At 46.3% G+C, this 143,705-nt stretch overlaps 2 protein-coding genes across 2 annotated transcripts; one reads left to right on the top strand and one right to left on the bottom strand.

Moving 5' to 3' along the window:
- The first annotated feature begins 25,295 nt into the window (after positions 1-25,295).
- On the top strand, positions 25,296-31,594 carry LOC139053479 (uncharacterized). The gene is made up of 2 exons (XM_070530470.1): positions 25,296-25,928; positions 30,254-31,594. The coding sequence occupies exons 1-2, from the start codon at positions 25,635-25,637 to the stop codon at positions 31,358-31,360; spliced, it is 1,401 nt and encodes a 466-aa protein (XP_070386571.1). The 5' UTR covers positions 25,296-25,634; the 3' UTR covers positions 31,361-31,594.
- A 44,753-nt stretch (positions 31,595-76,347) lies between these two features.
- On the bottom strand, positions 76,348-137,641 carry LOC135918510 (kinesin light chain 2-like). The gene is made up of 7 exons (XM_070530471.1): positions 137,549-137,641; positions 136,609-136,916; positions 133,547-133,655; positions 117,738-117,890; positions 91,602-91,726; positions 82,630-82,675; positions 76,348-79,455 (listed from the first exon to the last, which is right to left on the bottom strand). The coding sequence occupies exons 1-7, from the start codon at positions 137,639-137,641 to the stop codon at positions 79,375-79,377; spliced, it is 915 nt and encodes a 304-aa protein (XP_070386572.1). The 3' UTR covers positions 76,348-79,374.
- Positions 137,642-143,705: the final 6,064 nt, after the last annotated feature.

Below are 143,705 nucleotides of genomic sequence, written 5' to 3'. Positions count from 1 at the left end.
GACAAATTAGACTTTGCCCTGCCATCTGATAGCTGTTTGGTTGGCAGCTACCCCGGAAAAGCGGTGGTCAGGGGTCTGAGTCCTGGACCAGGACAAACTTTTCTTCAACTGCGAGGTTTTTCTTTCGAGGAACCCATATGGGTTTCCTTTGTAGCAATTGCTACAATTGTGTGGATGTCTCATTTTCCCTTAATTAACTAAAATTTCGTTGCTGTGAAATTCACAAAATTATAGCTAACCTGAACTGGTGGATCACAGAAACATTTACAGTCAACGACCGATTTTTCGGACCCTCTAGGGAATGTAAAAACGTACGAAAATTCAGGCAATCCAAAAAAATGAATTCGTGCAAAAAAATGCACCTTTTTTTTTCTTTTTTTCTCGGATCTAGAGGTAAAGGGCAAAGTATCAGGCATCCGAAACCCTGCCAAAGCATCAGTGAAGTGGCTATAAAAAGAGGCGTTCAAAAACACTGTATGCAGCCGACTGCCGGTTTATTATGTACATGTGCATCGTCGAGCAGCCGGTGTTATTGCTGCAGTGGCTTGAAGAACTTGTTGATTGTTGTTTGGACGGCGTTCCGGCTGCATGCGATCATATTCGCCTCGATCTGAGCAAGAGTCATGTCAGCACTATACACCTATGAAAGAGTCAACAGTGCTTGCTTGAACTCGGCGCTTCCGAAACTGTTTGCTTAGAAATGCCGAACTCTTTGCTCACGTCAGCCTGCGATCGGCCGCTCACGACTTGCTTAATAATGCCGGCTTTCTTCTGCTTAATAATGCCAGCTTTCTTCTCCATCGTTAATCGACAGTACTGCTTTCCGCGCTTCGATGCCATCGGCGAGGACGACGAAGACGGAGTGGGGGCCATCGAAGGCAAGCGAAATCCTCAAGTTGCAAACAGTGGAGTTCGCTGACGAGCGTCGAAGCACCTAGGCCTAGCGTCGCAGAGCGCACTTGACACAACAGCACAACCACACACCACACTAGCCAAAACGTGGCCTGCGCAAACAAACGAAATGGCGCCACTCCGGAGACTCAGCTGGAGGCGGAAGCACGGTGATGAACATAGCCAGCGTGGCCAGACCAAATCGGTGTGTGATGGCTAGATTCGGCTAGTTGTGGTTCAAAGCGGTGATATGCTTCGGCTGCAAGTCGATTTCCTCCACAAGGGCGCTGCGTGAGGAGCCAAAGGACCTTCCATCGCGTCAAAAAGTCCGGAAAATTGGACGGCGGGGGGTTCGAGTGTCTGAAACTTGAGATGTCCTTATACAAAAATAACGTACAGCGCAAAGGACAAGGACAGTGATAGACGACATACTCAGTGCTGTGTATGTCGTCTATCACTGTCCTTGTCCTTTGCGCTGTACGTTATTTTTGATCATGAATTACCAACTAGCCCAAGCAACCACCCTATGTCCTTATACATTGATTCTATGGGGCTCATGGCAGTGCCGCAAAGACATCCGAAATATCAGGCATGTCCGAAAATTTGGGCGTCCTAAAATTCAGTCGTTGACTGTATATCCAAATTTCAAGCAGTGTCGACTCCTTGCCTTTTCCTCCCAGGAGCGTCACAACGCGATTTTCCCATCTGGCGAGTAGTTGCAGGGGGACGTCGTCCTCATGCAAACCGATGCAGTTTCTCAAGACGTCGACCACATCCAGTATGCGTGCTGTGCTTGGTAGAGGCAGCAGGTCTGGCACTTCATCTGAGCGTCCGTCATCGTGGACATTCTTTATGCTGTCCTCATCCCTCAGTTTCTCATGGGCAATCACATCAATGTCAAAGAAATCTTCCAGCTCTACAGAGGATGGCACATTTCTGGCATATTGAAGGGCTGCCGAGGACGCAATTGCCTCTCCTGGTGGCCACACTGCTGCAGTGCAACTGGCAGGATCCTCAGCAGAGTTGGTGTCTGGGTCTTCGAGCCTTAAGCCCACGTGAGTGAAACAGTTGGCGATGATTGGACATCCGGTTGCAGCCCATGCAACAGCCATCATCTGCAGTGCCATGCATGGGTCCAACTTGTGTCTTAACCGGTCTCCACATTCAATAGGAGATGCTGCGTAACTTGCTGGTGGTAGGCGCATTTCAAGCTTCTTATTAAGCCTTGGATTATATATTTATATATTATTATATATAAAAGTTACAGAGGTACGCGCTGCGTGCGGCTAGGGCTGAAGGTGAGCTCCTGCCACACACAGTCGTTCTGTGGTACTTCCCAAACCGCAGAGCATGCAATTGCAGCTACGTCGAGTTGGAACAAATAAGGCAACCAGCGGTCTCAACTCTAACAATGTTTATTGCTACAAGCAATAAGGTACACCTGCAGAGGGAAGTCTACTCTGTAATACGTAATAAATAGACTTGCCTCGTTTCATGAAATGGTCAGGCAAACGAGGTCACTCACGGGTTGCAGCAGGTATTCCTATCCGGCAGGTTCGAGGTTGGGGCGCCAGAGAGAGGGAGAGTCTCCTCCGGTGGTGCTGTTTTATACCATTTTACGTTTGCGAGAGGAATGTCCTCCTCGCACATCAGATGCCTTTCTAGCGAGTGAGGGGAAGGGTGCATGCATCGCAAGAGCGAGGCAGAACCAGGAGAGGGCGTAGTGCGTAGAGGGCGTAGAAAAAGTATAAAAAAGCAAGGGGGGGATACGCCACGAAATCAAACTAAGTGTTGTTGCCTATAGCTTGAAGTTTAGCATAACGAATAGATTCTAAAGCTCTTTTTGAAATGTTTATGCCTATTGGTTGCAATGTCTTGAACTTATGGAGCAGGTATAATTCTCTGTATTTTCTTTCTCGTTCAGAACGGAAATTTGACTGTAAAATGTAGAGTTTAAGTTCATCAAAGTTGTGACCTGGTTGGTTGAAATGCTCGGCGACGGCTTTGGGAAGCTATTTAGCTGTGTCCGCGCAATGTCCGTTTAATCTGACGTTCATTGGCTGTCCTGTTTCACCGATATATTGTTTCTTACAGAAGGAACATTGAAGCATATAAATCACATCTCAACTTGTACAGGTGAAGCTAGATTTGACTTCATGTGTATAACTATTTGCGGTGCTTTTAACTTTAATGTCACTTTGAACGTGCCTGCAGGTTTTGCACCTAGGGCGACAACATGCTTTCATTACGGGGGAATGTTGTTGGCTGACTTTTGCGAGCACTAATATGTCTTTAATGTTCTTGTTTCGGCGATAGGTAACCCTGGGTACATCCTGGAAGGCTTTTCGCAGACGCTCGTTACTTGATAATATTGAGTGGTATTTTCTTAGGATGTTGTTTATGTTTGGGAGTTGATTAGAATATTTTCTTATAAAGGCCGGCGGTCTGTCAGAATCTACTGTGGGCTGTCTCATCGCCAATTCAGACTGTCTCTCCAATCTTGACACGGCATCATAAGCTCTATCGAGAGCAACTTGGCGATGGTTCCTTTCTCCTAGCGTTGATTTAAGGTCATTTAGGTGGTGGACATAATCGTGCTCTTCGCTGCAGATTCTTCTTATACGTTTCGCTTGCCCGACAAAAATTCCTTGCTTGCAATGTCGCGGGTGATGACTGGTGTAGTCTAAATTTTTTTCTTTCTTTTTTTATTGTGATTTTTTTTTGTCAGCCGGTGTGTCAGACGCCCTTTACACGCCGGCTAACGCGCGTGCGTTGACAAACTAGGGTGGGTGGGCGGGGGGGGGGGCTGGCTTTGACCTTGTACACAGTGCTCCTTTAGTCTCAATTCGACACGCTAACACATTTTCCCTCGTTTCCGCATCCTCCCGCCTCACACCCTTTCCCCATTAGAAGAACCCCCACCAATATATACTGTGGCGAGGAAAGCATATGTCGCCTTGAAGAAAAGTCCACTAGTCGAAACGTTGGCTCCAGCATTCACGTTGTTCACATTTTGCTCATCGTCTTGAATTTCCATCTGCCGCATTCCCCGTCTTTTCTCTTCTAAAAGTTGGTGTTGCTTCTGAAAAACTATCATTTCTGCAAAATTTTAATTTTAGACATTGTTCCTCAACCCGAACTACTCCCCGCCCCCTTCCCTCGCAACCGCTCTATAAGGGCTATCTTGGCCCGCAGTGGGTGACCGCATTTATTTGAGGAGCAAGCTAGCAAGCAAAGTGCACATGGCGGTCTACACTGCACAAGAATGCTGCTGTCCTCGGAGATGAGTTTCGAGCTGGAAGAATAGTTTAAGAGTGGGCGTATTTCTCCTCGATTCTCGCTTACCAAAGCTGACACTTGTCTGAGAGTAGCTGTCTCGCGATTTAGAAGCATAATTAAGTGATTCACTTTGACCTAGTATTCGTGTTTGATGCATCTTTAACGTTTAGACAGCGGCAGACACTGCTGGTTGATTTCGAGCGCATTTGCTTCGCCAGAGAATCTCGCGTATACGCTGGTTGACACGGTAATTCATGTGAAGGTATGTTCTTAAAGTTCGGGACAGCGATGCAACGCTCCTTTAGTAAAAATATTTCGTCGGTCAAAAAACTGTAATGTGTGTGATTTATTTATCTGATTTCCTCTTAAGGTGTACTGCTGGAACGAAGCGCACGGCTGCGATTACACGTACAACATGGACCGCATGCTGGAACACTACCAGAACGAGTGCACATTTCACACAGTGGAATGTTTGCGATGCGGCGAGGGAGTCCAGCACAGAGACCTGGCAACGCACTACGCGGCCGGATGCAGTGCCGGTGCTTCTACCGCGATCACGGAGTCCTCGCCACCTGCAGCACTGACCATTGCAGACGTGAACGCTGCCCTTGAAGACATGAAGGCGATGCTGGGATGCCTCAACCACGACCTGCTGCTGCCAGCGATTCAGAGTCAGTTGAATGAGCTTACGGAACAAGTCAGAAACCAGGAAGCTAGGTTCACTCGCGAGCTCGGAGCATGCGAGCACAACTTAAAGGGCGAGATGGCTCAAATCACCGCGACGATTTCATCGACCGTGTCGCACCAGCGGACGTCTCAGCAAAATCCATTGGAGCAAGCCAGCACGTCGAGGTCACTGTCGTTGCGCTCGCACCAAGATCTGATACTAAGAAAGTTGGAACACTTAGCCCACCTGCAACACTCGCGGCAAACTTCCCCGAAGCCTGATTTAAACCCGCTCATTGCTCATTGTGAGACTTTGTACGGTGGCGTTCGGCATTTGACCAGTGCGCTGTCGACAACCACGCTAATTAAAGGAATTTGGTACGTGCAATATGTCCTTACCCTAGAAAACTGTGAGGAAATCATTCAGTGGCAGGGACACCTAAAGAAATTTGCTGAGATTACAGTGTGGCACACGAGGGACACGTACTTTACGTTTGCCGTTTCGAAGCACGGTACTAGTTTTCCACCTACACTCTTTGTGGAGATCGAGTTTAACGGGATGCTGGTAGACTCAAAGTGTTGGCCTCCTTTCTGGAGCGTGCGTGCGGTGAATAAAATAACATCCAATGAACGTTCATTGGCTTCCTATGCCAAGCCTTGTTTGTGCAAGCGCGATGATCCCTCATTGGCACACTTCCACCTCGAATTTCATACAGACATTGCCTCACTGAAAAATTACGGCGACCTCCTAGATGGAAAAGTAGCGTTCCGTATCATGCTCAGCGATAGAAAGATGTACGGTTGGATCAGAGGAGCACCCTAGCGTTCGTCATCGCAGAATGTGTATTGCACTGGGGAATCCTGCTTGCGCTTTCTCAATATGTGTCACAGGAGCTTAACGAATTTGTGATCTCCTTTATCCTCAATAAAGTGGGCTCTGGGAGATTTCTTTCTTTATATTTGTTATCCTTTGTAGCTGTCAACCTATTGTTTTCTGACTTTCTTGGCTGTTTATTTTGTTTATGTTTTGTGCAAATACAGTTTCTGTTCCTAAATATTGTGCTCTTCTTGTGCCCCTTTTCTCTCGATTATTGCCGTGCGGCTGTTCAAGCGATCGATTTCAAGGCGACGTTCGTGTTTGGTACCACGCTGTAGTACCACGCACTGTCCTCTGCCAGAAATACACGGCCAATGTTAATGCATCGCATCGCATTGACCATTTATCATCGTTAAGGTTTACCGCAGTCGCTTGAATATCGTTCTGCTCTGCCTCGCATTTCCATTCCGCCGTCCTGGAATGGCTCCGTCCTTATATATGATCAGCTTATGACGCGTCACATTGCCTAGCCAATCGCACCCACCGTTGCAAACGCCCCGGGGAATGAACCCACGACCAATCAGAAATTATAACTAAGGAGCAGAACGCACGAATGATTGCGTAATCGCGCCGCTTCAGTGCTTGGAAATTTGGGCGGCGTGTTCCACGTGAACCAGACACCGCCTGTCGTGTGCACTGCTTCCTCTCTGTGGAGGTCGGCACCAATCTACTTCTTGCTATGAAGTACTAGGAGATGTATGCATTACTTGAACGGAAAACCAATGCCCCTATACTTCACTAATAACAAAATTGCATTGAATCAGTATTCTACCGAATACTTGAGCAGATATGCTGCAACGCATGCACACTGAAGCCAGCGATTTCATAAGGCTGGTCCACTTCCAACGAAATTTTGAGAGTAGCGCCAGGCTTGAGACAAGCGCAGTCATACTTGCGGTGAAAATGCACTGTTCTTCCGCATCCTTTTTCTTTTTTTAAACGAAACGCAAATCCCGGTCGCGGCGGCCGCAGGTCGATGGGGGAGAAATGCGATAACACCCGTGTACAATGTACGTTTATGTGCATGCTGAAAAAAAAAAAGCCCGTTGGTCAAAATTAATCCTGAGACACCCCCTACGGCGTGCCTCACAATCATATCATGATTTCGGCACGTAAAACGCCAGAATTTGAGCAAAAATCCCCCCCACACACACAACAAGAAATGCCTTTTACCTATTGAGGTTTGAAAATCACTGCAGCAAAATTGCGTGTCGTTCCAAACTTTCGGAACGCGAATCTCAGAACTGATGTCATACTGAGAATACGTTCCTAGTGAATATAGCCATACAATTCATCAGCTACATTTCGTAAATAGGAACACGTGGTGTAAGCGAAGTAGCTTAAAAGCTAAATAACACATAAACTTTACTTATACGTATAATTAGTTTGATAAACGGAAAATCAGACATCCACCGGTTCGTACCAATTGCTACAAAGGAAACCCATACGGGTTCCTCGAAAGAAAAGCCTCACAGTTGAAGAAAAATTCGTTCTGGTCTGGGACTCAAACCCGGGACAACCGCCTTTCCGGGGCAGCCACTCTACCAGCTGAGCGTTGCGGGTTTCCGCAGAAATACTACGTCAAGTAATTAGTTTAATTTTTTTATGCAAATAATTAATGTCTGCCTCTGAGACCTACTCAAAAAGTAGAATTGTGCAACGTGTCATAAGTGAGTTGTAAAGATCATGTTAACAGTACAGTTAAACATCCCGTATGTATCGCAAGCAGTAAGCCTCTCCTGGGTCGATGTTAGCGGCCGACGCTACTGAAGCAGCGTCTGCCCCTGCTTCAGTAGATACGATATCAGAGTAGGAGATACATCAGATAGCGCCCCTGCCCTCCCCTCTTATGGAACGCTTCTTCTTATCCTCGGTATAATTTGTGTCACGTACTTGCAAAGACTGTAATGATCATACTAAAAAAAAACTCTATCCCTACGCAATAAACTTATTCCTTGCGAAGTTATTGGAAATATAGTTTGACGAGGGACGAATGTTTTTCTTTGTAGCGATATTGTTTTTTACACCAGATTCCTAATTAACGCAGCAAAACAACCGCAACACTTATGTTATCGGAGCAAACGTAAATGATGTAACAGGCTAATCTTTATTTCCAAAGGGCGATTACTAATTTATTGTTTTGTCATCAAAACATAACAAATCTGTCAGAGAGTAACGTTACATCTGATTGGCATTCTCAAAAACTTCCTTTCCCCGAACCACCACGATTGTGCTCTTTTGATTTATTTATTTATTTACATTTATAAAAGGCTTTATTTATTTTTATTTGCGAGCGACCGATATATAGGAATGGCGTGTAGTATCTACTTGAGCCGCACTATAGATTTGTTCTTGGTGCCCAATTGCAACTCTAAATCGCCGATTCATGTAAATGCAAATGTAGATATTCTCTCCATGCATTACCTACGAACCGTACATGAACTGTGCTGCATGTTGTGGGGAAGGATTAATTTTACCAACTGCTTTATTCGGACTATTGCTTTAGAAACACGTTGGGTTGAGTTAAAATTCACAAAAATCCGTAAATTATGGCGCTGAGAAGTTTAAGCTCCGAGTTTTAGGAATAGAAGCTCTGCACAAAAGGGGATATGCCAGTTCTTTGTATTGGATACGTGAGAACATCTGAATAAGAAAGAAAGATGTGACAAGTCTCCTTATCGCAACCCTGGCGCCAGCGACATTGCCCACTTGTACACAGCGTATTAGTACTCGTTAATTAGTAGCATATAAAAAAGCGCTACATACCGCATCATATTTTTCTGCCTTTTACGTCGGTTTATTAAAATCTTGTATATATTGCAATCTTCTTTTTTGATAACGTTCTCGAACACTCACTCACGTCTTGAGAAGCCTTACAGTCATGGCACTGGCCTCCAACTTTTTGTTATTCTCAATGCTTTTCCCATCTGCTCTCTTAGCACTTTTATTTATAAAACCAGTTTTTTGGGGGGGCGGGGGGGGGGGGGGGGGTATTCTGTCAGCCATTGGTCGTATAGTATACCAAGCATACGAGTTCAAGAGAGCTTTATTTAATGTCCTTGCTAGTATCAGAGGAGACGGAGGCCAAGAGGAAGGTAGGCTACGGTGGGCCTACCCAGTGAAGAAGGGGGGCCAAGGGGAACGTAGGAAGGAAGAGGAAACACCTAAGAGAAGTTTGTACTGCTGCATTGGTGGGCCAACATACATACTAGGTGCAATGTATGTGTCCTCGCAATGGTAATTCTTCCCGCGAGCCGTTCCTGGAGCCTGCGCAAAGAAAAGTGTGAGAGCTACACGTGTCGAACTTGATAAGTCTATCGTAGGACTGTCACCAAGGTGCGGCACGTGGACATACATTCCTTCCTTCTTTATCAGGATTTGCATCAGGTTTATATCATGTTTGTATCACGATCTTTATACAGGCCCTGTATCGGTGTCCCACCGAGTTGACAAAGCGTAGGGCTATCCCACACAGCTGTTGAGCTCGGGTAACGTGGGATTCACTCGCGTTAGAGTGCCTTGGTGAAGGACACAATTGCGTCAAAAGTGCGGACAGAAGAATCGAAGAATATTTGCGCGGAAGTGCATTCACCAACGCGCCAATGACGTGGTGCAAATAGTCGGGACATTTCATAGGGGGTAGACGCGTTACGTTGCGTATACGCTCCCACTTATTCCACTTGCACCGTAACACCAACGTCGTCTTGGTTATTCAGAGTGCGGACAGATGGCTCGGGTATGGATATCCTGGAATGTCGAGCAGTGACGATGATTCAGTGCAGTCCAGGAAAAGAAGTCAACCTAATTCGTTCCAAAGTATTGTTCCAACACAAGCATGGTCGCCACATGCATAAGGATCAACGTCTAGAAACCGCGCCGCTACCCTCGACAACAAAAGGGGGGGGGGGGGGGGCTAATTCTGTAAATGTCCATCTAGCGAACATTGTTACAATAGCCCGGCGGGGTTAATGACCTTCTCGCCTCTCCCGCTCCGCTGCGACAAATGGCTTCGCGAAGCGAACAAATGCGTCTCCCTTGGACAGTCTAAAGCCCCTTCATCCAAAGCCCCTTATACTCCACCAGTCTGCCTCGCAAGGCTAGGCAGGTTTGGTGAACCGAGTATTGTTTGTTGGTCCACTGTCGCCTTCACAGACCAATGGGGGCAAGAAAGAAACTCCTGGTAAACATGTGTTCTAAGGCGTTCCCTCACGGATCCCGGTTACCGCCACGGTCGCTTGACAAACGCTCTAGCTAAATGCACGGTCATCCCAGGAACCAGGACGCGCCAGCTTTAGCCAAGCGAGCCAATCCCTGTCTACTAGGCTCGCCCCTCCTTTCTGTGTGTGCATTGAACAGAGGTGCGGGAGCGAGTGCGTGAATTCTCGCCCTCAACGCGGGTGCTTCGACGACTTTGGGTGCTACGACTGGACGAAGGTTGGACCGCTGTTTCCCTGGCCTAGCAATCTAGGAAGTACAGAGCGTTTTTAAGCGGACGTTTGTAGGCTTCTCGGAGTACTAACATTCGCCATTCTTCATGTAGATATCGTAAATAAACTCACTACTCGTCGCTCTCGATGAGAACAAGTTCCTCCCTTCAACAACGTCCTTAGCGTGGATGAGCCGGACGACGGAATGGGCCAGCTACCCCTTTTTACGCGACCGGTACCAACCCTTAAAACAAGTCCATTTCATCTGCTGCTGAAATTTTTGTTGGCTGGGCGGGGGTACGCATCTAAAAGAGACAGGCGCTCCACAGTAAGTCAGCAGTTCTGCGGCAGACGAAGTGGACAGGTCCACCAGGTGGACACTTATACAATGGACCCCACGTGCTGCCTTCTGCTGGCGACTGCAGTAGATGGGCGAAAATGAAAGCACTTGCAGTTGCTGCTGGCACGTTGTGTCTTTCGACGTGTTGTCCAGCTATTAGGGCGCTGTTGAACCTTCGCTAGATAGCACTGCCAGAAGAAACAGCTGTATTAGTTCCAGAGAATGTCCTAGTGGCAACCACTCACCTGCCCCCATCATGGGAATGGCACACCAATGGATACGACATCTCTTTCGTAGAAATATCTAAGCGGGCGCCAGAAGCACATATACAATTCCATTTTCGTGAACTTTAGGAGAAGTACTCCTGTACAGAATACTATACAGACCCTTGCGATTCCCGTAATGGAGTTTCCTATGCCGCTCTGGGACCTTCATATTCAGTATCCGGGGCACTAAATCCACACAGACGTATCATTACAGTGGAAGCCTATACATACACTCGGCTATTGAAAACATAAGACTCACAAACCTCGCTAGGGCTATTGTGCTTACAGATTCATTAAGTGTAGTCACAGCTTTACTTAGTCCAAGGAAATATAGGAACTCAAGTTTTAGTGAGCTGTAGAATGTGTTGCGCTCCCTATATATGTCCAATCAAGCGAGTGTCATATGCTGGGTACCTGGTCACACAGGTATAAGAGGCAACGAAGCTGCTGACGAAAGCGCTACGTCAGTAACTTTTAGCCACACAGATGGAAATATCCCCATCCTTGCCACAGAATTAAGGTCTTTTCTACTCCGTAAGATGAGGAATCATCGGCAAGGCGAGTGGGACAAGCAATGTATAAGCTTCACATAATAAAACCAAAACTGGCTAACTCGATAAGTGGGAAAACAGCACGGTACTAGGAAGTACTTCTTTGCCGATTAAGAATAGGCCACACATATGGTACTCACGCTTATCTCTCGACTGGGGGCGATCCACCAACCTGTAGTAAGTGCGGCAATAGTCTGACAGTGCTCCATGCTCTCATTCAGTGCCCTGCAATAGAAACAGGGAGGAAAAAGTATTTCCCTTCTGATATCACGAAAATATACGTCTTCACCGGCATTTTTTCTTAGCGATGAACCGCTTTTTGATTTGCAAATAGTTTTAGATCTCTTAGCTGAAATCGACACCCTGAATATCATTTCGCCAGGCAACTTTAAGCACATGACTAACCGCCCTGCCTTCAAGGGCTCTATTGAAACTGTGGTGTCACGGTTCTGTTTTATTGCATCATGTTTTAGTGAAAGTCCATTGCCTTAGCTCACATCACTACCTAGTCAGGGTCATTATTTTAGCACCTATATATTCTGCGCCACTTACGGCGACAGGTTTTAGGCCCTTTCACAGCCATGTCACATCTACCGTGAGGTATTCATTGTGCACGCTATCCACAATACATCGTTAGCTTTACCACTTGTCATGGCGCTCTTTGGCCAAGCGACCCTTGCGCCATAAAACACCACACATCATCATCATCATCATCATCATCATCATCATCATCTTTCGACGCGTTCTCGCCGCATCAGCTTAGCTGCTTGCTTTAAAGGCGTTCTTACCGCATTTGCTGAGCGGTGTGTACAAAGGTTATTCCTCCGAGCCACACTGTGCCGTCCTCTGGCTGCGCTAATAACCAGCGAACGAGGAAGCTGCTCATGCAAGAGCTCTGCGACCGATTTTACTGAGACACAAGTTTGTGTTTGTGTGGACTACATTCCACTGCACAAGTTTCCTCAAACAGTTGAGAACCGGCACTCTATGATAGGGGCCTTAAACAGAAATGACTTTGTGCGCAGCAAGCTTCTACTCGGTTCTATTTCCGCATGGAGACCTCGGAGATCAACCCGTATACACAAAATTGCGTTTCGATGTGGAAGAAAGGTAAGCAGAAAGCGTTCGGGTGCCCCTGTCGAGTTCGTAACTTGTGCAGTGATTGCCCCGTTACGGAAAATGAGCAAGACCGCACGGAACTTGACGGTTTTCGTGCACTGCGTTATTCATGCGCGAGAACGAGCCTCATTCGAGTACATGTGACCGCGAAAAGGCAGAGCTCTATGTGAGTAGCGAGCAAAGAAACAGAGCCGCCGCCGCGTCAACGCCTAACTTGATCTTTCATTTATTAATTTTTTCATTCCCGCAATGTGTGGGCGCCTCAACACCTATAAATTTTCCGATGCTCACACTTAGCTTCGCGACAAGCACGTTTAGTCGTTCCTGACAGAGCTGGTGCCCCCTTCAGTGTTGTCTTACATGAATACCCAAATTATTGCGTGTTGAATGCTGACTGCGAGGGACTAAAGAATGAAGCGCCCGTAATTCCTTGCACACGCCAACTAAGATGTAATGCTTTTAATTTGTGCACACTGAACTGGCCTACTATAGTTGGTTATGTGGTCGAGTGTGTCCGCTGTCAGTGCAGAACGCTGCTCATCCTTGCTTCAAGCGTGTCGAAGTCTGACGTAAACACCCAAGAGTTGGAGCTTTCCCTGCGACTGCTGGCAAAACTTTTAAAAAATGCGTTTGTTTAACTCATATCGATCGCGGTGTGCTAAGAGCAGTCGGCGATCGAGAGGATAAAGTCCTCAAGATACGCAGCACAATGCATGACGCGAGCGCGAGGCACAAACATGCACAAAGATGCAAGAGAAGAAAATATTGACGTACTTCATATCCCGTATTATCCTTACACACAGTGGTTCAAGCCGCCATAAAATTACTTGTGTAAATATAAAGATATCCCAGAACGAAAGCTAGGCTAATTGGACCACTTTACAATTGCTGTGAAGCTGACGATGCTACATTATCGTTGAATAAACACCGTGCCGCTGGGCCTTCTCGCAAAGTTATCTCCGCAGTATATTTCTCTCACCTGAAATGTGATCACCTTAAAGAAGTCACAATTACCGGCGTTCAGAGAAGACAACACGGCTGAAGCGATTTCGGAAAGGGCCATCGGGGTCGACTGACAACCGCAAACGCGCTGTGGCCCATTGCCGGCCGCGCTGCTCTCGCAGCCCTCTCACCATTATCATCATCATGAAAACAGAAACATGGCGGCCGCCTACAGGAGCTGGAAATTCAGATCTATGGCATCTACATAACATAACGTAGTATCTGCTAACACTAAGTAGGGTCGGTATATATTCAGCACTAACACAAGCTTGTACCTACATCAAATTACCGTCCTAACCGCGGATTCCCACTGTTCATAGACGGTAAATATATCTGGTAGCGAAGCTTCCATAGGAGCCCATACGTTCAAAACATAGCCTTTCATCGGTGGAGGGATGAATGGATGTTATGAGCGTCCCCTTTGGAAGGGGGCGGTGGGTCGCGCCACCAAGCTCTTGCTATTATACTGCCTCAGTTCCTGCTTATGTTAAAATATAAAAAAAGAAAAAAAACACTATGAACTACCACACCCAAATTTTCTGATCGGCTATTGCGAACTGTGCTTTTGTGCGTCTCCATTTTTTGTCGTTTCCCTACTTTTCTTCCACCAATCCTCCAATCGCCTCTTACTAATGCCTATTGCAGACATGTTTATTTTTCCCCTGCTGCTGCTAAACCCAAGGGCTTCAACGAGGCCAGAGGTGCCTAAATAAACCGCTGGGTAGACGTCCTCACATTCTAATAAAACATGCTTCATAGTTTCCCTAGCTTTACCATAGCAAGCACATGCTTCTTCCTTCTTATATCACGCCTTATAGGTGCGTGTTCTAAGGCATGCCGATATCGCGTCGAAAAGTAATGAGCTTCCCTTTGAGCTACCATAAATGGTTTGTTTCCTGATTTCGTTTCGTTCCTTTAATGTAGTTACTCATGACAGGTTTCTTTTCCATTGCCGCCACCCATGAGATTATTTCAGCCTCTCTGACTTTCCGCTTGACGTTCTGTTTTGTTGTGTTGCCCACCTTACAGGCCGAATACCTGCTGGTAAGCTTCTTAGTTCTTTTCCTCCACTTTGAATCAATGTTTTTTCCTGTACAGATACCTGAACAATCTCCCAGCCCATTTACTTTCTTCCACATTCCTTAGCCATTTTGCATACTCAATTTTACTGCGAGCTTCCCTCACTTCAAAACTAGTCCAGCCCATATCGCCCTGCACACCTTCATTCGTAGTGATCCCGTGAGCGCCCAATGCGAGGTGACCCACTGACCACTCCCGTCAAGTCCTGATTGTACCCCTGATTTGAAGCAAACAACCGCATTTCCAAAACTAAGTCCTGGAACCATTACACCTTTCCACATACCTCGGAGGACCTCGTACCTATTGTATCTCCATAGCGCTCTGTGCTTCATTATGGCTGCATTTCTCTTCCCCTACACTGTTACTGTTTTTTTCCTGTGTTTCCATATATCTAATACCTTCATTTATCCATATACCCAGGTATTTATATTCTCTTACCCGAGCTATTTCCTGGCCCTGTATCGCCACTGTGTGTTCACTGTTTTCATTGAATACCATTACACCTGAGTTTCTAAGACTAAATTTCAAACCTAAATTGTTGCCTTCCTGCCCACAGCTATTATCCAGGCGTTGCAGATGACTTTGTTTGTTAGCTAGCAACACAACGTCGTCCGCATAAAATAAACCTGGGAGCTGCTGCTCTATTTGTGTACCGGCCTGTTTGTATGAGAGATTAAACCCGATATCACTTCCTTCAGGCGCCCTCTCCATCCTCACCATGTACGTCATAAACAGCAGCGGGGATAAAGGGCACCCCTGCCTCAGTCCCTTGCTGACATGAACCTTCTCCTCGCTCCTCCTCCCTTCCCATTCAACGCAAACGGTATTTTCTAGGTAAATCTCTCTCAAAAGCTGTAGACAGTCGTTACCTAAGCCTTTGCCTTCCAGACTATCCCAGAAAATGTTGCGGTCTACGTTGTCATAGGCTCCTGTAATGTCAAAAAAGGCCACATATAACGGTCTGCTTTCTACTTTTGATATTTCAGTACACTGAGAAAGAACAAATAAGTTATCTAAACGCCTACCTATTCTGAAGCCATTGTGAAGTTCTCCCAAAATGCCATTCTCTGCCCATGCTTAAAGCTTGAATTTGATTGCGCGGTTCGCGGGGCTTAGCGCCATCTGTATGTGGAGGGAACACTTCCGGCAGAAGAAAGAGATAATGTGACACCACATCCGTTAAAAACAGAAGTGACGTCGTTTTGTTTTCGAAGGCGCGAAATTTGTTACTTGGCATGCCTTTAGAGCAATATATTAAATTGCCCCGTCATTCCACTTGATGGGCGTTTCGAGCTTTCAGCGCGGTAAGCAACGCAGGGAAAGGCCAGCCGTACGGTTGTCGAAATCGCACCCCTGCACGGAACATACTTTCTTTGGAGGCCGACGAAAGCTTTAGGTGCATACTGCTGGTCCTATCGTCGGACGCCAAGCCCGTCGGCCAGCGCAGTCGCACGAAAACAACTAAACAACTATATAATAATAATAATAATAATAATAATAATAATAATAATAATAATAATAATAATATCCTTAATTTCATGAAAATATTACACATTCAAAAAACCGGTCAGCCCAAGCCATGAAGGCTTGTCGAGATGCACCCGCCAGTCAGCGACAAGTACTAAAAAAAAAAAAAACGAAGAAAGCAAGGATAGCAAGCTACAAACTGAAGCAATTTACAAAACAAAAGCAAACTACAACGAAAAAGGAGGCTACAACACAAAAGCAAAGTACCACAAACAAAACGTGAGCTACGAGCATACGCAAGCTAGAAAAGATATAAAGTGAAACAAACAAGGATACACACCAATCTAGGCCAAACGAAACTAATCGAAACTATAGGTCGGGCTCTAATGACAACTAAACAGAATAATAATTAGTCTTGAGGTACAGTTCGACTGTCCGTTTTGATGAGATAGAGTACAGTTCAGTGGGAAAATAATTAAAAACTTCAGGACAATAATATTTTCTGGTATAACCACCAAGACGGGGATAACACCGCGGGGTAGTGAACGTATTATGGTGTCTCAGTGGTCTGGTAGGAATCAACGGAAAAAGAAAATCACTGTTCCAAAAATGTTTTATCACCACAGTTTGAAAAAATAATGCTTCAAATGAGGGCAACTGAAAACAGGAAAATAGATTATTATTAGGGGGAATGGTCTCATTGCATGCAACATTGCGAAGAACAGATTTCAGAATGGAATGCAATTTTGCGCGCCATGTAAGTGAACAGTGATGAAATATGGTACCTCCGTATCTAAGATAGCTGTACACAAGTGCGTGAACAATGACTTTCCGGACAGAAAACGGGAACAGGTGTCTAGAGTTATACAGAAGACAGGATAGTGTATGCTTTTTGCTAATACCTGTAAAATGGGTGTTCCATGTCATACGAGAATCAAACATGGTGCTTAAATATTCTACATTAGTTGCGAGCTCTAATGGTATGCATTTGCAGTTCGTACAATTAGAGACGTGGATAAAAAAAATGGCACAGGACGATCAATTGTTTTTTTTATGGGGATTATGAAAGCAAACTAGTTTAGTCTTTTGTCTATTAACTCCAATTCCGTTAGTTGTGCACCAATCCATTACAAACGTGGCATCTGCTTGAAGGTTATAAACGCGTGTATTAAATGACGCATGAGTTTACAGAAGGGCAGTGTCGTCGGCGTACTGGAATATGCGGCATTATCATACAAATTGAGGCAAATCATTGACGCACAGGTTAAATAAAAATGGAGATAAAAGAGACCCCTGGGGAACACCCGATCTTAACATAATTTTTGTACTAGAATAGTTACCTATATGCGCACCACATGAGAGCGATTGCTAAAATAACTAGACAACAACTTTATAAAGGGGCCCCTAAAACCAATTCTTTCTAGCTTATCAAGAAGTAGTGTGTGAATAACGGAATCGAAAGCCTAATTGCATCTAAAAAAAGAGCACATACGAATTCGTTATTATCAAGAGCTGAACAGATAGTGTCCGTAAATTCTTATAGCAGGGAAATAGTGCTTTTTCCCTGGATGAAACCAAACTGTGCTTGTGACCGAACATTATTTTTATTCAGGAAATTGGTCATCGCTACGAGCAGGTGTTTTTCAATTATTTGACTGTTTGCAGGCACAATGGAAATCGGTCTGTAGTTCTCTACTTTGGTATGAGAGCAACTCTTATAGAGCGGCTTAGCCGCAACCACTTTTCAATCGTCGGGAATAACGCAATGATCCATATACGCAATAATAATGAAGAGAAGGACGCATTCAAGCACAGACAAATCACGTTGAATATCATGTGCGGAGACACCGTCTACGCCAGGTGGTTTCTTAGATCTAAACCTAAATAAGATGCTGTGCAAGTCTCCTGCAGTAACCGGTGGCAAGAATGCCGATCGTACAGTATTAGGAAGCGCGCTAGACGCATCTGGAGCAAAAGGCTGAATATGTGAAGACACTATAGAAAAAGAGTAATTAAATTCCTAAACGGCTGACGTGAGGTTGCTGAAATGTTTTGCGAATGCATCTTCTAAAGGTTGATTGGTGTTTCGTCCGAATATTTCGTTAATAGCTGACCATGTCTTTTTGGGGGAGTGTTTGCTTTCATAAAAGGTCTTAGTGTAATACTGACGCCTTGCCGACCGAATCATGGCGTTAAACCCTGTTCCGGAGCGATCAGTACAGATCTCTAAGGTGTGTATTGGTTGGGGAACGATTACAACGTGCCCAAAGGGCATCTTTTTCTTTAATAGCCGTCAGCATATCGCACGTTAGCCATGGAAGTTTGGGGTTGCGTTTTTTCACGGCGATTGTTTTATGGGCCGTAATTTTTAAAGAACGGATCGCATCAACAAAACGCGTAAAAGCGGCGGACGTCGTGACATTACGTAAAAATTTGGTCCAATCATAATTGGCCACAAGATTGTCAAATTTAGCGATATCAAGGATGTTTAGGCGATTAAGGTTAGGGCGGGATCTAAAGGGAACTTGAAACGCAAGATGACAGCCTACAATATAATGATCGGCCAGTTTACACTTGACTACTACTGACACGGTGCTAGCCAATGGGGCTCTTACATTCACATCATCAAGGCAAGATGACACCATTTTGCGTCCAATGTATTCCTCTCGCGTGTAGGCAATAATCGTTGGAATGACTCCCCATATTGATATAATGTTAAGCTACTGGCAAACCACTGGCCTTGATGGCGATAGAGTGTCAGTATTAATGTACCCAATCAGACAAAGTAGACTATTTGGTGATAAGGAGTGAAAAAGATCGTTTAATTATGTTAAAAATAAATTCGCTTTTTCTGAAGGAGGCCTGTAAATACAAACTAGGCTCATATCGGCATCAGGAACTGAAATCTTTAGCGCAACACACTCGGCAGAGATGAATTTCGCGGCGAAAGATAAAACTTTTAACCTCTCATGCACAAACACCATGACGCCACCTCCTCTCCCTATATGCCGTGTGAAAGAATGGCTGGAATATTGCTTAAGCGAATATAGGGGAACCAAATCAGCATGGATGTTGATTTCCGCTAGGATGATTACATCTATTATGTGGTCAGTGTTATGGAAAAGAGCAAGAAACTCGTTCCAGTGACGACGAGTGCTACGAATGTCCATGTGCACAGCAAAAAACGCTCTGTCCCCTTGAAGCGATAACCTGCAGAGGGCAGCTAAATCGTTGCTTTCGTGAAATACACTGTTCATTGCCGAACAAGCCTATCAAGGTCGGCAAAACCATTGATACGCATTAGAGGTTTGCCTTCTGATCTACCAAAAATTTTCCTATTTCTTGACAACACAAATTTGTACTCCATTTCTTTTCCCTTTTGCCGCACAGCCCAAAACAATTGTGTGTTAAAGCCCGTTAGATTGTCGCAGAAAAACATATGGGAGGAATATCTTTGCTGTCGACTAGGGACCGTAATTTTGCACGTGAAGTCATCCATTTCTCTTTCAAAATTCTACTCATAAGCCTAACCAGCACGACAGATGCCCCTTCACGCTTCGCTGGCATTCGATGGATGGCTTCCCCATTAGAATCATCAAAAGGTGATTCCCAGCTTTTGTGCCAAGTCACGCATTAGTGAAAAAAGTACTTCCCTAGGTTTCTGCGGTAAACCGCGAATTTCCAAATTCGGCAACCTGCTGTACTGCTCTGCCCCATTCGCCTCCTTTCGCAGTTGTTAAATTTCCTCTGAGTGTTTACAGGCAGCAGAGCGCAGTGTTGCTACTTCTGTCTCCAGTTTTTCAATGGTGACCTGGCGCTTTGCATCCGAAGCGCGCGCCTCTTCATACCTTTCCGATAGGAAAGCAATCGAAGATTCGACGTTCTGCACCGATTTGTGAAGTGCATCCACCGTAGCTCACAGTGCGAGAAGCTCATCTACATTTAGGACAAGAGAGTTGACGGCGTCTTTCAGCGGAAGTAAGGCTTATATCTTTGCTGCTAATTCAGATACTGATGCCGAAACAGGCACTAATTCATCTTCCGTGGATGCCTGGTTGTCCGATAGACAAGCATGGCATCGCCAACTGTCTCGCTTATCAGTTCTTTGCCCGACATGGTAGTCTCAGCGACGTCAACACATTTTTTTCCAAAGTGAAAACGCTGCTGGCATTCTACGCCGGTAAGAAATTTGCCCTCAGCCGGCCAGCAGTTTCCTACATAAACCACAGTTCGGTTCCATTGCCATCACACAAATCGGAAAGGCAGCAGACGGCGGCAAGCATGAAGTAATGCGAAAAGCAAAAACAGCGAATACTACGCCTCACCTGCACCAAAGACAAGCGTAAGCTTGTGCCGAGCGCTTGCCGCTGACTGCGAAGAAGCTGCTGCGCGGACGAGGCTTTATCCTCCTGGACGTTGCAGATGAGCAGGCTTCCCAACTAGTGGGCTATCTTGCAGTCAGTGATTACCTCCTGACGACAGAAGCTGGGCGAGGGCCTCCGGGATGGTTGAAGCACGCTCCGCGCCGCCCACAGATCGGACAGGTGCTCCCAGCAAGTGCTGTTGCACCCAGCGAGATCGGCACCAAAGACAAGCGTAGGCGTGGGCCGAGCGCTTGCCGCCGACTGCCTGGCGGTCGTAACTCGCTACTTTTTGACTGAACAGGTCAAGAAGCGATGAAACTACCCGCGCCACAGAATTCAGACAAGCGTCGACAAGCAAGGTAGCACAACGAGTGAGGGGGGGGGCGTATTTCGACAGGTGAACTTTACGAGCGCGCCTTTCTGCACAATTCAAGAGCTGCAATGCATTGCGAGTGGCAGCGGCGTCAACGCCCCCTGTAACGATGGCGCTGAAAAGAAATGCATTCAATATTAATACTAAAATTAAACAAACTTGTATTTTCTTAACTCGTCACGAATATATAAGACTGAACTGAAACTTTATTTTCGTTGAATGAATCTAACTGTGTCTCGCTTGAATTGAAAAACGATTTTTTCTTTCCTAATGTTTGTTCCCTCCAAACATAGTCGCGCTTCAATCGCTGCTCCTGTAGCCACCCTTGCTGATGTCGGTGACAATTTGTACTGGACCGCTTTTCGCCCGAAGCTTCGCGACCTATTTGGATCGACCTTAGATCGTACGCGTATGATCGGCGTGACTTCTTACGTCAATACGGAATCTTATAAAAGGATATCGTGAAACATTTTATACCATGTAGAGATTATAGATTATTTATATTAACTAGTAACAGTAGACAACGAATTAATCGGACGCCGACTGATAATAACTTTTCGCAGACTAACGTCGATGGTTTATCGTCTGTCTCATGTACAGTGCACAATGGAGGTGCGACGCTCGCAACGCCATCTGGCAAAGTTTTTCGCAACTGGAGCATTGTGTGAAGCCTGGTAGCTGCCAGGGCGCTGTTCCTCCTGCACAGCCGGAATGTCCTTGCGTGCTGCATCGCGACAATACATCGTCGCCGCCTGTAGCAAGAGCATCGACCGGGTTGTTGAAACGCCACGCCAAAATCTTGCTATTACTTTCAATATATCTTAAAAAGCTAGTTGGTAGCTGTTCATTGTAGAATATGAAAGATGCCAAACAAACCGACACACACAAGAGAAGAGAAGGGGACAAGGCGCCACATTTGCAGTTGCGACTGGCGCCTTGTGCCGTTCTCCTCTCTTGTGTGTGTCGGTTAGTTTGGCGTCTCCATATTTTATAATTACTTTCAATGTTTCACCCGTCAGGCTAAACAACTAAATATTTTTATTGTCCTACTATAGGGATGTCTGTAGTATTTCTTCGTATAAATGAGCCATTCGTATATCTGTTTTCTTCTTTCCCCGATATCAGTTCACATGTGGAAGCTTTCTTTCACGGCGTGCAATGCGCTCGTTGACGATAAGAAAGCAGTCGTTATCTCGTCGTGTCTCACTTATTCAGCAATTTCCAATAGCGCGATGGCGCGCACTCGTCCACAAAATATTTCAAGACACGAGAGTGTGGGGCGCACCCCTGCTTCGCGCATGCGCGTCCCTCCGTGACTGCAAGCGCGCATGTTTCCGCGCCGGCGGTGTCCGAGAGTAGCCGAGGGGTAGCCAGGCTACGACTGGTGCTGTGGCGGCTTCGACGGGCACAGTTAAGCGTAGCCTCAGCTTACGCCCGCCGCGGCGGACGCTTCTAACGCGACAGCGTTAAGGAGACCGTGTCGCAGGAAATCCGGCGTCCGGCGTCGCATCCGCAAAAAGCTTTTACACCCACGTTTACCCAGGGCTTCTATATGGTGCAAGGAATTGACTGCAATAATTGAATTTCACAAGCTAAAATACGCAGAAAAATTGTAAACTACGACTTGCATACACCTACAGAAACAATAGCTCTCGGAGTGTAATTTCACTGTACCAGAAAAAATAATTCGTTTGCGCAAAAACTCAAGCGAACCCCTTCACAAGCACAAACCGGCCGCGCGTTCACAGACCAGCCGCGGCGTCCGCAATTTTGCGCGCGCCGCCGCGATGCGCGTCTCGAGGTCTACGGAGCGGCGCGCCCGGTGTCTTCCATTAAAGGGACACTTAAAGGTCAACATTAAGTGAACGTGGACTCTTGAAATATCATACCAGAAGCCTCGAAACACTTTTTTCTGTGCGAAGAAGCGACGTATTTTAAGAGAAAATGCGTTCTGGAGCGTCGGCGTACCTCTAGCGCAGTTCAAATCGCCTGCCCTCTGATCGAGGAGTGGTGACGTCATGGTCTCATAGTGACGTTGCGTCGTCGGTGAGTAAAACGGCGCCCGCAGACGGCGCTACTGCGTTTCTGCGCAAAACGCAAACGCGCGGCCAGAAACTATGCTGGCTAGCGGAAGGGAAAAAGCGCGACGATAAGCTGGCTCTTTATTTTCTGACGCCAACTTCGACGCTCGTTGCAAAGGACGACCCCGGCAACGACACATCGGCTCGCGATGCTGGGCCAGACTTCAGCGATTTAAGCACTGATGAACGTGACCTGCTGCTGAAAGCTCGCGCTGCCGGCGTCGTTGCGTACTACTATACGGCGGCGGCCTCTTTTGGAAGGCCCTCCACACGACTTCAGTAAGTCGGCGTCGAACTCGTAATATTCTGCACCAACGTGCAGCGAGCACACTACGTGATTTTTCGGCTCTTTTCCAGCGCGTTGGGGCAGAGGTACGGCACTTAACCACTTCGAACGGAGAAGTTCACTCGTTGGCACAGAGTGATATGTAACGTTGGATTCGCCGCTGCGACTGACCTTGGCCAATTTCCGCGGACCGATCGCGCATCCCACGACATAATATGGACGTGGCATTCTCGCTGCTTTTTCCAAATGCAAGTTTTGCGAGCCAGCAGGACCACCCCAGCACGACGTCATAACAAAACAACTAAAACTCCAAAGCGCGCGTGGCCCAAAGTCGAGCACGCAGAGTCGAGCGAAAACGAAACCTTTCGATCACCCATACAACTCAAGCGTAGCGTCAAAATGCTATTTTTTCTTAGAATCCAATATGAGTAGACAAGTAGCATTTTCTTCCGTCTCATAATTAATCAATAATTAATCCTTCATAATTAATGAAATGATCTTTTTAATACGAGTAGTTGAGTAATAGTGATATAAATTGTGATGAGGAGTGGCTTCGTCATCGGGTTAGTACCGGAATGTCGCTGGAGGGTCTAAATAGTGTGAAGCATTTACTTTAATTTTTCGGTTCCTAAAGCTCTGTTCGCGATTATATTGACGCCTTAGACCTTCTAGAGCATTGCTTCATCACTTTAACTTTACTTCATACTAACCTAACTCCGGCTCTCGGTAGCCTCCGCCGCATCGCGAACCGCGCAAGAGGCCGTGCTTCCGCCACAAAGCTCGCCGTTCATGCACTTCTCTCTTCTTCTCCTTCACAAGTCACTACACACGTACACACGGCACGCGTTTCCAGGTAAACATTAGAATTACACATGCTCCATTTGCCGGGAAGCGTGAAGAGCAGTCAGGGATGTTCGAATTCTATCGCATTCCACTCTTAAAGGCGCAGCTTAAGCATCCTTCGAATTTTATGTCGAGTCACGGGCGCGGACGCAACAAGTCATATGTTTTTCTGTTTTCGACGCAGCGCCTTCGCGTGTCCAATCTTCGTCCTTTATTTCTCTTTATGAAAGGGGCGTTCTCTAGCAAAAAAGCGTGGCAGAAAAGGAGCTCTGTAGAAGGAGGCAACAAAGACGAGAACGAAACATTGGGGCTGCGATCGCAGATCGTTGTTCGGCGCCTTCGTTCGGTTAACGGCGCGCACGATTGGCCTACACCGCGCCGACGCCGCCAGCCGCGGAGCGTGGCCATGTTTTCGGTGACGTCAAAATGGCGACGTCAAATGACAACGTGCAACCGAGCACGCTGTTGGGAGTTGGGAGCAGTCATAGTTGGGAGTTGTCAAGTTGGGAGCAGTCATACGGTTATTACGAGACCCGCTTCGTATGGCGCGTTTGGTGGATTGGATTGGATCCAACCGGCGGCTACGACTGCTCAATAGCACGTTGGAATCCAATCCATAGTTTAATTCGAGAAAATGCCGCTTGCGTTGGGAACCTAGGTTGTTGCGCTGGCGTTGCTCGAGGAGGAAGGAGAGCGGGTGGCGGTGCAAAACGCGTTTGAAGAAATGGCAGAACCCAAATTCCGGCGTCGTTTTCGCTTCTCGAAACAAATAGTGTGTTGGTTGCACAGCGAAATCAACCCCATCGTCGGTGCCAGCAAGCCACTGGAATATTGTTGTTGATTCGTGAAAAGTGCGCCACTGTTCCCGTCGTTTCTGTTTTATTTTTCTCCTCGCTGTGTGCGACACCACCAAGCGACGACAGAGAGAAACTAATAGTTATAAATTGTAGTATTCACACGTACTACTATTTGAAAACGTGTCTGAGCTTGAGAAGAAAAAAAATACACTTTTAGATAAAGATTTCATTCATTGGTAAACGACAAACATTTCGTTCTGTAGTATACTGTGAGGAAGCAGACGGCAGACGAGGGCAGTAAACTGCCTGGGAGTTCACCGCTTGCCGATTGGCTGCTCTCTCCGCCTCGTTCTCAGAAATTTTGCATACTGCCACTTTGTGACGTCGCAGCAACCGAACAGAACGCGTATCGAACAAAGATCTTCGACAGCGCCCTTGATTTGCCTTACGTCATCGAAGTCGTCCCGTTCCAAGCCTCCACAGCACCAATCGTAGGAGGGGCACATCTACCTCGTTATCGCCGGCGCGCAAGGAGGAAGCGCGGAAATCTGCACGCTTGCCGTTACGGAGGAACGCGTATGCGCGCAGCAGTCGGTCTCGACGACAGGGTTGCGTTTCCGTACCCTGCATTATACAATGTGGCCGAGAGCACGTGACAACGGAACAAGCCCAATGTATATGCATCCGCTGCTACGGAATCAGCAGTAGATGTATGGAACGGCTGTCGCCGACGATAACGAAGCACTCGCCGCGTTTCGAAAGTGAAGGTTCCCCATTCTACGCGACAGTTCGTGCAGGGCTCCTTTTAGCTCTCGTTGACGCTGATCTGGGAAAAGTGTCTGACAAAGCCCAGCAGCGATAAGCTCGGTAAAGAAAGCCACCACGCTCTCGTGTGGGCGTAGGATTCGTGCCTGAAGACGCCGCCATGCCGGATCACGGACCGGGACGGGTGCACCGTTTTCGCGACCACGTCGTCGCCGGCGTCAACTGGCGACCGACGCGGTTCGTCGACGAGGTTCCCAGTTCACGTGTGTGCAGCCTCTGCCGTATGATCCCGAAACGGACGGTGCTGTTGCCGTGCGGTCACGCTCTGTGCCAATCTTGCCACGCAGGCAGTCTCGAAGAGAGCTTTCAGCAGTGTCCATTGGATCAAGTGCAATTCGAAGAAGCGGAATGCGGGGGTTATGAATTCCCTGCCAGAACAGCGAACACCGTGAAGGTGAGAAGGAAAGAAACAATTTCTGTTACTTTTTGAATGGGGGAGGGGGAAATTATGCATTAGTATTCGCAGAATTCCGCGGCGGCATATCTGCACGCCCAACGATTAGTGTCCCTTTTACTATCGCCGAACAGTAGTACACAAATTCACCCTGACTAAATTTTACTTTTTAGCGTCTATCAAACTAACAGAATAGAACAACACAAACTCACTCTAGGCTCATGCGAAATATTCTGTTGGAACTCAGTATCTTCTTATTTGTTAGTTATACAGATAAGAGAGAAATACAAAAAAGACAATACCTTGAAATTTGCGACGTCACACAGACATTTTGGGGTCGTCGTTTCTGCGCTAAATTCAAAGGCAAAGTGGTGATAATCACTTCAGTGATAATTCAGTGATAATTCAGTGATAGTTAATCGTATTCTATTCAAACATTATTCTTCTTGCCCTTGAAATTCGCACTGAAACACCATAAAACTAAGTTGGGTTCACCGCCACAAAAATTCACTATTTGTTCTTATAAAAGATGGTATTGTTTCCGAAAAACTATCATTTCTACAAATTTTTTTACTTTAGGACATTATTCCTCAACAGCAATCCCCCCCCCCCCCAACGCTCCGTCGCAACCGCCCTACACTGTAAAATAATTTACACGCTTGAAGGTGAAAAACGGTGTAAATGTGTCTCTAACTCACATCCGTCGAGTGTCCGTTATAGAAATAACACCCCAAGGGTGTAAGTTATAGACACAGTTACACCCTTTTTCACTTTTAAGGGTGTAAGTTATTTTACGGTGTATAACAGTTATCTTGTTCCGTCGTGGGTGACCGCATTTATTTAAGGAGCAAGTTAGCAAGCGAAAATGAGATGGCGGTGTAAACTGCACAAGAATGCTGCTGTCCCCGTAGATGAGTTGCGAGCTGCAAGAATATTTAAAGTGTGGGCGTATTTCTCCTCGATCCTCGCTTGCCAAGGCTGAATCTTGAGTGAGAGTAGCTGTCTTGCTATTTAGAAGCATAATTAAGTGATTCACTTTCACGTAGTACTCGTGCTTGATGCATCTTTTAAGTTTATTCAGCGGCAGATACTGCCGGTTGACGCATACACTGCTTCACACCGTAATTCATGTAAAGGTACAGTGCCGTCCACTCTTAAGGTTAACACGGCTCACCGTGGCCGCGCTCCGCGGGGCGCCAGTGCGTCCGGCGCGGCGCATGCGCACACGCACCTCGGGGAGGCGCTTCGCGTCGTCGGTTACAGCGCTGGAGTTCAGCCTTTGCTGCAAAGCACTCTTCGCTGGACCCACAGGTGACTGAGTGCTGAGGCGGCGTCACGGGAAGGCGCAGCTGGTTCCAGCTGGTTCGGTCTGCAGCTTGTGAACAGCCTGCTTAGTCAATATACATTACCAGAAACGAGCTTCTCGCCACATAAATCGCTCAGCGTGTTTTTTTATAAGTGATGAGGGTAAAAATACAGTCGTTTTTTCGCGCTCTTTATTTGGCTGGGGCTGTTTCATTTTACTCTCACAGCACTTGGTGTAGTGCATGCCGAGAAACCTATTAGGCGGGCTCTTCTTGGTTGGAGTCATCACGTGATGAGCCCAGCGCGCCGTTTCGCGCATGTCTTGATGCTCGAACGAATTCGCTTAATTGACTTAAGAAAACGACCGAAACCCGCAATAAATTTCGCAGAAAGTTAGAGAGCGATTTATCTATCACGCATCATCATGTTTGCCATGGATTTTACCATTAAGGAGGGCAATAATGTTACTTCGACAGCAACTAAGAAGTGATATCCGCTGCTTCGCGATTCGCTTATTTATACGTTAATGTCACTTGTAGGAGGGCATGGAGCGCTTTACGCGATGTAGAAAAGTACCCTCCCCGGCATAGCAACTGATTTGGCTTTACTCCCCCTTTTCATCTTTCTAGATCCTATATAAAAACAAAATTCATTTTTGTTGTCACAGTTTGGGCAAAATCACCGAAGCGGTGCCGGTCCTTTGACGGCTACTGACGCGAGAAGTCGCAATCTCATTTAGAGGAATCGTCGATCAATTATTTGATTACATTGATTAGGTGAAGTAATACATGTGGCGCCGACGTTTTTTTGGTTGTTCTTTTTTTTTCTCCTTGGAGTCGATGCACGCCGCATGCGAATGCTGTTTCTCTCCGTTTTGAATACGTAATTGGAGGGGAAAATCTATAATCTACGTGTCCGTTTTCTAGCTTAACTTACCTCTTGCCGGGTAATTAAGCCGTTATTCGCTTCTATTTCATTTCAGTACTTCCTCTGAATAGGCCATGTGCATATTCTCACTAGCATATAATAATTTGTTAATTGTGCGGTATGCGGTACGAAGCGACAAATTGCCTCTGCGTTACGCCATAGAGGTGGACATCGCATAAAATTGGAGAGTTGGAGGAATTGATTTCTTTCCTTTTTTTTCTTTTTTAGGGGGTAGGAGGGGGGCTGGGCAGAGTGGGTAAAACCCAAATGCAGACAAGCGATGCAGTTGCCGTCCTGGGGAAGTGGCCGGTCCGTGTGTTGGACGAACGCGGCCACGATAATGAAACCGGCAGTCATGAGGCCGGTCCGGTGTCGCCTGTCGACAGCATGCCGGTGGACGTCAAACGGGCTCGCCATTTGTAAAAGCCAAGCCAGATTGCTGTGGTCGGGCCAGTCTACCCTTTAACTGAGCATGGGCGTCAGCCCAATGTACCGCCGAGCCCTCCCCTCTCTATTTTTTTTTGCTTAGGTCATGGTATGCCCCATCTTAGCTTAATATGATGATGTGGTGTATTCAACGGCTACTCAACTGAGTGACTGGCCACTCACGAGTTAAAGATTCTGGGATGACTCGTCAAATCGAAAGACACCAGAGGTGTTTCCCTTAAACGCATTTCCCTCGACTTGCATGATGAATTGCATTTTGTTCGGTTACTCGTTGCCATGGCACTTCGGCGATAAAAACGCTGTCACAGTGCAGGATAATTTCATTTCCCCGGTGCACTTTCGGAAACTAGTCATGTCGCGGGTACCGGAAAAAAGAAAGATGACGCATTCTAGATCTCTGCCTAAAAAAAACTGGCTGTGGCTTAGCTAAGGTTAAGCCCAGGATGCGAAGCATACAAGCCTTTATTTTAACGCGACAGCGTTAAGGAGCTCGTGTCGCAGAAAATCCGGTGTCGTCGGCGTCGGCTCAGGCGTGCGGCGCTTGCTCAGGCGCACATTTCGTTGTCGCGCCGAACGCTGCGTTGCTCGACGCTCACCGCGTCCCGTGTGGGGCGCGTAGTCGCTGCGCCGTAGCAAAGCCACCTAGAAACAGTCTCTGTAGCACGCCGCAACCTTCGCTTCTCATTCCAACGAGCAGCTCTGTCTCCAGGAGGCATCTCACCTCGTGAGTGTCTAGCAGAGGCAAGCGCAGCTGCTTATATACCGCCGCGACGCCGCGAGCGACGCCGCGAGTTGGAGCCCCGTTTCTCCTCTGTCGTGACGTCACGGTGTCACGTGGTATTGAAGGCGACACCGCCGCGCCTGAGGAGCTGGGTTGAGCTCTCGTAATATGCTTCGCATAAAACTCAGAGATGACATATCAGAGATGACAAAAAGGCCACTGAAAACTGTGAATAGGCACCCAGGCTTACACGAAGGATGGAAGAATTGCGGATCTTCTCCGTAAAGCTCGGCAAACAGTGACCACTGAAGCTGAATACATGCGCATTGTTGAGCAAGTGAGCAATACATGAGCAAATTAACAACAGCCTCAGGTTGGGCGACGTCTCTGACACGACTATCATGCGTCGCCTCTACGCCTCAGCCTAACAAAGAGCGCGAAAAAATTACTGTTTTTACCCTCATCACTTATAAAAAAACACGATAAATAATTTATGTGGCGAGAAGGTCGTTTCTGGTAATGTATATTGATTAAGCAGGCTGTTCACAAGCTGCAGACCGAACCAGCTGGAAAATGCTCCAGTCAGTGAAGTGCGCCTTCCCGCGACGCCGCCTCTGGCACTCAGTCACCTGTGTGTCCAGCGAAGCGTGCTGTACAGCAAAGCCAGAGCTCCAGCGCTGTAGCAGACGACGCGAAACGCCTCCCCGAGGTCCGTGTGCGCATGCGCCGCTTCGCTTCGATGCGCCGCCGCGCCGGACGCAATGGCACCCCGCGGAGCGCGGCCACGGTGAGCCGTGTTCACCCTAAGTGCGCGACACTGTACATTCTAAAAGTTCGGGACAGGGATACAACGGGCCTTTAGTAAAAACGTTTTGCCGTCCAAAAACTCGTAATGTGTGGCTTGTTTATTTTATTTCCTGTTAAGGTATACTGCTGGAACGAAGCGCACGGCTGCGAGTACACGGGCACCTTGGACCACATGCTGGAACACTACGAGAACGAGTGCACATTCCACACCATGGAGTGTTGGCGATGCGGCGAGGGAGTCAAGCACAGAGACCTGCCGATGCACTACGCGGCCGGATGCAGCGCCGGTGTTTCTACCACGATCTCGGAGTCCTCGCAACCTACAGCACTCACCCCTGCAGACGTGAACGCTGCCCTTGAAGACGTGAAGGCGATGTTGGGATGCCTCAACCACGACCAACTGCTGCCAGTCATTCAGAGTCAGTTCAATGACCTTAAAGAAGAAGTCAGAAACCAAGAAGCCAGGTTCGCTGAGATCACTCACGAGCTCGAAGCGTGCGAGCGCAACTTAAAGGCCGAGATGGATCAAATTGCCGCCACGATCTCATCGCCCATGTCGCACCAGCGGACATATCAGCAAAATCCATTGGAAGAAGCCAGCACGTCGAGGTCGCTGTCGTTGCACTCGGGACAGGATCTGATACTTCGAAAATTGGAAAACTTAGTCCACCTGGAACACTCCCTGAAAACTTCCGCGAAGCCTGATTTCGGCCGTGTCATTGTTCATTGTGAGGCCTTACCCGGTGCCTTTCAGCATTTGACCAGTACGCTGTCGACAACTGCGCACATTAATGAAATGCGGTTGTTCGGTTATATGTTGACCCTGGAAAACTGTGAGGAAATTATTAAGTGGCAGGGAAGGGATAAAAAGTTTGCTGAGATTACAGTGTGGCACATGAGGGACACCTACTTTACGATTGAAGTTTCGAAGTACGGCACTTCTGCATCTACACTCGTTGTGCAGATCGAGTTTAATGGGATGCTGGTGGACTCCAAGTGTTGGCCGCCCTTCTGGAGGGTAACATGCAATCAACGCTCGTTGGCTCCCGGTGCCAAGCGTTGTTACTGCAAGCGCCATGATCCCTCATTGCCGCACTTCCACCTCAAATTTACTGCAGACATTGCCTCGATGGAAAATGACGGCTACCTCCGAGACGGAAAGATGGCGTTCCATATCTTGCTCAGCGTTACAGATATGTACGGTGGGATCAGTGGAGCACCCTAACGTTCGTCATCGCAGAATGTGCACTGCACCGGTGAATCCTCCTCGCCACTTCACAAGATGTGTCACATGAGCTTAACGAATTTTCGATCTCGTTTCTAGTAAATAAAACGAGCTCTGCGACATCTGTTTTTTTTTTTAATTTGCTATCCTTTCTAAGTGTCAACCAATTTTTCTTGACTTTACTGGCCGTTCATTTTGTTTACTTCTTGTGCTAATACAGTTTTTGTTCCTACATATTGTGCTCCTCGAGTGGTTTCTGACCTTATGGCGTTCACCCCGATACTTTTCTCTCGATTATTGCCGTGCGGCAGACGTGGGGGATGTCAGTAGACGCAATGCTTAAACTCTACATTCTAAGATATAGTCTACCTGTACTGACCAACACCTGCTAGACAAATATTCGTGTTCTGCAGGCAGCACAAGCTCAAGCACTCAGAGTCTGCCTTGATTTGCCCAGATGCACATCAACAGAGGCAACTCTTGCGATTGCTCGGACCATCCAATGCGAACTCACATTACGGTGGAAGCCCTGAGAACGCACATCAGACATTTTGCACGTGCCACCTATCACCACCTTGCAGCACTACCTTCAGACAGGCACCAATCATCATTCTCTAAAACTATCATCAAATACAACGACAAACTTCCATCGGGCTTCACCGCTGCATCTAAACCATCGATACCCCCTTGGTGTCTTATCAGCCCCAGTCCGTCACAGTATACCAGGAATCGGGAAAAAGTCTGAACTGTCGTCGCCTGTGCTGAAACAACTGTCTCTGCTTCTTCTGCACGAGAGGTACGCGGACAGTGAACCCATTTATACTGATGGTTCCACAAACATCCAGTGTTCGTCCGGTGCTGTGGTTGTCCCAGCAAAAGCTATTACCATCAGCTTTAGGACTGACCACCCAACAACATCGACATCTCCTGAACTAGCTGCTCTTCGCGCTGCACTTCGTTTCGTCAATCGGGAGCGACCTCGACAATGGTCAATCTTCAGCGACTCAAAGGCAGCCCTACAATCTGTGCTATCAGCTCCGCGTCGCGGGTCATTCGAACAGCTCGTATTCGATATTAGATGCCTACTCCATACATCACAGGAGAAAGGATACCACGTCACGTTTCAGTGGCTGCCAAGTCACTGCGGCGTCACTGGAAATGAAGACGCCGATAATACCGCTGGGGCAGCTCTTCAAGACGCACAAGAAGAGGTCATACCGCTTTCACGATCCGACGCAGCTAGCAGACTTCGAGTGCTTGCACAGGAGATCACGCTATCTCTATGGTGCACACCAAACAGCCAGACCAACCAGAGCAACCGTCAATACCATCTGCCCTGTTTGATGCATCTCTATATGCCAACTGGACTCCGCCGAAGAGAGGCGACTCTGCTTTATCGCTTATGGCTAGGGGCGGCTTTCACGAAATCTTACTTCTTCCGCATTGGAATGGCCGACAACGCTCTCTGTAATGCCTGTCTTTGCGAGGAGACGATGGAACATATTATGTGCGACTGTCCTGAATATAATGTTCAGAGACAGTCCCTGGCATCTGTTCTAGCGCACCTTGACAGTAGACCATTGTCCCTCGACACGATTTTCACATGCCGCCGACAGAAGACATCGCAGGTGAAGGCGACAAAGGGACTACTTCGGTTTTTGAAAGAGACGGGATTGGACAAGCGGCTGTGAGAGTGATGTCACGTACCATGCCAGATTGATGGACTCCAACGGACGATGTGTGTGTGCTGTGCTATGTGCTCTCTCTCTCCCTCGCCCCCTTCCCCATCTTTATTTCCCCCAGCCCCCTCCCATGTGTAGAGTAGCAAACCGATTAAGCTAAACTGGTTAACCTCCCTACCTTTCCTTCTCCACTTTTTCCTTCCTTCCTTTCTTGCCGTGCGGCTGTTAAAGCGATTGATTTCAAGGCGACGTTCGTGCTTGATACTACGCTGTAGTAGCACGCGTTGTACCGTGTCCGAAATACGCGGCCAATGTTAATACACCGCAACGCATTTATTTATTTATTTATTTATTTATTTATTTATTTATTTATTTATTTATTGTACCTTCAAGGCCAGAAGGCGTTGCAGAAGGGAGTGTCATATCCAGCTTTCCTGGACACGTAAAACCCCTCAATCTCCCAAAGTAGCGCCATTCACTTCCCTCCTCCTCCGCTCCGCGCGGCCTCGACGGTGGTGCCGCCGGTGGTGGGCCAGCCGTAGCAGACGACGGCTAACACGCTACGGGAGGAAATCCGCGGAAAAGTTCGTTCGAGTCCTGCGGAGCAGTTTTTTCAATCTACATCTTCCTTTGTCAGTCGGTAACTGGCCTTAAAAATGTCGTGTCGGATTTGCAGAAGAAATAGAGAAAAGCACCATTATTCAAGGCGCATTTAAGGCGTAAAGCGCGCGCACGTTGAAAGTTCGTGTTGCTGAAACACGACACAAGCACGCGGTGTGCTCAGACACGCGAGTAATTACCAGAGTTTCAGGTTTTGACAGCGTGAAAGTATGTGCACGTGGTTTCGTAGGTTAATTTACGTACCTGCAGGATGCTTTTGTTCGGCCGGCGCGTGAGAGATTCCGACTGTCTGCGGTCAGCAATGCCTGGCAGCAGGGCCGTTTCTGTTCCGCGCCTTTTACAGATGTACACGTAGCTCATGCACAGGTAGTGGTGGCCATGAGCAACGTTTTCACACATAGGCGGTATCGATAATTTGAACAACGTACCAGCATATGAAATCGTTATTTATTTATTACAGTGCAAATGGTTAGAATTTGATAGAAAAAAAAGAAGGAACTTGATGGGACAACTGGAAAGAGGTTCAGAAAATAATTATCCCCCTCCCCTCATTGGCACCAGCAACACTCTTGTTGAAGTGCTAATTTTATCTCTGTATACTACGTGCGTCTGTATTCTTTTGCGTTGTAAGTTTTCACAAGGAAGCAGTGTTGCGTTAACTGGAACAGTCAAGGCACACAAGACAGAAAAAAAGTTGATTCTTGGGTTTTACATCCCAACACCACGATCTCATAAGGCACGCCATAATGGGGGCTCCGGATTAATTTTTTTCCAGCCGGGGTTCTTTAACGCGCCCCCAATGCACTGGACACGGGCCCGTTTTGACACGGGCGTCAAAAGAAGAGGTTGGAGGAGCCGTGGCACTTACTTCACAAAGCCGCGCGTTCTTTGCCACTTGCTCGAAGTCAGCCCGCCCGATCTTGTGAATACACACTTCGTTTTGCGTTGTGCCCGGCGGATGGTAAAGCAAAAAGCTTTTGCCGTCACTGGGTCTGTTGTGGCAACCGTAGGCGCAGCAGCACGGCATGGCAATTAAGCACTCGGCCCTAACACATTGTATAAAACTACCGCGCTCCTTCAAACCGCCTGCCGTACTTTCGTCGCGTAGGCCCAAGAATGGGGGGTCGCAGCGCGCTGGAAAGAAAAGATAATCAAAAGCGCGGCGCCTGCTCTGCGCTGGAAAGAAAAAAATATACAAAAGCGCGGGGCACGCTTTCACGTGACACAGATTGGCCAATAGGGGAGCGGAGGAGGCTGGGGCGACAGGAGGGGTGGAGGAGGAAGCGCCTGGGTGAGCGGGGTGGCGGAAAGATCTAAGAATGGCGCTACTTTTGGAAAATTGAGGGGCTTTATGGACACGTACCAACTAGCGCCCCAAGCGGCCCCGGCACGAAGCTAGCGCGTTTTCAATGGAACGAGCGGGTTTTTCGCGAATAACAAAAGCTGCAGGTCGATTATCGAAAAACGCAGGCGACAGACGTGTTCTGGAAGACAATCCACACGATCCAAATGCAGTGATCACGCTATGGCACGTAAGAATTTTGTTCCCACAGCGGTTAAAGGTTTAGCAATGGAAGCCTATGGAAACGACGAAAATATGTACTCGATTTTCGAGGCACGAACGGTGCCTGTAATTAACCTACGACGTCTATCGTAATACGCAGTGCAGCGTATGTAGTTCGGAGACTCAGCGTTCGATTGATGCCTATCTCGACTCTCCGCACATGGCGCAACACTGTTCCCAAAAGCGTTTTTTTGTATCACTGTCGTGAAAATTCCCGTAGTCTCTATAAAAACATGAGCGTACCACTGGGCGAAGCCTCGGAAGCCGTAGTTGAGTGGTAGAATCGCGCGCACCTTTCGTCTCCCGTCGCGGTTGCCGCGGTTCGATTCTCGTTTCGCACTTTTTTTTTTAGCCGCATACGGCCTAGTTTTCTAGTCTGTCACTAGATAGCAGAAACACAAAATCCAATATTTGCTTTCGGTTCTGGTTTTGCAGCGGCGCAGTTTCTTTTTTTTTTTTAGAAGCCGCATAGGACTTAGTTTTACAGTCTCCCACCAGATGGCAGAAACATAAAACTCATGGTTTGCTTTCGGTTCTGGTTTTCCAGTGGTTCTCTTGAAATATTATGTTTTCTATTTTTCCTTCCTAAAACATAGCAGTGTTGTGTTCATTAGTTAGGTCATCGCATTTATGAATATTTTATTCATTGGACATCATAACTAGAAGCTTGCGCATAGCTTTGAGTTATGCAAAAAAATAAAATACTTTGGTGCTTTGTAGCGTGGAACCTGGGAGAACAAAATGGCTATACTTATTGCGTTCTTCTGGAAGGTCCGTTTTCACGACTTTCGCCTGTCCTTAATGGCACATACTCCGAGCGAATCAGGTCCACCTGGGCCACAATGCCACCCGGTGGCCAGTGCCATTCCTATGCAACATTCGTGCGGAACAAAGGGTCTGTCGCTGCCCGAACGTTAACTATTTTTAAAGATTCATCCAAATAAGAAATGCACCAACTAGGAGAAGACGTGCAGCGTGTGGATTAATAGCTACTGTTAATGTGTTGCCTACAGCCAAGTGGTATGAATCTGTAGGTGTGCCCGTAAAAAATCCATTTGAATAAATGTCCCGTGCTGTGGCGGCCCCGGTCGCTCTACAGAGAAGCTAGCTTGGCTAGCCGTCAGTATTTAGGATCAACACATGGCGTCGCTCGTTCGGTGCAGTTGCTTTTAATGCGCAGCATTCGTTGGCGAGTACCCCAGCAATTTGGTAGCAAAATTGTGCAGAATCGTGTCTGTAACGCCAAAAAACTTGACGCATTTCCCATATGAATACATAGGTCTTCATAAAAAGGGTTGGGGTGGCCAACTTGAAATTGGAAGTGCCATCAGCATAAATTTGGGCGTGATACAGGGATGGGCCAAGCTGAATTTGGTAGTGATATGGGAGTGGCCCAACCTAAATTTGGGGTGAAATGGTAATGAGTCAAGCTGAATTTGAGCCTGACATGGGGGTGGCCCAACCTAAATTTGAGGTGATATATGGGTGGGTAAGCCTAAGTTTGGGGCAATATGGGGGGTGGGCCAGCCTGGATTTGGGGATGATACGGGGGTGGGAGAACCTAAATTTGGTGGGATATGGGTAGTGGGACACCCTAACCATGGGGGTGACATGGGGCTGGGCGAAGCTGAATCGGGGGTGTAATGCGGATGGGCTAACCTAAATGTGGGATTGATTTGCGGTGGGCCATCCTAAATTTTAGGTGATAGAGGGGTGGGCCAGGCTAAGTTTGGGGCTGATATGGGGGTGGGCCAACCTGGATTTGGGGATGATATGGGGGTGGGCCAACCTAAATTTGGGGTGACATTGGGACGGGCTAACCTAACCATGGGGGTGATGTGCGGCTGCACCAAGCTGAATTGGGGGGGGGGGGGGGGGAGGGGTGATATATGGGTGGACTAACCTTAATTGGTGTGTGATTTGCTGTGGGCCATCCTAAATTTGAGGTGATCGAGGGGTGGGCCAGCGCTAGTTTGGGGCGGATATGGGGGTGGGGCAACCTCGATTTGCAGGTGGTATTGGAGTGGGCCAACCTAAATTTGGTGGTGTTGTGGAGGCAGCCCAATTTGTATTCGGGGGTGATATGGGGTTGGTCCTACCTAAATGTGGGGGCAATCTCGGGGTCGGCCAATCTGGATTTGGGGGCGATGTGGGGGTAGACCAGCCTCAATTTTGGGGTGCGCCGACTCGAAATTTGGACGTCGATTTATGGAAATTCGTGCGTGCATGCACCAACTTGAAAATTAGAGGTGGCCCAATTGAAATTTGGGATTGGGATTTGAGTTTAAGGCTGGGCGAAATGAAAATCGTGCGTGGCCGAATTTAAATTTGGGGGTGGGCCAATTTAAATTTGAGGGTGTGCCAACTTGAAATTTGGGGGTGAGCCTACTTAATGTTTGAGGTGGGCCAAATGAAATTTGGGGGCCTGTTTACGAATAGTTAGACAATACCAGCGGTGTTTCTGCATCTTTTTCATCATCGCAAAGTACGTACATTAATAATTGTAGCCAATACCCCTCAAAGTGAGCTAGCACTCGAGCCTTCCCAGCCCACTGAGCTAATAATGTCACAGGGGTGCTCTCATCGTGACGACTGCGACGTTCAATGTGGAGATCCACAAGAACAAATCGCAGACCGAGCTGACCATTTTCACACCAATCTCATCGTTAACACTACTCGTGCGTGCTAGACGCAACACAAGCTTACAACGATCATAATTCAACTTTCCATTGCACGCTAGTCGACACGCTCTCAGTGCACTATTTCGCCAATCATTGGATAGAGCCTTGCTGGATGTTTTACTGTCACGTTGCGTCATTTTTCACGAAGGCCGTCTCCCGAAAAGAGAATACATTTTTGAGATTGACGAGGCAAGCTAGTATATAACTCATACGAAGCAAATGTATAAACGGTTATAGTGATTTTTCAAAAATGAATATAAATAAAAAAGATTTCAGATGGTATTGTTTCCACCGGGCATGGCAACGAGTTTTTCCCGCCTGTCACAGTGCTTTGACCGAAAACCTAATCATTTTGCTCAAACGTGTTGCCCAATACTACATGTGCTAAATGTAGACAAGTGCGGTGCGTGGTTACAGCTTCAAAGCCAGTCTATCTTGTGTACGGTTGTTGATATTGTAGTAATGTGGCGTTTTCTTCTTTATAAGAGCACAAAAAGAAGAATATAACAGATGGTAGCTAAGCGCAAAGTAAATTGGAAGATCTGAAACCAGCAATTATTTTTAATTTGTGGGTTGGTCTTCTCCGCCGGTAGATCGCTGTCGGATCACTTTAAAGAATTTTGTTTGTGTGCAACTGCAGCAAAAACGAAAATACTACCATTTCATTGCCAGGACCTTTATGCCCTCCACACACACAAGAAGGACACCAGATAATTGGCAATATCAGTTCATAAACTGACATTGTTTTACTAGTTTCAGTGTAGCGTGGTGCCTGCGGACGGAGTATTTTCTTAGTATCAGTCCAGTGTTAGCAGTGAGAAGCAGTTCGGTCTACCATTCCCATGAGGGCATACTAGCCATTGTAGCGCGTTACTGTAGGACAAATTAAGTGCTAAAAACTTGGCGTGCCTTGTCCTTTCCGCAGGTCGTCCATCCATTCTGTTATGGTGACGATCAACGTTGTGTCCGTCAGGCCTCCTCCTCATTTTTAGCTTCACCATCGCGAGAGTGGACAGAGAAAGGAAGCTTTCTTCACAATCAGCCCCAGCGGGATTCTACCACTCGTAACTGCTGCAATTTGCATTCAGTGACTGGGCATGCTAAGCACATCCTTAGTTTCACAATGACTAGAGTACGCAGAAAAAGTAGAGCTTTGGTCGCTATCACTACCACGAACCCATGTCAATGCAGATATAAGTACGTGCAGGGACTGAGTATGCTAACCTCTCCGCTACCACCTGCTTCTACCACCTTAGATTTTCCAGGCATACCTGCTTCTTGTTTTCATCGCAGAAGCATGCAGGATAAACGCGGATAACTGAAAAATCTCAGTGCCCTTCAACTCTGTGAAGAAACATGACCTGCAAAGCTGTGTATGAGGGTCCCTTAATGGTGAACTGCACCTCCACCGTATGTCGGCCCCGCATTGCACTGTCTTCGGGATCGGCCCACGTATGGGAGTGCTTAACACCTGCTTCACCTTCACCGCGGGTCGGGCCGGTATTACGCTACCTTCAGAATTTGGCTCTATACGCGGATGCGATAGTAGAGAAAGTAGCCCTTAAGAGGAAGCTTTAGCTCTGGTGGTCCTATCTAAATAAATGTAAAAGGAGAATTCGTTTTTCTCGACAGCCACTGCATCTAATTTGACAAGGTTTGTTGCATTTAAAACAAGAACTTAAAATCTAGTGTCTGCTGGTTTCGAATTCTTGAATTAGGTCATCATTTGTTTATTCAAAATTGTCCGAAATTGCAAATTTTAAGAAAATGAAACCATCAAGTCTACAACTGTCTTTCGGCAAAGAAAACTGATATCAAAATTATGTACATTGCATCTAACAGCACATCTAAAGCAGACAAAATTGATATATTACGCATGAATCTTAAAAAATTTAGTAATATGGAAATACAGCTTTTCCACAACCCTTGTTCACAACGGAACGACTTCACGTAAGATATAAATCGGCATATTGGAATTGTCTAATGGATGCTGTTTACAGAACCGCGATATCAGTTCTTGATCTGGAGTTAATAATTTGTAAACTTCGTGCTTGTCTACTTTTCGCACTTTCGAATTGTTGAATATCTTTTACCAAAATTCAGGCCCTAAATAGAAATTCCGCTTCCAATAGTCACTAGAATTTACCTTTCTCTCCCGAATCCAACAAATTTCATTAAAATCCGTGCAGGGGTTATCTAAGAAAAGCGTTTCGGCGTTTTACATCTATTTGAATAGGCCAAGTCGGAGTAGGGCCCGTGTTAAAGCTTCCTCTTAACGACTTCGCTGTAAAAAAAAAAAGAATAAAAAAAAATAAAAGAAAACAAAAACGCTGCATCCATCAATATCGCCGGCTCAGATTTCGTCATGATGGCACCGTCCCCATCGGCACGGCTCCGTGAGCAGCTACCAAGCTGTTCACTTTCGTTATCTTCCTTCCCTCGGCGGCCGCGCAGTCGATGCCAGCGGCGTGCTAAATCTGCACCATCATTCCGTCATGCATCGCTTCTGCGACCAAGCAAGCTTTCGGCGGCACACGTACACTGCCGCATTGACACCAAAACTTTAAACTGCTTGCTTTCGAGAAAACAGCATGAATAAAAATGGAAGGTGACTATAAGGCCACGTGGAATATGTTCGCGGGGCCATACTATTGATGACAGCATCCCGAAAGGCTAGATGTGGTCAGGTTGACTTTACAGGTTTCGAAGGAATGACTGACGGTCTAGCTGCTTCATTATCACATAAACAGCGCTTGAAGTTGTTAGCGCAGTTTGTGTGTGGTTCCTCCTTTGTGTCCCGTCGTGAACTGCTGTTCTTTCTGTGGCTTTACAGATGTTCCTTTTCTGCGTCAGTTACGCCTTCCAAGAGTGTTTACTTGGAAAATTTTTGTTTGCATGGCTCTTACAGAAGCATGTTTAGTCGAAAGTTTTTCGATAGGCTGCATAATCTCGAGGACGGGCTCCAAACTTCTCATTTTCTTTAGCCACGTAAGAACCATTACTGAAAATTTAATTAACGTAGCTTTGTTAATTACGCAAACAACTTCTCAACTTGCTCTGCATCTAGAGATTACCAATCTGAACACTCGAATGATAAAATGATGTTAACATTGTTTGTATCATTTCAATAGTTTTGTTTCGTGCAGTTAAAAGCAGCCGGCATATTGATGGTGTTGTAGACTTCTTATAAAGTAAGTGTGAAAGCTTGGACAGGTTATCTTGGCACAAATAAACTTCATGAGCTTAAGCACATGTGCCCAACCTTGCACGACTGCCTTTACAACCGATTCTTATATATTATATAAGAAGCACCTCAGCGCTACGGTACATCCCACAAGGTGTGCGAAAACATTGTGTGCGCTCCCGATTAAGTGCCTGAGCGTTGGTGGCATCAGGCTCGGTTTCCTGGCATCATAAGGAATAAAAACTGCTGCCTGGAGGAAAGCATTGGGTACATTTTCAGTACTTTGTAACATATGGATCAGCCCGGATGTGCACGTTAGAACGAAAAGTACTGAAATATTAAGATGAGGCTTTCGCTGGATGTATTTTAGCTGTCTATAATGATAAGATCTAAAGAAAAAATACTGTGATTTTGTGACAAATAATGCTAACATGAAATATGAGCTCCGACACAGTAGCCGTGGTGGAACTGGCCCCTGGACTATTGGGATACATTGAACCACGATACGCTGGTTTGATAGTTCGCGCTTGAATTTCCTGTATGTCGGCGCCGATGTGCAGTGTTGGAGGCCCTTTTTAAACGACAAGCACTATTTTTCAGCTAATATTGAAAGCAACTGTATTCCTTTTTTTGGGGGGGGGGGGGGGAGCTTTTTTTTAGCGTCTAACCACAGTTCCAAAGTTATCAGTTAGCTCAAGATGCGCCTGCATGTGTTTCTAATATCCAGTATGTTGTCGCGGATTCAATAGCGAAAGAGCGTTATCTTATCTGATTGCGCGCGTGAAGCGAATACTGGCCTGCATTCGCCGTCACATTCGAGGACCCGAGATTGCGCTCTAATGTACGAGCATTTCAGTCTGACGAACTGGCGCCTTGATCCGTAGATCGGAATCAGAGGAAGCACTTTGCGCGCAGCCATCGTTGCGCTTTGAGCGTTTTCTTTTCCAGCGCAAGCTCACCTTGTAATGAGTTATATTCGTGACTCACTCTTTGGAAGTGTTTTGTTCTTGACATCCCTACAATGTGAGAGTATAGAGGCGCTCCATCTTCATTGAGTGAATACTTGGAAACGGACTAGGCCTTTTCTTGCGTCTGCGTTTACGCACTTACCGCATCAATTTATTTTTTATAACCTAATTTAGGAGGCTGTAAACCACAGCAACCTTTTATTAACAGGACATTTTAATAACACAGAAAATATAAATGCTTATTAGTCGGCTTTCACCTCATGGTAAGGAATTTCAATAAAGATATCTTTATGATAATTAGGAGCCTATCCTCTTGACAACGTTTAATCTGAGTTCCTCTTTGCAAGCTGATACAGACTTGCAGGTGGTTCGTATCGGGGGCCCTCAAAATATGTCTAACCGTCAAACAAAGAGTTATTCCGAATGTTTAATTTCAGGACGGCGTGTTACCCTCCTGTCTTTCATTCCCGTTCGCAAACACGCATAAGACGAAAGTGCTGCATGAAGAGCGTCGTTAGTCAAAACCAACGAACTAGCGTAACTCACCTCGCTTATATCGCTGTCATTTAGGCTTAAATAAGAAATATATATATCTTATATCGACGCATCACGAATCGAAAAAGAGCTGTCCGTGACCAGCCCAGCTAGGTTTCTTTCATTTCGTACTTCGTAGTAGCGGCTAATAGTAGCTCACGAAGCAGAGCACTGAGTGTGGATATTGCATAGAAGGTGTTCTATATACTGTCTCGTCACCCACCGAAAATTGCCCGCCGTGCTACTGGCCATTCGTAGAAAATTGTATATGTGACGCCCAGCCATTTGCAACACCGCAACTTTGTTTTGCGATTGGAGAGTCCAGATGAGAGAGAGGGTGGTTATGTAGATAAAGACACGCTATTTTCTGCAGTAACATTGGAATGCATGAATGAATGCCTTCATTTATTGAGAAAAAAGAAGAGCAAGCATCAGTGGAAGCATGTCTCAGCAGATTGAGAAAGAAGCGGGGGACAAAGAGGAAAAGCTGGAGGTCGGGTGGCAGGCAAAGTCGCAGTTTAGGGGCGAGAGAATATAAGCAAGAGTTGGTGAAACCAGTTGAATTCTAGTGTAGATCTGTGATGTGGCGAGTAAATGATTGGAGTCACCGCCAAGCATCCGTCATTTACGGTAGTATAAGCACCCGCCGTTCTTGGTAACAAACGTTTACTGAAAACCAATCTTCGCAATTAATTATTCATCAGCCATACCTCGCCACGTATTTCTTAGTGGCAGGGTCAGTGGATTTCAACTACGCTGTCGCGACAAGTTACGACTATAACGTGACGCTTGCGGTTACGGTTGCCATACTCGTGACTCTTACTATTGCGCGAATACTATAAACATGGGTTTACTGCACAAGTTAGTGAACAGACATTCTAGAACCGCGTTTCTCACCTTACACACGCTCAACGCAAGCACCAATGCAGTATATTACGGTGCGCGTCCCTTCAAGACAAAGACGAAAACAAAAGAACGCGTTATAAGACAGGGTACCGACTTGGGCCTCGTGCCAAACATGTCCAAACCAACAATATTTATTTTATTTCAATAACCTAAAGGCCCAATGCGGGCATTACGTAGGGGGGGGGGGGGGGACTCATCAAAGAAAACTTAACAATATACAACACAGAATATGAACGGCTGAAGAAAGGAATAAACAAGTTAATAAGTTAATAAACAAGTTAATAAGCCAGGTACAAGTTGACAGGGGAAAGAATGGTTAGGAACAGGTACTGAAATAATGCACATGTAGCAAAGCCCACAAAACAAAACAAAAGTCGCACCTTCAGAAGTTACAAAACATGTCATCTAATATTCCACGGAACGTTACGGCCCACACGCACACAATGAAAAAAAAAACGAAAAAAAAAACGCATATCATTCTACAATGGAATTTTCTAAGCATGACCAAAGAGCTGTTTGAAATGATGATGCTCCAGCGATAGCCGCAATGCTAGAAGGAAGCGAATTCCACTCTTCAATAGCCAGGACCAAAAGTGAGTATTTGTATCGTTCTGTCCGAGCGAAAATGGGTTAGTTTTCTTCATGTGATCTACACAAGCCGGTGTGTACGGCACCGGGAGAAGATGTGAACTTGCAGATGGTGTGTTGCTGTGGTAGAGAGTATGGAAAAAAGATAAACGGCTGTGTTTTCTGCGCATGACCAGAGGCGGGAGACGGAGCGATATTTTCAGTATTGTTACACTTTGATACCGAGAGTAACGGAAACGGATGAATCGAGCAGCCTTGTTTTGTATAGATTTCAACATGTTAACAAGATAGGTATAATGACGGTTTCAGATCACGGATGCGTATTCTATCACAGGCCTGATTAGCATGTTGCATGCGTGTAGTTTTGTGTCCTGGTTGGCTTGGTGTAGTCGGCGTCTAAGAAGACCAAGTTTTTTTTAAGTGTTTGGTAGTAATCAGTTCTATATGAGTGCTAAAATAAATACGAGCTAAAATTTACACCGCGGTATTTTACCGACGCTGAAGTTTCAATGATAGTATTATTAAATGTGTGGGCATTAGGAATCGCCTTAGCAGTGGAACTTGAGATGTATAGTTGTGTCTGCGTTAATTACCATCTGCCCTACGGCACCAATGAGTTAGCTCATCAAGATCAGTCTGGAGAGCAATGATGTTAACAATCATGCCGTCGTTTCTATGCAAAGAGGTTATGTATTTAAACTTCTAGAGCGACCGTCCAATCCGCCACCTACGGGAGCGCTTGAAGCCGCCGGCGGCCATATTGTTAGAGGAAAAGGAGCACGGTTACAGTACGTGGCTGCAAGCACGCGCGACGCAACTGTGCTTGCGGTTCTGCGATGAAAAATCAAATGAGACCCCTTTAGGAAGTATATCAGTCCGGCATTGTGTGTCGCTGTTGTAAAAAAAAAAAGAATGTCATGGTGATGGGTGCCTTGTGTTCTGTGTAAAATATGTTGCGAGAACTGAAAAACAGTCGTTTCATGTTTTCTTCATTCAGTAACCTGCCGCGTGCATCGGCACTGTGATGCCCTTTCGTCGATACGTGGTGCCGGGCCGTATTGGCCATTTCTTAAAAACCACTATTTGTGTTAATGAGCGTTTTTTATTTAAACCTAGAAAACAAGAAAAATATTCAACGGTAGCTCTCATTTTTGTCCGGCGTTTCAGTTCTAGCTGAAAAGAGTTGGTGAAAGCAAATTTACAATAAAGCTAAGGCTACCCAACATCTGCACGAAGCCGCAAGCATATATACATGCGCTCCAATGAGGGTAACCTGCCAAAGTTAAAGTCATGCGTCACTGGCGGCTCAAGCAATCTTTACTTTTTTTTCGTTTCTGCATCCGTTTTTCCTGCGTCTGCGGCAAAAACGAGAAGTGGAAAGACAGATAAACGGAAATTGGTGGAGGCAGGTGGTAGCGTAATGGTTAGAGTGCCCATCTCCCAAATGCAAGATGCTGCATTTGGGAGATGGGCTCGAATCCCCGTGGTTTGTTTGGGAAGACAGCTTTCTGTGCACTCTGGTGACTGCGACGCTCAGAATTAGGCGGCAGCCTGACGACAACGGTCGCCGTCAACGTAACAGAATAAGCGGGCGTGCAAGGTCCCACTTAAAGCCGAAAGTACATTCAGAGGAGATCCGCTATACTCTTGTCGGCAAAAAAAAAAGTGATGAGTAACGAGCGGTGTTGTTGAGCGACGCTGTAGACCTGTAATGTCACCATAGACAGGACCATGCTCCAATCCCGGTGCTCAGCGGAAATATACGTCGACAGCATTTCAACTAGCGTGTTATTGATACTTCATTAAGGTCGTTGCGTGTTTGTGTTGTGTCTTGCAGGAGCGAGTAGTATAGGAGATGACATTGGAGAGAAGGCGGTGAGCGAAGTCCGCGAAAGGTAATTGAGGATAGCCATATTGAACGTCGACGCCGTGTTGAAGAAAGCCTGCGACTTCGGTTGCTCAGCCGACAGAAAGGCTTGAGTGGTAGCATACCGCTGGGCGTATTTGGTAACCACAGCGATAGACACACACTTTGCGGATGTAAACAGAGGAAAGGCACGTAGTGAGTTGGCCGCCCGTTTCAAGCTCTGGTATAGCTTGAAAAATGAATGTGGAGAAGTATGACGCACCAAATAGTATATGCCAATCCAAATGAATAAGCGTGGTCATACTTGCGCGACATGCCACGGTGGCCTGCCACCAGGACATCATGAAGTTGCAGCGATGACAGTTTTCATTGGGTACTTGAGAATAAAAACGAGCACATCAGAGACGTCCAAGGGATGTTTCTACGGTATAAGAACACATCGCCTTCGCCCCCCCCCCCCAAATAACTAAATCACGAATATAAGCTTACAAATAGGGGCATCGTAAGATCGAGCACTAGGGCGCTTGTTGATCTTGTTCAGGATGACGTCAGCGTTTCATTCAGCGTTTATTTCTGAGAAAATGAGTTGGACTTATGTTTATTTGCATCAAAATGGCGGGCCTAATCAGGCAAACATTGACAGCATTTCATTAGAGGGTGCCTGACTACTCTGTGGAGATAACGTTTAACAACGACAACAAACACCGAAAGCTTTGCTTACATCGATTCGCACATACGTGGGATACGCATAAGTTTGTGACTATCAATTTAGATGCTTCAGAATGGCGCTCATTAGCCCAACATTTCCATCCGCAGTGAGCAAAAGCGGCTGTCGTATCCACAGTAGAATTGATTTAAATGGCTTTAATCCCATGGACATATCGTCACCAACTTCCGTGGGAATGGAGTCGTCAAAATTGAATACAGGTGACAGGGAAATCAGGAGGTTGATGAACGGCAAGAAGGCGGAAGCTTTCACAAGACCTCAGGGATATAAAATGACTTTTTGAGCAGCTTGGTCAGGGGGCCATGCAATGGTTTCCGCGTCTATTAAAAATCCTCCAAAATATTACCAGAGGCCGACAAAAATGCGCGAATTTCGGGAAAGGTGAAACCGCTGGAAATTTCACGACAGCCTTAGCCTAAATATAGAAGATGACTTAAAAATAAGAAACCATAACGTTGACAGGGTGGCCAAATTCTGGCACAAATGAATCGGCTGTTGAAGCAGTTCAGCTGAAACGCAATGGTGCGAAATAAGGCGAGAATGTCGGCAATTGTTGAAGAAAGGTCAAGTAGGTCCTGTGGCCGACGCCAGCGCTCGGCAGCTGTAAAACGACTGCACGTATTAGCGAGATGCCTAGTCGTCAGTAATTACAGTATGATTCGGGTCTGAAATATTGGACGCGGACTCCATCACATTGAATACAGTGCATTCTTGGACAGATGGTACCCATTCTCTCGCAATGAGGATGGGAACAAATTGTCTCACGTGCCAGCTGTCACCTTCCTCCTACTGCCAACATTCCTTTCCCTCCGTAGTTGCTTAGCTTTTATTGGGTTCGGCTGCTAATCACGAGGTCTCGGGATCGAATCCCAACCACGGCAGCCGTATTTAAATGGGTGTGAAATGCGAAAACCCGCCTACTTAGGGTTAGGCGCACGTTAAAAATCCCAAGTGGTCTAAATTATTCCCGAATCCTCCACTACGGCATGCCTCATAATGAAATTGTGGTTTTGGCAAGTAAAACCTCATAATGCGTTATGCACCATTCGTTAAGGATGTCCTGGGCAGTCGCACAACTCTTGAATACAATTAAGTGTCAGGAGTTGCGCGTGAGGTCCTTGAATATGTCATCATCATCATCATCATCATCATCCTGGTTACGCCCACTGCAGGGCAAAGACCTCTCCGATACTTCTCCAACAACCCCGGTCACCTACTAATTGTGGCCATGTCGTCCCTGCAAACTTCTTAATCTCATCCACCCACCTAACTTTCTGCCGCCCCCTGCTACGCTTCCCTTCCCTTGGAATCCAGTCTGTGTATAATAGCTATGTCTTACCAGTACTCACCTACGGGGCAGAAACTTGGAGGCTTACGAAAAGGATTCTACTTAAATTATGGACGAGGCAACGAGCTATTGAAAGAAGAATGATGGGTGTAACGTTAAGGGATAAGAAAAGAGCAGATTGGGTGAGGGAACAAACGCGAGTTAATGACATCTTAGTTGAAATCAAGAAAAAGAAATTGGCATGGGCAGGACATGTAATGAGGAGGGAAGATAACCGATGGTCATTAAGGGTTGAATATGTGGATAGCCTTTATGGCGTTCGATATCTGCTAGTCTACATTGCGGCTATATAATAAAGGCGGAACGGCAACATGGTAGAGAATGTGGAGAACATACAAATCCCGCATATATTACTGCACAATAATTTTAAATAGCGTTCTTGCTTCACGCACGTGGATAGCCGCCATAGGAGAACACTTTGGAAACTAACTGCAAGTATTGTATATGTCGTAGCCAAGGGTGTACCTGGCCTGGTGGCCAGTAAATGTGACGTAATATTGCGAGCAGCTTCGGCCATAGCATGCTAACGGATGACGACACAGACTGAAGTGACTAGCGCAAGAGTGGACGAGAGAGAGATGCTACAGAGAGAGATGCTAGAGAGATGCTAGAGAGAGAGATGCTAGAGACACTCTTGCGCTAGTCACTTCAGCATGGAATACCAACTAGCCTCCTCTCACACCCTGCGACGACACAGGGACAGTTTGCTCAACTCTTGTTTCGTGACTTTTGGGTCAAGGTGAAAAACCGACATATCCATGTATATGTCTTAATACTTAAGCACATCCAGATTTGCAGCTGCGGCGATAGCCCATGAGTGCGCATTGCAAAGTCGCTAGTGAAATAATTGTGTGCGACTTAACAAATTCGATAAGGGAAAATCAAAATTCATCCCCGACGGCGTGTCTAGTAGGCGCGGTGCGATGTTCGGACGTTAACAATGTATATGCCGATTGAAGAAAGGCTGCCCCGAAGTGCTTCTGACGGTTAGGCTAGTTTCTTTACTCCGTAGAATGAAAAAAAAAGAAAAAGAAAAGGAAAAGAGAAGAAAAAAAAAGGAACCGAATCAAAAGCCCAGAATCAACAATTGCTCGTCGCGAGAAAACGCTGGATGACGAGCAATTTCTAGGCGACGAGCGAATACGCTTGATCAAGAACACTCATAACGCCGGCGGGACAAGCATTGTGGCGAAGTTCAATGCGTAGGGATAGCTTTTACTTTTTTTATTTTTGTTTGGTTGACGTCATCACGCGTCACCGCGGGAAGTTTGAAAAGTTTAAGGTGAGTACGCCACGTGGTAGCATTCACGCGAACTAAACCCTTGTGTCCAGAAAAGCTGGATACGGTGCGGGGCAAATCCTGGACGATTCTGGACGACCCAGCTCTGCCTATATACTGTCCGACGGAGTAGACGCTTGGCCGGTTTACGACCACAAGCAGCGGACATGGCCGATTCCGGAGAAGGCAATGATGACCCCACCTGCGGCGAACCAGACAGCAGTCACGCAAGGCAGGCTGGCTACTGGACACCGCTGCGAGAGCCACCCACCTTTTCGGGGAAGGCGAACGAAGACGCCGACGACTGGCTTAAACACTACAACAAAGTGAGTCGCCACAACCACTGGAGCACTACTAAGCAGCTCGATAACGTGTTTTTTTATCGCTGGAGCCGCGCTCCTCTGGTTTGAGAACCACGAGAACGTTCTGATAAGCTGGGATAATTTTGAAGAAGAATTGAGCAAAAGCTTCGAGGACCCGATTTCTAAGAAGAAAGGCTGGGCAGACGCTTTCCCGCATTCCTAGGCCATCGCGGTGGCCCTTAGAAGCTGCAAAGGAGCCTCCGTCATTTACTCGGACTCAAGAACAGCCATCCGACCCTTATCGGCGGCCCTCGTCTCTTGGAAAGCAGCTACGGTTGTTAACAGAACCTTCTACCAAGAAACGGGAGATTCCAACGTCATGTCCCCACACATCACATGGTTCCCGGCACACAAGGGCAACGTTTCCGGACGTCCTGATTGTAATCCGAACGAGCGGGCACACCAACTTGTAGTAGCTGCACGTCTACCGATAACCTACACGTGCGCTACTGCGACACGCCCCTTTGATAAGAGCTTATATACCACGGCGCCGAGCGTAACCGGTGCACTTCTTCCCAGCTTATCACAGCCGGCGGCCCAGTTGTGCTGGCGCTCGCCAGTCACCTTGTCAATGGAATAAAGTAATTCCCTATGCGTACTTTCCCTGCAACCGCCTGGTTCCTGCCTGCCTGGAAGAACTCCACATAACTCGCGAGAGAACTCGCATTCTGCGTCTGCGGTATCTCGCTTCGACGCAGCCTGGAAGGACCTCGACAACAAATACCCACTCGTGCCATACCACGAAATCACTTCAAACCATAGGTTAAGACGAGTAATTTTTCCTCCTCCTCACCCAAATCTCAAAAAAGCACAGACAGTCACTTCAGCAATGGAATACTAACTAGCCTGGTCTCGCCCCCTGCGTCACTTACAGACAGTTGCAGACTAGAACATGCATCACACCAACGACACTAAACAGGATCAATCTAGACCTTTCTATACTGAATGCCCACACCGCGGCTACGAATAAAACTTCGAACTCGTGCTCTGGCTGTGCCCTGCCAACGCGGACACGGACTTTCCTGACCAGTCCTCCTGGGACTCAGCGCTCAGAAGCACAGAGATCATCGCTCAGCTCAAGGCTGTCCAGAGGGCCCGGGCCGTCACCGAAGGATTTTGTCTACAGCCCCGACCTGGGTCGAGCCGCCGGATTGATTTAATTCTTTCTCCTCAGGACCTAAATAAAGTTCGCACTCACTCACTCACGTGTTGCCCCCACTTCCGCGCGGCGCACTTCGGTGCGCGTTCGTTTTTTTCTGGCCGAGTGGAATTTCACCTGGCAGGGTTTTCTACGCTTTCTGGTTAGCAGACGAGAAAAAGAAACAATGGTCGCTCGCCGCCATCATTGCAGGGACTCCACGGATTGCAACACGTTCGCTTGAGCGCAACCTCTCCGGAAAGTCTTGTCTCGCCGGTGTATGATACTGAACAGTATGCTTCTCTGTGGACCAAGCGTCTCCCGTTTTCATCGATATTCCTTCTGTAGCCACATTATAGGTGCCCAAAGTAGGCGTTCGATTGTGGCCAACATGCTTTCCTTTGCATATATTTTTTTTTCATTTCGATGCCTTCGCCTCACAAAAGAGATTGTGGCGGCGCAACGAAATATCGCCTGGTGAAAGTTCAATTTTGTTACTTCTTTTATGGAAAGTGTTGGCCCACAGGACGCTTCAGTTGCCGGATGCTCGTATTATATCATTGCGAGATCAATTATACGGATATTCCAGGCGTATTCCTGCCTTCGCCGTCGCCCTCATGTTCCGTATAAAGACCTATGCGATAACATCGTGACCACGCGCCGCATGCTGAATGCGCGAGTGAAAGCGTAGGGGGGTGATGATGACGTGGGTGAGCAGACGATGGTGGCTCCGTTTTGTGTGCGCAAGGGAGAAAAGCGGGGAGAAAGCGCGCCGCCTTCCGTCGCACGCGATACATCAGGGGGAGCAAAAGGAGGGTGGGGCGGAGGGGCGGGCCTTAGGTTTGTGTAATTTACGCAACATGTTTATTTGCCTTGTTTCACGCATTATATACAGTGACTTTTTCTTAGATATATAGATTTATTGGAGTCTTGTACGTATACTTAAATATCTTGTTGCAATGTTTTTTGTATACGTGCACTGAACTTTGTTTCATGTGACACTTTTTTGCACCTCTATCAAGCTGTATCTTCGCATTTGTACACTAAATTTTATCTTGCCCTTTCTAATGCACCAGGGCGATTCAAATGAAAGTGATCCAACTCACCCCGCGCAATAATGGTTCGGTTCATTATCTGCGAGGCATGCGCGCAGCACACTATGATCTCATATACAAAAGTGACAGGGAGGTGCGAGAATAAATGTTATTTAATGTTCCCATACACTGCGTCGAACATGGTTGATTTACATTATGGACGCTCCAAAAGTTGAATAGCGCGGTGTCGTCAGGTTTTGGGCAGCTGAAGGTGTTTCCCAAAAAGAAATTATCGCCGTGTGGCTGTCATGTACGTTGAACATTGCATTTCATTGGCCACTCTGAAGCGTCGGAGGAAACGGTTCAAAGGAGGACGTGAAAGTTGCAAAGACGATCCAAGACAGGGCCAAAGCCACCGTGCAATCACCCCAACGGAATTGCGAAGGTTGATGGGCTGATTAGACAAGAACGGAGGATAAGCATCGATGAACTGGCAGAGTGTGTGAACATCAGATACGCTTCGGTTCACAACATAATTCATTAACATCTCGGTTATCGGCTCTTGTGTGCGCAACGGATGCCCAAGATTTTGAGCCACCGCCAGAAAACGGAGAAGTTCGGCGCTGCCTTGACTCATCTGATCCGGTATCACAATGAGGGTAACGACTTCTTGTCTCCAGTTGTGACCGGGAACGAGTCATGGTGCCACTGCTACGAGCCTGAAACACGATGGCAAAGCCTACAGTGGAAACATTCGAATTGACCAACCCCAAAGAAAGCAAAGGCCGCCATTTGGGCCGGAAAGGTGTTGGCATTTTTTTTTTTTTCGATCGTCAGGGGCCATTACTGATAAAATTCGCTAAACCTGGAGAGACTATCAATCATTTCCGATATTGTGAAACGGCGGATCGGCGGCGTGTCGCAATCAAGAACAAACGACGTGGAAAATTTACGAATGGGGTCATGTTGCTCCACAAAAATGCCCGTACCTACGCCGCTGATGTTGTTAACACTAAACTGCCAAAGCTGAAGTGGGAAACGCTGCAACGTCTGCCTTACAGTCCAGTATGTCGCCTTGCGACTTCCACATTTTGGGGCAACTGAATAAACTGCTCAAGAGGACCAGATTCGTGCCGAACGGTGACGTGAAAGAGACAGTTAGACTTTTTGAAGCAGCAACCCAAGGAGTTTTACGATACTGAAATCGCGTGACTTGTGAGTCAGTGGAACGAATGTCTAAATGCTCATGGAGACTACTTTTAAATAAAGTACCTCGTTTGTCATATATTCGTATTTTCTCACTTTCATTTGACTCGCCCTCGTATATAGTGCAGAACGCCTGCTTTTTATAATTGCTCCCTGTTGGGACAATAATTTTGGTGCAATTACTCACGATACACGACCGGTGACAGCTGCTCCTGCGCTTGGAACATTGGAACAAAGGACAGCGTCATTGTGATTTTCCCCTGGCCATTGCAATGTACAAAAATGTAAACAAGGTTCTTGAATGACAAAGTTTCATTAAACTATTTGTCCTCTAATTGTTAACTTTGTGGCCTTTACATTTTTCATGTCATTGGCATGCACTTCTTTGCTGGTTTCGAATTGATTTAGTTCTAAAGTTGGTGTAATATTTTCTTTACTTACTAAATAAGCGAAAAACACGGAAGCATTGATATCAGTTATTTCGGGCACAATTTTTGGGACATACGAGTATATTGTTTCATTAAAAAAATACATATTTTACTTGTCTTTGCCGTGCGTAGCGTTCAAATTCGTCTGCAGCATATTTGGCAATGACGATGCAGATATTACTCATGTATTTGATCCCTTGACAAATTCCCGCGAACAAAATTTCTGGCTACGCCACTGCTCCTTACCACCCGCAAAACAATGGTCTCACGGAGCGGGCGAATCGAACCCTTACCAACACGTTATCAATGTATGTCGCTGCTGACCACAAGAATTGGGACGCCGTCTTAACTTTTGTAACGTACGCGTACAATAGTGCCAAGCACGGAGTTACTGGATATGCGCCATTCTTTTTGCTGTACGCACGCGCACCCCAGAGCTTTCTGGACACTATTCTACCTTTATCGTGTCGCGAAGACACTTCCATCCCGCTAACTCTGTGTTAGAAGCACGTCGGCTGGCGCATCTTAGGACGTTGTCCTCACAAGGTAACAGCAAGATTCGCTAAGATGCGCGGCATATCCCCGTCAGCTTTACTACCGGTGACTACGTTTGGTTGTGGACACCTGTTCGCAAAAAGGGATTGTTCCGCAAGTTTCTCGCCACTTACACCGGACCATTCATTATACTCAACCGCTTGAGCGATGTGAACTATGTCGTCGCCGAAGTGACGGCAAGTAATCGGCGTTCACGGGCGACGCAAGTTGTTCACGTGGCCAGACTCAAGCAGTGCCATCACAGGTCCCTTTAACTCGCTCAGCGAGCTCCGTCTGCCCCCGGGGAAAATGTCGCAGCACTGCGCGACAGAGAAAGGGGTGCGCGCGCGTTATCTCGGCCGCACTCTGCGTCGGTTGGGCCTCGCCTGTGACTTCCTCCTGGACCTAGTTTCACCCTGTAAATAAAAATATTTCGTAACTATATATATGTACTAGTGAGCCAATGCCTGCGCTATACTTCATTCAGGCTTTGTGTAGTGGCATATAATTTGCAAGAGTGTGTGTAAAAACACTACAACAATGTCAACTAAATGTTGCAGAATCTATTCACATGAGTGCAAATTCCAGCAACACTGAAATTTTGCCTGTCGCATATTTTATCGGTGACTTGTTGACTTGTACGAATATTCCTAGTGATGACTGGATACTCGTGAAATAAATGGCAAAACACAAGCGGCGAAGAAAAAACGGACACGACATTCTCTGACAGAGCGTAGAGCCTGTACAGTAGCACAATGATGTACAAGGAGAAAAAAGAAAGCCGGAGTTCTAGTGGACAAATTTGCATGGAAATTCAAAAATATACTGACCCTTATTTATATTACTGCCGCTGTTCTGGTGTGTGCATATCTTTATTTAAGAAAATCAATTTCCCAGTTGGCAGCTTTCTGTCCATTTGTTACTGGTCATACAGGCTGCTATTTTTAGCGCACATTTTTTGTTTTTTTTAAGAAGCTCTGAGCGTAGCTAACGTGGCATTTCTGTAGAGAAGCTTCCTGGGCGAGGCGGACATACTTCGCCGCTAATAGCGCGAGTTTCAGAACAGTGAATTTTTTTTCCTAATTTACTATTTTATTAGTGCTGTGAGGGTAGTTTAAAGGAAAATTTGGGGCTAGTCAAATTTGAATGCACCCCCACTAAAAAAATCCCTTGAAATCTCCGCCTCATTCAAGATATTCATCAACGAATTTCAATGCTCAATCCAGGCAATATCGAAAACGGGTGCACCGGGAGCACAGAAAATGCAGCCCCGCTATCAATCAGATCGAAACGCCCCGTAACGAAACGTACGACGTAACTGAACGTCGCGGCAAATACTGCTACGGTACGTTTTTCTTGGCAAACCTATGCCGCAACGTGCAGTATCATTATTTGCCTCGACATGCCATCATTCAAATTTAGTCACAGGACGTTTCCGTGTCACGTAGCGGCGAGGAGTGAGCTCGGTTTCGGTATTGCCTGGCTTGAGCCTAACATTCGATGAAGTCCACCAGTTAGACACAATTTTCAAGATTGAAAAAAGGTAATGCATTAAAATTCGACTGCATCCAAGTTTTCTATTTAAACAACTGCCCCCGCGGGCACTAATAAAATCATTATTACTAATTTCGCTTAATTGGTCTGAAATTCACGTTATTAGCGGCAAAGTACGTCCGCCTCGTTTACAACTTTACAAATGACCGCAGAAGATCTACTTTGACGTCCTCAGAATGTCCAAGGACCACAGAAAGTCCCGCCCCTGGCGTGCACTAGACATTCAGATATACCGCGGACGTCGGTTGAACGTGGTGAAAAGCGGTAACAAAATTTGTAAACGTCCGAACGTCCGTTTTTGACGTCCGACGGACCAGCCCAAGATGCACGATTCCTTTGCGCCTGATAGTCCTCCGGACGTCCATTAGTACAAATGAATACATTGTTGCGCCAAGAAAGGAAAATAAAGACTTGGGAAGGAAGAGTACGAAACGACAGATTGAGCGCTGAACCTGTCGTTTCGTGCTCTTCCTTCCCAAGTCTTTATTTTCCTTTTTTGGCGCAGCTATGTATTCATCAGATCCCAACCAACTCGCCCAGCAACAAGTTCTACTCAGTCCGTTAGTACGTCCCGTGGATTATTTCGTACGTCCTGCGGACGTTCTTAATGTCCGGCAACGTGGTCCGGAGGATGTCCCAGGGTTGTTTGTTGTCAATTGGGTCCCGGACGCAGGAGAAAGGAGAAAAGTATTACTGGGCGCGCCTGACCGCCGACGTCACCCGGTACGTCAAGACATGCCAAGATTGTCAGCGACGCAAGACATCACAGCGGAATTACTACAGCCAATCGAGACTCCTTGCCGGCCATTTCAGCAGATCGGGATGGACTTGTTGGGACCCTTTCCGACGTTAACAACCGGAAATAAATGCATCATCGTGGCGACGGACTACCTCACCCGCTTCGCTAAAACGAAAGCTCTGCCGAAAGGTAGCGCAGCCGAAGTGGCGAAATTCTTTGTCGAGAACATCCTGCTGCGGCATGGCGCCCCAGAAGACCTCGTCACTGACAGAGGAACGGCCTTTACAGCGGCACTCATCCAAACCATTCTGCAGTACAGTCAGATAAGGCACAGGAGGACAACTGCCTACCACCCACAGACTGATGGTTTTACGGAGCGACTGAAGACTCTCGCCGACATGCTAGCAATGTATACGTCGACGTCAAGCACAAGACCTGGGATGCCGTCCTGCCCTACGTAACCTTCGCTTACAACACGGTGGTAAAAGAAACAACACAGATCACGGCGTTCAAGCTGATTTACGGCGGGCACCCAACGACGACTCTCGGCGCCATGCTGTCGCACGTCACCGACGAAGAGAATATTGACGTCGCCACCTGTCTCTAGCACGCCGAAGAAGCACGACAGCTTGCCCGCCTGCGCACCAAGAACCAGCAGCCAACACTACAACCTCCGACGACGCTACGTCGAGTACCAGCCCGGCGACCGTGTTTGGGTTTGGACCCCAATACGCCGACGAGGACTTAGCGAAAAGCTTTTACGCCGCCACTTTGTACCCTACAAGATCACCTGATGCACTGGCGCACTCGACTATGAGGTCGTACCAGACGGCATCTCGCTATCACAGCGGCGCCGCTCACGACCTAAAGTAGTCCATGTTGTGCGACTTAAAGGGATACGGACACAAAATGTGAACATTTTACGAAAATACTGAAAATGAGTCCTCAGTGTGCGAGTACACCGAAAACAAGTAGTCACTTGGCTCATTTTTGAGCGGATGGCTTTATTTTTGGCGTTTTTGTGAGCGCGCGCAACGCCGCCCGGCCCAAGCGAGTTGGAAGGCGTGACGTCACGACACCCTCGTCCGATTGCCAGCCGGCCGGCCGTGGTCATTCGAGGCGCGCCGCCATCGCGAGCATGGATTCGGGTTCTGGTGCCTCTACATGGTCAGCTTTTTTTTCTATTAAACTTGGAGTGCAGCGGCAGCCAGGGCCGGATTAAGAAATATCGGGGCCCTGGGCTAATGCGCATGCAGGCCCCTTTTCTCTATACTGAACCCCCCCCCCCCTTGTTGCCTGCTACGTACGCTACTGGAAATATGCCGTTTCATTTTAATTCCACCAAATTAAAAAGAACGAAGTGCGATCAACGGGATTATTATTATTGTTATTATTATAAGGAAAACAACAAAACTTGCTTGAAACATGTGCTATTGTAAACACCAACACATATGCTCATTTTGTGATTCTCCTGCATTCTGTTTTCAGCAAAAGCTAGGCTTTAAGGAAAAGTGTAGTGCACTCAAGACGAAGAAGAACGTAGAAAAGACAACACAGCTCAATGTCGATTCTTCTGAAGCTAGGCTTTGTTTGCATCACTAAGTTTAATCCCGTGAGGAGACGCATAGTGGTATCCAAAACATTCTTTACTAAAATTCAAACATCACACTGCAGTAATCGTTATAGACGTTAGTTTATAAGGGTGCAATAGATGTATACAATACTTAAGGCAATACAAACACCATAAAAATGCGCTAGAATACAGATGAAAATTACCAACTGTAATTACTGTAGTGAAGAGATTGTAGAAGAGACGCTAGTGGGTTCAGCGCTACTGGCGCTAAGCGCTAGTGGGTCGAGCGCTCCTGCTCAGCAACGGCTCTCGTGCTTGGAAGCTGTGACTGCCCTGCCCGTCGACGTTGCGCTGCTCCGAGCTCTGCCTAATAAACACCTTTAGAATTGGTGGAGTGTGCGGGGTACCCTCAGACGATCATCCTGGAACTCCGGTCCCGTACCCTACCATCTACCATGCCCCAAGACGTCTCCCAGCAAACTCCTCCTCCTGCACCCACTGCGTGTCCCGGGGTGCCTCGTTATCGCGACCCTCCTATCTACACCGGAGCGGACGACACTGACGTGGACGAATGGCTCACGGCGTACGACAGGGTAGGCGACCATAACAAGTGGGACGAAGCGGCCAAACTAAGCCATGTTCTGTTCTACCTCGCTGGAGTTGCCAGCCTGTGGTATAACAACCATCAAGCAGAGTTCCAGACATGGTCGGAATTTAAGACTTCCCTCGCCGATGTATTTGGTCGCCCTGCTGTTCGCAAGCTGCGTGCCGAGCAACGTTTGCGAGAACGAGCTCAACAGCCAGGAGAAACGTTCACCAGCTATATCGAAGATGTCCTGGACCTATGCAGGAAAGTCGATTCGACCATGGCGGAGTCTGATCGAATCCGAAACATCCTGAAGGGCATAGAAGACGACGCCTTTAACATGTTGCTGGCCAAAAGTCCACGCTCTGTGGCTGAAATTGTCACACTGTGTCAGAGCTATGAAGAACTCCGCAGGCAGCGGTCACTGACCCGTCGATCTTTACCGCATGACGAACACCTCGCTGGTTTGTCTGCCATGTCCAACCAGGCAGCGTTGCTCGCAGAAATGAAGGCGTTCGTCCGCGAGGAAGTTGCCCGGCAACTCTCGTTGATGGATTTTGCACAGCCGCAGTCGGTACACGCGCCTACGCCAAGTTTTGCGCCTCCGCTTCGTCGTGTCATAGCGCAAGAACTGCACGAGGTCTTGCCTGAACACCACCAGCGTGTTCCTGCGGCTGCGCCCCACGGCTATGCCGAAGTCATGGCCAGGCCCCAACAGATCCCGACAGCTGTGCCACTCAGCTACGCGGAAGTCGTCACCCAGCCTCAACAACTCCCTCAGCGGAGACCTCTCACGTACGCCGAAGTCCTCGCTATGCCCCGACAACAGCCTGCTATGCAATCAATTCACCAGTCGCCACGTCCAACGCGTCCTTCCACATGGATGGGACCTGCCGCAACGACTCGGTGGCGTACAGCGGACAATCGACCGATATGTTTTGCGTGCGGCTACGCAGGCCACGTCGCACGCTACTGTAGTCGCGTGCAGTCGCCTAGCGCTACACCATATGGGCCAAGTTCTATGGTGGGTTCTCCGCGCCCTTATTACGACGACGAACCTCGGGCTGCGTCACCACCATTCCGCCGGTCCGCCAACATCCGCCGCTCAACTTCTCCACGCCGACGCTCCCCATCACCGATGCGGCCTCGGCCCGAAGCTCGGGATGAGGAAAACTAATCGTCGCAGTCCATGAGGCAAGGACTGCGGCACCATCGAAACGCGGAAGTCCTCAACGTAGCCCGGCCAATGTGATAGACGTGTTAGTTGACGGTGTGCACGCATATGCCCTCGTGGATACCGGAGCCGCTGTATCAGTTATGGACGCAAAGCTTTGTCGCTCCCTTCGAAAGGTTACGATGCCCATTGCTGGACTCGCCCTCCGAACAGCAGGCGCACAGCGTATTCACCCGATTGCGGCGTGCACCGCTCGTGTTCTCATCGAGGACGTTGTATACGCCGTCGAATTTATTGTGATTTCCTCATGCTCCCACGAAGTTATTCTGGGGTGGGACTTTCTCGCCCGCCACGATGCCGTCATTCATTGCGCACGGGCCGAACTAGAACTGTCGCCGATCGCAGATATGACGCTTGCCGATAATGCTTCTTTTGCGCATAAACCACTCGTCAGGCACGACACAAACGTTCCTGCCAACTCGTCAGTGATTGTGTCAATGCAGTGCAGCAGCCTCTCTGACGCCATCGCACTACTTTCTCCGTCGGGCCACTTTTATAGTCGAAAAGGTCTGCTGCTGCCTTTTGCGACTGTGAACGTCAAACAGGGCTCCACAGCTATTTTTGTCTGTAACCCCTTCCCATTCCCTGTGATGCTGCTTCAAGGCGAATGTCTTGGCCACGTGGAAGGGATCGACGCCGTGCAAATTACGGATGTTCCCGAAGACACGTCCTGCGCCAGTTACAACACGCTCGGTTCTCTCTCTACGTCGGACCCTTTGCCCACAGGCGTGTTCGATTCATCTATTGCCGATGGCCTCACCCCACCTCAGCGTTCACAGCTTCTGCGCATCTTAGAAGAATTTCGTTCTTCTTTTGATGTCTGGCACCCTTCCCTTGGCCGGGCGTCTGCTGTCACGCACCATATTGACACTGGCTCCCAACCGCCATTGCGGCAACGACCATATCGCGTCTCTGCCACAGAACGTCGTGTGATTAATGAGCAAGTGCACGATATGCTTCGCCGCGAAGTGATCCGACCCTCGAACAGTCCATGGGCATCTCCTGTCGTCCTTGTTACGAAAAAAGACGGCTCGGTGCGGTTCTGTGTAGACTATCGGCGCCTGAACAAGATCACTCGCAAAGATGTATACCCGCTGCCGCGAATCGATGACGCCATCGATAGCCTACACGGAGCAGAATTCTTTTCATCTCTAGATTTACGCTCCGGCTATTGGCAAGTACCCATGGCTGACGTCGATAGGCCGAAGACGGCCTTTGTCACACCCGACGGCTTATACGAATTTAACGTCATGCCGTTTGGACTTTGTAATGCGCCAGCAACCTTTTAACGCATGATGGACACAGTTCTCCGCGGTTTGAAGTGGCACACGTGCTTATGTTATCTCGATGACGTTGTTGTTTTTGCCTCTGACTTCACTACGCACCTTCAACGCCTACGGCGTGTTTTGACGTGCTTAGCAAACGCTGGCCTCCAACTGAACCTAAAGAAGTGCCGATTTGCAGCGCGGCAGCTCACGATACTAGGTTACGTCGTCTCGAAGGATGGAATCCTCCCCGATCCAGACAAACTTCGTGCCGTAGCTGAATTTCCTAAACCGACGTCCGTCAAAGAACTGCGCAGTTTTGTAGGTTTGTGTTCCTACTTCAGGCGCTTCATTCGCAATTTCGCCGCCGTCATATCGCCCCTGACGAAGCTCCTTGGCAGCAACGGACCTCTCCATTCGTGGTCGTCCGAGTGCAACGAGGCGTTCACTAAGCTCCGTCGTTTGCTGACGTCTCCTCCCATTTTGCGCCACTACGACCCAACGGCACCTATTGAGGTACACACAGATGCCAGCGGTGTTGGCCTCGGCGCTGTCCTAGCGCAGCGCAAAGAAGGGTTTCCTGAATATGTTGTGGCATATGCAAGCCGTATGCTTACTAAAGCCGAGACCAATTACACAGTCACGGAAAAAGAATGCCTGGCGATCATCTGGGCGCTTACCAAGTTTCGGCCCTATTTGTATGGTCTACGATTTGATGTCGTCACGGACCACCATGCACTATGCTGGCTGTCGTCTTTGAAGGATCCCTCAGGCCGTCTCGCCCGCTGGGCGCTTCGCTTACAGGATTACGATATCCGTGTACTGTACCGGAACGGACGCCAGCACGCTGATGCTGACGCCCTCTCACGTTCTCCCTTGCCAGTCGACAATCCCTGCTGCGCAATATCCCAGCTTGACGTTTCTTCCGTCGACATTGGGACCATCGCTTCTGAGCAGCGCAAGGACCCCTGGATTGCCTCCATCATAGACTGCCTTGCTGATCCGTCATCGCAGCCAACCACTCGTGCATTGCGCCGTCAAGCTCGCCATTTCGCCATTCGAGACGACCTGCTTCACCGACGCAATTACACCTCTGACGGCCGCCAGTGGTTATTAGTTGTACCACGAAGCCTGCGTTCTGAAATCTGCGCATCGTTCCACTCTGATCCACAGTGTGCTCACTCGGGACTTTTCAAAACTTACCAGCGCCTCCGCCGACGCTACTACTGGCGGGGAATGTACAACTACATTCAAAAGTTCGTTCGCTCATGCCCCGACTGCCAGCGCCGAAAATCTTCACCCCACCACTCGCCAGCTGGTCTGCAGCCTCTACCCTGCCCTATCCGGCCATTCGGGCGCGTTGGCATCGATTTGTATGGGCCACTTCCCCTGACGTCGTCTGGTAACCGCTGGGCCATTGTGGCAGTAGATCACCTGACACGATACGCCGAAACCGCCGCTCTCCCAGCAGCTACAGCGCGCGATGTTGCATCATTCCTGCTCCGCCGATTCATTCTGCGGCATGGTCCACCTCAAGAACTGCTCAGCGATCGCGGACGCGTCTTCCTGTCGGAAGTCGTTGAAGCGATTCTCAAAGAGTTCCACGTTGTTCATCGTACGACTACGGCGTACCACCCTCAAACGAACGGCCTCACAGAACGCTTCAACCGTACGCTCGGCGACATGCTTTCAATGTACGTTGCCTCCGACCACACGAACTGGGACGCCGTTCTGCCATTCGTCACCTACGCGTATAATACCGCTACGCAGAGCACCACTGGATTTTCACCCTATTTCTTGCTGTATGGTCGACACCCTTCGCACACCATTGACACCATTCTGCCGTACCGGCCGGATGCATCCGAGTGCGTGCCTATTTCTGCCACGGTCAGACATGCAGAAGAGTGCCGCGACCTCGCACGGGCCTTTACTTCCGCTGATCAAGAGCGCCAGAGGAGCACTCGCGGTGACGCCACTGCCACGGTCACCTTCGATCCGGGAGCGCTCGTGTGGCTCTCCGTTCCTCTAACTGCCCCTGGCCTCTCATCAAAACTGGTCCCTAAGTATGCAGGCCCTTATCGTGTTCTCGAACGTGCATCTCCTGTGAACTATGTAATCGAACCAGTTGAGCCATCTTCCGACATGCGCCGCCGTGGACGCGACATTGTCCATGTCGACCGTTTAAAGCCTTACTACGACCCGCTCATCGTGACGAGCTGTTAGGTCGCCGGACGGCTCCCTTCTCGCTCCCGGGGGGCAGTTGTAGTGAAGAGATTGTAGAAGAGACGCTAGTGGGTTCAGCGCTACTGGCGCTAAGCGCTAGTGGGTCGAGCGCTCCTGCTCAGCAACGGCTCTCGTGCTTGGAAGCTGTGACTGCCCTGCCCGTCGGCGTTGCGCTGCTCCGAGCTCTCCCTAATAAACACCTTTAGATTACAAACATTATTTGAAAATATTTTCGTCAAAGGTAAAACAAGCAAGGACGACACCCAATAAACGTGGCACTATCAAAAACAACAAAAATGCAGTTCTTTATAAGCACGCTAAATATCACAAGAACAAACAAGAGACGAACAACGAAGATTTGCATATCTTGATTTACACTGCTCAGCGTTTCATTGGCAACATGGAGGCTGGGAGGCGACACAACGAACCTATTGGAACTATTCATGTATAGCGCAAACAGTCCTCTTTTAAAATGACAGCTTTCGCGCCTTCGCTTTCGCGAAATCAGATATAGTCTGTTGGAAGCATAGATCGCGGAGGAGGTCACTTTCAATGGACATGATAGCAAGCGAGTTCACCTTGTCGTCAAGAAGGCTCGAACGAAGGCGATTTTTTATCAGCGACAACTTGGAAAACGATCGTTTCGTCTGCACAGTTTGCCACGGGTATGCTTAAGTACATTCGCAAAGCAATAGAAAGGTTCGTAAACACATCAATAAGCTTTCTTTCGTGCAGCAACTTCATTATTCCCAGGGGACTCGTGTCCTGGCACACAGAGTTGTGCAGAAAGTTCGCAAACTGAACGATTTCAGCGGAAAATGCTGGCTCCAAATCATTTTTGTAGGTTTTCACCAATTTCTCAGCCTGCTGTGCCAGAGAGGCCTCGCTCCCAACTTCTGTCAGCAATTTTAAGAATCCGAACGTTTCGCAGAGTACAGTGTAGGCAGCCTTTCGCACTTGCAAAGCAAAGCCTAGACTGTCAAGTACAACATTGTAGGTCTCTACAATAAACTTTTTCCTGTCTTGTAGCCCACCATCGCTTTTTCCGTCCGGGTACTTACTCAAAACGATGCGTTTGCTTTCATCCTGGTAACATTGACTGGCACTTAGCGTGCGTGCTCTCTCTTCGAAGGTATCAAAGAGAGGCCGCAAAGAATTAACAATGCCTTCTAGAGAGCTCAGGAGGTCTACAGCAGCTGAAATGTCTAGGCCTGCTTTCTGAAGTGCTACGCTCGTTTTGTCAAAGCGCTCCAAGATTTCACTCCAGAAAATCGCCATGAATGCAGTTTCTAGTTTTGTCATTTTCTTGAAGAGAGAGTGCGCTTCGTTCCTAGTGTCACCGTTTTCTTCCTCGTTCTCTGATATAGCTTCAAGTCAACACAAGACTGCATTGAAATTTTTCAGAATGGCATTACATGATTAAGCGTGTCTTGACCACCCGGTCTCAGAGAGACTTTTCAAAACAAGCTGCTGGCCAGTTCCGCCCATGCTGTCCAAAAGATACTTCCATCGCTTAGGTGAGGCAGCAAAGAACACATACACTCTCTGAACTACAGGGAAAAATTTGACTGCCTCAAGGCAACTGTCAACGATATACGCGCCAACTTAGTTCAGTGAATGACCAGCACACGGGACGTAGACTGTCAATTCGTTCAGGTGTTTGATTTGAGCTTGCAGTCCTTTGTATTTTCCTGACATATTACTCGCATTATCATAAGCTTGGCCCCTACAATCATCAATTGAGATGCCATTGGTCGTCAAGGACATCACGGTACCGAAAAGATACAAGCCGGTGTACGACTCAATTGCAACAAATCCAAGAAAGCGTTCGTACACTTTCCCATTTAAATAGTATCGTAAAACAACTGACAGCTGATCAACGTAAGGTCCGGAGTCGAATCAACAATTAAAGATAAGTATTTTGCGCGTTTCACTTCGTCAACAAGACGTTCCTTGTCAGCCTTTTCCATATGCTCGATAAATTCATCACAAATGGTTTTTGACAGATACGATGGGTGACCTTTTCCTTTGTTCCCGTAGCGTTTGATGCGCTCATCTAGAAAGGGATCAAACTTGGCAATGGCCTCAAGTACTCCCATATAATTGCCATTTCTCGGTGAACCAAAAATCTCCTCATTGCCCCTAAACGCTAAGTTGCGCTCATCTAGAAGCTTAACTACGACTACGCGCTTCAACACCTCTGTCCAGCAAGCGGTCTCAGTGGCAAGATGTTTAACCAGCTCCTAATTGTGCTGCTCGAGTTAGAGCGGACGAGCCATGCTGCCACGTAGTTCCGGTGCTCGACGCTATTTTCATGTGCGCAAACCTTTTCTTCTGCTCTTTTCCAATCAGAAAAGCCGTGCGTGGTGAAAGCCCTGGGATTGCTTGAAATCGAAAATAGTTTGCACATGAAACAGTAAACGGAACCTTTGGACTCCAAGTACATTAACCGGTGTCGTTCGTACGCCTCCCCATTTACAGCCTTTCGCACGAAAAGATGAGGTGACATATAGCGTTTCTGAGCTTTGTATTGCTTTTCGGAAGACGGAAAATTTTCTGCCCGATTTTGAAAATGCAATGGCCCTTTCTCAAGGCATACACTCCGAAATCTGTCAGTAATACGTCCGGCCACTTGGCAGGGTCACTTCGGAGAATCTCGCAACGTACTTCCTGCTGCGGCGCGGGTGTCTGTACTTCTCTGTTGCCGCAACGAGAAGCCGTCTCATTCGTCCTCTCGAGGCACACTTTGTGGGTTGGAACATGATTATTTGAAGCCAAACTAACAGGAAACAAGTGATTCGGTTTGTGGAGTGTTGTTTCCTGGCGCTCGTCAGTAGAAGGAGGCTCATCGGGGAGGTTTGGCACCTGTTGATCAGCAGTAGTAGAAATCGGGCGTGGCGGGCCGGACATCTGGAGCTCTATGGCCGGGGCCCGGCCGAGTAGCGTAGACGTTGCTGACACAGGAACAGGACAGGGCTCGGTTAGCGTCTGTTGCTCAGAAATATGGACGACCGAGGCTGGCACCGTATTCACAGGATCCAGACAACCAAGATGAGTCAAACCTTGCTTCCTGCCAGGAAACCGTGGTGACTGAGTTGGCAAGTACTCCACAGAAGCACAGTGGGTACTATTGGGAGTTTGACACCGACTCTGGGTAGAGCGATTATACTGCTCCGCGGAAGCTGCGTTCAGTAGGTACTTTGTCATCTTTGGTTGCTTCTTTTCACGCTCTTCTTTCTAACTTCGCCTTTCGTTTAGACGCACCACTTTGATGCTTCCGACCGAACATTTTGGCATGAATGGATGCTAATTGTTCACCGGGCCCTTCGTCAGTCCGACGCGACCGCAGGTGTCCAACGGTGGCCGTCGCGATGACTGGCGCACGCTGCCTGAATGGTCCGTGGCTGGCCGAGAGTGGTGCGTCTCCCGGGAGCTCCTCAGCGGGAGGGCTTATGCAAGCTTAACCGGCGGCTAGGAGCTGAATAGCAGCCCGCGATCAACTTATTTTTATAGACGCGCACCGCGTCTGTCACTAGCGCCAAAGCAGGCGTTCACATACGCATAGAGTTCCTTGTACAAATTCCCTCCTCCTCCGTACAAACTCACTCCTTCTCCCGTTCCGGTCTTGTCTTCCTATTGGCTAGGAAGTTCTGGGAGGTTCTCGATTTTTTCTTTCGCCCCGTCGACGCCGAGCGCGAGAACAAAGGGGAGAGGGCGACTCTTAGCGCAGGCGAAATTACGCGCCCTCCGTCACCTCTGAGTCATCTTTTTCTACTTCTTTCTGGAAAGTTCGGCGGCCAGTCTGACCTACTTTTTCCATCGAGTGCGCGCGAGGGTGCGCAGCCACTAGGCAGGAATGGGCCCTGGAGACCGGCCTTTGTGTCCAGCTCTCCAGCTTCTCCCTTCACTCTTCCACAACCTTAGCCTGAACAGTGAATATTCCATGCCCCCCGGCACGCGGACAAAAGCAAGTGTGACGTCTTCTTTCCTTTCCTGCCTAGATTCTGCCATCAGACTCATCGTCATCTGCTATCGGACTCATCCTCCCCCACCCAAATTACCATCACGGTAAAGAAAAGTCGAATGGAAAGCACTGTTGGGTACTGCAGCACATCCTTTCTATGAGGACAGCGGCGGAACTATTTGAGAGGTGGAGGGTGGCGTGGTGGTGACGAGGGGCAAGGGAGATTTAGGTCCTCGTCCCACATTACATGTTTTGGTGTTTCCCCATTGTCCCTCCTCTCCAGACAGCACTGGACAGACGGACTGACAGGAAACCACGAAAACTCTTCCATGCAAACGCACCTCGCTTCGTAAGAAAGAGGGCCTCGCCGGGGTGGCGGGGGATACCTGTTTTTGCAGCTCGACAAGCTCTTCCCAAATGATCAGGCTAAACGCATGCTGTTACATTCGGCGGGGGGCCCCGTCTGCTCGTTCTGGTTTTCTCGCTTCATACATGTCGCTCGAAGTTGCGTTGCCCATGGTTCTATATACTAAGCAGGTTAAGATTAATGGGCCCCCTTCTCCTACTGTTCGAGTTGAGGCCCTGGGCTGCAGCCCCCTTAGCCCTCCCCCCTTAATCCAGCGCTGGCGACAGCAGTTCGTAAAGTTATGTTACGTAGGATGTAAAATGCCTAGTTTCGTGACCCACGTTGAGGCAGAAAGGCAGCTATTACGGCTGAATCGTAGGAAGCGTCGTAGCTCGTCGCTTTGTGCTCACCCACGCTGTCGGCTTTCGACCGCTGCGCACTCCGTTTTTGCGCGACGAGGCACGGCGTGTAGAATTTTCCAGCCCTTTCATAGCCCTGTGTTTACGGCTACTGTAATATTCACGCCATGAGAAGCCATTTACTGGTTGAACTCGTTGAGATGGGCGGCTGCGCTAGGGATCTGTCTACCAGATCGCTTAGATACATCGATTATGTGGCAATAGAGAAAGGAAAGACTTTGGCTGTGACATTAGAGAGCTTTAGAATAGGGGCCCCAATAGTTAGGGGCCCCAGAGAGCTTTGCCGGTGTTAGCGTTGGGGCACGCAAGAATGAAGAGTTTAGAATAGAGGTTCGCGTTTGCGAATAGCGTCTTGCGCTGACAGCGATACCGCGCCAAAGAAAAGCTATTAGAAATAATTAAATAAAATATCTCTTTATGATAGGAATAGTGCTTTTGACTTGCGTGTATTCGCGTTTCATTACAATTTAGATGTTATTCTGTGAGTTGCCCTTAGTTTTGAGCAAACCAACTTTACGTGCCTTCGCCCATAGAGTTTCCTACAAGAATTTTGTAGGAAACTCTATGCCTTCACCAGCCAAGCTTAGCCGTGTTAAGCCTACCAGCCATAAAATCCACAATCGAATTCGGAATCAGCGGCGTCTAATGAATCGATCTTCATAACGCACGCTAGTTGAGAGAAAGCGATAACCGCAGCCACTTCTCCTAGCTTGCGAACTTCACGCGTTACTCCGAATCGAACCCAGTTTGGTGCTAAGTTAGAGACGTCGCTTCGATGGGTGCCGCCATGTTTGCTGGCGCAAAGCTTTTGGGGCCGCTATTTGGGCTCCCGCTAAATCGGTGAAATAGCGTTCCCAACGCAAAACCCTTAAGTTTGCGTCTCGCGCATGCGCAGTGGCTTCGACGCTATTTCTTTTGGGCCCCTATTTTAAATCTATCTATTAACTATGGAAATGCTGCGTGAACAATCAAGTAATGAAACACGACGCATAATTATGCAGTGACCTATGAAAATCCGTCTATTACTTCAGGTTGAAAAGCAACGTGTGAAAAGTACGTAGATAAATGCGCTCCACATTTTAGATTGCTAGACATGCATGCTATTGTCTGGCGCTCATTCACTGGCTGTATTTTTGTATATTTGATCCATTGAAACAGCGCTCATATGCTTTCATTCAATATTAGACGCAGCGAAAGTGTACACATTACTATTTTGTTTTGCGACAAAGACATTCATCCGTAGGGTGAACAATTTCTGTCCCAACGCGAGAATATCTGTTCTTGCACAGCCAATGAAAGGCTGCCTTCTTTCAACAGCTGCTCCTGCGGTCACCGCTGTGGCTACATGACTACAGAAGGAAAGATGATCTGTTGCACAGACAACAAAGGTGGCGAACACACCCGTCTCACAAATGCACCACTAAGCACCTGCTTTTTGAAATCTATTGCCTCCACAGGAGCCCCTTGAGCGGGATGCCAAGGCTTAGACCAGCCCGGCTGTGCTGAAAAAAAAAAATTATGGGGTTTTACGTGCCAAAACCACTTTCTGATTATGAGGCACGCCGTAGTGGGGGACTCCGGAAATTTCGACCACCTGGGGATCTTTGACGTGCACCTAAATCTAAGCACACGGGTATTTTCGCCCCCATCGAAATGCGGCCACCGTGGCCGGGATTCGATCCCGCGACCTCGTGCTCAGCAGCCCAACACCATAGCCACTGAGCAACCACGGCGGGTTGGCTGTGCTGAAAAGCACAGTCGGGCCGCTTGAATAATCATCGGTGACAAGTGGGCCGAGCAAATGACGCAATTTTTTGAAGTCTTTATGCTGGACGTGATGGCTGACAGGCACGTATCCAAAGTTTACGCACCTTTTCGTCTTTGGGAAACGTGTGCGACGGCATGTCCCGACCGACGATGTTGTTATAACAGCCTTGGGCGCAGTAATGTCTGGGTATTTCCTACCGCCGCGACGAATGAGTCAATACTGATCCACGACCGTGGGTACATGCGTGTAGGACGGACCACGTGCAAACATCGCCGACGGCGATAAACAAACGCTACAAGGGACCCACACTCCGGAAAGAGTGCGACGGCTGTGGCTGACCTTCGCCGCACGCGCGCGGGCGTGTCATGACGTCCAATTTCAGCTTCTGTCGGTGGCCGCTTGGAGACAAGGCGCAACAGAAAATCGCAAAAGAAAAAAGGATGTTTATCGTTCTATGTTTTCAACGCTTGTATTCGTCATTTTCAACAGTTAAACCTTTGTTTTGACGCAAAGAACCACCCACCAACTTTTTTCGACTTAGGCTGTTCTGCCTGCGCTAACGAACTTTGAGCCGTTGCATAGCTCAACTTTGGACTTCCTTTTTTTGGACTTTGTAGTTTTGTTACTGTTTAATAAGTGTCCTTTTGTTTTTTTGCTCTCCTGATATGTTTGTAGCATTGGGACGATGCTTTTGGAGAGGAGGGCAAAGACACGTCTACTTGTATCTTTTTTCCGGGAGACCGTTTTTCACCGTCACACAAATGTTATCGCTCAGCGCGGCACGCACCTGCATGTATGGGAAGTTTCTCGAATGTTATCGATTGTTCTTTCTGCTGTCTGATGTCTCCCAAGATCGTGTAATCTGATTGCATGTGCGACGCGAATTGTGTAGAACTTTCTGGAAGACACGTACCTGGGCACCGGCGATTACTCTGGAACCTTCGATGGCTCGTGTATTGGCGGCGAGGAGTTACGGAGTCGCCATCTATCGGAAGCGCCTCGCTGGCGTAGTACGAGGGATCACGCGGCGCGCTCCACATAGGCTTTGCTGTCAGCGCTCACTGAACACCACGCGGGAGCTCTTCCGGACATTTCTGTAACTACTTCCGAAATGAGAGAATGATGCTGTCTAAATAATAATCTTGGGCAAACTGAATGCACAGAATCGTATACCGACGCAATCTCTTTGCCGAATACGTACAGTGAACGCCACTGCGCGCGGTCGCCGCAATGGAGCCTCCCGAACCGGTTTCTTGCGTGAAAGGTAGGTAAACGCTGAGAGCAAACTATATGAAATATGTTCTTATAGTGTTTGTATAACTAAATAGAGCGTAATAGAATGAAGCCTCAATGCAGCGATCGCACAGATTCGCAGTGACCGACTGCGCGTCTGCACGCTTGTCCGCTCATTGTGTCGCTTTCGCCGCGTGAGCGTTTTCGCACCGTGCCATGAGCTTTAGGCCGCAGAATATGAGCATTTGACAGTATGCAAGCAACCATTGTTGCGTGGGCGCTATCAGAGCTGTTCAAAAATAATTTCATTGTAGAGACTTCGACGCCTACGGGGACTGTGGTGTGCCGTCGCGACGACTCAATCGTTTTTTTTCCTCCTAAATTCTTGGACGTTTCAAAACGATTTCTCGAGTTGCGTTTACTGTATGTTTATGGGTGTTCTCAGCGTGCGATTTCCCGCTGCTTCTTTTTTTGCAATCCAGTACATTATTTCATAACACAAACATTACCATATGCCATGCTTTTTTAAAATCTGCTTCTTACCGCTCCCTTTCCACTCCGGTGAACTTGCCAGTATCTATAGCATCGACAAGTTCATACACCAAACCGTCGTGTCATTAATCGGGCGAGCGTCTCAGTGCGCGTTTTCCGAACATCGCAGACCCGGCACCGTAGCAGAAATCTTCCTCGCGTCTGTGCCTGCTGCATATCCAACTTGTAGCCGATGACTGTTTGTCGGTTTTGTTTTGCGAGCCAAGCTTCACGCAGCTTCTTGTCCTACGGCTACGTGTGAATAAGGCTGACACCGGGCTCCGTTGCGTACGTCCGGCACTGCGGCACTGAGCAATAGCCTACAATGTTGCGCACCTTCAAAGGCAGCCACTACCTATTGTAGTGCTTTCTATCGTTTTAAAGTAGACACTAGAAGCGGGAAAATCTCGCCAAGAAATGAGGACCACAGCGTACGACGGAATTTAAACTCTCGTTTTCAGCTCGCTTCGGCGCTCCCGAAGCAGCCGACGCGGCCGCTATGTTCACGTGATCCCTCATAGCACGTCACACCGACGGTGGCGCCAGCTTTTCCAGTGGTGGAGCTCGAGGCCAATAAAGGCTGACGCGCTTGACCCGCTGATAAGATTTTCTATGATGGCCGACTGTGTTCGCCGCTTTCGTTGAGCTTCGAGTGTAGCCTGTTTTTCTGGGCACAGGGTCACCCAAAAAAGGTAGTTTCACCATTCAGTTTCCTGGCTGTGTCCTCGACCGTCACTGCCACGTGACAATATGAAGGTATGAACATGTCTAGTTTACACTTTATATTATTCAGACACACTATGCGAGCATATTTTCTGTGCATTTGTAATGTCATTATCATGCATTAGCTTAGTAGGGGAGTAGTTCCTCTTATATTTCCCACGAATAAATCTCACAGCTTTTGTAACATCCCTTAGCTTCTGTATATATTTAGTTTGGGTATCCCAAATTGCAGAGGCATATTCTATTTTAAACATGATGCAAGTATTACAAACCAATAATGTCAGCTTTGTTGCAGCTTTTTCCCAATTGTCTCCATAAAAACACAACTTCTTAAAGACTGATGCACCAATGTCAGAAACATAAGCTGACAAGGAAACTTTAGAATTGAGCGTAGCACCTAAATATTTGTGCTCAGTTACCTGTACTATTTGTTGATTGTAATATGTACTGACATAGATACTAAGCTGTACTATGCATGTGATTCTTAGTAAGACTGTCTTTTGAATGTTAATTTCCATGTCTCATGTTTGACACCACTGCACAACTTTCAACTGGTCCTGAAAAAACAGCATGGCGACTTTCACACACTATTTCCTTATACTGTATAATGCAGTCATCTGCAAAAAGATATGTACACACAGGATTAAACACTAATTAAGTCATTTACATGCACTAAAAATAGCAGAGGACCCAGCACACTGCCCTGTGGCACGCCAGAAGAAACAGGAAGAATATTGGAAGCCTGATCATCCACCACAGCAAACGAACTTTGATTTTGAAGATATGCTTCCACCCTCTTCACTAAATCATCATTTATTGTCCCTTAAGGACCCCATTCAGGGTATTACATAAGGGGGGGGGGGGGGGCAAAAGTATCAAGAAACACTATGGTCATTATTAAGTAACGAGGAAGACCAATAAATTCGTTTATGCATTACGTCTTCATGCGATACTTTGTAGAATGCTTGGCTAAATTCACGCTGAATTCTTTTGTGATCTTTTTGAACACATGGCTTTATTCCCAAGCGATAAAACACTACTTATAGGCGACTTTAACCTACCAGATATTGATTGGGAGAACGAGTTTCTCTGCACCGGGATAAATTCACACTTAGGTTACTTGCATGACATCATTCTGTCTCACAATCTACAACAGGTTGCGAGACAGCCAACGCGCACCTATGGTACGTCAGCAACCATACTTGACCTCGTATCTGTAAGTCATTCATTACAAAACTTTTTTGTTTCGGTTGAGCTTGGAATTCTTGATCATAGTCTGGTATATTTCTCTTGTTCTTTGGATGTACTTAACACCAAAAAAATTAAAACAGCCACTGTTAAAAATTTTTCTCGTGCCAGAGATAAAAGTGTCTTGGATTATATTGAAGAATGCCTTGATAACGTTCACACTAACAATGCTACTGTGCTTTGGGATAAATTTAAAGAAATTATCCCTCACTGTCTTAGCAACTTCATTCCTAATAAAACAAAAAAAACTTACAAGACTACTCCCTGGATAACGAGAAACATCTTGCACCTTAAAAGTTAAGCGCTTGAGACGACAATGTGCCTCACGTGTTTCAATTCACGAAATCCAAAATAACCTCAACCAAGAAGTACGGCAGGCTAAGCGCTGGTATTTTCACCATACATTGCCAAATTTTATTCAAACAGCACCCCAAAAATTTTGGGCTTTTCCAAGCGCAAAAACCAAACCAATTGACCAAATTGTTCACGAGGGCCATGTCATTGTCGAAAAACAACGTATCGCGGCACACTTCAATAAATTATTTTCAGAGTGTTTTTTAAAATTTCGATGGTGTTATAAACCTTAACCGCATGTCATGAAACTTGACCTCTGATATTGTTTCGCAACCTGGTGTTGTGTCGATGCTGCTGAGCCTCAAAACTAAATCATCTCCAGGACCAGACAACATACCGAACGCTTTTTTGCACAGATATGCTGAAGCGTTAGCCCCTTTTCTTATCTTCCGTTCCTCGTTATCTTCGGCTAATCTTCCTAGACTGGCTAACTGCACGTATCGTTCCCATACCGAAAAAAGGTGACAAAACCCTAGCAACTAGTTATCGTCCGATATCATCAACTTCATCATGTTGCAAGTTAATCGAACATATTATAGCTAATGAAATAACCAAATTCCTAAGTGACAACAACATACTGTACCCTCATCAGCATGGTTTCCGGAAGGGTTTCTCTACTGCAACACAATTAACCACAATTATTCACAACTTTGCAAGTGCTCTTGACAAGTCAAGCCAAATTGATGTAATATTTTTAGACTTTAAGAAGGAGTTTGACCTTGTTCCTCAAAATAAACTTATGGAAAAACGACAGTCAATAGACCTTCCTGCCTATATTATTAACTGGGTCGCGGCTTATTTTTCTAATCACAAATAGTTTGTTTCAATTGGTAATTACTCTTCTAACAAACTTTCAGTAACCTCTGGAGTACCTCAAGGTGGCGTGCTAGGACCGTTACTATTTCTAATATACATAAACAACACCACTAACGAAATTTCTCATCCTGTTCCAGTTAGACTATTTGCTGACGATTGTGTGTTCTTTAACGAGGTTACTTGCCACGAAGATCAATTAATGCTTAACCCTGACCTTCAAAACATTCTTTCCTGGTGCAGTCGGTGGGGCATGGAATTGAACTGAGAAGTGTTTACATGTCCGTAACAAAAAAAAAAAATGTCCTTTGTCTATAACCTCGACTCTGAACCGCTGACCAGTCAGCCAGTATAAATATCTTGGAATCACAATAACAAGTGACCTCAGCTGGAATAGCCACATTTCTAACATATGTAACTCGTCTTTCAGGAAGGTCTACTCAGGCACAAGCTAAAGCACGCTCCCTCTGGTACTAGATTACTGGCTTACACTTCACTCATCCAACCGAAACTAGAATATGCATGCATTGTGTGGGATCCCTATAAGAAAATTAACATTAATGCTTTAGAGATGGTCCAACGTAAAGCTGTCAGGTTTATTTTTTCTAAATATTGACTGAGTGACTCTCCTACTAGCCTAATGAATCAACATAATATCCAAACGCTACAACTACGCAGGAAAATACGACTGAAGTTGGAACAGATTGGAACAGAAGATTGGAACAGCCTGCCATTATCACAATTTATAAACACCGATTCTATTGAACGCATGTGTCTTTAATACTAAGGGTATTGCCATGTCGGCAAGCCTTGTTACCGTTTCCCTTTTCTCTTTTTTACATGTGGATTTTGTTTGATACTTTCCTGACCATCCTTGTTCTATTATATTCAGTATTTTGCAATGGTCGCTCGTTCAACTTCTGGTGTTTTCTTTTTCTTCCTCTTTCTTTTCCCTCTCTCCATAGTGGTTGCAAGTGCTCATATACGCGTGTGATACTGTTCTAATATTTGTCGGGTTGTCTTCCCTCAGTGTACCTTCTCTTAACTTATTAGTCGTCGCTTTCATTTGAGATCTCTTCTGATATTTTGATCTGACATTTACATATGTTGCATTGCTTTTGTATTTCTTTTTAATGTGTGCGTGTGTATGTATATATACACGTACATATGTAAATATTTATGCATTCTGCCCCTCCTGCTTGGGCCCTCATTTGGGCCTGCAGTATTGTATAAGTAAATAAAATAAATAACTAAATAAAACATGTATCTATTTGCTCCAAGCTATCCAATGTCACTAAAAAATCGTGCAGAGCAGTAAGTAGCAGAGTTGTAGATTTTCCCTTAGTGAAACAGTGTTGAAATAGGGAGAAAACATTTTTGCCAAACAAGAGAGAACTAATATAACCAATAATGATGTGCTTCATAAGATTCAAACAAGGAGAGGTAATTAACACAGGCCTCCAATTTTTAGTATTAGCTGATCGCCTTACCTGTACAAGGAACAAGGACTATAGAAACCAGCGAAAGACAGGCAATCTCTTCAGGAGAACTGCCTGTCTAAAATGGAAGCTCTACGGAGTTAGTGACCAAATTTCAAAGCAACAATAATCGCATTTTGTGGCTTGACTGCAGTTAGCACGCTATTTGCCTACATCAATGTGTTACCAGAGACCACTATGTCTGCACAAATTCGGTCTGCACGAAAAATGAGGTGTTCGCAATGCTTATACCAAGCGGCTAGATTTTCTACACACGCACAGACGTTGTGTGTAATACACTTTTTATTTCTCATACAAATGCTCGCACGGACACACACACAAGGAAAAAAAAATGGCTCACGCAGGCGCGCACATGTACATGTAAACTCTGTACAGCCTCTCTTGTCCGACAAGTGACGCTGCACGCAAGATAGCACGCAGTGCATACAACGCATGGTGCAAAAAAAATGCACATACATGCCCAAACAAGAGCACACAGCGATCGTCAATTCGTTAAAACAAGGAAAAAAAGAAATTATAACAAAATAAATAATAACAAAAAAGACGAAAAAACAAACTGTCCTGCTCTTCTCACAAAGTCCCCGTGGTAGGGACACGACAAGCATCGCACCATGCCCGTCAGCAGCATTACCGATAGGAACCAAGCAAAAAGGTGTCATCTGCCCCCTCTTTGCAGACTTGTTATGCAGCAAAGCCCACATTGATAAACAGCATTGCTCCAATCACAGAGCTCTACGATTTCTTAAACGGAATGTTAAGAGAACACTGCAAGCACTTCTCTCGTGAAGACATATTTCTACAGACGCGAAGGCTGGCCAGCCACATGGTAGGACCAGTGTATGTTGTAACGAAGCATGCATGCAATGTGGCATACAAGCTTAATACATAAACAGCGGCTGCCCACAAGGTTTGTAAGCACTTTCGATTCCTCAATTCTCTTACAGGCATATCTCACAGGTGTAATGCACAAGATCCTGCTACTGTTTCTGCAATACAACAAGTTGCTGTGACTTCACCTGGAAGTGTAGTTTATACCTTTTCATTTAAAAATGCCATGGCCTAAATAGCATACCTCATGTCATTTGCGTCAACATGCGTCTTTGGTCAAGTGAGGCTACAATTCACCTGTTTCGAAGCTTCAGTGTGAGGAAATGCAAAATCGTGTTTGCCGTGATAACACTGGTGCAGCAGTACCACGGATAACCTGCAGGAATAAAAATTTCAATATCACAAGCACCGGATGGCTGGATGGAATGTCGTAATATAAGTTGCAATTTGCTACATTTTGTAGACCACACTGCTCGACTATTACAAGCAACTTTTGAAATTTGTTGAGAGAATTGCTAAACAAACTTTTAAGTTTCTTGTGCATATTGTCAGGTCAGTGACACACTAGGGGGCTCCTATGTCATGCAGCATGCTTCCACAACGAAGCACGTGCAGCACGTAGAGCTAGCACTGCCCTTAATTTTCACAAGACCAACAAGATGAGAATGCAACATGCCGTGTGGCATACATGTCATTTTCACCAGCTGTCTTTTTTAACAAGGAGCACAAACTTTAAGCGGACCTCAACTGGCATTTCATTTCCTTTATTACAAGAAACTGAAAGGGAGAACCTCTGTGAGTGAAACATCAAGCAGTCATCACTTACAAGTGACCAAAAGCTCGTCACAGCTTCCTTTATCTATATGTCATCACACAGTCAATAACACACACAGCTTCAGTCTCTGTCAGTGGTGTATGCACATGTTCTGTACAGTCAATGCTCTTGTGTGATCACAACATTGTGTCCTGCTCGTTCATCCACTAAACAATCTACTGTCCTGTAGGAACATGCACTTCGAAATATTTCATCAAATTCATTATCAAGTGGTAAAGAGCACACTTCAAATGGCAATTCCTAAAATGTGAAAGCACCTACAGTGCCATACACTCCATCGACAAATTTTGCAAAATCCATTAGCAGCAAAGAAGAGCATGCTTCAGGTGACAATTTCTAAAATGTGAGGCACCTCAGGCACATGCAGCACTACACCAGTTCATTTAATGTGCCTTCAGTGCTCACGCCTTTACACTGTAACAGTTTTAAACTCTCTTCAAAGGCTGATACTGACTTTGCTAAAAAGTGTGGAGAATGAAGTAACCATAGTACAAGTACTATTCAGCACTGGCACCTAGTATTCTACACTGTGCAAGAAGCATAATTCAGCAAAAAAGCGTAGCTACTATGATGTTTCCATGATTACTTAATGCACAGTCAAGAGCTCCCAAAAAGGACAATTAACATCCTGATTAGTAGTTCAGATTGAAGATTGCAGCAAGTCAATGCTTCTGTAATATAAAGTTGCCCTCCAATGACCTTTACTCTGATTTAACTAAAAATTACCATAAAAGTAAGTACAATATGTCATGATCTTTAAGTCAGCCCACCTCATCAGTGTAAAACAATTTTTTTCATAGCAGATGCTTGGCTCCTTTCATTACATCAGTAAAATACAAATATGAATGGACTGCGTGTGTCTTAACGCTTTTTTTTTTTTCAAACCCAGCCCGATATATTATCCACGGAAACATATGTGAGAGCTAAGCAAACATCTAGTGCAGATACACATGGTTGCAGTAGTAAAGGACGAACCTACTGTGAGCGCATCTATGAAGTCTCAATATTTTGTGAACAAAGCACCAGTGACAGGCAAAGCACAGAAACATCCTAGAATGATCTGAATGCACCAGCCTTCAAAGCAAAATTTAGTACACTACTCTTGTGACAGCAGACTTGGCCACTACAACATCTCACAATGGTCTGTCTTCAAAACTTCAGAGAAAAAGCAATAAAATACAATAGGCAAACATGCGCTAACCATCACACTTTGCCACCAAGCTGCCAAACATGTCCCCCACAGGTTTCTCTTTGGGTTGCCGATTAGAAAGGGCTGCCACCTCTCTCTTTTTTTTTCATCTTTTCACCGAGACGAATAATACGATGTGCCCACCCAGTGCAAAGCTATGCCATGCCACTGAGAAGCCTCTCTGTAGTGCGCGTGGATTACACATAAGCAACTGTGAGCTAGCACTCGGAAACAGCGTTCATCCGTTGACAACGTAAGTACACTGTCACACTGCCTCTTAGTTGGGCCCGTTGTCCGTTCTCTGGGCTAGATGCGTTCCGAGGGTGCCCGACTTTGCAAACTCCTCTTCCGAGTGGTGTGCGTTGCCGAAGAAAATGTCCCCCCCAGTCGTTAAAAAAAGCAAAGGCTGCACAGGGGACGACTGGTGCTTCGCAGGTTGCTAGAGATCTCCCTTGCTGGCGGAGCGAAGCTGGTCTGAGCTTGCAGTACGCGGGCGCATGTTTATCAGGTTGCTCTTGGCCTGTGCAGAGCAGCAACAGAAAAGCATGACATGAGCTCAGCAGAACATTAACCAAATAAATTTGCATTAGGAACCGGCACTATGGCACTCTGGGATGGCAGTAAATTAAAAGGAAAAGCTTTTAAACGTTTCTCTACATTCAACATTCCAGATTTCTGCAAACCAGAAAAAGCAGATTGATCAGACTTAAGTGCAAAATTTGCATGCGGCTGAGACACTATAAACAGCATGCTTGTCTCTTACATGAATGTCTTGCTTTAGGGGTTTAACACACTCGAGCAAATCATAGCCTATGAGATATGCTACAGTTTGTGACTACAGATTCATTTCGCACAATGGGTATCTTATTGTGCATGCAAAGCAAGATATGCAAGCGCTTTCGCACTCCACTCTCGTTGGAAACCGGTCGCCAGAGCTGGAAATCAAACCTATGATGTCATGCTCAGCAGCAAAATGCTGCTGCTTTGAATCTACAGTGTTAGCCTCGCTGGCTGTGAAAATGGAACTCATTCAATTTCACAAGATTCCTTTATGTACACGGTGCTTTCCCCGCTAATATCGCTGCCCAAAATGTACATTTGGCTGAGTTACCCTGACCTAAGGAAGCTTCAATGGAGGCCCAATGTAGGACCTGAAAATAGTGTTGCTTCTGTCACAACAACATGCACACCCGCCGCAGTTGCTTAGTGGCTATGGTGCTGGGCTGCTAAGCATGAGGTCGCAGAATTGAATCCCAGCCACGGCGGCCGCATTTCGATGGGGGCGAAATGAGAAAACACCTGTGTACTTAGATTTAGGTGCACGTTAAAGAACCCCAGGTGTACCAAATTTGGACCACCCAGATGGGCCAAATTTTGGGAGTCCCCCACTACGACATCTCTCATAATCAGATTGTGCTTTTGGCACGTAAAACCCCTAATTTAATTTTTTAATTTTAACAACAAGCATGTTCGTAGGTACAATTTTACAACCGCACAGTACAAAATGTACAAAGCGTATTTATCAGAATAATTGGGCACATAACGCTTTCGCAAGAGTGAACTGCACAAACAACATTTCAAGCATTTTAAAAAGCATATTTAGGACTAAAGGAACATTACATTGGGAAACTTGAAAGCAGGAGACTGTCTCAAATAACAAACTTTTCTCATTGCAAACAAACAACAAAGCTTGAAAATGTTTTAGCAAGCCCACCACCACAAAGCTTTGGGGGTGTGCAAATATTTGAAACTTTCGAAAAACTAAGCAAATAGGGCCTTACTTGATTTGGTCTTCCAACAGTATAGTCACTATTCATAAATGGGAATATTTTTCGAGTACATTGCAACTGTTTCAAAATGTAAACTCCATTCAAATAAACATAAAATTGGAGCATGAATACGATTAACTTTCAGCCCCGCAGGCATAGTAAAGACATAAAACATGAGAACTTGCATAGTGCAGTAGGCTAAGTCCCCTATGTAGCCATACTTTGCAGGCTGTACAGCAATAATTTACACTCTTTGAAGAGCCCCGCGCATGTGAAGAAACTACTTGTTTGCTCCTAATGTTCCAGTTGTGCTTTTACTAAAAATTTTTGATAATGCACTATGTAATGACAGAAACTTGCTAACGTTAAAAGGCCCCTCACGAAGCCCCATAGCAAATTTTGATTATATGCTAAATGTCGTTATGTGTCCTCCAGGGAGCGTTCTGCTGCAAAAAGTTTTCACATTGAGTCATTAATAGCCGAGATATAAATATTTCAGTGCCGCGAACCCATGATATCACAAGGCAAGCTCCACTGCATAGCAAGACACTCTCCCCACTTGCCCCATCTAGCCTCCGCAAGCGAAATTCCTTCCTTGTGTTCTCCCATACCAGACCTCGAGGATCGCATGATGGCTACATCTGAGGCACCACCTTCATTTTGTTCTCCTCACTTTTTTTTCAGCACTGTGCACTTCCGTTGACTAAACCGCTGACGGTGTTGCATGCGAGCTGTTTTGATGTCTCATTTCGCACAGCACACAATTTTGTGCGCTGTGTACAAGGACCCATGACTAGCAGTATGATTCAGTGCTACATAAATACTGGGGCAGAACAAGCGGATAGTAGAGCATGATCACGCGTTGGAACACAGTAGAAAATGGCATAGTTTTGGTACCTGCGCACCTTACTACACGACCGTGGGAACAAGCAGACAAAGCGGAAGTACATCTCTCTTGCTTCGGTGTGAAAACAAAAAAAACATGCAGACATTCCGTTTGTGTGTTTTATTATTTCTCTAAACTTCAACTCATCAATTCAAGCAACAGATCACACAAACAACAGATGTTGCCTTGAATAATTTTCGAAGTCACATGTCACCACGAGTGACATCACACTGCGGACCCGACTATGTAGGTGTAGGGACACGACTACGTCACCATATGGCTTGGAGCGCAGTTACCGTGAGAGAAAGGGAAAACACCATTCGGATTGAAATTCCAGACCTTTCCGTGGCGTGTAGTGATGTAATTCTTTGCAAACACGATCGTCAGTGCGCATTGTATGCTCTGCGCTTGTCGGCTCAAAATGGCCAGACCTGGTGAGGGGCCCTTTAAGAATACTGGAATGTGAACATCGTTAATTTTAATTGTTATAATGGCTGTTCACTATCTGAAAATTATTAGAAAAGTATTCAATTCGCTTCTGGCACTATTCGATTCATATCTGATTCTGTCTCAGTAATCATTATTCGCACACGCCTACTAAGCTTTACACTGTAATTTCCAATTTATGAAATATATGTTCTCTGCTGCTATTCATGCGGCCTTACTCACGACATCAAAAAAGCATTCGGAATAGCTCAACTAGTGCACACACAAACAAAGAAAGAACAGGACAGCATTGTGTGTGCCCTGGTCCAGTGTAATTTAAGAAATCTTTTTGCTCGATTCTATTCCACTCTTAACGTCTGCAGTTCATGATGGCAATGTGAGGCAGAGCGGCACTCAGACCACTGACAAAGCATGATATTCAATACCATTAGAATAAATTTGTTACATTATCCCAGCCTTGTTTTCCCTCCACGTACGCTTACTAGTTTCGCTACACTTGAACTCCTTGGTGATGACATGCCGACAAGTCAAACTTACAATGTCAGCTGTAACACACTGGTCATGCTGATGATTCTGACATGCATGTTCTCACCTGAGGGTCTGTACTAAGGGCGCACATGGAACTGGCGCGCTTCATTCTGAGTGGAATAAAAAGAAACAGAGAAGCAATAAAAACAAAAGGTTCACTCCTACAGCATCCTTTCTGGCTGCTTCCAGCTTTTCCGTTATTACTCCCCTATTCAAGACAATCACAAGTTTCCTCTTGGAAACACAGCTATACATTGTATCAGCATCACACATAAGTCTGAGTGCCTAAAGAACCATATGCACTCCTGTGACTAGTTATCAATCAAACAATAGCTGAAGAAGCACCAAATAACATCTGTGGATGTGTTACAAGTAGGCTAGGATAAAGTACAGGGTTAACTAACATTTGTGGTGTTCAGTGACTACAAAGGTTGCCCATGTAGTATCACATTACAGTACAGCACCAATCAAGCATTCTGCCAAGAAACACTGTGTTGTTGAGATCTGTCAGAACAACACTATCTACTACAAACTACAATTTCATTGTACTGCCTATTCTAAATTCACACAGACTAACACTTCTTTTATTCCCAGAAAAAACTGTCCCAATATTACGTATCTTTGATGTTACTGATGGCTTATGTGTTGTAATTGTTGGTGCCATGCGAAGGCGAACTGTGAAGCTTGATTTTTATCGATAACTGCAGGACACCGACAGAAAGTAAGTCCTAGAAATACATAGGGCAAAATAATCATCTTTTTTTTATAATTAAGCGAGGACAAAAGCTAAATTTGAGGTAGAGTTTATACTTTTGATAGAGGAAAGGGTAAATGAAAGTCAAATAAGAGACAACTATGTTGTCAGTGGGAGCCCATTTACAACCCCCGCATGATGCATGCGATGCTCTATCAGTTAAGCTGTGGTTATCAGCACGAGTATGTAAATATGCATGAAAGTGGATGGCAGGAGAGCCACTGTTATAGCTCAATTAGCAGAGCACTGCTTATATCATGCTGAAGTTAGGGGTTCGGATCTCACAAGCAGCGAAGATGTCTTTTCCTTCACTTTCAGCTCCCCTTTTCTTTATTTGAAATATGCATTCACAAAAAAAAAGCACAATTTCTTCTATATTTTCCTTGGCATCACCATTGGCTTCTTAACAGCAAGTTCAACTAAGGCACACAAAGCTGCAATTAAAACAATTTCGTTTCCTTTGGCTGCGAGTCAAAAAGCATTAGCAGCGACATATTTGTTACTATACAGTAATTAACTGTGGTCGAACAGGGAATGTCCCTGGAGCCAACGCTTTGACAAGGGGACTTGTCTACATCAGGGCAGACTCTGATGAAGAAAAGGCCCCATGTCAAAACATTGGCTCCACCGAAATCCATATCTTCAACCGCTGGTGATTACTCTGAGTGTCCACCTTCCAGTGAACCACTCTCTCGTTTTGGATTGTTACTACACAGGGCCTCTCTGTTGTCCCCTCAGCGACAACACTCACACAACACAAAAACATTTCTAACTCTCTGCAGTTTAAAATAAATGACACAACATGTCCCCCTACCAGCACTGTCGATGTTCTGTATGTCTCTACTGCTCCGATATACAGTATTCCATAAATGGTAGCATAATACAGACAGACTACAACTGTCGGGTTTCATCAAGAGTCATTACAAAGAAGCATGGTGCATTTAGCAGCAACCACAAACTTAACATGCCTTCAAGACAAAAAAAAATGATTTGTAGCATGCACACAACAATGGCCACAGCTTTTAGTGCCCTGAATGTGCATCATCTTTATTTTTCATCAATGCCAGAGCATCGACTTACCCTACATATACAGGCCCACTTTGGTCATTTGAAGGGACTACCGGCACAAAGCCAGTGGTGGGAGCAGGTAGGCAGTGCTTACGTAAGTAATGTGTCACCCAAAAAAGGGGGTCTTTTCCTTGGTTAATGTGTAATACAATTGATGTATGATGTGGCATGTACAGTACAGGCCACTGTTAAAGGGAACACTAAATTAGAATTTTGGTACTGATTACAGAACAGTTTTGATATGAGCATGCCAGAAATAATTTTTTACCTATGTACAAGCCTTCCTAACAGATCATATCAAATGCTCTTCACTTATGAAGTTGATGATGCATCTAAGCTATGTTGATTTAAGTACTAATTAGATGTTCTCTTTCAGAGTGGACAGTACTATACCATAGTCGCTACACCTACCTTTTGCTCAATCTATTATAGCACTACAGGCAGAGCAAGGCTGCTGTAGCTAGGCAGCTACACTGCTAGCTTGGCCTAGAAAATGGCCAAAACCTGATCTTGCTACTGCTTTTGCTTACGACCACAGCTCCAGTACAACAGCATCGTAGTGAGCCAGAGATGAGTGAATGACAGCTGTTGCAGTACAGGTTACAAGGTCACCCTCATCGTACACCACGCTGCAGCTCCGTGCAAATGTGAAACAGCTGCCCCCAGATGTTAGCAAGTCAAGAAATATGTTAGTAGGCGCACAGAAGAAAAAGCGCAAAGGCAGCAAGCAAGTCCTAAGAAAACGTAACAAGAATACCAATGTACGCACACACACATTAGACGTCGCACACATTGCCCTCGCTTCAGCCCCTGCAGACTTTTCGAGACAGCAGAAGCTATGACCAAGACCAGCACATACGCAGAGCCAGGTGAGGCGCAGGATTCATTAACACTGGACATGATGTATACACAGATACACTCATTCAGCAAAATGCTCAATACATGGTGCGACATGCACGCTGGAACGTTAGAGATGGTATTGACTAAGGATGACTTCGCGCTAATGGGTTTGAGCTGCAAGTCCTTGTAAACGAGCAGCAGTTTCTCTTTTCTTTACTTCGAGTAACTGCTCAAGGCAGTAATGAAGCAGGTCTTTAAGCACCAGCATCGGCACTGTGGTACTGACTGGTTAATCCTGCCACTATTATGGACACACAACACTAAGACACGCTTGTCCTACGTGCTTAATTTACAGTAAATGTTCAAAAATGTTGGCTGTTGCCATGCTATCACAATTCTTGGCTTTCATCTGCCTTTACAAATGTGGTGCAGTGGAAGAGGTGCAGCAAATAATGGGACTGATGTGAGGCACCACGATGGTGAGTCAGGAAACGTGCCCAGGAGATTCACACAGTACACATAAAGAATGTTAGAAACCACTGTTGGAAATTTTAGGGTGCATTCGCATGCATTTGAAGTTATGGACAGTCCATATCTGGACACATTCACAATTTACATGAAAAACTGACCTTACAGTTTAAAATCAACACAAACCATGGTAGACAGGCTTGTGCTTGTAGCACTGTTATAGACAGCAAAAGCGTCATGTTTGTGTCAACTGAACAAAAGGCAGCAAAGGCCTAGTGCAAAGTCTCACTGTCCTTTGCACCTAAACTGACTGTCTAGCCACCTTAGATGCATTCGATCTGCAGTGACAGGTCAATGCTGTTTAAATGGAACATGCGCTAGCTAATGATGACTTTGGGATTCTCCCCCTGCTTCCTTTCCCTTGAACTCGTGCGTCTGTGTTTGACTCGGGCAGTGCAGCGGTATGAGCCTCATCCCCCAATCATGGGGGCTGTTTGTTTGTTATGACAGTGATTGCAATGATATGATGATACAATGGTGCACTACAGCCTCTGTTGCTTTTGCGCCATAAAATCCTACATAACTATGACAGGATGATGATTTAGATAGCACATTAGCAATACCCATGTTTGTGATGGGTTAATGTCGCCTTCCATGGCGCATCTTACTTAGCAAGTGTGGACTGCACTTTTCATGCTTGGCAAAAATAGTTTGTTTGGCCAATTGGTTAGTTGATGGAGTTTAACATCTCAGAACAACACTGGCATTCTGAGAGATGTCAACTCAAGGTTATTTTGGACTGCCTGGTGGTTTTTAAGATGTGCGCTCAGAGCCTGGTGCAGAGGTACTCTTGCATTCTGCACCCGTCAAAATGCAACCATCGTGTGCAGGAGTTGAACCCTCGACCTTGTGCTCAGCAGAGCACCACAGCCGGTGAGTCACAGAGACATGTGGTCCCTTTGGTGAGGATGTAGTCTGAATGCGAGCAATAATAATCTCCCTATATTTGTCTGCTTCTGAACATCCCTCACCAATGTTCATGATGTGAACTTTGTTTTTCCTAAATAAGCGAAACTAGGCAACTCATTAGTCTAGTTAAAAACCACAACATTCTCGTTAATGAGCCATTGAGGTTCTTCGGTGCCTGTGTGATCCATCACAGAAACTTCTTCAAGGTATGTGGAGGAATGAAGTGCAGATAAACCACCGAAGCATGTATTCTCATGTTGCTACTAAGTGCAAAAGTGTTACAAAGCAAAGCTTTGCAACACATTTAACATTAACTTTTAAGCACATTAAAGAAGAAACTGACACAAAAATGTTGGCTTGGTTTCTTCTTCCTCTGTTAAATAGCTGCTAACTCAGTAATCATAGCATGACCCCTCAATTACTCACATGTGCTACAAACCATGAATCATAACATCTTCCAATGTGGGAAATTTTAAAAGCATTCCAAATTGTTGGCATAGGGTTTGCTTACAATTAATTTCTGTAAGCCTCGAAAATTGGGGGATAGGAGGCTCAAGTGATATCGCTAATATGTAGGTTGGTGCAGTAGTTAAAACTGCATCGTGATCACCTTGTTGAAAGATTTAGATGATGGTATGAAACGGGACAGAAGGGTGAAGGGCTCTGCGCATTCTAACCAAAGTGACAGCCAATTTCCCACAGCGGGTATAAGCCACTAATTCTGAGAACGACAGCAGCAGGGGACCATGCTTATTATCCTGCATGCCATGCGGAGGACTGCAGAATGAAAGATGAAAAAAATTTGACAGAGAGACTTAAGACCATTTAATGGAGGAATGTGTGAGCATTATAGTTCCATTGGTGAAATGTTTTCTTTTTTTTGCGTGATTTTTGTCCGTGCAAGCTCTTGCCTGCATTCTAACCGTGCGTCAGTAAGGCCAAATGAAAACACGCCAAGCATCTCAACGCGCTCGCTTGCCCGCAAGGAGTTCATAAAAGTGACATGTGCAATGACGCACGCACTAGGCACACCTTTAGTAAACCAGATTCCCGGAGCCGCCTTGGCGTCGGGGAGCCATGCTCATCTCGCACTCTGGAGGCCCAGGTTCAATTGCCACAGAGACCGAAATTCACAAATTTTTTTTAAGTGATTAATTATCTTTGCTTACAAGAACCTCCCAGAGAAATGCAATGTCAAGCCATTATTTTTTATGTGTTTTTATTCTTGACGGCATCTACCATTTTTGGTACCATCTCTCAGTCACACAGATTTTGCGTAATGGAGCATATAATGCTTTCACATTAAAAATGGTTTACGTGCCATGCTCCCAAGGTTTCAGGGAGACACTGTCATTGTGTGACTTGCGACCGTTGGGCCGGGCTGACTGGTGCATGCCTCAGCAGTTTGTAAACACTACCTCTGATTTTGAAGATGCACAGAATCAACTTGCAAGCAAACCCTATGCCAAAAGCCACGCATTTTGAAATGGTCACCTTAAAAAGGTAATATTTGTGATTTTTTTCACATTCGGGCAATTCTGACATGACACTGTAGTTACCAGGTTGACAGCTATCTGATAAATAAAGAAAAGGATGGAATAGAAAATTTTTGCGTCAATACCCCTTTAAGAGTGATCACACTTGAGAGCATTCATTGCAGCTCAAGCTCCCTAGGCAGCTAAACAATGATTTAATGATGATTTAGAACTTGTTGCTTTGCTCCAAATATGTTGCTGAAGCAGTAAGTTTACTGACTTGCCCAGGTAAGACATACAAGACCATACAGATTTTTCAGACAACTTGCAGTCACCTGAGACCACGCCAAAACCATGCACATTGCAGCTCTTGCCACAGTGTGCTTGCTTGCTGCTTATGTACAACTCAGTCCACAGAAAATGATGAACTAACAATTTAACAATCAAATAATAAAAAATAAGGAACTGCCCAAAAAGAAGTTAGAGACAGAGTGGAAAACAGGTTAGCTGTAGATCACGAAAAATGGTCACCACGTGCACCCAGGGATCCAGCATTCACCAAAGGCAACACTCTTGCAAAATGGTCGGCACAAGGAAGAAAGTGAGAAGATTGAAAAGATGCTAACTTCCAGTGTACAAGTGCACAGAATCTTGTATGCCCTTCACATACTTGCTATACACACCAAACCAAAATTGATTATGTCAGGTGTGCACAGAACAAGCACATGTAAATGAATGTTTTTAAAAGCCTAGTGAGTTCCTGCAAGCGATGCCTGATGAATGGCAAATCGTGTTAGCTTTCTGCAAAGCTTGGAGCCAGCATATAACAGCATGGCCCATACATGGGCAGCAAAGATATAAAAATGTGCAACTGAATAAAAATGCTATATTATTGGAATTAGGTTAATGGAAAAGCTTATAGGGTGTGTACATGTATAGGTGTATGACCAGTACACGTCGACTCAAATGAGGAATTTTGCTACGTTCCTTCTGCTTCCTCAGTTAGTTAACTTGTGCCCATACAAATCTATTACCAGTGTTGCTATCTTAGTACATTTTCAACAAGAATTAGGAGACTTTTGACTTGGCTGGACAATGTCGCTACGCGGGGAAGCAGGCTTGATGATATGGAAACTAGTACTAAAGAAATGGCACTATCTTGAAAAGTGGTGAACTGCCCTTGAGAACCTGCACTACATCCACTGCTCAATGAAAACAGCCTACATGAGTACCACTAAAGATGAAGCCAACGCTGACCGAATATTGTGTCTATGGGGCCCAATGTACTCCCAATGCTATCCATTGTAGAACCAATATTGGCTTGGCATTTTGTGTTGCTGGAGTAGCGAAATAGCAGCTCAAATTTGAAGGCACTGATGAGACACATACAATGATAATCAGTGGAACTCAACAGAACACCTCAGATTTCAAACATAAGAAAAGATGACACAGACAAAAAGGGGAAACTAACATGGTGCATTCTTGGAGACTGCAGCTTTACATCGTGAAAGGTTGATGGTGCAGCTAAGTTGGAGAAGACGGCAGCTTTTTCTAGCATCCCCACACACTGTTCCGCAGTTGCCAGAATAAACATTCTCTTAAAAAAATTACTTTGGCGAGATCAGTTGCACCCAAACACAGCCTTGAGCCACCACCTGGAGGCATCCAACATTTCATGGATGACAAATCCTGAACACGTCTACGGCTATGTCAACATGTTGGATTTCACTACCAGGTTTAAAATTTTCCAACTCAGCCTAGACAGAATCACAAAGAAGCTCTCTGTAACAAGACTGCAGCAGACTGGATTTCTCATAAGTTCCCCTCGAGCAGCTGGGCTCATGATACACAACCCCGAAATTTCATCAGGGATACAAAACACGATCCAAGAACTTGCAGAAACCCAAAGCATAAAAAAGGGATAATCTTTTGCCAAGAGAACATGGCTCCTCATCGGAAGTTACTGGACATTTTGACTATACGCTGGAAGTTGCAAACGGCCATCCAGCTAGTGTTCTAACTACAAAAAATTTGTTTAAGTGTTTAGTAGTGACGAAAGAAGTGGATGAAATGCATGCAGATGGTGCAAGGAGGTGAGCTGCTCTCCTTACAGCATGGTCTCTATCCAACTGCCTCACCAGCATCCACGAGCAGTGTTCCTCTGCTGCCTTCTTCCTTAGTGGAGCACTGGGTTCACACATTTGAACCATGACCGCCCCCTTCCTTTTTAACCTCTACCTTCCTTGCTGCGCAGCATGAACCAGTGCACACTTTGGACGACCTGCACTTCATGGAAATCCCCCAAGTTATTTTTGGTGCTGCTGGCGATTTGTGCACTACCGGAGTAATGAGTGACATGGTGGCAAGGCACCATCTGTGCTGGAGGGAACAGAGGGGCTCTATGTTCAGCTGTTGCCACGACGGCCAATCTAAGCAACAACACAATCGTCTGCTCTTTTTACCAACATTATGCCAGCATGTTTACAAAACATGCACCTTCTTTATAATGTGCCCGCTTGAGAGACAAGAAGTAGCACGCTTATCCCAGGCTCTCAGAGGCACAAAATCTCTCTCCTTTTCAATCTTTGTCAGGTAAGGTGATTCGGCATGGACTGCTCTTGGGACAAAGTGCCAGTGGTAGATCCCATAAGAACTTGACAAAAACCTGGGGCTGTTTGCTTGTGCATGACAAGCCAACAAGCAATGATGGGGTCACTTTATCCTATGGCCTCTGCGTGCCACAACTGGCTTTCAGGAAAAAATTATGTGCTGAAGTCACCAACCCATCTGCCAGCCCTTCGTGATAAAGTAGGAAACTTGATTGCTGTCCTCAGATCCAATTAGGTGTTATAACTTTGGGCTGGTCAGCTTAGGTGCAGCGGGGACACAAGCTAAAGACACCAGCTTGTTACTCAACTTGCATGTATGACAGAACAGCATTTTCTTCACATCGGCTATAAGTGTTCCATGCTTGAAAGTGTAAGGATACACAAGCCACAGCACTGCACTTTCCATGTCCCAGCCTTCCTTGCATATGGTTTGATTTTGATTCGACACATTCTTCAAAACCCAAAAAACTTGTAACAGGCAAATATGCCCTAGCTTTCCTTGGCACAATAAACTAAGTACGACTTATCTGTTGCAAATTGACAAACTAACTGAATGAATTACACATAGCTGTCCCATGTGTGGATCAAAGACCAAAGGGGAAGCACAGGTGGGAAGCCACAAGAACTGGCTTCCTCCAATGCAACTCACTGTCCACAGCACACCCATTGGCCACAGAGAGTAGTCCAAAATGATGCAAAAAAGACTCGTCCCTTTCTTAGTCCCACTGTTGGCATTGTGCAAACCAGACCACTTTCACTCGTAAAGGTTTTTCTCACACAGCCTCATTAAAAGCAGACAAGTGAAGACCTCACAAGCCAGGGCTGCTGACTGGGCCTTCCCCCCGGCACTTACCGTGCGGCGAGATCATCGTCGTGGGCAAAGTCGCTGCCCCTGAGCCTCTGCACCAGCTTTGCACTGCCGCGGCGGATGGAAGCCCGCAGCTTGCCCAGCGAGCTGCTCCGCTTCAATCGGCCGTTCTGAGGCCCCCGCCAAGGCCGAATCACAACGTCCCAGGGGGAAGGTGTTGGTGGTGGTGGGGGGTGCGCGGATGGTGGGAGAGAATAAAAACAAAAGAAGAAGGGGGACAGAGAGACCGAAACAGGAGATGGAAGGATGGAGAAATGAAGAGGCGTCAGCCAGTGGGACGGCACAGAGAAGGGGGACGCGACAGAATGCACGGTCAGGTCAGAGTGGAGAGCGACAGAAATGGGAGAGAGAGAAAGGAGGGACAGAAGGGGAGGAGGAAAGGTGTTAAAAGGGTGATCTGATTTTGTATTCGCAAGGAAAGGCAAAGAAAGGACGCGGTGCACAAACGCAGGCGCACCCTTTCACGCCCATGTCGCTTCCGCTTGCCTTTTCTTGCGAAGCGAAGGGGGTTAGGCAACCATGCTGTACTGCCCACCATGACGTGTACGTTCGTACAAAATGGCCACTCGCGGGTTCCCGAGTAAATGTGAAGATGAGAGAGCGGGACTGTTGAAAGATACCAGATCACTCCGTCGTCTGCAATGTCGATTTAAATTCACACATATATTGGCGGTATAGGAGAGGCTGAAAGTTTGAAAGCTCCCAAGTCTCTGACTAATGTATTATCATGCATGTCTTTCATGTCTTGTGAATAATGTGTGTCTTATCGACTTTTGCCATTTTTTGAAAACTCAAAAGGTTGGATCAGAGCTATTTGATATGTCTGTATACAACTACAAAATATTTTTCCATGCTTAAAAAGAAGCACTGAAGTTTACAAAACAAAAACAAACTGGCTGGTCATCTACAAACAAGTACCAGAAAAACATCTGTCTCACGATTTGCATCAAACATTGCATACCAATCACTTCAAAGAGAGGCTGCGAACTACAGCATGTTTTGAGACTTCAAAACAATGACTAACACCAGCTGTTTCCAACTTTATGGGCAAACAGTAAAACCTATAGCTAGAACTTATTATCACCTAATTTCTTAAAACTTGGTGTGCATGTACATGTTCTGTGTTGAACCAAAGCCAACTTTGGTATTCTTTAGCTGACTACGTATATTTTAAGAAAATGTCTTTCTGTTGTTTATATAATTATTTATACTACTTAATACTACTTAGTCCGCTGTCGACAATCATTATTGTATATACTAGCTGCTAACAATTGCAACAATTATGTATTTTTCCCCCACTCCCTTCTGTAATGCCTTCGGGCATTGAAGATAATGAAATAAATAAAAATAAATAAATAATTCTTTTTCTGGAATTTCGACACACTATTTTCATTTGAAACATTATGCTATGTCACCTGTTGACACTTTTACAAAGGTATAAAGTTGCTATAGTCACAAACAACTCAAAAGATAGTGGCACAAAAATGGTAGTACATCCCGAGGCAGACGCCATCATTGAGGGACTGGACATGCAATGTGGCGACCGTTAAAATGCAGTGACAAGCGTTGCCAGGTGAGATCACGATACAGCCATGATCAAGAGCATGTAATTGCTATTTTGAGCCAACTATTTCACAGTTGTGCTGAGTGCAAATGTGCTTTAATGCTTGTTAAGTAAGTTAGTATGAATTCTATGTCATATCAACCCTATTCGCATGGTGCGATACATTAAGGTAGCAAAATTTCCATATATAATTCTCTGCCTCATACAATTTTTCTATCCAAGCTATCCGGGAATAATATTTTGTAGGGTGCTTTTATTGGTGCCACCTGGTTTTATTTCTTGTGGTATTAACTGAAAACACTGAAGTGAACCTATCAGAAACATTGCATAATACTTTCCTATACGAGTAGAAGCTTAGCTTAAGATCTTGAGCGATATACCTAGCCTGAAAAAAGTTACAAACTCACGTCACATAAGCTATTTGGATGAGTAATCCTAGCCTATGTCGGAAAGCTTAGTGGAGCCCAGGAAAACATGACCGAAGATTCATCAGCATGCCGTGCTTGCAATATAACCACACTTATCAAATGTAACTTTCTGCATAAGGTGTTACAGCTATAGGATGAAAAGTAACTCCTAGCTTGTAAAAACAACCCAAACTTAAGTGTTATGCCGCAACAAAGTTGTCACATTCAGTTATGCCACATTGACTCAAGTGAGCAAAAGATACATAAAGATATAAAGAGATCACATGAAAGTTAATTACCTCCGTAGAGGCTAGACAGTGCTACTCTAAAATTATTTACTAATGAAGTGACACTGCAAGCACAATAATGCGAATGGGCCCTGCATGTTCAGGTACAGTCCCGTACACTTTAACAGCGAGCACCTACTTAAAAGTGCTAAGTTGTCTTTGCTGAATGCAAAAATGGACACCACAATGGGCACCATCATCCAGGCACTGAGAGAAAAAGCAGCTGACATGTGAACAATAGCTGGGAGCTCCCTGCAAAGTGGGGCCACCGCACTGCTAGAAAGAAACAGGCGCAATTTCGAGAGCAGCACTTGCAATGCAGTTTAGCTTGTGCACACGTTGTTGCAGTCAGCTAAGGACTGGTGGGGACTTTTGGTGCCATGCAGTGCAGCATAACAATAGGAGCACTTCATAAAGATGAAGTACACGCTTTTCTTACAAAGCATTGCTGCCAGAACAACATTAATAAGCCAACTGTTTCGTCGGCATGCAAGCACATTTACACAATATGAATAAAGCTAACTGCAATGATCGAAATGTTTACCAAAGCAAAGATGCACAGATTTACAGTACGAATACTGCAAATGAAGATTACACATGCTCAGGTGCATGAATTTAAGGAGAGATGCTGCGCCTCTGTGCCTTCTGCATCTCCTGAAACTGCTATCTATTTTCATAGAAGTTATGCTTTTCGATGCATGGCCTCTAAGCTAATACAGAAATGTTTCTGCACTGCTATTTTGGCAAAGTGACACTGTGTTCCTTGCATAGCCTTTTTTGGCAAAGCATTTCTATAGAAGACTGTAAAACAGCCTACCACGCCTCTATGGGACGCAACAATTCTTTATTTTTCAAATACGGGTGATGCTGAGAATGACTGCGCGACTGACTACGCCTGCGACCTATGGGATGTGTTGCACAGAGTCATAAAGAATGCCTTTAAAAATGACACACGCACGATGTCCCGGCAAGCGTGTCCTGCCGGCTGCTGTTGTCGTCCCTGTATTGGCATGTGTAAACACATGTTGAGAACATAATAAACTAATGCCGCATACTACTGTGCTTGTCAGAAAGTGCACACTGATGGATAGTAGCAAGGCCAACCACTACAGTGAGGGATAAACAAAAAATTAATAGATTAACTATCCTGAAACAATTTAAATGTGTTTATTTGGTGAAATGAAAAATGTAGTTAGTCATAGCCAGTATGTTGCACTGTGTCCCTGTTTTGCTGTGTGCATGCTTTTTTGCACTGCTGCCCTTTCTACTCTAGAGATCACTGTTGCACATAACACAACATAATATGCCTAACTCCACTTATTACTTTTAAACCTAGCTACAAACTTTAACAGAAGTAAAATGCAGTTGAGGGCAGTAAAAGACTGACACGGCATAAGGTCAATTACTGACATGGCATTAGGCACAAGGGTAGTATGGTTGATACAAGCAACAAGGTAATTTGGAGATCACTGGGGGAGGACTGGGGACAATAATTATGACGATTAGAAACCATCATCACGAGCGCTTCTGCGGGGATGCATAGACTAGCCTAGTGTTACACTTCACTGCAATGAGTGTGCATTACATATGCGCTCATTGTGATAAGGTGTGGCGACTATAAGCACCTGAACTGGTGCAGCTGCAAAACACATGTTTGACAATGGGAACTGAACCTGTGGCCTCCTTCTCAGCAGCATTTTATTCAATAATCCAGTGTGAACTGAGCCTTGACATATTCAAACACAGAAGCAACGCTGAAGCACCATTTTTCAAAGCTTCTGAAACGGAACCTTTAAAGAGGCAACTTTCAACATGCATCTCCCCTTAAATACAATGCTTCTGTAATATGGGGTCAAAGTTATGCTGAACACATATGAAAGGAAAAGCATCCATAAATAGTGAAACTGAGGATAACACATTGCATGGCACCAAAATGAGGTCACATACAGGCACATTATAAAAGCCTGGAGTATACAGTCACAAACAGTCTTCAAACAGTCAGCTGTTAGGCAAGCCAACCACAGAGTCCTGGATCAAGGTTTCTTTGCAAGCAAATGAAATGGATCATTGGCAGTATCTTGTAAAGTGAAAACTAAATATGTCAAGCTTTCTTATCTAAAAGGTTCACATTATCAATGCTCTCAATAATTATGAAAATTCAAGGAAAAATTATTTACTTAATGTTCTAATCATGAACTTCAACATTAGCTCAAGCCTCAAGTCCAGTAATGGTATTTCAAGGCATTTTTGGGGCAAAATAAGATTATTAGACTAAACACTTGCAACTCATTCTTTAAAAAAAGGAGTACATTTCATATTAACCCTTTGACGGTCAATGACGTAAATATACGGCGCCGCGAACAAGTCCGAAAATGGTTGATGCCGTATATTTACGGCGCCATCTGTACGCTTGAAAAGCGCGCCAATTTCCTAACTTTTTCTTTTCTGTCATGTGCTGCCACTATGTGGGGACACAGGAAATCTTTTTTCGCGCACCTCCCTCTCTCGGTTTTTGTTGCATGGTTTGTTTTAGCGCTACTTTGCTCCCGCGTGTCTATATACCACCGCTCGCACATTGGAGTGCGCGCGGGTGGGCGGCTGGTTGTATTTTGCTTCGCAGGCGGTTTCGGCTTTTTGCGCTTGCGAAACTGATGGCTATCTCGTTCTTGATCGCTCAAAGGGCAACCGCTTGTTTCTCGCTCGTTTAGTGCTCACGGGGGTGCACATAGGAAGGAATGCGTCATGCATGCGTTTCCGTTTCTTTTCTTTTTTTTAAGACTCACTAAAACGAATTGCCCTAGCTGGTTGGCAATAAGATGAAGATTAGCGGAAGTTTGTCACACGTGTTGCTTTTTTTGATGGGCACAGAACCAAACATTTTTGAGTGCGCGCACCTATGCAGTTTGATTACGCTATGGACGTACGTGTTAGTGTAAGAGCAGGAACATTTGAGGCTTGCGAAATATTCTCGTGTGCGGATTTTCAAAGCCTTGGACTTTGTGCATAAACGTGCATCAAATTTTTTATTCTGATAAGTTCATTTCCTTTTTTTATTCTTGTTATTCATGAATGAAGAGTGCATATATACCAATGCAAAATATTTTTTTCTCACTTTACGGTCACCCTAGAACACTTACGGCAATTTTTTTTTCGAATTAAGTCCCTAAGAAGAATCGGAATCTGCAAAAAAAACAATTTTGACCTTGGGCGGTTGCATATGGCGAAAAAAAATCGACCCTCAAAGGGTTAAAAAAGAGCACACCTCTGCAGCCCCTTGCAAAGCTAGGCCTGTAGCATGCGCCAATTTGCCCAAATGACACTGTCACATGGCCTGTTACATTAAGCGCTCCCACATGGGCCACACACAATTTCATTTGCTTGACAATCGCAAGAACAGGCACAAGATATTGAAAGTAACCCAAGATGCAATGCACACTTGCTGCAATGTCAGGGATCACCCCTGGACCAAGTACACAGGCAAAAATGTGGTAAATGTAGTGAGAGCATGCGTGCAGTTAAACTGCCCAATGAGGGCTCAGCAAACCAGCACATTCCAGAAATTGGGTTGCAGACAAAAGATGCAAAGCCGACACAGCTAGCATTAGTGTAGCAGCACTAAGTAATGAGATGCAAGCAGCAGTATGCCAACAATGCACAGAAGCTATCTGCTGTACGAGCTACAGGGAATTCAAACTGCTTAGATGGCGATGATCAAAGCTTGAACCTAATACACGCAAGTTGTTCTGAACATCCACACAGGTGGCAGGGACACAGGGCTTGGCTGCTACAGATTTGGATCAATCTTGTAGTAGTGTTGTGCAAAGTGCCAGGTATACGTGACTCTCTAACTAGACCGTTGGCTCATTGATACTCTAATTTTGCACACAGATAGCATTACAGGATGCATGCAACTTATGCTTCTCACATGGACACATTACTGGCCTGTTTTGTGCAGAATAAGTCAGATGCATGTGGTTGTATGTGGCAACGCCAGACAAAAGATTATGTCCACTTCCCTACAACAAAACAGTGGTGCAAACCACAGCGCATTCTGCATTTCATTATAACACTCAAAGGTGGCATTACCATTCCTCTCACTGAGACGACTGTTTTTCAGTACCACACTGCCGTAGACACACCAGACACTTTTGATTGGTTTTGGGTAAAACAGGCAAGCAATGTACCTAAAGGCAGCACTAAACTGCACACACCATGAAATGCCCCATCTCTGAGAAATTAAATGAGCCACCAGATTAGCCAGAGGAGCCGTGTAAACTATTGCCCCATAATACTCGGCATGTTCACAGCTGTCTGATGAGTGACACTACTATTCCGTCAGTTTGTGGCGCAGATATCTGAAAGTTTCAATTTATTTCTAAACTTCTTTATGTTTGCGAATTACTGGCTTGCCGGAGGCGTGGACACCAGATGCAAAGCTGGTAGCGACATCTTGTGGCAATTTGTCTCACTACAATGTTCTTGCATTCTTTTTTTTTTATGTGCTGTCAGTGTTATTTGAAAGGATATAAAAAATATTGCACTTTAACAATTACGTCGCTACTGACACTTTAAACTGGCAGCAATGTACAAGATGATGTCATTGCAGAATTATTTTTTTTTGTGTGCTCTCTGTTTAGACACTACATCACCATAATGTTGCTACCAGTGCTGTTGCTGCTGTGCACATCTCCAGGAACCCAGTAACCCACAGACATTAAGAACTTTATGGACTAACTAGAACTCTGCAAAATAAGCAATAAAATGTAGCAGACAGTACACCCACTGTGCTTAGAATTTGAGCGCCGAATAACTCTGCACTTCACAAAAAGGTACAAAGTACCCCCTAATCACTCATGATGAAATAAACTACGAAACTATCATCAAATGGCAAACAAGCTGTAAAGGCACAGAAGCAAATGAGATGCTGAGAAAGTGAGCAAAATGAAAGCAGGTGACACAGCCTCATGACTGCGTGTGTCACAAAATGTGGAGAAAATAAATATTAAACAGAAACAAGCGTGCCAGCGGTTGGTGGGTATGCAAATTCACGCAACAATGTGATCAAAATAAAATTGGGGCTACATTCTCAACTGACTACCCTAGAGGATATTATTTTTGCACGACATTAACTCCACCGAAACATTGCATCAGAGCAATAGCCGTCCCATAAGCTGGCAAAACCAATCGATGCACATCGAAAGCAATGTTGAATAAAGCAATCAATCAAGAATACAGCCCCTATAAAAGCCTCGGGGTAAAACACCTCAAAGCCCGAGTCGTGCAGGCATGGTTTCCATAGTTTGCAAGGATTGAAGCGTTTGGCCGCAACTACACAAGATACTGTGCACGGTGACGGCAACAATACCGGTAGTGCGATATTTATGGACTGTGTGAACTACGAACAGTTAGGGCACATGTGCTACAGACAACACTCACTAAAGTGCAGAAATGTTTAGCTTGCAGAATGTTTGTACTGGTGAGTGAATGTGCCTGTGGGTCTCAATTATTCTAGTACACACCAAAGTAAAATGAAAGTGATTTGCTGTGCTTGAACTGAGAAAGACTTCTGCTAGCACTCCCAGTGCTATAGGGTCGTGCTTTTCTGAAGGGTGTGTGAGAACAGAATAGCCAGCAAAGTGTAGGCATCTTTCCTCCCACTTGCAGAAGTGAGCAGCTTATCTCAGCTTAGTCAAACCTTAGTGAGCACACTAAAATTGTCTCCGACTTGACATACATTTGTTCATGCCTAGAGTAACTGTCGTCAAGTTACTCCTAAATGTACTGAATGTCTCATAAATAAGTAAGGCAGATATAGACAGCTTACCCAGGTAAGCCGCTGGCTCATTTACACTTAAATTAAGCCCAGATTAGGCCTTTCGTTGTGCATTTCGTTCACTGGTACGTCTCGGTGTCGTACATCCCTGTCTCCTTCTGAATTAACTGGAAGTATGCACTGTCCAAAACACGTACTTTCCCAGCAAAAGAACCAACGGTGCTGCCGTCTGTCACCTTTTTGGCAAGGCATGGCAAGCCATGTTCCAACCCAGCAACAGGTTTTTTTTCACCACTGTTTCTTCCACTGTCACAACTACTTTTATGGTCCTGAACCTGCTCCCCCAGTTTTGCAGCTATGATTCTTTCTGGATAAAGCAGGCAATTACTGCACAGAAGTAAGGCATTCAATACCAAATTGCAAAATGCTACCGTAATGCAATATTTGAGTGCGAATAAGCCAGCGGTTTAACTAGAAGAATAACTTACACCTGCCTCCCTTACTTATACAACACTCAAGAGACACGATTCCAAGTTGAACCTAAACTTGATCACCGTCGTGTTGCTCCATACAGTAACTTAATCCTGACAAAAACCAGTGTGGAGTACCAGAGTGGAGCGTTAGGCGAAATGTTGCACTTAGCATGTGTCTCTCGTCTGCCGTCCTTGGTCTGAAGCAACGCAGAAATTTTGGAATGTCTAGTGAGCGTGGCCAGCAAACACCACTCCTTGCGTCAACTGTGGAAACCCCAACCTGCCATCACGTGCACAACAAGTGCAGGAAAGTGGTGTAAAAATAATCTCGTGACAGAAAGAAGAAGGGGAGGGCCCGCTGAAAGGCAAATATTCCTCTTGGGGCCCTGGCATTCCGGCATGACCTGCTGTGCAGGAATACGGCAGGTGGTACTCACAAATTTCTCAGCAACCATCAGTTCGTCGTACGATCCTAGCATAACACTGCGCATCTGAAACCCACGTGCAGAGGATCACCACATCTGGATGCAGGGCACAACTCCAACGCATCCGTGAGGCCACCAACAGTCGAAACCCATTTTTTACAAAGTACATGGGGATTTTAAAATCTTCATTGCATTTGTAGTAACCGTAACATTTTTTCTTAAATTTCTGAGTGGCCCAAAAAGTTTATTTCCGTAAGGAAAACCCTTTTTTCTCGGGATTCCTAATTACTGGCATTAAGCAAGCAATACATGTGCATGATGACATGTTAGAAAGATGGCTGCTTGGCATGCTGAAGTTTGTTGGAAGCCTTTCAGAAACACACTGGAAGCTAGTTAGATGTCTAACTTGCGTGACCAGCTGTATGAACAAGCTGACCATTCACAATTGTTGGAAGCCTGCTAGAAATGCATTTGGAACGTTTTTGGTACAACCAGCCGCACCAAGATATTTAACGAGACTTCCAAGGTCATAACAGCAAGACATCCAAGAAACTTTCAAGGCCATACCAACAAGACATTCAACAAGTTTCCTATGTGTTTTAACAGTCCCTTCTTTTCCAAAATAAATGCTAATTGACTCTTGAAAAAAAAAAAGTACTTAAACCAACTAATTAACGCAATGCTGCTGTTTGGCCTCCCTTTAAAGGAACATCTCAATCACTATGCAGAGAGGATAATGTAAAAAAAAAGCAGTGATAAAGGCAGACGCAATGAAAAAGAGGGGGGTGCTACTTTTATTCGCTCATCAATAACAAATGCATAAAAGCACCCATAAAATGATTGAAACTGGCTCCACAAATAGGCCCACGTATAAAAGAAAGGCTCGCAATAAAACAACAAGACCCTCAGTAAAAAGAAAAAGAAAATCAGTGCCAAGTGCTTAAGCCAGGCCTAATGAGGGTAAAAAGCTCCTGGAGTGGAATAATCTCACATGCCTGGCTTTGTGACAACAGTCTCAACTGCACCATGGGCATCCACAATACGCAATCACGACAGGCACCATACTCTCTTAACCCCTTGGGCGCCCACTCTTTCCCGAAAGAAACTACCATAACAATTCATTTTGCTAATGCAATATGCCTTAATAGCGTGGTTAGAACACAGAAATATGTCTACGAATATGGTGAGAAATTTTTTTCAATCAGAGTGATGTTGGTAGAATGTATACCGACATCTCCATTGTGAGGAGAGCTAGTCAAAAGCCAAAAAGTGATGATCACACTCAAGTGATATCCCCGTTATTAACACTTAAGTGAAGGTATCACTGCCTCCTTAAGGGGTTAAAAGAGGGTACAGTACTGCTTCAATCAAGGCTCAGAAGTTAAAAGGCTTCATCACCGCACCCTATTATTTGCCAAGCTTCTAGACAAATCAAAATTAATGTATGCCAGTACACCATTCGTAGCACAACGTAAATAAATAGAAAAGCAAGAACTTTGAAAACACAGCCAGCCACAATGTGCGACCATAGTTAGGGTGAGGAAAGGTAAAAGAAAAGCACAAGCAGGTGGAAACAGCAGCCACTGAATGAACCTATTCCGAGACATCTCAATGAGCAAAGAATGGCATATTTACCAAGCCCTATGAATGTTTCAATCGCCACGTCTCACAATGGCACATTGAGAAAGATAAAACTGCGTGAGGCCAACTTGCAAACACCAGTATCACGTGTGGCTATCACGTGCACTTCAGCCAAGTGCAGCACAATTAGACAGCCAAGAGCAGTTTGCAGGCATATTGAAGCTGCTGTGTACAGGTGTCGATGCTGGTTAACAAGGCTTCATGTGAAGGCTGCGTTCTGACAGCAAAAGGCAAGAATTACTCGTATCACAGTTCATTGCTGTTCCTAAAATAAAGTATAGTTTTTCTCCCCCTTCGTCTCCACCATTGGTGGCAAGTGTCCAAAAACTAGCCCATCCCGCAGATTTTTCATACAAAGTGCACAGTAGAGTAAAATGCAGCCCCTGTGTCTATAGGCAGTGCCAAATGTACAGCGCTTCAACCACCATGGGAATGATTAGCAAATGCCTGGCTATCAGAGGGACACTGTAGGGGCAGACGTTGAGTCTGTTTAGACTTTCAAGCAGAAACCATAAGAAAAATGGAAATGAAAGTGGAGGAAAGGAAAACCTGCCCCAAGTGGCAGCCAAAACCACATCTCTTGCATGATGCCATCAACACTCTACAATTGAGCTTGCGTGGATTCCCGTCTTCCCACAAACTTTCTTGGGCATTTACGTGCGTACATGATCGGCTTTGTGGGTGTTAACCCAGTGCCCCTCATGACCGGGTGTGGGACACCTCTTCAACCACACGCATCATCAGTACGTGAACTTGGGAGTGCGCAACTGGCTTAGATTGTACGCTACCCTCATGGCATCAAGAAGAATATTTAAAAGATAAAAATAAGAACTTTCCAGTGACTTTTGCTGTTAATTTGTTTTCTTAATGGACTGAGAAATCATGAAATCACATGCACCAAGTGACAGCAACTAATACCGGATAACGAACTTTTCTTGACATAAATAAGCTGTTGGCATAAACTACGGTACACGACGGTCGAGACATGGTTAGACCACCACACAGAACCAGAGACGAATGTGTTCCGAGACAAGCGAGCCGAGGCATACAACTTTTTCATCTTTCCCGTGGCAGTTGAATGATTGTAGTACGAGACTGCCCCTTTAGTAGGTTATTAATGTGAATCATTCTTCGCCAACTTCGGGCATTCCGAGTCTATTTATTTACCTATCTAGCCTCCTATACATACTGATAATTATTTTTTTATTTTATTTTTTTGCTCTCCCCTGTGTGAACGAAGAGCATCTTTTCAAAAATCCCTTTTTTCTCCTTTTTCAGGCGTCAACAGTTCACAGTGTTAAGGAAGCTCAATTTTGTAAAACACATGTATGAAATTCACTATGACAAACTCTGTACTTTGCAATCTTTAGGCCTTCATTCTTTCTAAAGCAATAGTCATTATTTTTATATTGAAGTTTCTTCGACCTTTCGATGTGCTAAAAGCTCAAGGTATAAAAATAATTTTATGACAAGAGTTATTGGTGTGGCTCTTTTTAAAATTGCCTTTTGGCACAATTAAATTAGCTTTTGTGATCAATCTCTTTATCTCTTTATCTTTAGCCTCTCTTAATTTTGAATGAAACCAAAACTTTATATTCAGTAGAAAGTTTCTGGTGCATTTGGTTGACATGTGCACTTGGCATGTAAATATGAGAGCTACAAAAGATTGGAAGGCAATCCAGCACACTTGCACAAAGAAATATGAGTTCCATGCAAAGCACCTGACACCAGGGAGCCGACTGTTCATACTGCTGCAAGCGCACTGTAATGAGCTAAGCTGCGGAACTTGTGTATAAAAAATGACGCCGACAGGAAAATACAGAGGGAAGTCTCAATGCGGTGCTTCCTTTAAGCACAGCAGCGTTTTTTTCCACATACACATTTCGAGAGCATTGAATCTGGAGGTCTCTGGGCACCATGTCAAAAAGAGTGTAGTATCTATGAACAAGAGCACGAAGCAAAAGGCTTAAAAATAGGTCTCACAAATAAACCTCACTTGCCCCTCCCTCAACCTTAAAACCCACCTTGCAGCCATGTCTTCATTTGAAACATGAGGCTAGAACTAGCACGACAGTTGAAAGAGAGACAGTGGAAAAGGCAAAACCAAGAGGGAGGATCTTGAAGTTGAAACATGCAAATGCGTACGGTGCAGTCCACTGCTAAGGGAAATACTTAGTCTGTAATAAAGCCAACATATAGAACATTTCTTTGTCTTCATCGAAAAGAAGTGGCTGACAAGATCTACTGCACATACCTTTACACATAAATAATCACTCTGTGGGCCTCTGTGCTACATTTCGGCAACAATCAATGGCCGAATGCTGACTGCATGTTCCCAGTAACAGTGGGCCGTGCTGTACATGCAGCACTTAGCAATGGCACACACAGGCACTACAGCTTGCCAGGACACGGAGTAATATGCGTGCACCTCCAAGGCACGTGATCTTTTCTCACAGAAGACAAGTGAAGCCTTTTTTTTTCTCTCTCTCTCTACGAGGACACATTTTCTCATGCAGGGAGTAGGACACAAAGTGCCTTCCTAGAGTTGGTCTGCAATCACACAATGCCACCAACACTCTCAGAGAAATGCAGAAGGAAAAAAAAAAAGGATCAGTGCAAAAAAGTACCAATCGACTTCACGGAATGAACGGATCGCGCATCCCCTAGGAGTGCAGGTCGAAAGAGCCCTTTGACCAAGACAACAGGGTGCAGGAGAAGAGACGGAAAGGCAGTCCACACGCCTTCAGGCCAACACATGTCACGTCGAGTCTGTCTAAACGGGCTGCTTCCCCCGGAGGAGGAGCAAATAGAAAAACACGTGCGGGCCTGGCACGACACCGCCGCACATTACGACGAAGACGAAGACGGTGAGAGGGAATGAAATCCGAGAGCACTGAAAAGCTTTGTTTTGATCCCTTGAGGTGGCTGGTCACTGCGCTGACCACTAGAGGTCGTCGTGGAGGGCGAGAGTGGAGTCGAAGCGTTGGCGGGTGGCTGCTGCACCGACTGCGGTGCATCGTTAATTTTGATCAAGGTTGGCGGCAATTTCACGGCCATTGGTAACGCCATACAAAAGTAACCAAGCGTGCAATTGGAATCACAGAGTCACAGTTTTTTGTGGGGGACAGATAAAAACAAATTTTGGGTTGGGAGAGTTTAATCCAATGGATTCATCAAAGGAATAGTAATGTTCAGTTCATAGCACATTTATGAAATGATAATGTATTTTGTGAAACGATTATGTATTTTAGGATTAATGGTGTTTCCAAATATTAGATAATACAAAAGAATGGGAGATTCCAAGAGCAACGAATATGGGTTTTCATCAGATCACCGAAGCGTACAAAGCCAGTTATGCCATAAATGTTTAGCATTGTTCCCAAGCAATGCAGTGATTCAATGTAGTGCAGTTGCAAAAATTAAAGCAGGAGAGTTTGATGATTTTGTCAACAGAGACATATTTATCACATTTTTGTTGAATGTCCGTAAAATTAATGTAGCAGGTAGCATGAAAAACAGGGCAATAGCATATTTATGTCCCAACGGCAGAAAAGCATGGAAATTTTTCCCCCAGCGAGAGGCCATGTTTTGAGAGGGGTACATCATGTCAGACAAGTACAACATTAGCACGTGGTTGTGAGGTGAATGTTTTTATGTTGACAGTGGCAACAGATAACGTATGAACATCATTTTCAGGGCACACAGCACGATTTTGGGATGATTGCATAGATTAGAATGCGGTGGGGAAAGAAGGGGGGAGGGGTGTCGATGAGTGATTGATGAAAGATAAACAAAAAGTGCACATGGTTTGCAATGTAGAATTGTGAGGGTTCGAGGGGTAGCAGGGATCAAGACAAAATTTAAAAAAAAAATAGAAGGAAAGTGGGAAGTTGTGTAAGGGTTGCGCATGACATAAACAAGACAGTGTAAAGGTTTGAGAGATTGGCAGACAGAGGAAAAAAATGTGGGAAAGAAGAGAGAGAGACAGAAAAGGAAAACAAATGATAAGGAGAGAACAACAACCCAAGAAAACAAAAGCAAAATGGGCACAAACACATTCACAAGTAACAAACATAAAAAAAGCAATCAAAAGAGTGCAAATGCGGAGAGAGTAGGGAGAAGTCCACTACTAAGCTTCCTACCGAAGAAGACCCCACAAAGAACGGCTGTGGGTTATTACCCAACCACTAACGTAACCTGCACTGTTGGCAGGTGCCATGGCAATGAGCCAAGATTCGCAGGAAAATGCCTAAGCACAAATGTAGCCCACTCTTTGCCCTAATGGCATCGAGACTGGCACAAGAATCCGTGCAATGGCAGTAGTGTGAAGTAATCAATTTCAGGGATGCGACTACTCTCGCAAGATTTTGCCCGACTCGCTACCGGACGCATTGCCATCTACGGCCAACACTGCTTCTGGCTCTGTGCCAAGCACGCTATCTTCAAATGGTGTCGGGTACACAGTTGGCCATACGCTACAATTCATCCAGTGCCGAGTTGCATGGAATCTCGTGAAAGTGATTGCATCCCCAAAAGTGATCGCTGGTGAATACAGCTCCCAGCTTTTCCAACACGAACGGCGTCCCACACACACACACGCATACTTGAAGTGAGCAGTATAACTCTATGCGGCAAAGAAAAGCCTGCAGTGTTGCGAGGGCAATCTGTGCGTCGGCCAAGACTTTTGCCGACTTTTCACTCGGCACGATGTGAAAGAAGTTCCAGGTGCTCAGCACTGTCGAGTCTTAAAGGGAACACCTAGCTGGTAGTAAAGCCAACATACTGAAAAACTGCTGCTTTATCGAGAGAAGAAAAAAGAAAAAATGCCTATGTGGTGCATTCGGCTGACCTCTATGCATTAAAAGAATGCTCTACATGCCTTGACGCTACAATTCAGCTAAAATTGACAGCCAAATAAAAACTGTGCGTTCCCTTTAACACTGAGCTGTATTACAGATGCATGGCAAGCTGGAAGCACTGCATGACTGAGTCTCCCCACAGCAGCAAAGCTGCCAGGGCATTCAAACGAGAGCACTTAAAGTGAATATGTCTATTTGTTTATTTATTTATTTATTGATGTACATGGGAGCAATGACAGATCCTGTAGTGGAGCGACTAGTATTAGTTCTAACCACTTGTGGTTCTTTAACCTGCACCCAGTACACGAGCATCTTTACATTCGAACTTCAATAGAAGCTGCCACCATGGCAAGGAATCAAACCCGTGACCTTACACTCAGCAGCAGAACACCGCAGCCCACTGAGCCACACTACAAGCACATCTAATTTAAACACACCGGCTCCACGTTGCTGCCATGGAGCCCATTCGTCCTTTGGTGTTTACAGGACGAAGATACTGAATCAAAGCCCTGGTCAAGCTGACAGGCCACTAAACATGACAGTGGAACACTCCACCCTATGGGTTTTCACCTTTAACCTGGACACAAGAATGTAGCACCAGTGGCAGTTAAGCCTCAAAGGTAGCCAAGGCGCTACAATACACGGGTTCCACACGTGTACACAAGTGATCGAAGCCTGTTTGCAGTGTGGAAAGCGCAACCAGCAGCTTTCTGTCGCCAGCCTGGCTAAAGGTTCAACTGTATTTGGTTGTACAATTGCTTTCAAATACTATTAAGTTCTAAGACATGCAGTGGAAGCAGCACACTTGTTTGTGTCGTTCTTCGACTTCGTGTAATAGAGGCAGTAATTACGAAGATGGACTAGCTATCTGCTTTAGTTTTCTCACAGTGACTGTCTCTGCTGCAGCATTAGGTGCACTTGTCTCCATAGCTACTCAACGTCTACACACTTTCACACAGTTTCAACCACGAAATACAAAAAAAAAAAAGAAAAATGCACCATCTTTGTGGTCTAGTCACGGATCCAACAGCCATTGCAAATATAGCTGCACTCTGCAATCTTACTCAAGGTAGGCTCTCTAACTTGAACAGGCACAGCCTCTTTTCACCACAAAGCACACACACAGTTTTTTTTTTGTTTTTTTTTTTGAGCAACCGTGTAAGCTCCTCTGATTTAGACAGCCCCACTTTTTACAACTGGAACCTGGTCTGAACACAAGAGATTGCCCTGATAACGGCTCCTTGCTGAAATAGCCATTCCTGCATAAAAGTCTGCCATTCCCCTCCTTTTATTTATTACGTTACGTGTACAAGACAGTGTGCACTTTGATGCCTGGTTTGGACTGATTTGATGGTTAATTAAAAAAAATGGTCTTAAAGACCAACAAGAACAAAATCTGATTTCAGCAAACGGGCTATAAAAAAAGAGTACCGTATTTTCCAGACTACAGTCTGCGGATCACACAAGATTAAAAGCTGAAATTTTGCGGGGCGCAGACTATCTATGAGTGCGGGCTGCACATGATTTCATTTTGTATTGGGGGAAGCATGTTTGAAGTAAACAACTTCACACTGCACCTACAGATTTTTTCTGTGCTGACACACAACGAAATCAAGTCTGCAATGATTATCGCTGTGCACAAGCTATGTTTCCGGCTCATACTGGTAGCTCGTGACATGCAAGAGGGTGCTGCTCGTGATATACAAACTTTTGAGTGCTCAGACTTGTGAGCATGTGCATGAAACCTCGTAGCCAAATTATTATGCAACTGCACAGATGTGCAAGATACAAGAACAGTTGCAATGGCACTGAAAAGGCTACATAGAGCTTCATACAAGCTCAGAGTCGTCGAGCATGCAAAAGAACTAAGGTCCAATCGAACAGCGGCGAAAGAATTTGACACGATGAAAAAAGTGTATGGACACGGATGAAGGAAAGCGTAGAAGTGAAACACACCAGCTTGGCCAAAGCTTGAAGAATAGCTTGCAGCGTGGATAAGACAACAGTGAGTAGCGGTGAATTCAGTAGTGAAGGCGAAAATAAGACTCGTTGCTCATACCACGGCTCCTGAAGAAGGAGTTTCAGGATTGACTACTTTGACTATGACTACTACTGACTCATTATTTACTACCCAGAATTTTAGCGGTAGAAAATAAAGTTTTGTTTATCTTGCGTATGCACTTCCGTCCCTGCGGACTATGCAATGGGTGCGAGTAATAGTCAGGGAAATACAGTATATATAATTGAAGCAATCTTGGCAACGCTGTAAGGCTGGGAAACGTCCAAGTTTCTTAGTAAGAGTCTTTAAACAGTACCTAAGTGTGAGATGCAGGCACCACATGGTTAGCGCATATGACGCAAGCCCCAGAATGTGGCCTCCGAGATCACAAGTGCGCTGCAGGCACCACCTGATCTCGGATTGTTTCTGAACATTCCAGGGCTGCAAATCAGGGTCTGCATGATTTCTGGTCAGCGATAATGGCACAATCTTTTTTAAGCCTCAGTACCAAGAACATATACTTTTGCAAGCTTTTCAAGATGCCGTTGTTCAAACCTGATCAAGTGCTCATACAATGTTGTTCTCCAGTTTTAAATGTGGGACAGACAGCCACTCAATTTATGGGATTTTACAAATGGCTACCCGAATCTCAAATGCCAGTGAAAGCAGCCACACATACACTAAAACATGCAAATAAACGGCAATCTGAAAATCATATGCACATTGCAGTGCTTATACAGTAGCATATAATTCCTTACTGTAGTGCAAGCTCTTGCACTAAATCTGACGGTCTCCACAGACTGTTGGATTCAGGCAAAACTAATCCCCGAACAGCAACTGAGTGCCTAACAGCCATCGGCTACGATTGGATTTTAAGCTTTTCCACGTGACAGGGATGTAATGGCCATGATGCTAGGCACAGCCTTGAGTAAAATTGCTATAGCAGATTCGAAGCACCTGCTAATGTACATCACAGGTGATTGCTGGTTCTTGAAGTTACCTAGGCTTCTAAAGGCAGGCAAGCGTGGTCGACCTGCCAGTGTTAAAGCCTTGCACCAAAAAGACTGCAAAACATTGCTCTGGAAGCACTCCGAATCTCCTATCAAAATTTGCTAATAGTGAAAGTGAGCAACTTTCCTGGTGAAATTGATCCCTGGCATGTGCAAAAAGTGTGCTTGCAACATTTCTGTGTGCAAAAGGTGACGAGTCTTCCCAGTAACAATACTAGTCGAAGCTTAATGACGAGGCCTACTCTGCATCACGTCCACTAAACCAATGAAGCATGTCAAATGACGCAGCTGCATTCTGGAGCAATATCAACACTTGCATGAACATAATGCGAGCATTGTAGCATCGTATCAGTCTAAGAAGGCAGCTTGCATTGTGCTGAGAAGCCTGTCTTTTTTAGCTCACTTAGTGCTTGTTTTGCTTGATCTGCTTCCATGCATGCTATGATCGCGGTAGTAGTACATGCGCTTCCAGAAGCTTGCCCCACATTATACTTGGCAGATAAAGAGAAGGGGCCGAGACATATCTGTGAACACAGGATTGAGCCATCCAGTTTGATGTGTGATCTATTTATACCACATACTACTACTCACTGCCCACAGTTAGCTGGTACTGTAGGCTGCGTTGACAAGGGAGCCTGGTGTGAATGAGCCTTCAGGTTGAAATGCTCGCTTCTATTAGCCAAAATTTCGTACAGACGTGGATTACATGGGCGTGCTCATTAATATCATGCTTAAATGCAGTGCGGCCTTTGCTTGTCTTTTCTTTTTTTCCTGAGATGAATCACAAGCACATGTCGTTCCAGCACCAATTCTGGATGAAAAATGTGCATATTTTCAGTGGCAAGAACAGTGGTGCCACATCATCCGAAAGGCAAAAGCAACCTTGCATTATGTCTGATCCGTAACAGGCACTTGTAGGAATTTCATGAAACTGAGGTCATGGCTTGCTGTCAGAGATAATGATGTTTTCATTACAATAATATGAAACATGAAAGGACAAAAGTTGGAAGAAAATAAAGCACTACACTGGCATTAAAGCTGTGACCTTCCCCTCTGTAAATGTACGCTTCGATCAATTGCACCACAAAAGGAGAGCTGCAGGCCAAGTGTCAGAAGGAGCAATGGCGCACAGAACACCCGTGGTTCATTCCACACAGCGCGAGACAGTGTTGCTAAGGCTTCAGGCGAATGAAGGTCTCACTATGTATGAGGAAGGTATCAATGTGAATACCTCCGGACAAAACTAAGTCTTTTCTTTGTCCTACGCATCTACTTCTATTAGCACTGACATAATGCCAGTATACTGAAGTTCAGTGAGCTTCAGAGATCCCCACCAACTCGGCATGTTGTCTGCTGCAGTGTTTTCTCCATTCTTTCAAAAGCTGCGGTGGCTGCACAGATTGCGACACAAAATGAACTATGCGTTGCCTGCTACCACTGGCATTTGGTACGCGATGTCCATATGAAATGGAATGAATGTACATTGGACTTTGGATAAACGATACTCACTTGAATGGAAATGCCAGATAAACAGAACAGTGGTATCCACTTTGGTAGGTCACTCATAGGCCCAATGTTAATAAACCTGGGTTATGGAACACATCTTTTTGGTGAGCTCCAGTTAGATGAAACTTAACTGAGACTGCCATCTACCTCATCACCGTATGGAACAAGTCCAACAAACATGTCATATGATGAAGCTATAAATTGTGAAGAAAATACAATTGATCAGGCAATTGTGGGAAAGTTAATGAAAATATGCAGAAGTTGTAATGGTATCTTCATCAGGAAGAATTCACTAGGCAAGAAATGATCCCCAGGGAGGAAGGGAGCACTACAGAGTAGGTGTTACGATCTCACAGTCGGGCTGCCACTATTGCTTCACTCACACCACAAGGAACAAGAAACTTGAGATGGTGCGTTTGTTACCTGGCTCTGAGGAGAGAGTGAAAAAATATGATCAGGGAAGCTTGTGGCGAAGACTACGACTCCATTGATGAAGAGATAAGTATTACTTTTCCACTGAGCATTAGTGTTTCAGAGCAAACAGCAAGAGATGCAGTAGAAAATCTGCAGTGCTATTTTGAATGCGAGGACGGCGTAGCAGAAATGGGAATCCTTTCTCAGATGAACACAATCATCCGCAAAAGAAGTAACAATATTAAGAGCCGAGCGCAGTAAAGACTTTTTGTGCACCGCAGTAACATCAAAATACTTCGACCCTTTCCTAGCAAACTGACCATTGGTGAATTTTGCATCCTTTGCTGGAAATTCGAATAAATGGAACACATTTTTTTTGTCCCTTTGAGTCTACTGTATGTGTTTAACTGCCAGCATATTACGGACAGTTTTTTGCTGCATTTTATGTCAGTCTAGGAAGAGTAAACAAACCTTTCACCCTTCTCTCAGTCATGTTCGGCATCACCACAGGCACCACGTGCCGTTGATTCATACCGGGTTTAAGAGGAAGCTTTAGCTCGGGCCCTACTCTGACACCGCCTATTCAAATGTATGTAAAACGCAAAAATGTTTTTCTGAGATAACCCTTGGACCGATGTTTATGAAATTTGTTGCATTTGAGAGAGAAAGTTATAGTCTAGTGACTGTTGGAAGCGGAATTTCGATTTAGGTCCTGAATTTTGTTAAAAAGATTTTCAAAAATTTTAAAGTTTGAAAAGAATAGAAGCATGAAGTTTACAAATTCATAGCTCTGCATCAAGAGCAGTTATCGTGGTTCTGTAAAGGGCATCCAATAGATCATTCAAAGTGGACAAATTGGATATGTCATTTTATATCTTACGTGAATTTGTTACGTCGTTTACAACGGTTCTGCAAAATCTGTATTTCTATAATACAAACATTTTTTAGATTCATGTGTAACACATAAATGTTGTCCGCTTTAGATGTACTACCAGATGCAACTCACAGCATTGTATTATCCTTTTTCGTTGCTATATTACAGGGTTGTAAACTTTATAGTTTCGTTTCTTGAAAATTTTCAATTTTTGCCAGTTATTTATCAAACATTGAGACCCTAAAATGAAAATTCGAAACCAACAATCACTAGATTTTAAGTTTTTCTTTTAAATGCAACAAACCTCATCAAATTTGGTGCATTGGTTGCTGAGAAAAACGAATTCTCCTTTTACATGTATTTAGATAGGAGCACCCGAGCTAAAGCTTCCTCTTAAGAGGCAAGCACTGCATCCAAACATAGCGCCGACTAAAATTACCCACAAATTACAACCTCTGTTACAAAATTTGAGTCCAGGTGGTTTAAGTGCGAGACCTGTACATGCCGGACTCCCTTGTCAACACGCTGTATTGTAGTAGCTGCAAATGAAGAGAAAGAATGTGATGCAGAAAAAAAAAACAACTAATATACAGAGAAAGAAAGGTTTGCTTCTCCTGTGCACGCTGAGCTGCTGCATCCTACTGGTGCATCTAAGAGCAAAGTTGCGTGTGGGTGGCAAAGAGGTGCAGCCAGATAAAGCGAGAAATATTGGCCATGTGGAAACATTTTATTGGGACCACTAAAAATAATGCGCCAAAACATAACCTCAATTGCTGAAGGCACTTGGTGGCACAGAGTATTGCGTAAGTAAATGCCTAGGCAAAGAAACAACAGAGTTAAAATATAACGATGTACGGAAATAATTTATACAACAAAACAAAAAAAAGATACACAGACACCCTGGCAACCTTTCAAAATCCCTAGCAATGAAGTTGCAAACAGCCTAACTGCCTTGCCATAACAATATACAAATTGAATTAGGACAAAGAAAAGTATGATTTAAATGCAAAAAAAAAATCGGTATAAACGAATTAAAGACCCCTGACCACAATGAGATGAAAAGAAAGTTGCGTATTCCCACACAAATATACCTTGGCACCAAAGTGCAAGAGAGAAAATATGCAAAAGCACACAAAGAAATTTCTTCCATACAATAGTATACCACATGCTACCATTTGAACATTTCAACATTTCCTGTGAGCCTCCTTAAAAGGTTATGCAATTAATATATGAGCAAAAGATAAAAGATAGAAGTAAAAGGTAAGGTGAGTAAAAGCGAATAATGTGGCAGTACTAGTAAAAAAAAGACATGCATGTATGCGTTACATCTCACATGTAACTTTCGCGAGTCTTGGCACTTTCTCGTCTCTTGTTAAAATTAAGAAAACAAGTAAAATCAACTAATGATTACACAAACTCGATCACAGACTTGCACAAAGCATTCACGCACAAGTAATAAGTAAAGATGTAAGGACAAGCGAGTCTGTTTTCAGGAGCATGTAACTGCCTCCCTCCAATGGCCCCACAAAAATTACAAAAAAAAAGAAAAGGAAAAGAAGTGCTCTTGACTAAACTTGTGACATAAGATAGCTGCTGTAGGAACTTTGGACCTATTTATCACAGTTATGTAGCATGGTTTGAGTTGAAACCTCCCCGTAACGCTTGGCTAAACACTGTGCCCCAAAGACGTGCTTTGCATTAAGTGTGGCTGGGATCACTGAACACCAATGAACTGTGCCCTTCTGCAAGCATGCCATCATATGGCACCCTGTTCCGTTCCAGAGATGAGAGCTCAACTGCCAACTTGCACTGAGAGCTGCCCACGACACACAGAATGTTGTACAAATAATGGAACCAGCTATAAATGGCTTGTCCGGCAAAGACGCGGGCTTGCTCCCGATCAAATTTCCCACAGGAAATGGCCATGAGCAGTGCATTCCCGTTTGGTACTGCTTTTGCATGAGGTACTTATCGCTTTCACCTGCAATAATTACATAATTACGAGTACTTATCACCTGCTGCCAATGCTGTACCGAAGGAAGCCTCCTACGAAAGCAGCAATGGCATCCAAACTTGGCCCAAACCAAACGCCACCGACACCCCCTGTACAGAACATTACTGCAAAAAGACCGAGCACAACTGAACTACGATATAATAATAAATTATTTTATATACAACTAAATAAATAAAAAGTGTTCGTAGATATCGGCATGTAACAAATATATGCATATAGCCAATATCAGCTATAATGAAGACATTTTAAAGTCAAATGTGGCTTCGTTCTATAGTTCGTTCTACCTCGATATGACAAAGTCGGTAGCTTCAGCAATTTTCTTTGTTAGCAGATGAATATTTCTTATACAGAAAGGGTTTAAAAAATTTTCAAATTATTGGACAACCGTGAAAACCAAATTTGAATGAGGAAAAAACTCATCTCGCTGAATTTAAAGAGTCGGCGACGAAAGATACGTTTCTGTGCCTTGTCGACGACATCCTCACATCAGCGGTGCGCCGTGAGCTGCGCTTTCGCGTCCATTCTGTCCCGCGGCTGACAGTGTCGCTCCCAGTGGGACAACGCTATCATTTAAAGTGCCAGTCACAGGGAGCAAATGCTTTGTCTGCCTCTCGTTTAAACGCATCTCCAAAACTCTAGGTTGTGCTACCTTCAGCCCTAAACGCATGGGAAGACAGCGCACTATTCCCCACCATCTTTCAGCTTGGTGGCAAATTATCATCAAAACCGAGCACGTGGGCTACGTATGCATTCAGCCATGCGCAGCCATGGCTGCACGGGTAAAGGCGACGCACACATGCAAGCCGGGCCCCCAACTCTCTTCCCCCCACATACCACGGGCGTGCTTATTCGCATAACCGCAAGCTCTTTCCCCTCGCTCACACAGGAAGACAGCACTCGTCAAGCCACCGTCCTTGCGCACTATCCGTCGCACCTAAAGCATGCTGTGCGTGTGATAAGACTCTTATCACACTTGGCTTTCATACAGAACGTGACGCTTTTCCGCTTCATTTGAGAGGTGTGTACGAAAGCAGCCGCATGCAATTCAACCATTTGACTATCTGCATCCGCGGAAGTTTCCATTTCTTGTCTCGATACTCCTTTGCAGGGGCAGTGGAATTTCATTATATTGAAATTACGCATAAACACACTTTGTTATATTGTGGTTGAATATGCATGATGTTCTAGGAACAACAAGTTATAAAAAGTTAAATACTTTGCTATATTAAAGTTCATTATATTGAGGTTTACTTGTAGTTATGTTGACTGTAGCTGAACCAGTCCTACTTCTTCTATATGAACCACACAAATAAAAAGTGGCATTAATTGAACTCTTTCCCATTATTACGTAAGTGCTCTCTTATTATGTTCAAGGATGGAAAGGATGGAAACTGACCTAAATTGTGCAATTCCGGCGAGTGAACTCGGCTGTGCACTTCTGCAAAACCACAGTTAAAGCTCAATGAAAGCAGCACGTAAGCACGGCTCAACATAAGTTGCTCAACATGACCTTGCTGACACCTACATTTAAGCTGATGTCTGCTAGTAATCACAAGACTTGCCAAACCCCAAGAACTGCAGCATTGTTGCTAAAAGCAACCAACACATGACCATTTAAACTCCATACGGTGCTGTCTGCTGTGGCTTTTGACTGAGTTGACATATAAGAACACTTCTCTGACACGTGCTGCTGAGTACTCGAGGGCGAGCCTTCTATAATGAGTGTTACAGTACAACACAGGAGTGGACAGTAGTAAACGGCGAGCAGCGAGCAACAGACAGCAGCATTTGTCATCTGTTCCTTTACCCACGTCTCACGTGGCGTGACATTACAAGGAGTCTTTCACAAGAACATCCTCCTCAGCTCTCACAAGCTGTCCCTGTACTCAATGTTACAGCAGTAGAGTGCGAATAAAGCAGCCAGTGCAAGTTAGCTTCCCGGATTTGATCCCCACAGCTAAGAGCCCAGCAAAGCACCATGGCGAGTGATCGTGGAGTTCTGGTGTTCAGTGAACTCAGCGCTGTCTAAGTGCACAGACGAGGTGACAAAGAGTGCTTTCTGCGCAAGACAGAGGAGGAAGTGTTCAGTAGGAGAAGAGTCCCGAAGGGCTCTGCCACCGGGGCCAGAGCTTGGAACGCCGGCGAGGCCACACACGGCGCGTCGAGGTGCCCCACATGCAAACTGCCGCTCGCCGCCACTAGAGGGAGAAACACAGGGGCTCGGCGGTCAGTGCCTAGTCTCGGGCAAGGAACACAGCTCTGCCCCCTTTTAATGCCAACACAGGGTCCGGTCATCTGGACCCGTGCCGAGAGGCCCTGTCAAATGGCCTCCTTGTTCACGAAAGCACAGCGATAGAGTAATAGTCGTTAATGCATCTGACCATAAACTAAACGAGGATGTCATCATAAGGAATGACACTTGGACAATTTACTGACACTTGTGGGCTTTTGCAAGTGCAAGCATAGAGGTTGACAAGGAATAACGCTCTTCAGAACAGCTGCATTTACCTCGTAACAATACAAGTGCTCTATTCCCAACGCAATGCCTTTCCGTATTTGGCAGTATAAATAGCTCGTTGCTGAGGAAACGGAAAAAAAACATTAATAGCAAGGAGATTACTAAACCCCCCTGCCCTGTAATAAACTGCTTTTTGCTATTAAAGCCAGCAACCGAAAGTATATATAGTTACGTCCCATGCTACTGCCTTCTAAATCCATTATGCATCTTGGTAAAAAAGGTTAGAAGTGTACCAGGTGGCGAAATGCGGTATACAGAACCACACCAACAAGAATAAAAAAGCCCACCAAATAGCCAACGTGGCTACCGGTCAGCGGTGCCACACAAAGAAGAGCGGTGGCGAGTGGCCATTCTCACCTCGTCCTGCGGCTGGCCATCATAGTTGACGCTATCGAGGGACTCGCGCGAACCCCTCCGCGACCCCGACTTGGCGCTGCCACTCTGCCTCTTGTCCTTGTGCGTTGAGAAGTCCAGGTAGGGCATTGACCGACCATGCCGCTGTTCCAAGGCCTGGGAAACAAGACGTGGGAAATACATCCGGGCATACCGAAGGCTATGTTTGAATCTCGTTATAACGAAACGGGATACGATGAAATAATAGACAAAACGAAGTAAATGAAATTCCCCTTAAAATACCCATAGAAATCCACATATTTAAAACATTGTTTTAACGAAGTGAAATTGTCCTGCCAATGAATATAACTAACCAGATTCTTATCTGAAACCAAAAAATACCCGACCGTTGTGCGCCGCGCACGTCCCTTTCCACGCTGTGTGGCACTCGTTCGCCATGCCAGTTCAAAACTCCTGTGTTCCCGCGTCGAATACGCTGTCGAGCAACACTGGTCTTTCTCACCGCCGCGCATAGCTGCGCAACTGTGCCCCCAAGCAGCAGCTCACAGCCACACTTACTCCACTGATCTCCCTCTTTTGCATGTGCTTGGCTGCGCGAGCCACGCCATGCGGCGTGGCTATGCGCGGCAATGCAAAAGATTAGTGCCTTTACTTCTACTGTGCGACGCACCACGCAGGAAGGCGCAGCTGGACGTGGCCTCCGTGACCGCCCCAGAGCAATCTCGGTAGTCATGCACGAGCCTGCGCGAGTCACACCATGCTGAATGGCTATGCGTGGTGGTGCGAAAAAATAGCGCATTCCCTTCTAGCGTAAACCCCACGCAAGCAATCTTGCGCGCAACAGCAACAAGCGATGCGATGGAGATGGCTGTCGTGTCCGCTCGTTGCGTTCGCTCGTCGCCTGCAAGTCGTACCCCATACGCGCAATGACTTAGAGCAATGTCTCCCAGTGTTTTTGGTATGCGGGCAGCAATATAGGTGCCAAAACTAGCATGACGCAAGCTTTATTAATTTAAGTTGATGTGTTGATGTGTTGATGAGTTGATGTGTTTTACTCTAAAAAGCAGCATAAAATATTGTCACAGCCCAGTAGGAGACGGGAAAGCCGGTGTCGAGGATGTATAAACGCACTTTATCAGAGCAGTCAACGAGACGTCATTGTCGTCTCTGTTTTTTCCACTCGCGCGCTACTTCAGCATCGTTCTCATCACCTGGCACATACCCATGGCGACCATATAGGATGTGACATTTGCACCCCCCCCCCCTTCTTTGAAGAAAAAAAAAAGGCATCGTCCCGATGCACCCACCGCCGAAGGCTGTGCACAGACGGTGCAAAGTTGAGGTCATAAGGAAATGTATGGCTTCATACGAAGCACGTGCACAACCTCGGGCAGATGCCGCCGGCATTTGGAGCAGTTATGGCTGTCGGGAACAACTTCATAATTCACATCACTGATGTGGCGCAGAACTCTATGCGGACCGAAGTATCTTCGCAGGAGCTTCTCAGACAGCCCCCGCCGACGCATCAGAGTCCAGACCCATACCTGGTCACCGACGTTGTATGCGACAGGTCTGTGCCGAAGATTGTAGTGTCGGGCATCGTATTCCTGATGTTATATTTGGAAACGCGCAAGCTGCCTGGCTTCCTCTGCGCGTTGCCTAAGTTCTTCGGCACCAGTCTCGTTGTCACCGCACTCGTGTGGAAGCATTGCGTCCAACATGGTTGTCACTTTCCGGCCGTAAACGAGGCTGAAAGGCGTCACGCGTGTTGTCTCTTGGCGCGCCGTGTTATACACAAATGTAACGGATGGTAAAATCTCATCCCAGTTCTTGTGGTCGACATTGATGTACATACTCATCATGTCTGCCAGAGTCTTATTCAAGCGTTCTGTCAGCCCACTGGTTTGGGGATCATAAGCCGTGGCCTTTCGGTGAGTGGTACCACTTAGTCGCAAAACGGTCTGAGGGTCTTGCAGCAGGTTTTTATCCTTGCACATATAAAAATTTAATTGTTTGCTCCTTCCGTGCGACAATTAGTAGTATTTGAGTAATGTACATCCATGGTACATCCAGTTCTGGCTTTGCGCTATTGGCTAGTCGCTCATAGCACTTCCTGGCGACTAGCGACGAATTCTAGATTTGCAGAACCGAGTGATCGACCGACAAGACTGAGCGATCTGTTCAAGCGACGGCCCGATCCGTCGCTCAAAGCCGTTGCTCGTCGCTGTCGCGTACAAAATCACTCTCAAGGGGTTTAGCCTTCTCTCTTTCTCTGTGACACACCACGCAGGCAGCCACAGCTGGACTTGGCCTCCCGAGATTTCCTTGGCGTTGGCGCAATCCGCATATGCAAAAGACAGTTGCAATGGAACAGAAATCAGCTATCTAAAGGCTGTTGCATCAGGTGCTAAGAAATTACATGTGGAACACACCAAAGACTCCTTTGTTGTTGTATTCAAATCTTATTTCATGTGTGGCCACGTAGCAGCTCTGCGGACCGGAAAGCCATCTTCTTATTTCGATATTTACAATTGTGCACACCATTGGACACATGTTGCAGTAAGTGGCAATATTGGATATAACGAAGCAATGGATGTAAGTCGAAACCCGCGGTAACGAAATCCTGAGGTAACGAAATTCTCGCCGCAACAAAATATTTTCGGATCCCCGGCGAACAGCCATAGGAGTCAATGCACTTCCTATCTCGCGAGAAGGCATCGAGGAGTGTGGACGCACTCGCATCACGCTCCGCAATTTCCATGTTTTTCGTGTGGTCCAGTTCTTCGAACCTACGAAAAGTGCACCTCATCGTTTCCGGGAAGTCAAGCGGCAGCCAGGGAGGCCAGAATTTTGGCCCCTGGACCATTTTTCACGGAAATACCACGAAGGGATTGCTACCTCCACAAGTGAGCCATTGTAAGCCTACCGACGAGTAGCGAGCGGCGGCAGCCGCGACGCCGGCTGCGACTCCGCCGCGACGCCGACGCTGATGGCGTCTCAAACTCCAGCGCGTTGTGCGAAAAGCGGTTCAGCGGGAAGAGCCTCGACCAGCCATGATTCCAACACCGAAGAGCACATGGATTGCACGGACATCCGACCGCACCAGGCGATGACCACCGACGCAGAGATAAGCCCATCACCGTCCACCGTCAACAGCGGTGAGAATACGACCGACAAACGCATTCAAGACGCCCAAGAGGGATGGACCACAGTTGTGTCCGTCAGGGAAAGAAAAATGCAACGGAGAGAACGTGCGCAGGAGCACCGGAAGAACGAATCTCCAAAGAACGCAGACAAGCCAAGATTTCGCCCGCGACGCAACGGGAAGAAACTACCACCCTTACCAAAGGACGATTTCAAGGTCATTGTGAGACCGCATCAAGGACTCCCGCTTCGAGCAATTACAACTCCCGTGATGGCCCGTGCTATTATAGAGGCTTGCAATGAAAAGATCCAAGGTGAGCAGTTTCTGCTACGTATTAAGCCTGGATCGAACATTGTAATTGTTTCAACCCCAGAAAAGGAAGTCGCAAACACATTGCGCCAGATTACATCACTCAAGATAAATGGAAAACCCCATGCGGTGAAAGCGTATGTAGCTCTGGGGGACGGAGCAGTTCGGGGGGTAATCCACGGACTCACCCCACATACGCCCTCAGACGTCCTTAAATCGAAAATCAGGGTGCGCACGCTAAACGTGGAAGTCGCTCACGCACGAATGCTGGGGGACACTAAGAGTGCCGTCATTGTATTCTTCGGAAACGTAGTACCAAGATATGTGTACTACGAGGGAGGCGAAATGGCCTGCTATCCGTATCGAAATACAGTGCAAGTCTGCAAAACATGTCAAAGGGTGGGTCACAGAACTGATGTGTGCCCACAACCGGAACTGTGTGTGTGTAGGATTTGTGGAACGGAAGATCCTGCAGACGGACACGAATGTAACCCGAAGTGTGCCTCGTGCGGTGAAGCCCACCTAACGGGGGACCGAAGCTGCGGAAAGCGTCTAAAACAGGTTCGCCGACCAGAACCGTCGTCAGGACGCCAACAATGGAAGCCATCAAAGGAATGCAGCCTCAAGCGTAAACAAAGGTGGTTCGAGTCGGAGGAAGAAGAGCACGGATATACCACGGAAGGATCTATTCCCTTCGACCAGGAAAATTTCCCGGAAGTACATCGTCAAGAAACCGGGCGGGGACCAGAGAAGTCCAAGATGAAGAAGGCAACACCTCAACACCCTCAGTCCAGGGAAACCATTGGCCAACCACAAATGGCGGCACCAAAGGTAAGCTGGGCGCAAGTTGCAGCTCCCACTGCACAACATCATACGAATCACAAATCGGTCGCGGATCAGAAACTTATAGAAGAAAATAGATCACTAAAAGCCAGTCTGGCAGAACTGAAGAAAGAGATGGCTGCCCTTAAGCAAACAATGCACGACCTCGCAAACAAAACAAACGAAGCGCCTACAACACAGGTTAGTAAACCCACACCAACACCAGAAGAGCCCATAGGAAAGCAGCTGGAAACAATCACACATCAAGTACAGATGATGTTCGCAGAACTGCGTGCTCTTAAGAGACACGTAGACGACTCCCTAAGCTGCATCAAAGTAACCACAAGAAAACGCCTTAATGATAGCCCAGGAGCTCCTACCCGTCGTCCTAAAGTGATAGAGACGACGGATAGCGATAGTACCATTCATGGCTGACACGACACACAGAAACATTGAAAACCTTGAGGTATGGCAATGGAATTGCCGTACATTACGTAACAAACATGCTGCCCTTGCACAATATATACAGTCAGCGCCAGTCCTACCCGACATTATATGCCTACAAGAAATTGGGCAAATTACACAAAAACTAAAAGGATACGAGACGTATTCCAATCCTGATTATCCTAGGGTCGCCAGCTTTGCGAGAAAAGACCTGGCCCTCAGCGTCACGTATATGCCACAGCACGACACACAGCATCAAATACTAACGGTGTGGCCATGCAAAAGGAATAAAGCCAAGACTGTAATCGTAAATATATACAGTCCTCCTCGAGATCGAGCACCATGCTTCGATACCCTACTAAGTCATGCAATATCAGACATGGAGCGAAAAGACAAGCTGCTAGTGGTTGGTGACTTCAATGCACCACACTCCGCCTGGGGTTACAACAAAGACTCAGTGAAGGGGAAATCACTAGTTGAGACGACAGATCGATACGGGTTAGAACTCATTACAATACCGGGGTGTTACACACGTTTAGGCAATAGTGTAGCGGCGGATACAACCCCAGATCTAGCTTTCTCGAGCCATCCAGGGGAGACGCGGTGGACAAATTTGGAGGAAAATTTGGGCAGTGACCATGACATTGTCTCGATAGGTATCAATTCCCCCAAAATCCGTCGCTCCATAGGGAGGGCTTGCATTACAGACTGGACTGTATATCGAGATAAACAAGAGCAGCTCATTTTCACAGAAGATATTGAAACCTGGGTGGAGCAAATACGCGAAACGCACGAAAGCGCAACGAGGGAGATTGCTACAACATCGGATATAACAGCGGTAGACAGCCGCCTCATACACTTATGGGAAGCACGCAGAAGCCTGACGAGACGATGGAAAAGACAAAGATTAAATAGAAAGCTCAAAATACGTATAGCTCAACTAACACAGGAGGCTAATGCTTATGCACAAACACTAGAAAACAATAATTGGCGCCAATTTTGTGAATCTCTACAAGGAACCTTACACACAAAAAATACATGGGCCATTTTGAGAAGCATGATAGATCCTGCAAGTACAAAAACAGCGACGAACCGAGATCTGCGATTACTTGAATGCGAATTTCAAGACGCTGACACCCATCTCCTAGACACACTAGAAGACATGTATATAGGAGCAATTTCCATGCAAAACCATGATACTCCCACATATTTAGGAGAGAACAATGAGGAACTAGATGCCTCTATATCGGTGGCAGAGGTTTTTGCGGCAGCGCAAACTTTCAAGAAAAATACGGCACCTGGACCGGACAAAATAACAAACGCCATGATTCGCAATCTTAGCCTCAATGCTTTAACAGGGCTAACAGATCTTTTTAACAAACATGTATGGACTGAAGGAGGTCAAATCCCACAGGCATGGAAGCATGCAGAGATAATTCTAATACCGAAGCCAGGGAAACCTAGGGACATAAAAAACCTCCGACCCATATCCCTTACCTCATGTCTGGGTAAACTCTTTGAGAAGGTTATACAGATGAGACTCACTAGGTACATAGAAAACAGCAACCTTTTCCCGGAAACTATGTTCGGCTTTAGACAGCATATGTCGGTACAGGACGTGTTTCTCCTACTGAAAGAAGAAGTATTAAACACAGAGAGAGGAAATGCAGACAGATTCATAGTGGCATTAGATATCAAAAAAGCTTTCGATACCATCTCGCACGAAAGCATTTTAACGGAACTATCGAACATGAACTGCGGACAGCGCACTTATGAATACATAAAATCCTTTCTAGACAACCGCACCGCCACGATAGGGCTAGGATCCACCCGCTCAGATGTTCTACAGACCCCCAAAAGAGGAACGCCGCAAGGTTCAATTCTTTCACCGCTGCTCTTCAATATAGGGATGAAAGGACTAGCGGTGAAACTACAACGGATCCCAAACTTAGGACATGCGATTTACGCGGACGACGTAACTCTCTGGACCGCAAAGGGATCTTTAGGGGAACGTCAGGAAACCCTCCAGAAGGCAATTAGCATTGTTGAGGATCATGTAACAAAAGCTGGCATGAATTGCGCCCCGGAGAAGTCCGAACTAATCCGAGTAAGAGCGCCTTATACACGAAAGGACGATAGACTTCCGATAAAGCTTGCTCTGGGAGGTCAAATAATACAGGAGGTATCTAAAGCTCGAATACTCGGACTATGGATACAGGAAAATGGAGCAGTAGGGCACACGATCGCAAATCTCCGGAAAACGGTTAACAGCGTGTCTAGGATGATAAATAGAGTAGCAAGAAACAGAAAAGGCTTCAAGGAGGAAGAGACGATAAGGCTCGTACAGGCATTTATCATAAGCCGTGTAACCTTTGGCCTTCCTTTCCAAAAAGTATCAAACTCAGAGGTAACTAAAATAAACACCCTTATACGCTCAGCTTATAAGGCGGCGCTTGGTCTACCGCTTTGCACTAGCACGACCCTTTTTAATGCAATGGGTATTAACAACACATTTGAAGAACTCGTGGCTGCAACACTGATTGCACAACGAGAAAGGCTCAATTCCACGAAGCAAGGTCGAACACTTCTTTGTCGATTAGGGTATCCACTCAGACCGGCACATTGTAACGACCAAACAGAACTCCTCCCACCGAACATACGAGCCCAGATCTCTGTGTCCCCAATCCCTAAAAACATGAGCGAGAAATACCACAGACAACGGCGCCTTGCACGGGCCAGGACACTCGAACGCAGGTTCGGTAGAAATCCGGAGGTTTATTACACGGACGCGTGCAAACAGGATAGCAAAACTTTCACTGTGGTAGCCACAAACGCACAAACTACTATTTCCGCAACAGTCAGAACAGGGTCGGTGGCCACAGCAGAGGCTACTGCGGTGGCTCTGGCTATACGTGACGCTGAAAATAGAGCACGTTCTGCGGTAATACTAACCGACTCGCAGTCGGCATGTCGCCTTTTCATGGCAGGCACCCTGCCCAAACTCACCATCAAAATCCTAGGAAGAAATCTCACGGAACACCACGCTATTACGTGGTGTCCGGCGCACGCCGGAGTGACGGGTAACGAGAGGGCGGACCGCCTCGCTCGAGAATATAGCATCCGAGCGACGGAACGCACTCTCGTAGAATCCCCGATCACAGCAAAAGATATCTTGGAGGCACAGAGACGAGGAAGGCAACAATATAGCTTTCCAGACACATCCTTGGACTCAGCGCAAATGCGGGACTGGCGCCGACTACAAACCCGTACATACCCACACCTACTCCTACTACACCACATACACCCCACCCGGTATCCCAATACTTGCCCTTGGTGCGGAGGGCGACCATCTCTTGACCATATCACATGGTCGTGCCAGAGTCGGCCACAAGAAATCCAATCACCCCTTATGGGGCAAAACTCCAACAGTAGGCAGTGGGAGGTGTGGCTAGCCAGCACGGTGCGGGAGGACCAATTGGCCCTTCTCGACCAAGCCCGGCGTGCCGCGATCGCCAGTGGGGCCCTGGACTGAGGGACCCACCCACTGGACCTGAATGTGATTTTTTTTCTTTTTTTAAATAAAAGTTTTATACTACAGTAAAACCTCGTTAAACCGTACCCGCTTAAACAGTAGTTTCGGTTTAAAAGTAGTAAAGTCAATTCCCCGACTCAGCGGCCATTGAACATAATGTATTTTGTATCCGCATTAACCGTACCAGCTTATTGCGTACGCATCGGTTAAAACGTAGCGTTTCCACTTTTCGTCGCGCAAACATGGCGGTGCGTCGTCTCCATCGGGCGGCCCGGCAGAACAACAAGCCTCAGAGATCGGTACAACGGCCTCCAAGCGCCCTGTGCGTTTGCATGTGAAGCCGCATCAACATCAACATCATTTCGACGCCGCATGGACGCCATGCCAGAGAGCGTTGTGGCGTCGTGCAAGCGAGGACTCGCGTCATGTCAAAGCTAGGATAAAAAAGACGCCGGGTGCTCAGCATAGAAGAAAATTAGACATCGTCCGTGCTACCGAACGTGACACGAAGAAGTCGGCGCTGGCCTGCGACATGGATCTGCTGTTGACTACAGTGTGTGGCATTTGGAATGCGAAGTTGCTCGGCAGCGCTGCTGCGACCGCGAAGAGATGTTGGCTACGAGGTTCGACTGTTCACCATCGTTGCCGCTGTTGTTGCCGAAGTGTCAACTAGCGACAGGGATGAGGACGACACGGAAATCGACAGCACGGGCTATTCAGGCCCGACAGTGGCAGAAGCTGCGCGTTACGTCAGCCTCGTGAATGCGATCGTCGCAAGAACAGGGGCGCGATAACGTAACTATTCCAAACGAAAAGTTTTCCGAACTCCGGCACCCGGCAATGAAAAAGGCGCCACGGGACTTATGCAGCACTACTGCGCGCGTGCACGGAGAATACGTAACGCCAACGAGGAATCTGTCGTGCCGTGCGAGTGTTTGCCGAGAAGAGGGGGGCTGGCTGAGAAGCTGGCACGCAGCTTCAGTAAGTTTGAGGCCGCTGTCGTCGTGCTAGGCCGCCGCGACATCAAACGAAAATAACACTTACGTCCCGCGAAGTGAATAAATACTGCATGTTTTTTCCCCTTTCATCGCACTCTCTCCGAGTTCCGTTATCGACAGGTAAGTGGGCGATCTCATGCTATTTCGCTTAAACAGTACTACCGTTTAGTACGTACTTTTTCCGAGCTCCGGCCGACTACGGTTTAACGAGGTTTCACTGTACTACCTATCTCGCGACGAAACTTTTTTCTATAGCAATCCCTCATCAACGAAATTTTCTGAAACGACAGTCCGCAAATAATCTACTCATGTAACACTAGTTGTGTCCGGAAACTGCTCAAATGCATTCGTTGTGCGCTTAAATTGCATTAACTACCACCACAGCACACTTGCGTGGCAGCCGCCATCATTGTTTACAATAAAAAAAGCCTTGTACCTCCTTCATGACAGACGACAGCGATGATGATGATGGTGGTCGTTCGCCCGTCGCAATGGGTGACTGCGCAGTGTCCGGGCCAAAGATGCAATTAGCATTGAAATGATACAAATAAAGAAAGACAAGAACCGTAGGCAATCTCGCAGTGAGCACAATTTATTTAATCCTGTGTGCCATTACAGCTTGTGCTAAATGCGGAGCGAAACCCCTGCGTGCATGGTAGCCAAATCGACATCTACTACACGTGAAGGCTCCGATAACCCGGATGACGCTTTAGTATCAGTGGGCTTTGTGTACCGCCGCACATGGTCGTGTGCTCAGTGTCGTTGGTGCTAGAGTGCGTCAATTGTGTGTCTCTGAGCCAATTGGACCATTTGCTTTGACAGCCTGCTAAGACGCTGCCTCCAGCCAAAAAGAGGAAATTTATGACACTGCAGGATAAGGCTGCAATTATTGGCCAAGCTGAAAAGGGCAGGAAGAAAATGAATATTGCCGAAGAATTTGGAATTGCGTGCAGTTCGATATTGACGATTCTGAAAAACACGGCCTCTATTCTCGGCGCGCTCGGAAATGGTGTGAGTGCAAAAAACAAAACGGCGCGCGCTGCGGCTTTTCCAGACGTTGACAAGGCGGTGTTTGCATGGTTTTGTGAACAGCGTGCCAACAAAGTGCCGCTGTCTGGCAGAGTTCTTCAGCAGAAAGCGCTGGACTTCGCATGCATTGTTGGGCACGCTGATTTTAAGGCTAGCCCTGGCAGGTTGAGCCGTTTCAAAGCCCACCACGACATAGTGACCAAAGTCATTTCCGGAGAGGCAGCAGCCGTCGACCCTTTCACAATGTCGTCGTGGCTGCTGACCAACAAAGAAGTATTGGACCAGTACAAGCCCTCGGACATTTACAACGCAGATGAGACGGCCTTATTCTACGAGATGCTGCCATCGAAGACCCTGGACTTAAAAGGCCAGAAATGCCACGGGGGGAAACACAGCAAGCGGCGTGTAACAATTTTGTTGTGCACCAACATGGATGGCACAGATAAACGGCCACTGCTTGTAATCGGCAGAAGTAAGAAGCCCCGTTGCTTCAAGGGAAATCGTCGGCTGCCCGTACAGTACACCGCAAACCTGAAGGCATGGATGACCCGGGCCATATTTGGCAGCTGGCCCTTCGATACGGACATGCGGAAGGCAGGCAGATCGGTCTGCCTTTTTTTGGACAATTTCAGTGCCCATAATGTCGACGACGTGGAACTGGGAAACGTGCGCTTGGTTTTTTTTCCACCGAACTGCACTTCCGTGCTGCAGCCGCTTGATCAAGGCGTCATTCGTAGCGTCAAGTGTGCCTACAAGGAGAGGATGATTCAGCGTCTGCTGCTGAACCTCCAGTTGAAGCGTCCAGTTCATGGCGCTTGAGATGATGGCCACCGCACGGGTTGCGACATCGCCAGCCATGATAGCTAATTGTTTTAATCATGCCGGCTACATTGCCACTCGGCAAGCATCATGCGCTGATCCAGTGGCATCGCAAGAAGATTCGCCTGAAGGTGCACTAGTTGACAGTGCTGACGGCGCAGTGCCGCCATCGCTGGCCCACGCATGGGATGAACTTTCTGCCGTGACAGATGGTGTTCCGGATGGCCTCAGCATCGATGAGTTCGTTCGTGTGGATGAAGGTGTTGTCGTCCATGAAGAGATGACTGATGAGGTCATCATAAGTAGCGTTTGCCAAGGTGCCGACGACGCCGACGACCACCAGACACCAAATCAAGAGAGGACTGCGAACCCGCGGGATGTGTTGAATGCCTTCGATGTAATTCGATCATTTTTCGGTGAGCATGATGACGACGTGGCAATGGACCACTTCTTGCAGTGCGAGTCGAGAGCAGTAAAATTGCTGCAAGGCAAGGCTCGGCAAAGTAAGCTGACTAACTTTTGGCAATATTTTTTTTTTTTTGCAAGCCAGTTACCTTCCCTGTCTTTTCTGCCTCATTCTTGCGCTAACGAAATTCCCACAAAAGCGAAATGTTTTGCTTTCCCCGGCGATTTCGTTATTGCGGGTTTCGACTGTAATGAAGTAATTTCGGCTCTCACTTCAACTTCGTTATAAAGCGGTTCATTGCTAATTGGCCACAATGTGGCCTTCGTGTTTGAAAAGAAGCCTCGACTCAACGCACTTTCTTGGCTTCACTGAGTGGACCACAGCACCACTCCTCAACCGAACAACACAGCTGCAGCTCAACGGTCGGTGAATTGTACAGAAGGGTTGCTTAGAGAGACACTAAAGTGAAAAATGATTTCTTCTGCATCAGTAAATTACCGTTCTACAACACCAAAAACACCCCTGTCACAACGATAAGACGTTTGGTAAGCCAGAAAAAGCGCAAGAACGGAATATGGGTGGCGACACCTACTTAAGTTCCCGCACCTGGGGGCTGTGACGTCTTGGATTTTGATGGCATCTTCTAGGGCCTAATTATATATAGCGGTACAGATTGACTACATTGTGTTCTAAAGGGACCAAATATTAAACATGGCAAGTTTCGGGAACCTTTACTCAGCCAATGCGGCCCAAATGCGAAAACATACTTTGGAATCCCTGACATCACGCTGGCGTACCGGCGCTGGGGTTTCGGCGCGAAATTCAAATACTGATACTTGGACCTTCATTTTCTCATCTAATAATCAAACTATTTTTTTGAAATGACTGCCTGCAGGGTTCTCAAACAATGATTCATTAGTCTAAACTGATTTATTGTTTCGCTTTAGAGTCCCTTTAAGAAACACACCTTCACTCAAGAGCATCGAAGTGGGTGCCAAGACTGCCTGATCACATACACCTTCACTCGGGAATAGCAGTGAAGTTAAGTGCAGTGACCACGTCTGTCGAAGGGGCATGCTGCCATCCCCTCCTAGTACCATTCCCCGGCGCCAACATTTGCGATCGAGAACAGAAAAAATTATTCGATCCAGTCACGCTTCTTTTTTACCAGTTCATACGTTCCTGGAAAACGTAATCTTTCTACACCGATGCTCAGTACATCGCCAAACTGCAGTCGTACGATACATTTTCTTGCGGCGCGCTATGCGTACACAATCACGACTGAGATAAGTAGGCACTCGCCATGCCAGCACCTCTGCAGTACTCACCCACTCGTGTCATCTGGCATAGAGTCCATTTTCTCTTCCGGTATATAGTATTGCCATTTGTTGCAGACCGCATTCACAGCTGTCGCCACCAACTCTATTGCAACAAGAATCTTCACCTATTTGTTTGACAGCACATGTAGTGTAGTGCCATTGGAAGCGTACCACCCGCTTTTATTAGGCAATAACCAAAACACGCCGCCATCCCCTGTTGCAGGCGGTGCAAACTGAGCAATACATTTCGCTCTGGCGCCATTGTAATCCGGCATCTAAAATATTGGTTGCAAAACTGGGTTAGCTCCATGGGAACCCTGACGGTGCATTTGTGAAGTCAAGAATATCTATTAAGTTCGAATTTTAGTCAGAAAAATTTGTTGGCTACGTACAAAGATAAGGCTACCCGCTGTGAAGAAGTACTCACAAAGTACGGAACACCAGAGCAGATGACATTGTGCCTGTCCTCAACAAGAGGAAAGAAAGACAAGGGAGGCTCGTGCAGCGAATGAGAAGAGGCTCGCACAGCGGAGGTCGTTGGAACGCCGGCGCGACAAGGGCTGCCGGGCCTACAGAACCCACATCTACCGGTGAGGTTCACATGACCGGGCGTCCGTCTTTGGGACGGGGAACGCCTCGGGTCCTTGCACGACACGACACCTCGGAACGGCCTGCTGCAGCCTCAAACCCGCATCTAAGTGTGAGGTTCGGGAGAGCGAGCGTCCGTCATCAAGACGAGGAGCGCCTCAGGTCGTCGCTTTGCAAGAGGCCTCAGGTCGGCCTGCTGACATCTCGGAACCCGCTTCTACGCGTGAGGTTCGGGTGACCGGGCGTCCATCATCGAAATGAGCGCCTTGGGCCGTCTTCTTGCTCGAGATTTCAGAGTGGACTGTTCCCGTGTACGGAGCTGTGGGACACGTCCACCTTTTCCGGCCCCGTGCTGCTACGTCTGCTTTTCCACGCCGATCATCACTCTACGAGCGAATGTTCCACCTCGAGGACTCTATGTCTCACCACACTCCGGAGTTCAACCGCAACCTCGTGAGACTGCATTTTTTCCTGTTTACGAACAACCTTGTATGTGTGTGTCTAGTTGAAGATATTCTGGTTTAAGTGCCATCTAATATAATTGTCGTGTGTTTCTAATAATACACCTTCTCCTCTATCTTCCTCGAGTTACACGCCTTGCAACGTGACAATCCTAACCATCACACCACAAAAGCAAATGCTGCCGCTCTTGCTGATGCGGCAAGATCAGTTGCGTGTGATTGCCGGCTTTTGATAAAGTTACCAGGTGTTTGAAGACGGCTGAGAATTTGCATGACCATGCACAAAGAAAATGTTTGCTTTATTTAGGATGGGGTGTAGTTAATTCCGAGTGTCATAGGTTGTCCTGGCAGCAGGAATGCCAACGGTGCATCAGTACGGCCGCTCTGCCGACCTGTCACCACCTTGCACAACCTGCCTGCCGGAGCCCGCTCGACTGCGTGTGCCATCTGCTAAGGCACAGAAAGCAGTTTGCAACATCTCAAATTTAGTACATTGTAAGCAAATAGATGCAGGCTGGGACTTTCTCAAAATTCATATCATCCCGAAATTCACATCAGGCGTGATTGTGTCACCGATATTATACTGTACATGTCTTCAGGTAAAGACGGTTGCACCAAAGAAATGCACAACAAATGACTGGCACAGCAAGGAATTGGCGCACCCGCTCAGCTACAAATAATTGTGCATCAGCTGCACTATTATCATCACTCTATGGAGGCCTGCTGCAGGAAAACTCTTGTCCCAGTGACCTCCTTTTACCCATCTCATAGCAGCAAACTACCGTATTTACTCGATGGTAACGAGAGTTTTTATGATTTTCACTGCTTGAACTCAACCCTCACGTTACATTCTAATCACAACAAAATTGATCATTTTAAACAAATATGGCAAGTCTTGCAGTTTTTAGTGTTACGAAAGCAACCTGTACCTTCATGTCTCAATTCAATCCATAGACAAGTCAAACAAAGTCAAAGCTTGTTTTCTGTTCAAATCTACATCATTTTCGCTGAGCCTGTTTCTAGTGCTGCAACGGTTACAGCGCTGCATTACCCTGCGGGCCGTCACGCTTTGACTCCATTTTTTTAGATGTTATCATGACGCAGCGGGCTTGTTATGATGCCCGCTTTGTGAGACAATCAATTTGGCGGCCGAGAGCTGCTGGGAAACTTCGCCACGGTTCGGTGGCTCGTGGATTCACAGATAGCGGGACCAGCAGGAGGCTTTATTTAAATGCTAGGCCAGTCGTGAGGGCTCTGTAGACTCGTAGTGATCTGGTACTTTCCCCAAATGAAATGGTTGTGCAGTTTTTTAGGAAGGGCCTAATCTGAAACGAGCTTGACGGCACGGAAGGTGACTGGATTCTTGGGTGATCCCTTGAACCGAACCCCTTGAAGTCAACGGCCGACAGCTCTCTTGGCACTATGCAAGGATAGCCAGCTTAGCACAGCACCAGAAACACTTGTAGGCAACGCATTCGGTGCCGAGTCACGCATAGTTTTGCAAAGGTGAAACTAGCTCTGAAAGTGATCGCCCAAGGAAACTCCTCTGCCTCATCTTCGGACGACAATGATGAGTGAAGTGAACACATTTCCAAAATTTGGTTCCTTGAATAAAGGCATCGTTTCTTTTTCTATTCATCTCACGTTGAAGTCGCAGCTTTATTTTTTTCTTCATGTAATGGGAAAGTAGACCCTCACAATACAATTGCGGCTGCATTACATTCGAGTAAATATCGTGCAACTTATTTTTCACACCATTCCACAGAATGCTCTGCTGTCCCGAGCTGCACGTCCATTTGCTTAGCACACCACTTTTGTCATTCCAAAAGCACACCAGTTACGTGTAATACACGTTACCCGACATAACCAACTCGTAGTGGTGCAGCCAAAGGAAGCTAACGTCTCTGCAGCTGTACATGCAAAATACAAACATAGCCCACCTCCTTGCGCGCCCTAAGGGCACAGTCCTCCAGCGTTTCGGCTGCCTCGTACTTCCCCTGTCGTCGATAGAGGGCGCCCAGGTTCTTCAGCGTGGTAGCCACCGTTGGGCTGCACAGGAAAGACATGCTCACATTGTGCCAGTGCAAGAGGGAGAACTGAGGCACACTCTCAATGTTTGACTGGAATGCTACTCTTACCGCTATGTTCTTTCTGGAATAAAGCGGACGCACATTAATTTCAGTTTGAAAGGACGAGAGAGAACTTTCTCAAGAAACAACATGTCAAATCATCAAAGACACAAGCAGCAGAAAGGACTTTAATGTGCCACAATATGACTAGACATCTGTCAATGGTGGTCCGTGGCTCTGCAACGAACATGACACAAATAATGAGTTCGTTCAAACCAGTTCAATATGAAGCAAACACCTTGGAATCAAAGTCAATTGTGTCCGCTTCCTTTAAGTTGATCACCTTGACAGGACTGACAGAATTGATCTGGTGGATCACATAAAAAATTTAGGACTGTTTAATTTAGGAATCAAACTAGGTTACCATAGAAGCACTGGCTACTGAGCCCCTTAAGAACAGTGAAAGTAGCCAGCCAGTCTGAGAACTGGCTAATCTCTCTGTCTTTCCATCTATTCCTGCTTCCTCGTCCTCCCCACTAATAGATTTGCAAATACGCTTGAAGCTTGCTATAAATGCATTTGAGTTGGGAGCCCAAAGTATTCACCTTGTGCAAACACCTGAAGATTTAATTTCGAATCGAGTAGTGAACATTGAAAAATTGAGATTCATGAATCAAATCGTATTTACTATTCGATTTTCCAATCTTCCGTATTTCGAAAATATTCAGTGAGACATTCGGCTGTAGTCAGGGCCTTGACGCCCCCAGCATTCCTACGACGCGCAATGTCTTGCAGTAGAACGGTCGATCAGGTTGATCAAACCGACGGGACCAATCGAAACGTTAATGCGATGCGAACAGAGGGAACAAGAAAATAAGCGCAAACAGAAAGCACGAAAGCATGTGCGAATATCAGGTTGATTAGCCACCGATTGCACGCAGATTGTATCGGACAAGTATGTTCAGTGTTCATGCATGCAGAATTGTGCAGCTGGGAGCGTTCTGCCAAGTGTGCATAAGCTGACAGATGGATTAGGTAAGCATGCTTGCGGTAGTTTGCCAGCTGGTCACTCGCAGACCCAAACCCCGCTTGAATGGCACTTAACCGTACTCTTATGGCTCATTCACACCGGCGACTTAAGGAGGTCGCGCGACCATTTGCGACTCGCGATCAAAAAGCGACCGAAGGCGACTGATGTTCACACCGGCAAGCCCGGCTGAGCGCGACCCGCAAGTCGCAATCCCAGAGATTATCGTTCTCAGCGAGAACTCTCGGATTCTACGCGGAATATGCCGCGACGCGGAAGGAGGCCGGATGTAGCCACATGAAAGATCACTTCCAGTGCGCCGCTGATAGGTTTATCAGTTTTGCGACCACGGTAGCGCGACTGAGAAATCGCGCAGAGAGCGACTGGCTCAAAATGGTCGCTTTTCGAGAAAAGCGACCGTTTGCGACCATTTGCAACTGGTTGCTTTGCGACCAACTTGGTCACGCGACCACTGTCAGTCGCCGGTGTGAATGAACGCTTACCCTTAGGTGTGATCTCGCGACTCATCGCCAATGAGCCACAGGTAGGAACATATTAGCAGCAAGCCTTCCACAATGGCTTGCAGCCCATTACATCATCAGCTGGCGACAAATTTTCATCATGGCCACATTTTCCAGCTGGTTAAGCCTAATTGAAGATGCGTCATAGGTTGTTGACGACTAAAGTTGCGTTTTCACACCGAATCAATGCATATTTACCGTATTTACTCGCATAATGAATGCACTCACCTAATGAACGCACCTCCAAATTGGTCGCAAGAAATCTGAATTTTTTTTTTCCTCGCATAATGAATGCACTCCCAACTTTGCTACTGTGCAGTCCCACGATCGAACGGCCATGCTGTAGTTTTTCGAAGAGACCACAATTTTTTACTCTCGCACATGTGGTTAAAGCAAAGTGCACTTCATGCTTAACGCATCCTTTCCACCAGTGCTGGCGTAAAGGCACCTTGCAGATTCAAGAGAGAGAAAAATGCAACTGGCTCTCTGCAACATACACAACAGTTTACGTACTTTGCGATGACTTAATAGGAGAGCGCGCGCGCGGAATGCACGGCTGGGTGCGGCACACAGAAGAGTCTGCACTTGAGTGGCATTGTGGTCATAGTCAAGCATAGTGCTGAATTCGAGTGTTTGTGGCTCGCTTTTCTGCCTGCCTTGGGCTTAGATGTGTGTGATAGTCAAGTTATGCGCCTGCTGCGGGACATAAGAGTTTATCTGCTAACAAAACGGAAACAGAAACGCTGATCAGACACCGACAGACCTTGACATGCTGATGGGCAGGACGGTCAAGGAAAGAGACACACACAGCGTGCTTGTCAAAACAGGTGCGCGCTTCAATGTGATGCTTATGAGAACAGCAGACAGCCGGAAGCGGCTGCAAGGATGAGCTGGGATGCGGTTGGAGATTGCTGTTCAGAGCGCACATTCAGTTTCACCACACGCAAATGGCCTAGCCCGCGCCAACTTCGTGCGGCTGTGAGAGGATAGGTAGGACATTAGGCAAAATACGAACAAGAGCTTGGCGGTGCAACCTACTGCATCGTTTTAAAGGGGAGTACCATAGCGTCCATGCATGCTGCTGCTGTATGCACGCCAGGGTAACATTGTGACATCTTAAATAATGTGCAATTTTCTTCAGCCCAGGTGGATGACAGAAGCAATGCAATCTCAATGAGAAGAAGCATTGAGATCTAAAGCCTCCACAGGGTGATCGATGTGCAAGCAATGGACATGAGCAAGAACAGGCACGAGGACTGGTTTACAACAGTGACAGGCATGAAGTTCGTAATGGCAGGCTGACACCACCACAACACGAAGCACCCTCCTAAGTACTATGCCTCCATCCAGTCACAAGTATAAAGCAGGGGAAATCCCAACCATACCTGTCGACCTTGGCCGCCTTGTGCCATCCACCGTACTCGCCGTAGGGTGCATTGTCTCGACGTTGGCTCTTGTTCTCCTCTCGTTCTTCGGCCAGCTGCCAGATGGGCTTGTTGTCACCCGACACGCAGCCAAACTCCCGCTCGTGCGCTCGCGTCAGCACCTGCTTGTACAGGAGCTCGGCCTCCTTGTACTTGCCCTGCTTGAGGTATGCCGACGCCAGATTGTTCTTGGTCTTGGCCACGTTCGGGTCGTCGGGGCCCAGCGTCCGCTCGTAGATGTCCAATGCCCGTTGGTAGTAGCGCTCAACCTGCGTACACCGCGCAAACAAGCAAAGAAGGCAGCTTGAGTGGAAGACAACAAACATGGCAGAACATAGACGACATTGCCGCATTCCTGCTCACGTAAACCCGTACCAAAAAATTCAAAATTTGAAGTGATATTAGCAATTCGAGACCACATGTGAATCTTGTCGCAAGATGTAGTTTCGTGGTATTGTGCTTCCCTGATGTCAGGTAGCTTCATCTGACGCCGATATTCTCATTGCCCTGATGCCCCACTTGATGACAACGCAACATGTTCTTGTGTAAGGGCCTCACCCCTAAATTTGGGCTCAAATATTTCAGAAAAAGAATTACTCGTGCATGGGCTGCAACCCCCCTTTTCAGCCACGCACACCTCACCAGCCACTGCCATACTGTGGCATCTATGCGTGGTACCGATGTGGTGCACATATGCATACTTATCTCCTCTTCAGTTGTAATCACAGATTATCTTTTGGCAGGAACTCGTGAAATTAACCATTCGGATAACGAAAAAAAATTTGTTTCTTGGCGTCCCGCAGTTTGTACTGTCATACTTTCCAACAGCGCCACATTTCCGATGCAGCATCCGCCATCTTTCCGATGCTGCGCCACCCAATGCTGCATGTGCACCACGCACATGCGAGGCTTTCTGCGCTTTGCGCATGCACGTGTCTTCACTTTCACAATTCTCAAAAACTGTGCAGCTCCTCAACTGCTGTATTCTACTCATGTCTCCGTTGAAAAACTGTGGAATTTTCCATCGTGCTACCTTTCACACGGAGCAAAACACCCCACCTTGAAGATGGCTCCACTTTTGAACAGTGTGGTATAGAGGAACCCTGATTAAAGGACATTTTTGCGGTTCAGGTCCATTTGCGGTTGCAGGAAAATGCGATGCCGCGGTTCTGCAAAGCATGTTCTGTGCCGTATGCAATGCGGGAACAAGTGTCAAATGAGATAGACAGACTTGTTAAGCATGGCATTCTCTCGCCTGTCGACAGTGCCGAGTGGGCCATGCCTTTGGTTCCCGTTATCAAAAAGAATGGTTCCATTCGGTTGTGTGGCGATTTTGAGGTGACCACACATGCTGCATGTGTCACGGAGCAGTACCCATTGCCAAAAATAAGGGATATCTTTGCAAAGATAAACGGTGGTGAAGTATTCAGCACCATCGACTTGAAGGATGCTTACAGTCAGTTGCCACTTGACGAGGAAACGAAGAAGATATTGGTCGTAAACACTCCAAAAGGCCCGTTTTGCTTTAATAGGCTTCCTTTTGGTGTAGCCTCTGCTCCTGCGATTTTTCAGAGACGTATGGACGGCATCCTGTAAGGCATTCCGGGCATTCAAGTATATTTGGACAATGTGGTAGTCGCGGAGAAACGCGGCAACTGCGAGACGCTGCAGGAGGTTTTCAAACGTTTCCGGCAACACGGTGTCAAGCTGAATCTGCAGAAATGCAAGTTCCGACAAGCAGAAGTTGAATTTCTGGGACATCGTATAAATACGATAGGATTGTTACCTAAGACGGACAACATTGCTGCAATAATGAAAATGCCAAAGCCAACCGGTGTTGCGGAACTACGGGCATTCTTGGGCTTCGTGACCTACTACCACTCATTTCTGGGGAACTTGGCTACTGTTCTAGAGCCGCTGCATGAACTGCTAAGAAAGAACACACACTGGCAGTGAGGAGCGAGACAAGATAACGCGTTCCGAGCAACAAAGTGGCTGCTAGAGGAAGCTAAGTTCTTGGTGCACTACGATCCAAGTAAGCCGCTTATCTTGGAAATCGATGCGTCGTCGTGTGGCGTCGGCACAGTGCTATATAGAATAGAATAGAATAGAATAGAATAGAATAGAATAGCTTTATTTCCATCTACTTGATGGAGGAGGCTGCAAGTAAAAGCTGCTCCAGTAGGCAGCTTGACGAGGCCCGCAGCCCCCTCTACAGAATATTCGGCAACAGCATACATGCAAACACATATGCATCATACATACATATATACACATACACATATACATATGTATACATACATATATATACACATACTCGTATATACTCTCATGAACCCACATACTCGCATTTACACATGCACACCCGTATCCATACAGAGCCACTGGTGACTAAACCAAGAATACTTAGGGTAGCTTGTGTGGTTCTCGTGGTGAATACAAATGAGACAAGAATACGCCGCTGAACATTATATACACACATACAGTCGAACCTCGATATATCGAACAGCGCGGTGATCGCAAAATAGTTCGATATAGCCCGAATTCGATATATAAAATCACGTAGAAAACGCGTCAAAAACTAGCGCAAATCAATCAATGAACCAATCGTGGCGCAATAGATACTCACATGAAGCTTCAAACAAAGTATTTATTTAGTTCGCTGAAAGTACTGAAGCAGCGTAGCCTGCTTCATATTGGCAACCGCGTGCTTGACCACGGCGTACTCAACGTAGTCCAAACGGTCCACAAGAGACAGTCCAGTGCCTTCTATTGCGCCGCAGTAGCGGCGTACAACGGCCAAAGCAGCTACAGCCTCAGTTGCAGTCGGGAGCGGGGCAACGTCAGCGCTTGCTGGATCAGCCTCGGCAGCGTCTTCGTTTGGCCGCTCAGCAGTCACTTCTGCCGCGATCTCCATGTCTGTTAACTCCGCCACTGTTCCGGTGCTGTTGTCACCGCCAACGAAGTCCGCAATGCACATGATGTGTGGCTCAGCACCGACAAAGCGCTCCAACTGGCTCCACGGCCGCCTCGATCACGGGCGCACGGCGGGGGCAAACCTCGCCGTGCGCGCGTTATCGAGGCGGTTTGTCCCGCCGTGCGCGCGTAGGTGCGCGCGTGATCGAGGCGGCCGTGCTGGCTCCAAGCCGCCGCGTGTGTACGCCGCTACGTTCAAATGGTGCCCTCGGCGCAACCGATGTGGGCAGCTGTCGTACGCAGCAGTCTGAAACGCCCATCGCGCCGCCGCTATCTTCGAGAGTGTTGCGGGAAAGCTCGCCTCCTGTCAACAGAGCGCACTTGATCTGGGGCGGCGGAGTTCAATATATCCATTTTACATCCGGCCCCGTTCGAAATAAAGAATTAAAAATGCATGCGATTTCCCATGTGATATAGAAATTGTTCGATATACGCAATAATTCGATATATCCGTGTTCGATATATCGAGGTTTGACTGTATACATACACATGCATTCATATACCAGTATATGCATACACACTCGTATGCATACCTACACACACACACACATATACAGAAGCATATATACACACTTTATATAGATACTAGCCGAGAGGATGTACACTGAACCAGTAATTTAAAAATCATGCATATACAAGGCTCTCAGTTGTTGGGCCGTTATTTGGGTGATATCAACGCCTAGATTATTATATTTATTTAGAAGCATTGGCATTGTGTGTGACAGCTTTTCCCTTAAATAATTTGTTCTGGGTGTGACCACACGCCATATCTCTTTATGACGGGTAACATAAAATTTGTCATTAAGTTCAAGGTTAGAAAGTTCTCGTAAAAAGGAGCAGTTCAGTTTTACTTCCCGCTCAGAGTAAATGTATATCACAGAGTAAATGGGCAAGATCGACCAATTGGGCTCCGGTCGCAAACGCTTTCAGCTGCTGAGCGTAATTACGCGCAAATTGAAAGAGAGGCATTGGCAGTTGTCGTCGGGGTTACAAAGTTCCGGTAATATCTGCTTGAGAATCATTTCAAGCTTGTTACAGATCACAAACCTCTTCTGAACCTTTTCAGCCCCGACAAGCCCGTTCCCACCATGGCCGCTGCCCGGATTCAGCGTTGGTCCCTCTTGCTAAGCGCCTACAACTACAAAATTCAGTTCAAGCCAGGAAAGACGTTGATTCCTGCAGACACCTTCAGCCGTTTACCGGTGCGGCAGGAGCATAACACTAAGGCTGCAGAAGATGACACTCATGAGTATGTTCTTCTGACTGATCACCTCAATACCTGTCCTCTGTCGGCGAGTGACTTGGCTAAAATGACTGTTGACGACAGTGACCTCGCGCAAGTCCACGATTACATTCCGAATGGCTGACCACAGTACTTGCAACCGGCTCAGGAGCCGTTACGCGCGTACATGCACAGGAAAGACGAACTGACGTACAGCCACGGAACTGTGTACTGTGGCCATCGAGCGGTTATTTTAACATGTGCGCGGCAGTCAATGCTGCGTATGCTGCATGATGCACATCAAGGAATAACGGCTATGAAGAACCTGGCACGTTCTGTTTTCTGGTACCCAGGGCTCGATTGGGACACTGAGAAGCTGGTCAATGCGTGTCCAACATGCATAGAATGGGGCAGCATGCCTCCTGCCCGACAACCCGTGCCTTGGCCGGACACAGAGGAGCCATGGTCTAGGGTCCATGTCGATTTTGCGGGTCCTGTGGAAGGTAAAATGTTGATCGTGGTTGATTCCCATACGAAATGGATCGAGGTTGCCGCCATGAAGACCCCCAGTTTGGCAAAGACAATTGAAGCACTGCAGACTATGTTCAGCCAGTTCGGTTTGCCGAGGACCCTGGTGATGGACAACGGGCCGCAGTTTACTAGCGAAGAGTTCAGGGCATTTATGAAGTGCAATGGCATCGCTCATTTGTGGACAGCTCCCTACAAACTGCAGTCTAATGGCCTGGCGGAAAGAGCAGTACAGACTGTCAAACAGGGGTTAAACAAAAACACACGCGGCAGTTTACATGCTCGGCTGGACCACATTCTTTCGCATTATCGGCGCACTCCCTTGACAAATAGGCAAACCCCATCCTATGCTTCTCAGATATCAGCCACGTTCTTTATTGCACAACACCGTGTCACGACCATTCCCTTCTGCAGGTGCGTGCAACAGTGGCCAACCGCTGAGCAAAGACGTCTGGTTCAAGAACAACGGAGTGGGTGACAAATGGAAACCAGGCGCGGTAGAGTCCACCGAAGGCTCGTGAATGGCAACGGTAAAGACTGCAGATGGGGAGCAACATCGCCGCCACCTCGACCAGCTAAAGACCAGGAGGACCAGCGTGGGAGGAGAAGCGGTGGAACCCGAGGCCCCCATGCAAGTACCAACGACTAAAGGCAGCCAGAACGCAGCGGCAGACTCGCAGTCTCAAGGACACGACGGCAGTCACAGTCAGGCTCAAGTAGGCACCGACATTCGAACATCGTCAGACGGGCGGGCCGAAGCCGAGGTTGCTACCAGCGAGCCGCAAGTGACTCACCAGGCTGAAGTGACACTGCGTAGGTCGAAACGGAAGCCCCGGCCCACGGACCACTTCACTCCTTAAGGGGGAAGAATTGTTGCGAATCAGCATGCGCCGCTGACACGTGTTTGTTTTGTTAGATCCACCGGCCACGCCTCTTGTGAATCGGCAGTGGCTGCGGTGACGTCACAAGATAAAGGCTATAAAAGCTACACTAACCTTTAATAAAGCATTCATTCTTTGTCAACCACTTCTCAAGTTACTTCACAAATTATGCTTAAATACACGGCTTTGGGTGATAGAGTTGTGAGCAGCTTCAATTTAAACTATACACTAATGCTTTGGAGTACTCAGAAACCAAAAGTGCCAAAAGCTAAATGTGAACACAATAGTGCAGTGCAGGTGGCACTCATGCTTTATTAGAGGGATTTAGCATACTGCGATCCCTGCACCTGCGAGCATGCAAAAGTGTTTTTTACTTACCTATAAAATTTCTAAATATCTGTCAGTTTCTTACATACACTTTTTTCGAGCCACACAGCAAGAGCTTTCTTTCGAGAGCAGCAACGTCTGCAAAGAGATAATCTACAGCATCGCCTGCACAGACAACCCTTCGAATGCTGTCAATGCTACGTAGCTCATCCACTGTTGTAGGCACAGGTACGGCAGCATCTGTGGCGTCCTCCTTGTCCGAGGTGGAAGCCAGAAGCGTCAGCACAAGGCAATGCCTTCTAGCAGTCCCATCTTGTACGACGACCCGTGTAATTCCAAGAACCCGAGTGCTCGCGCGTTGACAGAAATCTCCGAGCTGTGTGCCTTCTCTTTTGAAGATACTACTACGATTTGCACGGAAATTCGCCAGGCTAGCACAGGACACACGAACAGGTGGCAATGTTTCCCCAGTGTGCCAAGAACACCATTGCTCATAGATGCTGATGCATATTGCATTAGTCCTGCAAAACTGAAAGTATCCACGAAAGTGACATGCAAAACTACGGCACACCTTTCTCTGCCACTTGTGGAATAAAGTCACACAGTTTTGTGGAAATTTGGTATTTCTGAACTCTCGATTATTCACTTTTTGACAGTCGGTGTCGAGTCCAAATCATCGGTTGGCGACTGTATTATGAATTCTCATTGGTCGCAATCATCAAGCAGCTTCAAAAGGCAGCAACTGCATTCTCAATATCTCTGTTAAATAGGGTGGTGATGAAGTGAAGGAACTGCGAGAGAATGACTGCTGTGAACAAACTCACGATCATACGGCTATCAAAGTGCAGTTGGCCTCCGTTTAAGTTCCAGGGGCTGGAGATATGGCATATTTGGAGACCGTCTGTTCGTCTTTCTGAAGCGACAGTCATGACAATGGTATTGAAAAATGGGACATTCTTCTTCAACTGGGAGGCTTTTCTTTCGAGGAACTCGTACAGGTTTCTTTTGTAGCGATTGCTACGATTGGGAGGATGTCTTATTTTCCCTTAATCAATTACTTCTCTCCACCTTGCGGGTTTCTGCAGAATTATTACATCAATCTCTTGCCTTTGCTTCGAGTTGCT

This window comes from Dermacentor albipictus, unplaced genomic scaffold, assembly GCF_038994185.2.
Source record: "Dermacentor albipictus isolate Rhodes 1998 colony unplaced genomic scaffold, USDA_Dalb.pri_finalv2 scaffold_140, whole genome shotgun sequence".
Classification (NCBI taxonomy): domain Eukaryota; kingdom Metazoa; phylum Arthropoda; class Arachnida; order Ixodida; family Ixodidae; genus Dermacentor; species Dermacentor albipictus.
Note: the sequence above shows the minus strand (reverse complement) of the source record. Positions and strands in the feature narration are given on the sequence as shown.

What these genes read in the sequence shown, in the direction of transcription:
- LOC135918510 (XM_070530471.1), bottom strand. Translation starts at nt 137,641, where the DNA reads ATGAGTAGAATACAGCAGTTGAGGAGCTGCACAGTTTTTGAGAATTGT. An exon ending in AAGCGCAGAAAGCCTCGCAT is followed by an intron (nt 136,917 to 137,548) that starts GTGCGTGGTGCA and finishes CGGTGTACGCAG; the next exon opens with GTTGAGCGCTACTACCAACG. An exon ending in GACGATGATCTCGCCGCACG is followed by an intron (nt 82,676 to 91,601) that starts GTAAGTGCCGGG and finishes TATTCCACTCAG; the next exon opens with AATGAAGCGCGCCAGTTCCA.
- LOC139053479 (XM_070530470.1), top strand. Translation starts at nt 25,635, where the DNA reads ATGCCGGATCACGGACCGGGACGGGTGCACCGTTTTCGCGACCACGTC. An exon ending in GAACAGCGAACACCGTGAAG is followed by an intron (nt 25,929 to 30,253) that starts GTGAGAAGGAAA and finishes TTTCCTGTTAAG; the next exon opens with GTATACTGCTGGAACGAAGC.